At 50.7% G+C, this 143,786-nt stretch overlaps 1 protein-coding gene across 3 annotated transcripts in view; it reads left to right on the top strand.

The window, feature by feature from the left end:
* The window catches only part of AQP4 (aquaporin 4), a 20,517-nt gene extending 12,288 nt beyond the window's left edge, over nt 1–8,229 (top strand). For all 3 annotated transcript variants that reach the window (XM_036323503.1, XM_036323501.1, XM_036323502.1), the window contains exon 5: nt 3,601–8,229. In XM_036323503.1, coding sequence (XP_036179396.1) covers nt 3,601–3,879 — 279 coding nt within the window. In that variant the 3' untranslated portion in view covers nt 3,880–8,229. The remainder of the gene's footprint in view (nt 1–3,600) is intronic.
* Nucleotides 8,230–143,786: the final 135,557 nt, after the last annotated feature.

Genomic DNA, 143,786 nt, shown 5'->3' with positions numbered 1-143,786 from the left:
TAAGTGACTTTCAGGAAAGGCCAGCTTTCAGCCCCGGCCTAGCCTACCTGCTGATGCACTGGCGGTGCTTCTGAGAGCGGGGTGCCCGTTTTCAAATATCACAACCAATTTTATTTTTATTGTGTCTTACAAAAAGGAATGCTAATTCCTTAAATGAATAATGTGGCAGCTTTGCGGCCACTCACACACTAACTTACAATAAGCAAAATAAATAGGCATGAGAGCCAGCCTCACACGGGGTAACTCTTATTGTCACTTACATGTTGTGAGTGCTGTTTTACAACTTTCCGTTTGTGAACATAAAAGAACGTCACTTGTGTTTTAGTCTCGGGCACGGGGTGGTTACTGGCCCAGTCACACCACTCAGCCACAGTCTACACTGCAAATGCGGAGAAATGGCACCCGGCGATGAGCATTCGGTTCTAAAGAAGCACACCACGTTTTTACAGGAAATCCACACCATTGACCTGTGAGTCGGTGTTCAACAGCGAGAGTCAGGACTGAGACAGGCAAAGATTTTTCAACAATACTACCCATCAGATTGGTTATTTTGCCACTGATACTTCTAAATCTGTGCCTCAACATATCTGCCACACCAATGGGAATGGAAATTTTTTATGGACAGTATATAGATCTTATGAAAAGCATACAACTTTTAGTTCAACCTAACCTATTAAATTCAAACTATTTTTTATAATTAAAATTTAGAAAAATGACAACTTTCAGTTTAATTTATGAGGACTTTAAAATGCAGGTGAAAATATGTTTTTATTAATTACTTGTTAGGTGTGGTAAACTAGTGATGATTTAAAGAGTAGGAAAATTCTTAGCTTGTTGATTGAAACAAAGTTTCTCCCTGTTATTTTATAACAAACTTACTCCTACTGAAAGTGGAGTCCAATGGTGTGTGAAATTTAGAACTAAGTTAAAGTATATCTGCAGATAGATAGATAGATAAATGATAGATAGATAGATGATAGACTAGAAGTAACACCAAGATAGTAATGACATTATTTTAGTTTTCTTTTTTATACTTTTCTGTATTTTTTAAGAATAAAATTATTTTCCTTTATAGCTTTTAAAACATTAAGACTTTGTTTTGAAATAGCAGTTTGAAATTCAGATCTGTCCATTGTTAGCACATGCAGCTAGATGCCTTGGTCATAGGTGTTCTGGGGGAAGTGTTGGGATTAGTCTCTAGTCTCCCTGTGGGACTTGTAGCTTGTGGAGTAAATATATCCAAGGAGATCTTACCAAAGGAACAAAGAGTAAAGACAGTCAGAGGGGGGGGCTCCTTTGAAAGCCTGGAGAAGGTGCGCTCTCACACGGGTTCTTTCATGTTGGAGAAGAGAAACGTGGTTCTTGTAACCGCTCTACCCTGCTCCCCTGTTAAGTACGTGTGTTCGGCTTTAGCTTAAAGATTGGATTCTCTTTAGATTTTGCAGTGAGGGTGCTGATATCAATTTTCAGAGAGTGTTTTAAGCCAGAATCATTCGTCATTTTTTTCCAATGAGAAGACTGTACAGTGGAAACAATATCATAGCTCAAAGGAGTGGTGAGGTCCCAGCTCCGCTGGTTGCTAGGCACGAACTCTGAGGCAAGCCCCTTGCCCTCTCAGAGAGGCGGTTTTCTTCCTGGCCAAATGGGAATTGTAATTACATCTATAGCTCGAAGGGTATCGTTGGGGTTCAATGAGTGGATATGAGAAAAGTACGAAGTACAGCTGGCTCAGAGACAGTGCCCAGGAAACAGGGTTTCTGTTGCCCACGTAAATCTCTCTTTTTTAAAAAAAAAACAAAAAACTTTTTAAATTTTTTTTTTTTATTGAAACAGAGAAGAAGAGAGGGAGAGAGAAATAGAAACATTAATGATGAGAAAGGATCATTGACCGGCTGCCTCCTGCACGCCCCCTACTGGGGATCAAGCCCGCAACCTGGGCATGTGCCCTTGACCAGAATCAAACCTGCGACCTTCAGTCCTCAGGCCAATGCTCTATCCACTGAGCCAAACCACCTATGCCCGTGGTCGGCAAACCGCAGCTCGCGAGCCACATGCGGCTCTTTGGCCCCTTGAGTGTGGCTCTTCCACAAAATACCACGTGCGGCGCACGTACAGTGCAATTGAAACTTCGTGGCCCATGCGCAGAAGTCGGTTCTCGGCCTGGGCGAGTCTATTTTGAAGAAGTGGCGTTAGAAGAAGTGGGGGGTGTCGGTCAGTCGGGCGACGGGAGACGCGCGCAGGTGGCTGCAGGATACGTACGCAGTGTCGGGGAGGTGCACACGATTCATGCAGGAGTGAGGATGGGAGAGTGGGAAGGGGTCAACCTCAGCGAACATACCTCAATCAGATTGAGGACGTTTTTAGCAAAGGCCAGCTTAGGAGTACCCTAATTAAGTTAATAACAATGTACCTACCTATATAGTTTAAGTTTAAAAAATTTGGCTCTCAGAAGAAATTTCAATCGTTGTACTGTTGATATTTGGCTCTGTTGACTAATGAGTTTGCCGACCACTGGACTAGGGCAGCCCACGTGAATCTCTCGAACGGATGTCTAATATTCCACAGCCTACATGTGCTCTAAAGCCGATGTTGATGTTTATCCCAAACTCAAAACTTAATTTATTCTAGACACAGAAGTGATATGATAAGAGCTTTCATTTATTGAGTTAAAATCCCTCTGGACTTGCTTGCTCATCCTCAGCTAACCAGCATCCGTGAACTCGGTCCAGGGTTCTTCTCCACGTCACCTGGGAAGGAAGGGCAAGCAAGCACTCTGCGGGAAGAGTAACGGAGGAACCGGGAGGGTGTTCATTAATCCCATCACCACACGCTAGAGAGGAAAAGCACGTGACATGGATGGAGGTGACTTACTCGCATAGCCAGCCTAGACACATGCGCCTTCAAATCATTTAGGAAACAGGGAAAGGGGCAGGTTACTGTGCAACCGGAACTGTTCAGTATTTACAAGCACGTCATTAAGTTTCAATCCATTTCCATTCAATCCTGCACCCATGAGGAAGGTGTTCTATAACCCCACTCTGTCGGGGAGGAAATGAAGGTTTAGGAAGTGAAGTCGCTGATGCCAACACGCACAGAAGCTGGGCGGGGAGCTGAGAGCCCATTCGTCATGCTGCGCCGGACAACTGCAGCTCCCGGTGAGGAGATCTGTGCCGTGACTGTGAGCAGCAGGAAGCCGGTGTGAGGTGGCATTAAGAAAACCAGAAAAGCACTCGCCGGAACCTTTTTCTGTGTTAGTGGAAGAATTCTTATATCCGCTTATATGCAGTCTCACCAGAGAGGAGCTACCTGTACTTCAGTGATCATCAGAAAATGCAAAGAAAGTCATTCATGACAGGAAAAGAGAAAACCGCCTTTTCTTGTTTTCTGTTCAAGTGGCATTGAGAGATGGCTCTCTGGCACGGATTTGATGTATTTTCCTTTATTCTGTCCAGTTCTTCTCTTTTCCATACCGCGCCCCGTTACCCATGACCCGCACATGACCCTCTCTTAGCTTAAGCCCGCTAGGTTCTATCTGCGGGAGTTGTTCAAAGGAGTGACTTTTCTCGGCGTGAGTTCTCTAACCCTCCCTCTTCTCCCCAGATTTATTGGGTTGGACCCATAATAGGAGCCGTCCTTGCCGGTGGCCTGTACGAGTATGTCTTCTGTCCAGATGTTGAACTCAAACGTCGGTTCAAAGAAGCCTTCAGCAAAGCCGCCCAGCAAACCAAAGGGAGCTACATGGAGGTGGAGGACAACCGGAGCCAGGTAGAGACCGAGGACTTGATCCTCAAGCCCGGAGTGGTGCACGTGATTGACATGGACCGGGGCGAGGACAAGAAGGGGAAGGACCCGTCGGGAGAAGTGCTGTCCTCCGTATGACTAGAAGATGGCACTGAAAGCAGACGCGAGCCCTTAGAGCTGCCCTCAGAGGTCCTCCCGCCCATTAAGGAAACAGACTTGTTATAAAGTAGACATGTCTCATGTCACGCTACTCAGCCTAGCTAACAAGTATTTCATTATTTACTAAGGAGGAATGGAAGAAACCTATTGTGAATTCCAAATCTAAAAAAAAAGAAATCTTTTACCAGTATCCCCAAAGCAAATATGCGTCTAGTGTATCTACTTGCCACTCATTAGTAATCAATTTAAAGTGCGTATCAGGATCTGGTTAAGTCTTGCTGGACAGAAAATATAGGCAAACCTATCTGCTTATTCCTCCTCGACCAGGAAACTGGTATCGTCAATTCTCATTTGAGTATTTGTTCCATTAAATCAAGTTTGTCAGTGGCAAAGTACAGTGCGTCACAGTCATGCGCACTCAGAGAGGAAATACAGCAGGCTCTTATTATGAGCAGTCCCTTCCTTACAAACTACCTCGGCAAAAGGATACATTAACAAGGGCCATTGCTAATGGACTATTTCCATTTATATTTCAAATACCAAACTTTAACCCCAAACTCCAATTCATAATAGTCCTTCCTCCTCCTCATGCCTATGAGAATGTGAACTAAAACCCAAAATGGGAAGAACGTTCAGAAACCCTATATATGTGTTAGCTCTAAAACATCCAAATCGTAAGAGACATCTATTGAGATTCAGAACAAACCGATTTGTGAGACCTTATGAGGGTGGGAGGAAAGAACCATCACACAGAAACCATAGGAAAGAGGAAACCTGAATTCTGGTATCAGGTAGTCGTTCTGTTTTCAGTGCACATCCTCAGATCCAACGTGTGGGGGTGACAGGCTACGCTTTTAACCTAACAACTTTGCTTACTTTTTTTTTTAATTTATTGGCAAAACTAGGGGTTTTGTTTGTAACTTTGGTTATCTATAGATAAACATTAGCCAAGACCTATTTTTGATAACAAGAACGTAATAGGCGAGTTTGGGCTTTTTGTTGACTAGTAAGCTCTGTCCGTTCAAGAAGGTGTGACCTGGCCCCGCCTAGTCCCGGCCTCTGCTGCTGTCTCACTTCTCGGGGGATGCGCTGATCATGGTCGCTGTGGGTGCAACGATATCTTAATGAGTGAACACGCGTGAGAGACAAGGACCAGCGTGGCTGTCAAATAAAAGGGTGAGGACAGCAGAGCGTCCTGTGTTCAAGGCCGAGTAGATGACAATCCTTCGCTAGTAGGGATACTGCACATAACCCAACGCGCTTTTTCAGTGTTTTCCTTACTGACTTGTTTATTTGTCAAAGTAGTTTGTTTTTTCCTGTGCTGCTTGGCCTCACTGTCAGTAGAATGGTCTCTGCCAGCCCCAGTTTCTATCATCTTAGCCGGGCAGGCCAGCCTTTATCTTAGACAGAACGCTGCAAACGGCACTTCCACTGAACAAAAGCCCGTCGTGCAGCAAAATGCGATCACTGCGAAGAATGGCTTGTAAATAGCTGATCATCAAGGGCTTTCTTCTCGCGCACGCAGTTCCAACTGTGCGCCGCATCTCAGCGCTAATGCAGCTGTGTCTGTAGCCGTGAGATAATGGACCACTATTAAACCTGATTCTCTTCGGTGCTAGGAACGCGACACGTGCTAGGACTGCGAGGTTCCCAGGCAGTCATCACCCCAGTGCTGTGCCCGGGAGGGCCACTGGCATTTTTTAAAATATATTTTTATTGATCTCAGAGAGGCAGGGAGAGGGAGAGATAGAAACATCAATGATGAAAGAGAATCATTGATCGGCTGCCTCCTGCACGCCCCCCTTCTGGGGATGGAGCCCACAACATGGCATGTGCCCTGACCGGAAACGAACCCTGACCTCCTGGTTCATAGGTCGACGCTCAACCACGGAGCCACGCCGGCCCGGCCACTGGCATTTTTTGCAGCAGGTGCCAAATCCCAGGCCCCTTTCTCAGGGTGTGGCCAACCACACCCTCTGCAGGTGATGCAGGTTGCTTCCTGTTTGGGGAGCATCTATAGGAACTAGATGCGATGCTAAGGATGCTTCACGCCAGCCTTCTTAAATGTGTGTGCGATACCACTGACGACTTAGAATCGCTGGTGGTTCCGCTCAAAAGGTCATTTGCAAACATCTCAGTTCAAAAATGGGCTAAGAAGGACAGCGAAGCAGATCTCCCCAGCCTCTTACAGCTCATTGGCTCACCATCACTTTACTCAGCCATGTTTTACCTCTTTTCCACGCACTTCCGTTAGGCATCCAGTACGTTAGTGCTGAGGAAAAGCATAAATGCTGTCTTTGTACTTCGTTTTCCAGCAGCTAACAGAGTGGCTGGCACATAGTAGGTATTCAAAGCACGTGTTAGTTAGTAAAAATATATACATTTCCCAGGGGATGTGAGAACATGAATAATTTCCTCTTAATCTTTATGTTGTTCCATATTGAATAAAAGCATGATTTCACGGACTACTAGGGGAAGGTCATAGAAGTGCAAAAACCATCAAGTATGTTTGCGCAGTCCACCTTTTTGGAGACCTGAAAGCTGTAGCCCTTTCTCCCTGCGTATGAGCCAGCACGGTTTGCGTTTCACTCAAGGCTCTGCCCGTGAAAAGGAAGGAGGTTGTACCTTCCTAATGACACCGCTGCAGCAGGGGTCCAGGCCTCGTGGATGGCTCCAAAGTACCCACGTACCAGGCTATTTTCCTTTAATCCCTTCTTGTGCTGCTCCCAGGAGAGCGCCCCTGACAGATACACAGAAAGGAGATGAGAGCGAAAACGCTGGAAGGACATAAATGAATTACACCCCGGCAGGAAACGATGCGGCCGCCGCTTCCCTTCGGAGAAGTACGGCAAGCGCCCCAAAGGGCAAGGTGGTCCCAACTCTGAACGTGTGCACAGTGTATCAGAGAGCGCCCACGGGAAGAGTCCGCTGTTTAAGCTTTCAGCGGTTTCTTAAGAAGCTGAGGCTCAGAATTCGGATGAAGGTTTTCATTGCTGAAGGACAGCATTTCCTTCCAGGAGTCCTAACTGTCCGCCCTGGAAGGAAGTATTCTCTGGCACCGAAGGCGTTGCCCAACTTTAAGATTCCCACGCTTTTTGTTCCTGCCGTTTGAGGTTTTGCATTCATTCTTACACTTTCTAAGATCTGACCATTTTCCTAATGCAGTCGGTGGATGCTGGCTAGAGCTGCCGCTCAGTCTTGAAGATTTTGCAGGAAGGACAGAAACATGTGAATAAAATAGATGATGGTGTTAAGCTGCCTGATTAATTACTAGATTAATTACTAAATAGCAAAAAAAAATTATTCTTCTTGGGCCCTGAAACCAGGCAACTCACTTACGGGTTTAAACTCCAACATGACCAGGAAAATTCCAAAATAGAGGAGCAGATGCAAACGCTAAAACTGATTCTGGCGAGGCCCTTGGCTGCAACCTGTCCCATTATCCCCACTTGCTGTCAACACTGGACAAAGAAATCACCTTTGTGACCACTGAAGAGGGCATTGGGGGCTCGAGAGGGCCCATGTCGAACGGCATAAAGCCAGTATAATTCTCATCAGGAGCTCTATAGAACATGCACCTGCAGAATATCTTATACCTGATAGTAATAGTTATTCTGTCTCCCATGATATGTTTGTAGCATCAAAAGTATTAGGAAGATGTGGTAACTCTCTGGAAAGTATAACAAGACACATTCTTCGCAGCACATTTTCTCTCTTTGCGTTGGGATTGTGGTACTTCACAGGTCACCTCAAACAGCAGTAACTTTTGAAGCCCATAATTTTCCTAAAATACCTGGAAGACATTGAATTCAGGCCCAAAACATGTGGCTGCACACATTCACAAAATAACTATTGCTTATAAAATACATTATCAAATAAATGCTATAGAACATGTGGAATAATTACTTCAGTAAATTTAAGAGCCATTATAGTGATCCCAGGCGTGTTACAATTCAAGAGCTAAAAAAGTGTACTTAATTTATAGAACCCATTGGGAGATATTTCTAGATTCTCTTCAGGATTAATTAAATACACAGGCAATTTATGAAAATATATAAACAATAGTTGATCATGTTTACGACCCAAATCACAATGAAATTGTAATTCATGATAAACTGGTGAGAATAAACTGAACATATGGTTATAGGCACAATCATTTATTAACGGAAATGTTATTCCAACGTTCGAGCTAATGTTAAGGAGATTTAAACTGTAATGTCTAATATTCGGGGTACTCTATTAAAGTATTAGCATTGTGGTTGATTTCCGTGAACTATGTTGTATCTCATAATACTAAGCTTGTGAAAATAAACATTTTAATGTTTTAAAAGGTAAGCATGGTGCTTGGTGATGTTTGAAAATTCATTCATTCATAGACTATCAGCTAACATGACAACGAGTCTAAAAGTGAAGACAAACAACTGTGACTCAAATGAAGGTGCTATTGCCAAGTAGCTGATCCATCCTCAGGTCCTGCCTATGCAGATGGATAATAGGTGCCGTGAGTACTGGCTTACCCCCTTGAGTCCTTGGTTTGAGGGGCTCCTCAATTTTAAGAGGCTATAGACCCTCAGGGAAGGACTGGGGACAATCATTCTTGTCATGTACAACCCATCGACGAGTAGTAAATGGTGCCTCGGGAGCCAGGTGGGCATGAACCTCTCTTATCGCATTTGTCACATTGGAGGACAATCGTTTGTGTAGGTCTGTCTTCCCTTCTAAGTTCTAAACTCCTTGAGGGCCAAGACTTTGTATTATTTATTGATCTCCCTGAATTATGTTGCATCTCATAATACTAAGTATGGATCCCTAGGCTTGACATTTCCCTTAACAAATGCTCATTTCATGAGTGAATAAAGAACTTCAGGGAACATCTAACAATGAATGGAAAATGCCACATAGTGCTAAACTCCAATCCAGTTGGTTTTGCTGTTATATAGGCACTGGCTATATATTTGAATTCTTATAATTCCATTTAGGAGCCTGAAATTAGCTCAAACACTAAAGAAAAATAAAAGGAACGTGCACAAAAAGAATGAAATGCTAATTGGATTTCTAAAATGTATACCTAATGTGTAGGCAACAAGACATGTTTTCATTGCTATATTTATACAGTGGCCAGATGTTAGATGAAATTTAGCTCAATGAGCATTTCAGTAAGAAAAGCATTTTAACAAGCATGGGAGGCTAGAGATATAAATGTCAGCCTGGTTTTAGATAATTATCCTGCTTGGAAAATGTCCAAAACAATATGCCGTCCAAATTAATTCTTACTGTTTTTTAGTTTTTCTATCTCTTCACTCCTCAGGCTTAAGAAGACATTGAGGGCCCTAAAAGGCTGAGCTGAATTATGCTGCTTCCACATGTACAGAAGCTGCTGAGAAATCATGACATTGATGTTTGTAATCTTTGTGCATAGCACTGTGATGGTACATAGCTAGTGCTCAATAAATGTGAGATGGATGGATGGATGGATGGATGGATGGATGGATGGATGGATGGATGGGTGGATGGATGGATGGATGGATGGATGGATGGATGGATAAATGGGTGGGTGGATGGATGGATGGATGGATGGATGGATGGATGGATAAATGGGTGGGTGGGTGGATGGGTGGATGGATGGATGGATGGATGGATGGATGGATGGATGGATAACTGTGTAGATGATAGATAGAAGAAGCGGTCCAATCTGGAGGTATTGAGTTAATCTGTGAACAGATGAAAATCATACCCTATATTCCTTCTTCCCTTATAAGAGCATTGGCCAAGAATCAGAATGGTAGACAAGGAATGCATTGATTAGAATAATTATCAATTACAAGTATACATGTGGGTCTTTAGGCTGTATACTAAATATTATTCTCAATCATTTTATCTTGAAGGCTCAATGTGAGATAAACATTACTATCATTCTCACTTCCAAACATGAGGAAACCAAGGGTCAAGGAGATTAAGTGAATTACCCAAAACCATACATAGTGGTAAAGCAAAAACTGGAACCCACATCCCAATGAATCCCAATCACTGATATGATTCCCCTACACCACACAAAGTTCTCCCTCATCTATCAACCTAATTCCCCATTAGACATGTTTCCTTAAGTAGCAAGAACTATATCCAGCTGTACTAGGGGGATCCCTGTTAAAGCACAAGGAGCGATAAATTAAGTCCTACAGGCCTGGGACAAGTGTGACTGGGCCAAGAGGACAGGGCTGCCATGGCTTTACTTTAGGGAACTTTGGGTAATTTAGGGAAATTTTTATTGATTTGTTTAGGAAAATATTATATAAAGTCCATTATTTAAGATATGATTCATTTAGTCCAGAAAAAGAGGGTTGCAAAGTTTCTGGTAAGATCTTCTGCATCCTATCTAATAAAGAGGGAATATGCTAATTGACCCTCATGCCATTGCAAAGATGGTGGCGTCCACACCCAATAAGGAAGGAATATGCTAATTGACTGCCCCGCCCTCAAAGATGGCAGCGCCCACAGCCACAAGATGGCAGCGCCCAGTCCCCTCAGCGCCCCAGCTGCCCAGGGCTGTCCAAAGCTCAGGTAACCAGGGCCGGCTGAGGTTTGCGCTGCTGGCAGTGGCAGCAGCAGAGGTGTGATGGGGCATCGCCTTCCCCTGATCACTGGGTTGCCTCCCGCCCCTGAGGGCTCCCAGACTGTGAGAGGGGGCAGGCCGGGCTGAGGGACCGCCCCCACCCCCGCTCCAGTGCATGAATTTTCATGCACCAGGCCTCTAGTTTCAATAATAATAACAACAACTTTCAATTATTGAACACTTATTCTGCATCAGACATGTACTTTACACAGTGCACTCATTTGTCGTAGAAGCTGCATGAGGCAGCTACTATTATCCCCATTTCATAGGTGAAGAAACTGAGGTCCAAGAAGGGTAAGTCACTTGTTGAAAGTACAAGAGCTGTGCGTGGGAAGGTGGGATTTGACCCCAGACAGACTGTCCATAGCCACTCCACTGCTAGCCACTGCCTTGTGTTGTTTCTCACCTGTGGTGCCCTAGGTGTCGCGTGCTCCAGCTTTCATATCTGTTCTTTCCACACCTTGACTTTTGATATCCCGTGGAGATTGCAGTTGTTTGAACCTCTCTGTTTTCCCGACTCAACCTCTGATTATCACTGTGGCCACCTCAGAAGGAAGATTTAAATATTCAAGTGCAAATGCCATAAAGATAAACCAGCTAAGCTTACAAAGTGTTTTTGAAAGGGACTTTGAACAGCCGAGAAAGCTCTTTCTTTAGTGAGCTGGGGTCTTTCAAAAACCTCTTATACAATAGACCTTCTACTTTTTACCTCAGATTTCCTGGCTGGTCTTTCATTTATCAAATTTGGCAATTTCTCTTTGTCAAATTTGTAATATGTATTTTAATTCTTCTTTACCCATTAATCACCTAATCAATATATATGTTTGAATACATATTTTGTTCAGGCTCTATAAAAATTCTTAATAAGTTATATTTACTTATTAAATATTTATTTTATTAAATAAAATATATTAATAAGGGAATCAATAAAATGGTGTTTGGCAACAACCAAGCTAGTCTATAATGACTTACCCTACATGAGGCAATAAAGTGTACAGACTGTATTTTTTTTTAAAATCCAATAAATGTACTTTTGAGTGGGCCAAATTATAATATGGTTAAAATGGCAACAGCTTTTGGAAATAATAAGATAGAATGACCATGGCCAGTACTTTCCCTTTCATTCAGTGATGAGAAGAGAGACATTTTCATTTACAAAATAGAACTGAACACATCCAGTACCTCCCTGTTTCCAAACTATAGAACTGTAGATTAAGTCCCCAACTATTTTGACTCAGACTCTCAGAAAATAAAAATCTTTAGAAATATAGAGATGTACAACCAATGTCTGTGAAAATCATTTGCTTAAATTTTGCCCACACCCCTCCCCCCCCACCTCAGAGGAGAAATAAAGGAAAAGAGGGAGAGAGGGAGGAAGGGAAGGAGGGAGGGAGGGAGGAAGAGAAGGAGGAAGGGAGGGGAGGCAGGGCAGGTGGGTCAGAGGGAGGGAGGGAAGGCAGGTGGGTCAGAGGGAGGGAGGGAGGGAGGGCAGGTGGGCTAGAGGGTGAGAAGGAGGGCAGGTGGGCTAGAGGGAGGGAGGGGAGGCAGGTGGGTCAGAGGGAGGGAGGGAGAGCAGGCAGGTCAGAGGGAGGGAGGGAGGGCAGGTGGGTCAGAGGGAGGGAGGGAGAGCAGGCAGGTCAGAGGGAGGGAGGGAAGGCAGGTGGGTCAGAGGGAGGCAGGCAGGGCAGGTGGGTCAGAGGGAGGGAGGCAGGGCAGGTGGGTCAGAGGGAGGGAGGGAGGGAGGGAGGGAGGGAGGGAGGGAGGGAGGGAGGGAGGGCAGGTGGGTGGGACCCCTCATTAACAGCAAAGTGAGTGGAGAGGGGCTCCCAGGCTCCTGTCCCACCCTGGGCAGTTGCCCAGATGCAGAGAAAGTCCCTGTGCTAAGTCCCCGTGTCCTCATCATCCTACATTGAAATCAGTGCCCCAAATAGAACTGTCCAATGCACAGTCTTCAACAAATGTTTGTCCTCATCTCAGTTTTAATTGTCAAAATGTCAAGCTAACGGGAAATTGGGCTCCTTCCATGGAATAAAAGGACACTAAATATTTATTTTCATCAACAAATACAACATGAAAACAAGAGGGCTAGCCTCTAAAATTTATTTACTCAAAAAAGAGAAACCATGAGCCTAAATTTTCCGCTCACGGCTCCTGGAAATGATTCTCCATACTAAGCTACTGCAGAGTTTCAATGTCAAACCTATCACAAAAGATGTGGGTTTTATCTTGTTGTTTCAAAGGCCCGTCTTGTGGAGAAGTCTCAGAACCGAAAAACAGGAGCGGCTGAGATCTCTCTGGTGGCCGGCAGTGAGGCAGGGTTGAAAGAACTCGGCCTTTCTCGGCTGAAAACAATTCAGCCCCGTGGTGTTGGTACACTGCGGCTAAATCATTCATAGTCTTTGAACTCTAATAAAAAATTCTCATCAAACAATGATGACATTTTCATTTCATCAAAGTTTAATCACAAGAGTATTGTAATTCTGATTTTCTTCACCTCGGTTCAAATTGAAAGTAATTGTCAGACGTCATTTTAATCTAACCATTACATCCCTTCTTACAAGTTCCCTCTCCATTATTACACCCATTTTGTTCTCTAAAAGGCTTGTCTCTCTTTTTTTCTATTATTCAATCAGTTTTAACAGAACTTCGTCGCCCACTTACAAATGGTACACTTAGGGCTCCTTTCAAACGCGTTTGAGCTCACTAATGAGCACGAATGGAAGATGTTTCCTGGAAACACTGAGAGACACCAGCGGTAATAAATTCTGACTGTGGGGTTGCTGGATGTTGGAAAAACACTTACTTGTCCAAATTCTTGGTTGTTTAAAAAAAAATTTTCTTTGCAAGTCCTAGCCAGATGGACTTGAAACACACAAAAGCAGAGAGTAGGTAAACGCCTGTGTGGGTTCCTTCCGCTGACATTTTGGGGAAATAGCTCTGCCTTCCATGAAGCGTCCTGGGACCCGGCTGAGAGGTGGAGGCCAGGTCACCCCAACTGAGGCCGGGAGAGGTGGGCCCCCGGGATTGGAAGTGAGTCCTGACCCCCGCTTCCAGGGAAGGATGCAAAGCCAGCAGCCAAACCCGAGAGGACGTGGGCGGGAGAGAGGACGCGCTGTGCCCTCTGTTTTCCGCATCAGGCCTGTGTTACTGTCAGAACCAGAACGGGGAAGGAATGGTGTATTTCTAGAGACCTAAGAAGTCTCACCGCGACAGGGCCGAGGGGGACATGCTTCTCAGATTCTCTATTTTCCTCTTTGTCATAGTCTAAAAATAGAAACTTTTGTTGCCAGGCAGCTAGTAAGCGTTGTCCACCAGGAACGCAGATCCTGCGACTCGAGTCGTTCCTGCACCCTCTCTCTTTCCATTCCATCGGCCTCCCTCCTGGGCTCCTGCTACTCAGAGATGGCACCTCCTGTGCCGTAGCAGACGCTCCCCTCGCAGGCCTGGTCGGCCTCGCCTGCTCCTCACATGTAGGCGTGGGGAACAAACTCTCCACACGTGAGTGTGGGGCTTCTCACAACCTGAGCTTCTCACCAACGGGAGCTTCTCACCAATGGGAGCTTCTCACCAACGGGAGCTTCTCACCAACAGGAGCTTCTCACCAACGGGAGCTTCTCACCAACCGGAGCTTCTCACCAACCTGAGCTTCTCACCAACCTGAGCTTCTCACCAATGGGAGCTTCTCACCAACGGGAGCTTCTCACCAACTGGAGCTTCTCACCAACAGGAGCTTCTCACCAACCTGAGCTTCTCACAACCTGAGCTTCTCACCAACCTGAGCTTCTCACCAACGGGAGCTTCTCACCAACTGGAGCTTCTCACCAACCTGAGCTTCTCACAACCTGAGCTTCTCACAACCTGAGCTTCTCACCAACCTGAGCTTCTCACCAACGGGAGCTTCTCACCAACCTGAGCTTCTCACCAACCTGAGCTTCTCACCAACCTGAGCTTCTCACCAATGGGAGCTTCTCACCAACGGGAGCTTCTCACCAACTGGAGCTTCTCACCAACCTGAGCTTCTCACCAACCGGAGCTTCTCACCAACCTGAGCTTCTCACAACCTGAGCTTCTCACAACCTGATCTTCTCACCAACCTGAGCTTCTCACCAACGGGAGCTTCTCACCAACCTGAGCTTCTCACCAACGGGAGCTTCTCACCAACCTGAGCTTCTCACCAACGGGAGCTTCTCACCAACCTGAGCTTCTCACCAACCTGAGCTTCTCAGTCAATGTGAGCTTCGCTGCAGGGCGACCCGCCTGGCAGTTTCGGGGAGGAAGCCTGATTTCCCACCTCCCTCTTGGGGATTCCCATCCCTAGGGACTCCTGGCCTTCAAGACTCAAGAAGAGCTGCAGGGGTTCTGTTCCATGTCCCAGGCCTGCAGTCAGCCCTCTGCCCCTGGCTCACAGCAGGAATGAAGATGGGTTCCCCCGCCTTCCTCCCATGGGAGACACTCCTGCATCTGTGCTGACAAACTCAGAACATGGAGCCGCTCACCACCCTCTCTGTCAACCTCTAGACTTCCCAAGTAAGAGTTAGACCCTGGACCACGGTAACCCACATTCCCAAAACGCACAGCAACTCCAAGTGATCATATGAAAGGCTGCGGTGGAGTGTGGTATTCCCTTCCCATCTTACCCCTCAGGTAAACATTGGGGGCTCATAACCCCATTTCCTACAAGGAAATCCTCTGCAAACCCCTCTTTCCGCTCTACAGACCCAGGCAGCCTCATCAGGAGAAGGGTTCCAGCCAGGGAGCCGGGCTGGGGCATCCATCACTCACAGGCTGTGTCAGGTGGAGCCTGCGCCACCTCGCCTTGGGTTGCTCATTTCTACTAGATCTCACGTCTCAGCAGACACAGAGGCAGAAAGAGTTCACTTCAAAATTCTTGTTCACTTGATTGTCTCCACCCACTAACTAGTTCCTCAAACTTGTTGAGGTTCAGGGGTCATTGGAGCACCTCCAGCGCCTGGCACGCACATGGTCCCCAGACACCAGTCTGTACATGTGTGTTGGGTGATGACTGAATGACAGAATGAGTTAATTGCGTTACTGGCTTTTCTACAATGGGCTGTTGCACAACCAATGGCCTTCAATTCTTTCTCCTCCCTCTACCAGGAGAAGGGGTACACGTTTTAGCTTCAACTTCAGGTGTAAATGAAGCAGAACAGAAATGCAAAGCCTTGAAACAAGTTACCAGTGAAGATCTTTAACATTTCTTTCTGAATGCCTTTAATGCGGGGCACTTTTCTCCTACTTCAAGTGGCTCAGGCGTGTCCTTGATAAGGAGTCAAATGAAATGCCCAACTGGAGAGATGCTAGGACACCATAATTCTTTGAAAATACAATAGTGTTGTCTCATTTTTATGAAGAATTTGAAACTCGATTAACAGAAAAGTTAAGTTGGGCAGGCCTCTTTTTATTGTCCAAGCCAAGGAAAACATGAAAAGCAAACAAATTACATCCTACTCTAACGCTCTATGTTTCTACAATATGAATAATGGCAAATAATTTGTGCTTTTCAACTACTTCCAGAAATCATTTTGCAATTTATAGTTCTAAGCATTTGGAACATATTATATTAGAGTTTTTGAACTGAATCACTCCCACATCAATGCTGAAATTTTTTCAGTTATTCATAAAATGGAGTGGGGAGGTTTATACAAGGTACTGCAACTATATCTGAGGACAAAATAAAACCCAATGAGACAAGGAGAGGAAAAACTTAAATGTGCGGGGAAGAGACACAACAGGCAGAGAAGAAGAAGGGGGTGGAGCTAGCAGCTGGTGGGTAGAAGGTTGTTCCCCTGGAATAGTGACTCCTAGTGACCCATTAAATCCTCAAAATACCCCCAAGAAAGCCTCCCCTCCCCTCAGCCTCGAGGAGGGGGGTTGGCTGCAGATATGCTAAAATGAGTAGGTAATTTCCGACTAAAACTTGTTCTCCAGGCTAACAGCAGTCGGGAGGGGTGGGGCTGGAGGGGGTGGGGAGTAGAGGGATTGAGCAAAAAAGAGAAAAAAAGAAGAAAGAACTCATGCGCAGGAACAATAGTGTGGTGATTGCCACAGGGGGTGAGGGAGGTGAAGGAGGGTATGAGGGGATAAATGGTGATGGACGGAGACTTGACTTGGGGTGGTAAACACACAGTACAGCGTACAGATGATGTGCCCTAACCTGTGCCCCTCAAACCTGTGTGACTTTGTTAACCAGTGTCACCCCATAAAGGTAAGAAAAAGAACAAAAACTTGCTCTCTAAACAACTAGCTTCCAACATTTACTGAGAATTTCCTTTAATAAAATTAAAAAGCTTTAGGTGTTCCTCCCTTCTTCACCTGCACATGCACACACACATGCACGCACATGCACACACACACACACACACACACACACACACTCCTTGTCCCAAAACAAGAGCAGTAGCAACAACTGCATAGATCTTCGTATGTGACAAACGCATTCACATCCCCTCTGGAAGGAGTGCGATGACTTGGTGGGGAAATAGCGAGGGAAGGAGAGAATGAACCGGGTGCGGGGTGATTGCACGGTAAGCTCTTGGGATTTGCATTCTACATTTTTGCACTTCTCCACTCTTTTGAGACGACATCCCCGGAGGCCAGGTGCTCAGGATCAGATGTGACTGCCGACAGTCACATGCTGCTGATGACAATACGCCAGCAGAGAGATCTGGAGAAGTAGCGGTGATGAGAGCAATAATCCTGGAGGTGCCAGCAGAGCCAAGTGTTGCCATGGAAACGACGGAACTGGAGGGTGGGGGGGTGTAGAAAATCTCTTACAATGGAATGCCCCGTTCCGGCAACTTCTGGGGCTGCGTTTGCGTCTTGTTACCTAAAGGAGAGTCCGATGAACGGCCATCGCGTGTGATTACCCACAACAGAGCCCAGGACGGAGCGGCTCGCCACGACCAGGGCGGCTGTGCGGCTGCCGGGGTGAGGTTCCCCTCGGGCCCTGCCTCCGGGACACAGCTGCCCGTCTCCTCGGAGAGAATGCAGACCCGCTGCACAGTGCGACGGCGGAGACACAGCAAAGCGAAGAAAGGGCTCCAACCACCGTTTCTCTCCACCTTCACCGCTGCCCAGACAGTTCAAGTTCAGGAGTGGTGCGCGTTGCTCCTCCAGGAACAAGAGAGACTTTCTGAGTCCCAGGATTGAAATGTGAACGGATGAAAATCTCCCCAGCTATTTCCAAAGACAGAAAGGAAATATTGGTGCAGAAAGAGGTCAGAAAGCCCATCTGGATCGCTCTTGAGTTCAGCACTTCTATCTTTGGGGTATTTTTTGTTTAAAAAAACATTCATCACGGCGCAGCTGGTGTGGCTCAGTGGCTGAGCATTGACCCATGAATCAAGAGGTCACCTGTTCGATTCCTGGCAGGGCACATGCCCAGGTTGCAAGCTAGACCCCCAATAGGGGGCGTGCAGGAGGCAGCCAATCAATGATGTTTCTCTCTCATCAATGTTTCCATCTTTGGATCCCTTCCCCTTCCTCTCTCTCTAAAAATCAATAAAAACATATTTTAAAAATAGATAAATAATAACAAATAACAAATAAAGACATTCATCACGATGTTATACAATTGTATATGAAATCATTCTTCCTGGTAGGCTACACCCTGCAAACACGGGCAAAGGAAACTGCCTTCATGTTTTGGGATAGCCAGCCTGTGCCAGGTGGGCTGTGAGAGTACGGAACGCAGGCCCTGGGAAGGCAGCCCCACTGCCCCCCGGCCGCCAGCCCCTGCCAGCACCGAGCCCACTTGCCAGAGGACCAGAGAACCTCTGGGCACAGTGGCCGGGTGAGCAGGGCTCGCCCTACGCACCACGGACCGCTGCAAGGACCGTGAGCAGGCAGTGCCTCACTGCTCGTGCATTCACAGTTTGTATCACTGTAGAATGTTCTCCATTCTCTGTTCTCCTTCCTGCCTGTGAGCACTCGCTACGAATTTCTCTCCCTTCTTCTTATCTTGAGTAAACACATGTGACAGTGGAGGCCCGGTATCTACCCAGCAGCATGGACCCACTGACCTGGGAAGAATGCCGTAATTTAAAATAGTCCTGTTTATTGTGCTCTTTTCCGGAAGCTGAAGAGTTAGGTGAATATTCCATGCTCACGTTCTCCTAAACTCCTCCCAATGATCCTCGCAGAGAGCCAGCCCAGCGTTCTGAAGCGAGAGAGAACTGCATGTCAGGCCCAGCTTCGCCACGTACCAGCGTGGGACCCTTGTCTTTCTAAAACTCATCTTTGCGCCCTGGCCAGTTTGGCTCAGTGGCTAGAGCATCCGCCTGCGGACTGAAAGGTCCCGGGTTTGATTCCAGTCAAGGGCACATAACCGCTGTTGCAGACTTGATCCCCAGTGCAGGAGGCAGCTGACCCATGATTCTCTCTCATCATTGATGTTTCTGTCTCTCTCTCCCTCTCCCTTCCTCTCTGAAATAAATAAAAATATATATTTTTTCTAAAAAAAAAAAAAAAAAAAAAAAAACCTCATCTTTGTCCTTCACGGAAGAAGAGAGATGACATCACTGGAGATATTGGGATGATGCACGGACACATAAGCGCCCCGACTTGTCCCTCTCAGTCAGTGGTTCTCAACCTTCTGGCCCTTTAAATACAGTTCCTCATGTTGTGACCCAACCATAAAATTATTTTCGTTGCTACTTCATCACTGTCATGTTGCTACTGTGATGAATCGTCATGTAAATATCTGATATGCAGGATGGTCTTAGGCGACCCCTGTGAAAGGGTCGTTTGACCGCCACAGGGGTCGCGACCCACAGGTTGAGAACCGCTGCTCTAAGTGCTCAGTGTCCTCTCAGTGCTCGGTGACCAGTGGGCATGGGCGGCGCTGCTCCTCTAAGTCCCTGGATGACGCTCGCTCGCGCGCTGGGAAGAGGGGAAGTCAGCATCGCTTCGCAGTTTGCGCTGCGGATCCCTCTTCCAATGAAGAGGAGGCCCACCCGTGACAGCGGGCCAGGTCCAGGCTGCAGAGGGAGACAGCGTGGAGGGGGGTCTTCCACCCTCCCACAGTGACCCCCCAAGTCTCCCAGTCACCGGCCCTGCCAAGATGCCGCAAGAGGGAGGAAGGAAGAACACGTCCAAGGACAAGAAGCCACTCTCACGGCTCCCGCCCTGAGCATCCGACAGCACAGAACACCCACCCCCCAATTTGAGAATATTCTCAAGTCCCAGACCCGGCTCCAGTGGCCTCTGCAAGCTCACGGAGCCACCCTCCTCCGCGTGCCCCCCGGCGCCTGGTGAGAATTCTGCAGACAGGCCCGCAGCAAGCAGGCCCGGCCTCCTGGGCCCCAAGGATCCCTGCTCACATCCAGCCCACCGGGTTGCAAGAGGAGCCCCTGACACATGTCAAACACACGCGGCTGCCAACGTGCTCACTCCTCCCGTCGCTCTGATTTCATTAAAAGCCGTCGCTCAAAGGCCACCTCGTCAGCTGGCACCCCAGACGCACAGGCCAGCGCGGAGCAGGAGCGATTTGGATTCTGAGTTTCCCTTGAAACGAGCTTCTTAGTCATGTTGTGATGCCACACAAAGGCCGAGGGGAGGGGCACTGCAGGTGGAGCTCAGAGCGACTCAGAACTCCAGTCTCAGCCTCCGATGCCAGGAGGGGAGCCAGATGCCCGCCCAGTGCACCTGCCCCCCCTCCCCTCATTAAGATCTCTGTGTCTCCTTCTCTGAAGGCTGATGTCAAGGGGTGAGCAGGCGCCGGGGGCCCTGGGAAGGTTCCGAGGCTCCCAGGCAAGGTCAGCCCTGTCATTAGGCCGAGCAGGCAGGCAGGAGCCTGGAGCTGTGAGATCCAGGAGGACGAGGATGCCCACTGACTGGGTAGAGCCGGCACCAAGGTCTCCGGTCCCCCCGGGGCAATAAACGTCCCCTCTCCACCACTCGATTCAGACAGAGACACAGTACTGGCTTCCGACGTTAAATTACACAGAGGGCTTCTTTACTGTTACTGCTGAATACAGACATTTCCCACTGTTTATAAGGCCAATGTCTTTTAGGAAAGAAGAAAGAAAAACCTGGTATAAACTTGACATACCTTGTTGGAGACACCTGGCACTCAGAAGCATTTTAACTCACGGATTGTATTAATTTATAAATTCCTGTTGCTGGAATAAAGACTCGTGACTCCCCAGTCCAGGACAGATTTTAAAGGGCTCCAGGTTGCAATTGTTTAAGACAAGACAGGAGGCGTTATCTAAGGACCACCTTCCTGTGAATGCAGTAAAATATGGAAGAGCTGCTCATTGACCTACAAGGACCTGCAGACGTGATGACGATGATTCAAAAGCCCTTTCTCAACCAGCCTCCCTCCAATGAGGAAACGTTAACTGGGGCTCTCGTTGGCTTTTGCAAATGTACTAGTTGGTGCCCAGGGAATGCCCATTCCTACAGCTGGTGAGCACTCGTCCGCGCCCATGCAGTTCTGCCCTGGCCCTGAGGTGGGTGCTGAGCAAGAGGTGGAGGCTCCGGTCCCCCTCCAGGGATGCTTAGCTGGACTTGTAACTGTAACTGTGTAATTTAAGTAAGGCTTACGCAAAGGAATTCATATGAACACAAAGAGCACACTACCTGTTTCTACAAAAACCCATGACGTGCGCTGAAAAGAGACAATGAAAGCAAGCTTTCCTATTCCGTGTGAGCGAGATGACTGTAAAGGGCTGAGGGGGAGCCCAGCCGGCGCGGCGCAGGGGCTGAGCATCAACCTGTGAACCGGGAGGTCACAGTGCAATTCCTCGTCAGGGCACAGGCCTGTGTTGCAGGCTCGACCCCCAGTGTGCGGAGTACAGGAGGCAGCCGATCAATGGTTCTCTCATCATTAATGTTTCTATCTCTCTCTCCCTCCCTCTTCCTCTCTGAAATCAATAACAAAAAATATTTTTAATAAGTCATCTGAAAAGTAGGTGAGTTTGAGAGCATATTCTTAATATAAACTTGTTGTGCCTGTTGTTCCCATGTTCTGCTAGTGAGGTAACTTCTCTCACGGCCACGGCGATCCAGTATGATTCCGTGTCCTATTTACCAATAGTCAAGCCTGTGGACTCACAGAAACACCTACTTCTTTTCATAAATCCAGTCTCAGGGGACTCCGCCATCACCAATACTACTGCATCGGTCCATCTCTTCTGCAGACAGCACTGCATCTATTCACCCAGCAATGTGGTTGAGGACCTGCCTACTTTACCCAGGAACTGTGACGCCTGAAAATCCTCTGCGAGGGAAAACGCCATGCAATGCTCAGAGGCTGCCCAGCCCAGGCAGCCAGCCCTTCCCGGTCTGCCCCTCCTGGCAGCGGTGACTGGCTCCTTGGGAGCCGGGGCTGGGGGCTGGGGGGAAAGGGGGACGGGTCTGATAAGTTTCACAGAGATGCTAGAGAAATCTCAGCCACTTCACCTTTTTAAGGTTCGCACTAATATTGCGCCCACAGCAAAGGCGAGAGGACTGGCCGCATGGCCTGGCAGCGAGGACCGTGGTGAGGCAGCACCACCTAATGGCCGCCGGACAGCACCTGCACCTCCACCTGGGAGCCTGGCTGCTCTCCCGCCGGGTGTAGATACAGGCAGCATAGGCAGCGACCCTGCTACTTGGCCAAGGTCAAAAGAGGTCCAGTACCTGAACCGTGTCCTTGAATGCTGACAGACCCGTGGCAGCCCTGTCCGGCTTGTTCAGAGTCAGTGGTAACCCCTCAGCCCGCCCTGAGCCACACCCGCTAGTCTGACTCACACACACACACACACACACACACACACACACACACATACACACATACACACACATACACACATATATACACATACACACACATACACACACACATACACACATACACACACATATACACATACACACACATGCACACATACACACACACATACACATACACACACACACACATACACACACACACAGTCGCCCCGCCTCCGGGGGTGAGTCCCGCTCTGGAGCAGGCACTGTTCTCTCCAGCCTCCGTGCATGTGTCCAAGCTGTCCTCTCCCCCCGACATGCCCTGTCCTAGCCGGTGTCTTGTATCTCCTCCAAAGCCTGGCTCACAGCTCTTTTTCCTCCAGATGTCTCCCAAGTCGGAAACACCATCTCTCCCCTTTGCTTCTCTCTCTCTCTTTTTTTTTTTTTTTTTTTTTTATTGCTTAAAGTATTACAAAGGGTATTACATATGTGTCCATTTTATCCCCCCGCCCTAGACAGTCCCCTAGCCTCCCCTACCCCCCAATGTCTTATGTCCACTGGTTATGCTTCTATGCATGCATACAAGTCCTTTAGTTGATCTCTTACCCCCCTACCTCCTGCCCCGCAACCCTCCCCGGCCTTCCTGCTGCAGTTTGACAATCTGTTTGAGGCAGCTCTGCCTCTGTATCTATTATTGTTCAAAAGTTTATAATGGTCTCTATTATCCATGAATGAGTGAGATCATGTGGTATTTTTCCTTCATTGACTGGCTTATTTCACTTAGCATAATGCTCTCCAGTTCCATCCATGACGTTGCAAATGGTAAGAGTTCCTTCCTTTTTAGAGCAGCATAGTATTCCATCGTGTAGATGTACCACAGTTTTCTAATCCATTCATCTACTGATGGGCACTTAGGCTGTTTCCAGATCTTAGCTATGGTGAATTGTGCTGCTATGAACATAGGGGTGCATATATCCTTTCTGATTGGTGTTTCTGGTTTCTTGGGATATATTCCTAGAAGTGGGATCACAGGGTCAAATGGGAGTTCCATTTTCAGTTTTTTAAGGAAACTCCATACTGTCTTCCATAGTGGCTGCACCAGTCTGCATTCCCACCAGCAGTGCACAAGTGTTCCTTTTTCTCCACATCCTCTCCAGCACTTGTCGTTTGTTGATTTGTTGATGATAGCCAGTCTGACAGGTGTGAGATGGTACCTCATTGTTGTTTTGATTTGCATCTCTCGGATGATTAGTGACTTTGAGCATGTTTTCATATGTCTCTTGGCTTTCTGGATGTCCTCTTTTGAAAGGTGTCTATTTAGGTCCTTTGCCCATTTTTTGATTGGATTGTTTATCTTCCTTTTGTTAAGTTGTATGAGTTCCCTATAAATTTTGGAGATTAGGCCCTTATCAGATATGACATTGGCAAATATGTTTTCCCACACAGTGGGTTTTCTTGTTGTTTTGTTGATGGTTTCTTTTGCTGTGCAGAAGCTTTTTATTTTGATGTAGTCCCATTTGTTCATTTTCTCTTTCGTTTCAAGTGCCCTAGGAGCTGTATCAGTGAAGAGATTGCTTCGGCATATGTCTGAGATTTTGTTGCCTTTGGATTCTTCTAGAATTTTTATGGTTTCCTGTCGTACATTTAAGTCCTTTATCCATTTTGAGTTTATTTTTGTGTATGGTGTAAGTTGGTGGTCTAGTTTCATTTTATTGCATATATCTGTCCAATTTTCCCAACACCATTTATTGAAGAGACTATCTTGGCTCCATTGTATGTTCTTGCCTCCTTTGTCAAATATTAATTGAGCATATTGGTTCGGGCCGATTTCTGGGCTCTCTATTCTATTCCATTGATCTATATGCCTATTCTTGTGCCAGTACCAGGCAGTTTTGAGAACAGTGGCTTTGTAATACATCTTGATATCTGGTATTGAGATCCCACCTACTTTGGTCTTTTTCAGGATTGCTGCAGCTATTCGGGGTCTTTTTTTATTCCAGATGAATTTTTGGAGAGTTCGTTCTAGATCTCTGAAGTATGCCGTTGGTATTTTAATGGGAAGTGCGTTGAATTTATAGATTGCTTTGGGTAGTATGGACATTTTAATGATGTTGATTCTACCAATCCATGAACACGGTATGTTCTTCCATCTGTTTATGTCTTCCTCTATATCTTTTTTCAACGTCCTGTAGTTTTCTGAGTAGAGGTCTTTTACCTCGTTAGTTAAGTTTATTCCTAGGTAGCTTAATTTTTTTGGTGCGATGGTAAACGGGATTGTTTTTATAATCTCTCTTTCTGAAAGTTCACTATTGGTGTATAGAAATGCCTCGGATTTCTTGGGGTTAATTTTGTATCCTGCTACATTGCCAAATTCATGTATTAAGTCCAGTAGCTTTTTGATGGAGTCTCTAGGGTTTTGTATGTATAATATCATGTCGTCTGCAAATAAGGACAGTTTTACTTCCTCTTTTCCAATTTGGATGCCTTTTATTTCTTCTTCTTGCCGAATTGCAATGGCTAACACTTCCAGTACTATGTTGAACAGGAGTGGTGAGAGGGGGCATCCCTGTCTTGTTCCTGTTCTTAGGGGAAATGGTGTTAGTTTTTGTCCATTGAGTATGATGTTGGCTGTGGGCCTGTCATATATGGCTTTTATTATGTTGAGGTATGATCCTTCTACTCCCACCTTGCTGAGAACTTTTATCAAAAATGGGTGTTGAATTTTGTCAAATGCTTTTTCTGCATCAATTGATATGACCATGTGGTTTTTTTCTTTCAATTTGTTTATGTGATGTATCACGTTTATTGATTTGCGGATATTGTACCATCCTTGCATCCCTGGGATAAATCCTACTTGGTCATGGTGTATGATCTTTCTGATGTACTGCTGGATCCGATTTGCTAAGATTTTGTTGAGGATTTTGGCATCTATGTTCATGAGGGATATTGGCCTGTAATTCTCTTTCATTGTGTTGTCTTTACCTGGTTTTAGTATTAGGGTGATGCTGGCTTCATAGAATGAGCTTGGAAGTGTTCCTTCCTCTTGAATTTTTTGTAGTAGTCTGAGGAGGATAGGTTTTAGTTCTTCCTTGAATGTTTGGTAAAACTCCCCTGTGAAGCCGTCTGGTCCTGGGCTTTTGTTTGCTGGAAGCTTTTTGATGACTGCTTCAATTTCTTCCATAGTTATTGGCCTGTTGAGATTTTTAGATTCTTCCTGATTGAGTTTTGGAATGTTGTATTTTTCTAGGAATTTGTCCATTTCCTCCAGGTTGTCTAGTTTGTTGGAGTAGAGCTGTCCGTAGTATTTTTTAACAATCATTTGTATTTCTGTGGGGTCTGTTGTTATTTCGCCTCTATCGTTTCTGATTTTGTTTATTTGGGTCCTCTCTCTTTGCTTCTTGGTGAGTCTGGCTAGAGGTTTGTCAATCTTGTTTATCCTTTCAAAGAACCAGCTCTTGGTTTCATTGATTTTCTGTATTGTTTTTTTGGTCTCTATGTCATTTATTTCTGCTCTAATCTTTATTATCTCCTTCCTTCTGCTCACTCTGGGGTTTTCTTGTTGCTCTCTTTCTAATTCTTTGAGTTGTAGAGTTAGATGATTTACTACCATTTTTTCTTGTTTGTTGAGATAGGCCTGTAGAGCTATAAACTTCCCTCTCAGGACTGCTTTCATTGTGTCCCATAGGTTTTGGATTGTTGTGTTTTCATTGTCATTAGTTTCCAGGATGTTTCGAATTTCTTATTTGATTTCATTGGTAACCCAATCAATATTTAATAGCATGCTATTCAGCTTCCAGGTGTTTGAGTATTTTGGGTTGTTTTTATTGTAGTTTATTTCTAATATTATGCCATCGTGGTCTGCGAAGACGCTTTTTATGATTTCAATTTTCTTGAATTTGGGGATACTTTGCTTGTGACCCAATATATGGTCTATTTTTGAATATGTCTTATGAGCATTTGAGTAGAATGTATATTCCCTGGCTTTCGGGTGAAGTGTTCTGAAGATGTCTATTAAGTCCATCTGATCTAGTGAGTCATTTAGGATTGCTGTATCTTTGCTGATTATTTGTCTAGAAGACTTATCCAGTGCTGTCAGTGGTGTATTAAAGTCCCCTACAATGATTGTATTGTTGTCGATCTCTCCTTTGATATCTTCCAGGAGTTTTTTTATGAATTTGGGTGCTCCTGCATTGGGTGCATATATGTTTACCAGGGTTATATCTTCTTGTTGTATTGATCCCTTTAGTATTATGAAGTGGCCTTCCTTATCTCTTGTTATGGCCTTCACTTTGAGGTCTATTTTGTCCGATATAAGTATTGCTACCCCAGCTTTCTTTTCCTTTCCATTTGCCTGAAAGATATTTTTCCATCCTTTCACTTTCAGTCTGTGTGAGTCCCTTCTAATGAGGTGGGTTTCTTGTAGACAGCAGATGTATGGGTCATGTTTTTTTATCCATTCAGCCACTCGATGTCTTTTGTTTGGAGCATTTAGTCCATTTACGTTTAAAGTTATTATTGAAAGGTACTTGTTTGTAGGCATTTCTGTTTTTGTGTGGCTGTTTTCTTTCTGAGCTTTTTATTTCTTATTTTTATACCAGTCCCTTTAGCATTCCTTGCATTGCTGGCTTGGTGGTGATAAACTCCCTTAGCCTTTTTTTGTCTGTGAAGCTTCTTATTTCCCCTTCAAGTTTGAATGATAGCCTTGCTGGATAGAGTATTCTTGGATTTAGTCCTTTGCTTTGCATCACTTTGTAAATTTCCGTCCATTCTTTTCTGGCCTGATGTGTTTCTGTTGAGAAATCATTTGACAATCTAATGGGAGATCCCTTGTATGTAACTTTCCGTCTCTCTCTTGCAGCCTGTAAGATTCTCTCTTTGTCCTGAACATTTGCCATGGTAATTATGATGTGTCTTGGTGTGGGTCTTTTTGGGTTCACCTTGTTTGGGACTCTCTGGGCTTGTGTGACTTTTTTCTTCCCCACCTCAGGAAAGTTTTCTGATATTAATTCTTCTAATAGGTTTTCTAATCCTTGTTCATCCTTCTGTTGTTCTGGTACCCCTATTATTCGTATGTTGTTTCGTTTCATGTTGTCCCAAAGCTCCCTTAGGCTCTCCTCCTGTCTTTTCATTTTTTTCTCCAATTGCAGTACGTTTTGGGTGTGTTTTGCTTCCTTGTCTTCTAAATCACTAATTCGGTCCTCCGCTTCTCCTAGTCTACTGTTGATACTTTCAATGGAGTTTTTCATTGCAGCTATATCACTCTTCATTTCTTCTTGGGTCTTACTTAAGTTGTTGATTTTTTCATCTGTTTCTTCTAGCTTCTTCCATATGTTATCGATTTTTTCATCTGTTTCTTCTTGCTTCTTGGAGAGGTTGTCGATTTTTTCCTCCATCCAGTTTATGCACTCTAGGACCCTTATTCTGAATTCTTTTTCTGTCATGTTGCATGCCTCTGTATTACTTAGCTGCTTTTCTGGAGAGTCCTCCTTCTCTTTCCCTTGGGGGTTTCTTTGTCTACCCATGTTTGATCTCGCTGACATATCTAGACGTTGAGTCGTTCAGTGGCTGCTCCCTTGGTGGCAGTGACTCCTTGGTCTGTGGTTGCTCTTCGGGCGGTTGCGGTAGCAGCTGCTCTTCAGTTGGCAGCAGCTCCTCTGGTGGGTGCTGTTCACAGCTGTGGTGGCTCTTCTGGCTGGTGGGGCAAGGTTTCACGTACAGCTGCTGTTCCTCAGCAGAGGGTGTGGTGCTCAGGAGGTTGCTGTTGCTTGGATCTGCTGCGTTGATTTAAAGGCACAAAATACAACACAACAAGGCACCACGTACCAGGCACTATACACAAATATATTCACGATATGAATAACCCCAAATAAAGGTGACCACCTGAATTAAGAGAATTAGGGGATAAGGAAGAAGGAAGAGAAAAAGAGAAAAGAGAAAAAAGAAAAGAAAATTAGGGACCAAAAAAAAGGAGTGCAAAAATGAAATTGGGAAAAAGGAGGGGGGGAAATAAAAGCGAGAAAAGAAAAGAAAAGAAAAAAAAAAGAGCGAAAAGAGAGAATGAAGTGGAAGAGGGGAAGAGACTTTTTTATATGAGGAGAATACTCCTATAGAACAGCCATTAATCCCAACAAATTCCAGCAACAGCTCCCTGGAGATGAATGCAAACTAGAAACAACCAATAATATAACGATGAAAATAGAATGGAGAACACTAATCCCAAAATAAAATAAAGAGAAAATAAAATGGCACTTTAAAAAAAAATGGTAAAATGGTAGCAGTAATAATACTGGTTAAAAATAAGAAGGTAGTAATTAAAAGGGTAAAATCAGGTGATGGAAAAAAGAAGAAAAAAAAAGAAAAAAAAGAAGAAGAAAAGAAAGAAAAATAAAAAAAATTGGTTTCTTAGTTAAAAGGTGAAAAAAGAAAAAAAAAATATTGCAGTAGTGAAGGTCCTTCGGTTCTTCTATTCTTCAGTGTGGCTCGCCTTAGACCTGCCAGGTATTCAGGAGAGTGTTGAGTTTCCCTGCGATACACTGTTCCTCTGTGTTGTAAACCACAGTCCTTATTTTAAAGCAAGCCGCATTTGTTTCCCAGACTGCCTTATTTTGTGTTTAGCAAGAGTCAGTTTGTGGGTCAGCCTCTGGGTGGCAGTGTTCTGGGGTTGGCCTCTGAGGCTATAGGGCCTCTCTGTCCAGTGGAAGTTCACTGCCCAGAGCTGGCTGCGTAAGAGTTACCAGTGCTGTGTTGTTGCTGGGATTGAAAATCCCTCTATAGGCCAGACCCTGTTAACTCCCAGGGACTGATCAGGTTATTTTAATCCTTGATCTCCTACAGGGTGGAATCTGGGTGTGGCTGTGCTCCTTGCCTGGGGGCTGGGGGGAGGAGTCTCACTCTCCGGAAAGAATGGCTGCCTCAGCCCTGGGCTCAGGGGTGTCTCAGCACTCAATTCGCTGCCACCTCTCCCTGCCCCCCTTCTCTCCTCAGTTTCTCCCCAGATTCCACTCCTCCGCACACTCTCCCTCTCTTCAGCACAGGTGAGTGTCTGTATCCGAAATGTCCCATGAACAGGATTCAGTGAAAACAAACAAACAAACGCCGGCCGCGGAAACGGGGAAGGCTTGGTTTCTGTAAGCTTCTTCTCTTACCGGGACTGCATGGTCTGGTCAGCTCTTCAGGCTGCCCCCTTTAGGCTCAGTCCTCCGTGATCACAGAACCCAGCTCTCAATTCCCCCGGCGGCGCCAGGAATCCCGCGGTTCTCCTTTCCCACGTCAGGGGCTGTGCCTGTCCCAAGGACGCGGCTGTCTGCCACGCGGTCTCCCTCCGACTCTCTGGGCTCAGAGGTCTGGGAACCTTTCCTGCCCAAATCCCTGGGTTTTTTACCTTTCCAGGGGAGTTCTGCTCTTCCCGGCTGCAAACCGTCTCGCCAGCTGAGGAATTTCGCCAATTCGGGGTGGATGTTACTAGTTTCAGCTGCTCACTCCATTTGCTCAGGGACACGACCTGGGACGCGTCTGCCTATACCGCCGCCATCTTCTTCTTCCTCAACCTATAGTGTCTCCCCTTTGCTTCTCTTAATGAAATCCATGAAATAGCACATTGGATAGTCTTTCTCATGTTAGAATCACTCTTACCTGTCTTCCTTGCGGGATTTTGAGATCGTAGACTCTATCTAATTCATCTTTACTATCCCCATAGGACTCAGACCAGTGATGGCTGAATGCTTAGGAGTAAATTATTTTGTCTATAAGTAAAATGAACATGGCATGATGCTAATGAGGAACGACCGAAGTCGAATCATATTTTAAAAAGAAGAAAAGTACAGTTTTGCATGAAGATAGTCCCCTGATTATGGACTGTGTCTCAATCACACCAGTTCCTCAGCAAAGGCATAGTCTTCCAGGAAACCCTGCCATTTCTCCACAGATGCAAGGCCCTGTTCCCAGGGAAGACTGGTGAGAGGCATTTACTACTTGAGCTTAATTCATCATCACGGCTATAAATACAGCTCCACGTACATGCCCTGCAGACAGCAGGTCAATAACATCAGCACTCACATGAAGGATGACCCTAGCAAAGGACAGGCTACGCTGGCAAAACTACAAACACAAACTTTTAACTTGTCCAATGCCAGTTTCTGAGCCATCTAAGAATATGGCCTCTTGATGACATGACTACAAGGCACTGGGACAGGGGGCAGGAAAGGGGAAACTGCAGCTTCAAGAGGCTTGGGACAAAGGGGAGGACCCCCTACCACCAGCGGGTCCCCAGGCAGTGACTTCTCATGTTCTGCTACCTGATGTTTGCAACACAGATGCTGATGAGATGCCTTCATCCCTTTCTGACTTGACCTGTAATGTCTTCATCCCATCCCTGGCCACTGATGGTCAGTCGGCTCCTTTCTTGGCTAGCTCCTGTGCTAGTTTGCTAGGCCTGCCATAACAAAGGGCCCCAGACTGCGTGACCTACACAACAGACATTTATTTTCTCTTAGCCTGGGGACTAGAAGTCCGAGATCAAGGTGTCAGCAGGCTTGTTTCTTCCGGGGCCTCTCTCCTAGGCTTGTAGATGGCAGCTTTCTTTCTCTGTCTTCATGTCATCTTTCCTCTGTACTTGTCTGTGCCTTAATCTCCTCTTTGTAGAAAGACACCAGTCATAATGGATTAGGGTCTACCCTAATGACCTCATCTATACTAATAAAAGGGTAACATGCTAATTAGACTGGACATCTTCCAGACATCTTTCCAGACAAAGTCACAGTGGCAGTGGCGGGGGTCAAGACAGAGGCCGTTAGGGACGATCAGGCCAGCAGGGGAGAGCAGTTAGGGGGTGATCAGACTGGCAGGCAGAAGTGGTTAGGAATGATCAGGCAGGCAGGGAGGTGAGTAGTTAGGAGCCAGCGGTCCCGGATTGGAGAGCATGCAGGCTGGGCTGAGGGACCCCTCCCCGTGCATGCATTTTGTGCACCAGACCTCTAGTTTTCACATAATTAACTCTTTAAAGACCCTGTCTACAAATACAGTCACATTTGGAAGCCTTGGAGGTTAGAACTTTAACAAATGAACTTGGAGTGAGGGGGACACGATTCAGTGCATAACAGTTCATGAGATGGCATGTCCCCCTCTGATCTCTAACTCTGGCTATTACTCATGTCTCTGACAGGAACAGAGGAACTAATGGCCCTGATCCCAAATTCCTGACTCCTCTAGAAGTATCAGTCTAGTAGTGAAAAGAAACTAGAAAAGAGGAAGCTAGTATTTCCTGATGTGTTCCCTCTATGTCAACGTCTCTACACTCCCAGCTGGGGTTGGCTGTAGCCACGGGATATGGGAAAATCTGGAAATAATGGGCCATCACTCTTCAAAAGAAACATAACAAGAATGAACCACAACTCCGACTTGCTGGATGCCCGGGCATTGACCTCCAGCTCACCCCTTGAGCTCACAAACACCAGTCAGCATGGATCATTCCTGAGGCTTCACACAGTCACGCATAGTCCCCAGTAGAACCTCATTGTGCAAACTCCTAGTGCCAATGTCAGGTCCCCTTTATCCCATATTTTCCCTAATGGCCATCTCCAACTTTGCCCCAAATTAATCATTTTATTGCACAATTACCGATGCCAGTGTTAACATGGTTTATAAAAAACTTAACAAAATTTTTCTTAATAATTCAGTTGATCAAAATTTTGATTAAATTTTTGCACAAATTAGTTTTAAAAGAAAAAATCAAAGGACAATGAAAACTAGTAGATATTGGTGTTGTTTTTTTAAAATAAACTTCTGGAGAATGTCCCAAGATCAATCCATATTTAGCCCAATTTCCTTCAACTCCTCCATGTAAAATATTGTACAGTGAGAATTTATACTCTGACAACCCTGAGGCACTGTAAAATCCTTAATAATCAAAAATGCAATTATGCTCACTATACTGTAATTACTAAGGAAGGAATGTGCACTCGTACATTTTACAAAGATTTTCTAAAGAGAGGAAATGGTGGGTTATGTGTGTGTTGAGGGAGAGTTTCTAATCAACATTCAATTAATCAGAAATTCAAGTCACCAGAAAAATCCCATTTCTTAAACATTCCGTGAGCACTTACTATATGCCAAGCATTGAATGACTTCCCTTAGAAAAGTACAAGAAAGGCCATTTCCTAATTGGTGGATGGAACGCCTTTCTGGAAATACAGTTTAACAAATGACTTCACTCTGGATTGGCATAACAAGGGACAGAAGGTCATATGTAACTACACAAAGCTTTGAAAATGTTGAGCTATTTTAGGCATCTAAATAGGGATGAGATCGAAATCATAGTTCTCAGATTTGATTTTATGAAACCATGACGTGTTTTTTCCCCTCCATCAGTAGGCACAGCACCCAGCAACATCAGCAGTAGCCTCAGGAATACGGGGTGTGCAGGTCCCTAACGGCGGGAGAAGCATAGTGGAGGCAAACAGCGCCTCGGTGGAAAGCAAGGATTGGAGTCTCCCATGAATAAGGTACCAGGCCAGCAGGGCAGGGGCAGTAGCGGGAGGAGTGGGGGGGGGGGGGGGAGCGGGCGTGTGATGAGCCCTGCCTGCCGCTGCATGCAGCCCCGTTCAGGGTGTCACCCACTCGCAGAGGCAGTGAGGCCCCGCACCCGCGCTGTAACCCCGGCGCCCGCTCACTCGGCACCACCTCCGTGTGTTTCTCCAAGTCCCAGCTGCCCTCCCTGTCCTCCCAGCTCTGAAAAGGAAGCGGTCAGAACCTAACGAGTTGTTCTGTGAGCTCAGTCAGTTGTACTTCAAAAATCCTAATAAGTGTTTAACACTGAAATAAATTGTTCTTATTAAACATCATGATAAACATCATGGTTCTTATTAAACAACTAGTGGCCCGGTGCATGAAATTTGTGCACGCGGGGTGGGGGGGTTCCTTTCAGCCCAGCCTGCACCCTCTCCAATCCGGGACCCCTTGGGGGATGTCCGACTGCTGGTTTAGGCCTGATCCCGGCCTAAACCCGCAGTCGGACATCCCTCCCACAATCCTGGACCACTGGCTCCTAATCGCTCACCTGCCTACCTGCCTGGTCACCCCTAACTGCCCCCCCCCCCCCCCGCTGGCCTGATCACCCCTCACTGACTCTGCTTGCTGGCCTGATCGCCCCTAACTGACCCCTGCTGCCGGCCAGGTAGTCCCCAACTGCCCACCTCTGCTGGCCTGGTCGCCCCATGTAGCCTGCTGTTCAGTCATTTGGTCATCCCTCACTAACCCTCCTGCTGGCCTGGTCATAGGCAGCCATCTTGTGAGGGTGTGAGGGTGTGAGGGTTAATTTGCATATTACCTCTTTATTATATAGGACAAGTGCTGGCAAAGATGCAGAGAAAAAGGAACCCTCGTGCACTGTGGTGGGAGTGCAGACTGGTGCAGCCACTGTGGGAAGCAGTACGGAGTTTCCTCAAAAAACTACAAATGGAACTGCCTTATGACCCAGTGATTCCTCTTCTGGCAATTTATCCAAAGAAATCTGAAACACTAATTCGAAAGGATATCTACACCCCTATGTTCACTGCAGTGTTATTTACAATAGCCAAGATTTGGAAGCAGCCCAAGTGTCCATCAGTCGGTGGGTGGATAAAAACTCTGTGGTACATCTACACAATGGAATACTATGCAGCAGTGAAAAAGGAGGACCTCTCACCCTTTGCAACAGCATGGACGGACCTGGAGAACATTATACTAAGTGAAATAAGCCAGTCAGAGAAAGACAAGTACCATACGGCTTCACTCATGTGTGGAATCTAATGAACAAAGTGAACTAACAAAATAGAGACGGACTCATTGATGGCGAGCAGGCAGACAGTTCTCGGGGAGGGTGGGCTAGATCCATGGGGAGGAGCAGGTGGAGGGATTGAGCAAAAAAGAAAAAAAGGGAGAAAGAACTCATGGACATGGGCAACAGTGTGGTGATTGTGGAGGGAGCGGTGTTGGAGGTGGGAGAGGGAATAGGGGGAATAAATGGTGATGGAAAATAAAATAAGCTTTAAAAAATAAAAGTAGATGATGCCTTTATAAAATTACCATTTCTTTGTGACTACTTACGCTCTTAGAGCCACCTCTAAGTGGGAGTGCACTCTTTCCAACTGAGGTCCTCTGGTTGCTATGACAATGTGTATCTTATCTCCGCTACCCTGTGATTTCAACACGTCGGCATTGGGCAGCATCTTACTTGCACTGTGTGTGCAGTGATGCAGACACGCTTTGAACATTCTTGCTTTTATATAACATTCCTTGGTAAGGAACTAGGCCTTCCACGTGCCATTTGAAGGAAGTTCAGAGGAGGGAAGATACATAATTCATAGGAATCAACAGGAGAACCGCCTTGGTACAGGGAGATCTGAGCATCCGCACATAGTCCACAGCTGGGTGGTAAATAGGGTTCGAGGAACATGATCAGTGTGCTTTCTAGTTAAGAAGCAAGCCTCGGCCCTGACCGGCTTGGCTCAGTGGATAGAGCGTCGGCCTGCGGACTGAAGGGTCCCAGGTTCGATTCCAGCCAAGGGCATGTACCTCGGTTGCGGGCACATCCCCAGTAGGGGCTGTGCAGGAGGCAGCTGATCGATGTTTCTCTCTCATCGATGTTTCTAACTCTCTATCCCTCTCCCTTCCTCTCTGTAAAAAATCAATAAAATATATTTTTTTTAAAAAAGAAGAAGAAGAAGCAAGCCTAGGTTTATACTTTGAAATATGCAGGGCACTATTGCTACCACCCCATCGTTTGTGTTTTCATTCATTCATTCATTCATTCACTCGTGAAATATTCACAGGCCCCTCTGTTGCACGGATCCCGTGCCCTTTGTACAATGCGGGGTACAGAGCAGAACAGCAGCCCCTGCCTGAAGAAGGGAACATTTGGGGGCAGGGTAGGGGGTTCAGAGGATTGTCACTGGGAAGTGGCTGCCCAGCCAAAGACGACACTTCTCTTCTCAGACATGCCTGGAATCCATGTGCTACTCGCCACTGAACGAGAGGGGCTGGGAGAGTGTCCCTCTCAGAGAAGTGTGTTGAAGACGTTAGTGTGCCTCCTACATGCGTCCGTCTCCCACGTGCTGGACGCTAAGGAGCCGAGGCCCTGATGATGGCCGCACTAGCATCAGTTCTAACGCACTGAGCTGCGTGGCCTTTGGGAGCGACCACACCTACACCTTGGGCCGGTGTCACCAAGGGGAAGCCAAGCGTGGCTCCGCCAGTGCTGCTCGTCGCCCAGCCCGAAGCACCCGCCGTTCTTCTGAGGCGACCGGTGGACCCAGCGAGTGGGAACTTGGTAGACAGAACACATCGCACTGTCCCGGGAACGTCCAGCTTACGTCTGACCCCGCGCACAGAGGTCATCTGTTCTCCTCAACTAGGCCAGCTGTCGAGTCCTGGGGGGAAATGGGGAGCAGCAGGCAAGACAGGAACATTCATACCCGAGCTCAAGGAGCCCTCACCCTTCCTCCAACAAAGCCTCCCTCTTCCACATTCTCTCATCTGCCTCTGGCTTCCCCTTCCAGATCTTTCTCTCTACTGCGCTGTCCTTGCTCGCTCTTCCTGACCATTTCCTGGGCAGAAACTCATCCTCGACCTTTGGTCGTCCTGGAAGCTGGACTAATGTCACCCAGCGAAGCTTCCTTCCCCGTTTCTGTCGTAGAGAATTGCTCGCCACGCCTCTCCCCTCCCTCTCTCGGGGGCAGAAGCCACCCAGGCCCCACTCCGGCCCTTGTGCAGGGAGAGGTGGGGCGGGCGGGCTGGCATCCTGTAGCCTGCTTTGTTGAACACACTCTAGGCCCCACAGAGTGTGTCACTAACATGCTTCTGTGGGGTCTGCCATGCAGCGCTGCCCCTGAGGGGCGTTCCCAGCAGGACACCCTCCCCCAGGTGAGGCTGAGGCTGGCACAACAGGGAATAGTGTGGGCGGGCAGCCTGCTGGCGAGGTAAGGACGCGCTCCCTTTGTGTCTCGCTGCCCTCTCCCCCTCGCCCCTCCCACCCACTTTATTAATGGTTTCTGCAATTGCTGGTAACATCGCCTCGCCAGGGAAGAAAGATCAGGCCTGTCAGACAGGCTGTGTGTGGGGCGCGGGGAGGAGGAAGGGGGTTGGTGAGGATAACTGAGGGGATCGCACTGCAAACTGGAGTTGGCGGAGCCAGGGGGACGCTGGGAGACGGGGGCACACATCGCGCTGCGTGCAGGCTCTCTGACTCCTTACAAATGGAGAGGGGGCGCTCCGAATAGGGGCGGTCACCGGGAGCACAGCCGACATCATGGAAGACGAAGCTTCTCCACAGAGGCCGCGTGGAGACCCTGCGAGACCGCAGCCCACTCTGATGCGTCCATTCTAGGTTCAGGGGAGATTTCCCTGGTGCTGAGTCTAGGCCTCTCTTGTTAGTTCCCTGGTAGGGGGCGGGCAGGAGGCAGCAGATCCATGATCTCATCATTGATGTTTCTAGCTCTCTCTCCCTCTCCCTTCTTCTCGCTGAAATCAATATATATATTGATTTATCAATATATGTGTGTGTGTGTATATATATGCATTGTCTAACTTAAATTTGGTCTCATCCCAAGTCCCACTACATTTAAACCTGTGCAGGAGAGGAAGCAGCAGGAATCGCCTGGAAAATCTGTGCGCAGGAGAAAATCATTTGCAGCTCGTTTGCATTTTTCTGCGTTACTGCGGACAAAAATAACAATGTGAACCGTCCCGTGAGTGGACGCGACTGAAAACAGTCACCCAGATTCCTGAAACGCTGAAAAGCACAGGATAAAAACAAAAAAGGAAGGCAAGCATTTTGGATATTCGGGATATTGACCTGTGGGGGCAGAGCCCTTGGACAGGGTTCTGGAATCCAAAGACAAGTGGAAATTACCCCCAGAGGCCCCTCCTGTTTTGTGGGAAAGACCCACCCACCAGCGCCCCCACTGGAAATGTAAGCTCGGGGAAACCTGCAGAAGCCGACTCCGTTCTCATCAGCCCGGCAGGAGTTCACACGCACGTGGCTGCTTGGAAAATACTGAGCGTGGGCGTCTCCAACGTGGCCGTGAACTCAGGGAACTGTGGCTGGCATGCGAGTGACCCTCGGCAAGTGGTGACGGTGGCGTTTGCTGGGAGCTGGGGCCTCAGCCTGTCCCCCCAACCCCCCGCCCCCCACAAGGGATGCCTTTGCCTTCACACCCCCGGGACGGAAGGCGCTGCACAAACACATTTGTCAAGGGCGCCTAATGGCTCATTCGATTGAGGGAAAGTGCTCACAGGGGCCGCCCCTCTGCGAAGATTAATGAGCAAACCACGTTAGCAACGTGGTGCTGCCGTCCAGGACTCTCTTAAAGGGACAGAGGGCCCCAAAGGGACCTGACCTTATACCAAAGAACTTGCATTTGAACATAGTTGTGATTTTCTTCCGTTTTTTAATTTATTTCATAAAGCAAATGACAATGATGGCTCCGGTAGTAGCACACAAGGTCAAGTTAATAGAGACTTTGAGGGGAACGATGAACTCTGAAAGAGATAAGACCTCGGACCAGGGGCAAGCCAGGGGCTACAGAAAGGAAGGACTCAACGCATGGGAAAACGTCCCAAGGTTCTAAAGTCACTTAAGAAACAGCACGAGTGGAGCTGGAGAGCATTGTGCTAAGTGAAATAAGCCAGTCAGAGAAGAACAAATCCCACATGATCTCACTCATTTGTGGAATATAGAGACCAACATAGACAGATGAACAAGGACAGATCCAGAGACGGAGAGGCATCGATCGGACCTTCGGGCCTCGGAGGGAAGGTAGGGGCGGGTGGGAGAAAGGGGGAGAGATCAACCAAAGGACTTATATGCAAGCATATAGGCCTAACCAATGGACACGGACACCAGGGGGGTGAGGGCATGAGTGGGTGGGGGGGGGGGGTAATGGGGGGATAAGGACACATATGCAATAACTTAATCAATAAAAAAATATAAATAAATAAATAAAATAAAGTCACTTAAGAACAGAATGGGCTGCCTTAGCAGGTGGTGAGCTCCCCAGCACCAGAAGCATGCAAGACAAGGCAGCCCGGTCAGGGGTGCTGGGAGGTAACGCAGACACTGCGGGGAGTGGTTCCGGGTGCCCTCTAGGGGCTGGAAAAGGGGTGGCTCCACCACACGGCCCTCCTGTCCCTGGGGACGGTGCTGTGTGCTTGCACCCGCACAGCCACGTCGGCCCAGAGGTGTGCGGCCACAATTCCAGAGAGCACGTTCATTCTGCACAGCACAGGGACCCCGGAGGCATGAGTAATAATAAAGCTTTTCTCCTGTGGTTGGCGGCGTCTGTCCTGCTCACGAACCCTCTCTCTGGGCTGCCGAGGGGACGGCGGAGGCATGGCACCTCGAGGGATTGTCACCGCCGAGCAGAGGCACGGGACAGCCCGCAGCGTGCTGCCTGTGCCCCCAAAGGAACCACCCAGTCCTTCCCCTTCCTCCCACCTGCACCCCCACTGATCCCCTCTGCTGAGGGGCGTGTCCAATATGATACACACGTCTGTACACGTCCCCGCCTGCTCTCCAGGCTCACTTACTTCTGAATGACTTAGGTGTAAACATGAGGGAGGTAACTCATCGTGGCCTTGCTTTGCAGCTGCTCGTCTTATTTCTTCTAGGTCACACTATGGAATGTCTTTTTTCCCACTTGTCTTACTCAAAATTGTAGAATTGGAGGCTTTTTTTCTCCCCAGAAAGCAAATTAGTCAATGCATTTTTCACTGCAACCAGTTTGTGTTCTGATCATGGGAAATGACTGTGAGAACAAGAACTCTCAGTAACGTCCTCAGGGGCCCTTCATCGATGGCCATCCACCACTCAGTCAGCACCTAACCCTCCATCAGCACCCAGCCCTCCATCAGCACCCAGCCCTCAGTCAGGACCCAGCCCTCAGTCAGCACCCAACCCTCCGTCAGCACCCAGCCCTCCATCAGCACCCAGCCCTCAGCACCCAGCCCTCAGTCAGGACCCAGCCCTCAGTCAGCACCCAGCCCTCAGCCAGCCAGCACCCAGCCCTCAGCACCCAGCTCTCCATCAGCACCCAGCCCTCAGTCAGTACCAAGCCCTCAGTCAGCACCCAGCAGCCCTCCATCAGCACCAGCCCTCAGCACCCAGCCCTCAGCACCCAGGAGCCCTCCATCAGCACCAGCCCTCAGCACCCAGCAGCCCTCCATCAGCACCCAGCCCTCGGCCAGCACCCAGCCCTCAGCACCCAGCTTGGCACACCCTAAGGGTCCCATCTGGGCCCCGGCACTGGCTCCTCTCTGCAGCATTTCGCGTGCTGACCCTCCTCTGTGAACGTCTGTTTGCTGGCTTTGGAGCCACTGAATTCTGACCCTCCCATCTCCCTGGAGCTAAGTCTAGGCCTCTCGTTAGTCTCCTGTTCTCTTTCCTCTAAATGTCCCTCTCCCTTCTCTCTCCTGCTCCTCCCGGGCCCTCCAGTCCTAATTACCTCACTGGTAATTATTCTCAGAGCTGGAGCGCCATCCCGACCTCTGCCCTCCGCTGCTGGGCATCGCCACTGGGCCCACGGGCCTCGATCACAGCAGCCCACCACGCGGTCGTGTCACCTCGCAGGTCAGTGCCGTGGGGCCTCCTCCACGGCCACACAGAGGAGCTGCGCGGAGTCATCTCAGGCTCCTCCTGACTGCAACATGGCCGTTCCGCCAGAGGTGGAACTCAGCCCCTTCTCCCCAAATAAGCTCTGCTCCTGTCTCCCGTCTGGTTCCTCCCGAAGGAGACTCAACCCCCAAGATCAGCACCCAGAACAGAAAGGCCAAGCTTACACCAGGCTCCCCCCGCGCAGCGTCCTTCACCCCCGCCCCCACCTCAGCACCTCCCCACCTGCCTCTGGGGCGGCCTGCTCCAGCCCGCGTGGAGCTGGTCCGCTCGCGTCTTCCCAAACCCACCAGTTTCTCCTCCGTGGCTTTCCGCCTCCCCCCGAGCATCTATCCCCCCAGTTTCTCTGCAGCATCACACCCACTTCTGTTCTCAGACGCGGCCCCACCGCGAGCCTTTCTCATCCCAAGGGAACCCGGGTCCCTGGGACATGGACCCTGGACGCTGCTTGCCGGTGCTTCTTAACCTTGACTGCACGGGACTCACCCGGCAAGCTCTTCTGAAACCCCAGCCCCTGTCCCGCACCCAGACCAATTCAATCAGAGCCTCCGGGAGGCGCCGGCTGGCGTTCTTGTAGCTCCCAGGTGCCTCCCCGTGCAGCCAGGTCGATAACCACTGCGTCGCCCATTCATCACCTTCTTCCCTGCCCGGTAATTGCGCCGTATTTGTCTGATCCCACCGCTGAGTGTGAGACTCCTGGAGGGCACGGACCGTCTGCCCACATCTGCTCGCCCCCTGCAGTTCCTGGGGAACCAGAGGCCATAAATATTGTTGAACGTGGAAACTGAAATTAGCCACAAACTTCCACTTTAGATCTTGCGTCTAATTTTAGGGGAGGAAGCGGATTAGTGGAGGGCTCATCTCATTTTAAAAAGGAGAAAACCAAGGTGCTGTTGGCCATTGTCAGCCACATCCTGATGTGCCTGGGACACAGACCCGCTCTCGGCAAGGGCAGCGACCTGCCTTCCTGGGCCCGGCCCTTCCTCTCCCAGCTCCTCGCAGGTAAATGGGCTGTTCTGTGACTCTGAGAACTAATGGCAAAATGTGCTTCGTTTCTCATTAAAATCTACTCGATGGCGTGCACAGAGACCTGCCTGCCCAGCCCTGAGACGGGAGGTTCCACAGCGAGACCCACCGTGAGCTTCACACGGAGCGTCTGGCCTCCTTCCGGGGCCTGCAGGAGGAAAAGGAAGATGAGGCCAGGATGCCAGCCTGTCTGTGGCTACAGTTGCCAGGGAAACGGCTTCCTTAGCGTCTGCCTGTCCAGGGCCGCCCTGTTCCACACAGTCTTCTGGGCGTTGACAGTGAGGGTGACAGAGGGGCAGGATGACAGAGTGAGAGGCAGGACTGTACTGGCGCGGACAGAGCTGGTGCCCGTCTCCTGCTGCCCTTTCTCGGCCTGAGAATGGCCGTCCCTGCAGGGCCCTCGGGACTGAAAGCAGTTAGTCCATCAGGTAGAAAAGCAAGGGGCGTCCTATCTGACTATGTGACATGCAGCCGTGGCCGGAAACGGGCTTCCTCACCCACCGGCTCCTTCCTGCTGGGGAAGGAGGAGGCAGCTCAACACAGCGAAGGAAGCGCCTCATCTGCCCCCTCATCTGCGCTTCATCTGCCCCTGGCTGCCCCCCATCCGGGGAGAACCTGCCCCCAGCCCCTCGGCCCCAAATGCCTCCTGGAGCTCCCAGGCAGCCCCCCACCAGCAGGGGGGAGGGGCAGGCAGGGAAGGACAGGCTCCCGGTCAAGGGAGGGCAGGCAGGAGGCCCCAGTAAAGAGACGCCCAGCTCGCCCAGCCCGAGGCCTCGGGGGATTAAACGGTGCAAACTGTACTACGAATATTTTTAAGACATCTTAGAGGAAATACATACTGATTTTTCTCAAACTTATAGGAGTTTTGCTTGTATTTACAAAATTGCCTCAGCCAATAAACACTCGGGCCACCTGGACATAGAAAGGCAGACATCGAAGGAGCAAATGACGCCACTTCCCGTGGGGAGGGCTCCTGTGCCTGGGCGCCAACCACTGAGCCTGCTTGCGAATGCGCCCCAGAGGGAGGCTTGGCCAGCCCTTCCCCCGGCTGCAGCTGCCACTCCCGCCAGGACACAGGCTCTGTTCCCGGGCAGCTGGCGAGGCCGGTGCTCACACGCCAGCCCTCCCCGCCCCAAGGCCGGAGCTCTGCGGGCACTCGGGGCCCAGCGTCTCCTTGAAGCTTCCTTGTCTCCAGCCGCACGTGTCTCCTCTGCACACGCACGCGTGTTGGCAGGGTGGGGACCTCCTCCAGGGCAGCCTCCGAGGACGCGTGTTCAGCGCGGTGACCGGTGCACGGAGGCATGAAATTGGAGGGAGCACCTGGGTCTGGGGCCGGCCGGGAAGGCGGCGGAGGGTGGCGCGTCCTCACCGTCTCCTGCGGCCAGCCCTGCAGCCTGGCTCTGTCCGCTCCGGCGGCCTCCCAGCTCCGCGGGGGCCGGCTGCTCTGAGTGCGCTTCGCCTGGGATGGAGCCCAGCCTTGATGGATGACAAACCCTCCAGGATGTCCTACTTTTTCTGGATCTGCTCCTGTGCCAGAGCCCCCGCGGCTGCCTCCCGTCCTTCAGGAGAACAGCCCGCCACTCTGTCCCAAAGTATTTGCTTAGCTGGTTTATGGGGAATTTGCTAGAGACACAGTTAACTCCCCGCATAGACTAGCTGTGTTTGTGTAGTTGTCAAGCTCTTTTTTCTGTGGAATGTTTGTTTTGAGCAACTAAATCAGAGATAACATTGTGCTGGTCAACAAGACGTGGCCTCAGAAACGTTTCTGTCCCCAAGTCTAACTAAAGCATGTCACCCAAGGCAAGATACCAGCTGCCCGCAATCGAATTGGCCCTGGCGAGGATCTCGGGAGTCAAACGTCAACAGGAGAGCAGTTCCCATGGTAATGAGGAATTTGGTGGAGCCAGCTTATCTGGTTCTGGTAGAGTCTGGAATGGGGGTGGGAGTGATGGAGACAACACTGCAGAGGACCCGCATTCCAGCAGGAGGCTGAGACGTGCACCCTCACCCCACCCCACCCCCACCCCCGCCCCCAGGTGTGCAGGCTGCCTGGTCAGGCAGTGCCCTGAGCCCATCTGCCCCATGACTTTCTGTTGGTGCAGATACAACAATGACAAGACAGGATGTAGTCGCGCCTATGCGTCGGCCGCATCCGTGCCGAGAGGGAGCATGCTCTGGAGACAGGAACCTGGTCCCAGAAACAGAAGCAAAGACTGGAAGACAAGAGCTGGCAATCCTCTTTTCTTTCATTTATTTGTCTGGGATTAGGATTTTACAACTCGGTGGATACCCCTGGATACATGAGATAAAAGGGAGCGAGCTTATGCAGCATCTGGGTACGAGAATGAATGTCGTGTGACATGAAAGAAACTTTGGATTCTGAAAAGTAGGAATTGCATGTTATCATTTTTAGGGATGAACTGAGAATTAAAGCACCGAGACTCTCCCAAGTCCCTAAGTGAAGGACCCTCAATTCATCCAACCCCCCTTCTCTCCCACACACCCTTGGCCACCCATGAAAATGTATGCACGCATGCTCGCACACACATACATTCACACACATGCTCACACAGACTGCTTTCAGTGGCGCTCCTCAAACCAGCCCCCAACCAGCCCCCAGATCAGCGATTGCCGATCCTACGAGGCTAACAATCTCAGTTGGCTAGTCTCTCCATTCTCCTGCCATAACCCCATAGGCGCATGGCAGCCCCCTGTCTGTGGCATGTCTACTAAAGCAGGGGCTTCCCTGTTGTAATAGCACACAGTAGGCATTCATTAAAACAAGGGAGAGAGGAAGGGAAGGGAGAGGGGAGGGAGAAGAGGGAGAAAAAGGTTTTTTATAGTTTTCATTCTTTATCCTGCTTCTTTTTCTCATTTTTTGCTGTAATTCCAAGGTCCCAAGGTGAGTGATTCAAAATTAAGATCAAATACTTTATTGTTCCAAATAAATGCATTTCTAAAAGAAAGCCTACAAATATAAAAATAGATGCTATATTACTCACCATGCATACAGAAGTCAGAATTCTGTTAAAACTCTACCATAAGGAAATGGTTAATGGTCAAGTAGATATGGTACATCTATACAGTAGAAAACTATGCCACCCCAAAAAACTGTATTTTAGAAGGATACTCAATTGCATGCAGAAATTCTCACAATATGTCTTTAAGTGAAAAAAGGCAGACTGTACAATAAATGTATAGTAGACCCCAACTTTGAATATGTGCATACACATATATATATTTACTGGAGGCCCAGTGCACAAAATTTGTGCACTCGAGGGGTCCCTCAGCCTGGCCTGTGCCCTCTCGCAGTCTGGGAGCCCTTGGGGGATGTCCAACTGCCAGCTTAGGCCCACTTCCCATGGGCCTAAGCCATCAGTCGGACATCCTTAGCTCTGCTACAGAGGCAGGAGAGGCTCCCGCCACTGCTGCTGTGCTCCCCAGCCATGAGCCCAGCTTCTGGCTGAATGGTACTCCCCTTGTGGGAGCGCACTGACCACCAGGGGGCAGCTCCTGCGTTCAGCGTCTGCCCCCTGGTGGCCAGTGTGCGTCATAGTGACCGGTAGTTCTGCTGTTTGGTCAATCTGCATATTAGCCTTTTATTATATAGGATGAGAGAATAGAAGAGTATACCCCAGGACGTTGACAATAGTTACTTCTAGATAGTGAATTATTCATGGTGGTTTTTATTTTATCTTTATATCTATACATGTCTTCCCCAAGTTCTTGCAAATTTTACATGTATTAAATTTATAATCAAAAAGAAAAGTATTACAGGAAAACAAAAGCCATATGAATACTAAATGGGAAAGAAATGGTTTAAGAAAATATCTACTGCAAGTCAAGGTTCCCAGAACATGATGGTTACTTCCAGATGTCGTAAAGGCAGGAATGTTGTTATAATTACTGTTCTCCAGATCAAGATTCCCAGAAACTCCCCCTGCTGTGTGTGTGTGTGTGATTTCTGATGACTAAACAGCAAAACAAATCCCTAGTTCCACTGCTTATTTCTAAGCCAGGCTGACCATGACCTCCAGGGAGATGCACCTGACTCCATACTTGAGGTCTTCTCAAAATGGCCATGTCTCCAGCGCCAGTCACATGTTTGCTGCTCCTGTCTGCTTGTTTGTGCGGGTTTACGAACACAGACCCACACAGACAGGGAGCCATAAACCAGCAACCTCACTGTGGGAAACCTCACGGTGTGCAACCTCGGGAGGCCATGATAGCGCCTCCTTCTAATGGAGCTGATTTATCAAAGTGGCCATGCGCAGAGATGGGACAGCAAGTGCATAAATCCAGCACAGGCGCTTTCGGCTCTGAGCCTGGACACGCCAAGTCTGGTCCTGTTCCTGACACTAACTACCAGCTGGCTGAGCCCACGTGGATCGATTCATCTCTCAATAATGCAGTCTTTCCATCTGTAAAGGGAAATCAATAGTATGTATCGATTGTTAATGTGTATGTCTGGTCACAGAGACGCTCCTACCTCACTCATTTATTCTTCCGATCACTACATGTTGAGGGTTTCCACGGTGCCAGGCATTCATCCAACAGGGCCCCACATCCAACACGACCCTGTCCCCATATCCAATATGACCCTGTCCCCACAGACAGGTTGTCTGAGGACTCAGGCCCCCACGGGTCCTGTGCTCACACTGCCTGTCCCTGAGGTGACCAGGGTGGGAATGGGGGTGGAAGGGACAGCAGCTGCATAGCATCACCATGTCAGCTGAGAACTGCATTACCATCCAGCTGGTCGTACCTACATGATGAAAGCCTTTCTTTTGTTTTGGTTGGCATCCACTTGTTTGTTTTTCTTCCTTGTCTTTGCTTTGGCTGTGGCACTAGGGCCCACTAATGTCGGCAGCAAATATACATAATCAAAAAAGATGACCTCCCCCCCTCCCAGCTGGGCTGGTGTGGCTCAGTGGTTGAGCATTGACCTATGAACCAGGAGGTCATGGTTTGATTCCAGGCAAGAGCACATGTCCGGGTTGCCAGCTCGGTCCCCAGTGTGGCCTGGCAGGGTTGGGGTGTGAGGTGGGGAGGGCAGTTGTCTGGAATGAGTAGCTTGTACCTTATTTGAAGTCTGTCTCATTTTTCACATTTTTCTTTTTTGGGTGAATCTAACCGAAGCAGGCAATTCCCAAGCTTTCATTTTTGAGCTGTAAGGACTCTTTTCAAATATTTCCCTGAATACAGGGGACTTACACAGAGGTATGTATCATGCACACAGGTCCCCATGGGCATAAAATTTAAATTGAATTTCCCTTAAAGAGGAAATACTTCATATAGTGATGCAGGTAGAACAACAGGAAACCAAGATCTATCACCCATGAATGGCAGCAGCCTTCATCCTCCCATAAAAAGAACTAAGCTGAGCCCGGCCTGCGTGCCTCAGGGATTGAGCATTGATCTATGAGCCAGGAGGTCAGGTTCAATTCCCAGTCAGGGCACAGGTCCGGGTTGCTGGCTCCATCCCCATACTGGGGCGTGCAGGAGGCAGCTGATCCATGATTCTCTCTCATCATTTATGTTTCTATCTCTCTCCCTCTCCCTTCCTGTCTGAAATCAATAGCTCTTTTAAAAAACATATCTTTACAGTAGCAAGTGCATAATCATAGTCTACACTAGTGTGAGAGCGAAGCATACACCCATGTTTATAACAGCATCCCTCACAATAGCCAAGATGCGGACACCACCTACAGGGCCATCACCAGGTGACTGGACACATAAAATGTGGTGCATACAGACCAGGGCCACCACTCTGTCCCAAAGAGGAAGGAGTTCGGACAACACCAGAGCAGGGGTGAGCCTTGCGTGCGAGGAAAATGTCAGTCGCCAAAAGACAAATGCTGCATCATCCCCATTATATGAGGCCTCTAGAGCAGTGATGGCGAACCTATGACACACGTGTCAGAGGTGACACGCGATCTCATTTTTTTCATTGATTTTTCTTTGTTAAATGGCATTTAAATACATAAAATAAATATCAAAAATATAAATCTTTGTTTTACTATGGTTGCAAATATCAAAAAATTTCTATATGTGACACGGCACCAGAGTTAAGTTAGGGTTCTTCAAAATGCTGACATGCCGAGCTCAAGAGGTTCGCCATCACTGCTCTAGAGTGTCAGCTTACAGAGGGAGAAAGTCGACTGGTGGCTGCCAGGAGATGGGAGGCGGAGTGGGGAGTTGGCATTTAATGGAGACAGAGTTTCATTGAAATCAGGTTCCGATGAAAACGTTCTGAGGTGACGGTGGGGGTGGCTGCACACAGTAGGTGGCCTTGGTGCTTAGTGCCCCAGACCCGCACACGTACCGATGGCTGCACACAGTAGGCATGCTTAATGCCCCAGACCCGCACACGCACCGATGGCTGCACACAGTAGGTGTGCTTAATGCCCCAGACCCGCACACTCACCGATGGCTGCACACAGTAGGCGTGCTTAGTGCCCCAGACCCGCACACGCACCGATGGCTGCGCTGCGAGCACGGTGCATGTACTTACTAGTGAGGACGTTCAGTGCTCACAGAGCATCTCAGCAGGAGTTAGAGTGAGAAGGCCTCTGCCCAGGGGGGTTCTGTACACAGAGCATGGGGGGAGGGGGTTGCCGTGGTGATGATGTATTTACACCCGCTGACCTGTCTGCCTTCATGCAGCGAGGGCCGAGGGCGCCTGACTGTCGGATGGAGAGGTGAGTCCCTAGACAGAGAGAAAGACTTCTCCTCCCGCCACTCCAGGGCTGCCGTGCCTGCCCCATCACAGCTGAATCGCGGATCTGCCTTCGCTTCCTGGCACCACGGCTGTCATTGGATCCGTTATCATCAGGCAGCACTGAGTGAGCACCAACAGTATATAGACCACCAAGCACGTCCCAGCGGCCGTTAATGATAATTGAGGGGTGTGAAACAGGACCCCTGCCCTCCAAGACACAACGGGGTGCGTGAGAGGAGACGCGTGCAAAGTAAGTACCAGCAAAGAACAGCATTTAGTCACCACCCACCCAGCTTAGCAACCCTGGAAACACAAAACTAAGAAACGTGACAGGGGGTGAGGAAGCTGAACAGCTTCTCCAGGTCACGTGGCAGGATTGCAGGCACTGCCTCCATGCTGGCATTGTCACCGCTACTGAGCCTGCCCTGCGCCGGGGACGAGCCAGACCTTTGACGTAGCTGATCTCATTTATTCCCATCAGAACCTGCCCAGGTGGGTGCCCTCATGTCCGGTATCAGAGGAGGGGACGCCTGTGCTGAGTGTGACACAGCTCTCCCCGGTTCTCATCCAAGGCCTGCCCACCGCCCAGCCGGGCCTGAGCCCCCACTTTCCATGGGACCCGAAGGGTGGTGCTCTGAATCTGAATTCCTTCTCTGCGCCTTTAAATGGGACTTTGAATCGTGGCTACACAGAAAACTGTTTATACTATCTGGCAGTTTTCATTGACAGGCATATAAACTATGTTGATCATGTGATTATCATAGAGCAAGTGATATTTGGATTTGGATATCCAGAGTCACATACCGACAGAAAAAAAAAAAAGGAAGGAAAGGAAAGGAAAGGAAAGGAAAGGAAAGGAAAGGAAAGGAAAGGAAAGGAAAGGAAAGGAAAGGAAAGGAAAGGAAAGATAAGACAGGTTGTGTCTCTGTACCATAGAAGGACACAGCATCCGGGAACCGCTCCTGCACTAGTTCATCACGGGGCCACCGATTGTGTTAGGACACGTGGGTAAGACCCTGAGCCTCTGCCCGGGTGCGAAGGAGAGACGCTCCTGCTGGCTCCGTGCCTCTCCCAGAGGCCCTAAAGCATGAGGTCTGTGTCTGCACGGAGTAGCCAGTCTGGGCTGCCCCTTCACATCCGGCAGTTGTTATCAAACGTAGGGATCAGCACCTGGAACCAGGAAGTGAAAGCCATTTCCTGAGGCTTATTTGGTGTCATTGAATGGGACCTAAATCGCTATCGGTAACGTTCCTATGTGTCATGTGTAATTCTTTTCTCCTCCCCAATTTTATCCCTTTCTGTTCTCCCAATTTCTCTCCTTCTTTCTCTCCTGACAACCTTTAAGAAAAGATCCCTCTCGCCAGAGTGAGGTGCACGTGGAGACTGCATCCAGGGTGTGTAGGAAGTCAGTGTGTTCTCTGAGCTCACGGGTGGAGGCCCAGGCATCCGTGTTTGTAAGTTTCCTGAGTAATGATTCTACTGCGAGGCCAGGTTTGAGAGCTCCCCCCATAACTAGCCTGAGTCTCTAACTGTATTTGGCCTCCATATTTGAAGCAGTAGAAAGTTATGAATGAGAAAGACACCACAGCAGGGGAGACACCAAGTACACCGGTTCCTCCCTCCTATGTGGGCTCAGTTAGAGCTATGATCTCAAACATAGATACATGAACCTCACCTCAGGCCCTGTTCTAAGTCCTGAGGTCCTGCCACACCCCCAAACCGATTCGGACAGAAAACGGGACCTGGGAAAGGGGACCAGGGTGTTCCCCCAAAAGGTCCCCAGGCAGACTGGCTCCTCTTCCATCAGCTTCCCCTCAGTGCTGTTTAAAGACCTCCACGTGATTGCAAAGTAAGCAAGGCTGAGAATGACTGAGTTGGAATCACTTCACTTTACCATCCAACCACGCATGGCATTTGGAATCAAGTTTATCTACTTGAACATAAATGCTAACAACCGCCTCGCCTCCAGTTCCGTGCCCTTCGACTGACTTCTACAGTGTCAGTAGCAGTGCGTTAAGAGACGGGGCTACCAAAATGAACACGACAGACCCAGCCGTCTGGAATCTTGTCGTCTGGGAAAGGAGACAGGCATAATAGACAAGTGCTGCTTATACAGGTGGCAAGTGCTTTGTAGACAATAGACTGGGGCCTGAGCGATGTAAGGGGGGTAACAGCTCAGGGGGTGGAGGTAGGGGAGAGGCCCGAGAGAATGGCAACAAGAGAACAGCTTCCTAAGGGCAACGAGATGGAGTTTTCAAGTTGGCCATGCACGGGTATCCTAGGTAGAGGGGCAGCTGGAAGGAGCCAAAAGGTATGACTCCTTCATAATGTGGAGTCTCCAGTGTGTGGGGTGAGGCTAGAGAGAATGGAAATGAGGCCGGCGTGGAAGGCAGAGCCCTACTTAGGAAGCAAATGACAGACCACACCTCAAGGGCTGGCCTTTACCCACTGGGAAGGGGTGCACAGAACTTACAGGGGAGCACTGGGGTCAAGCCTTCATTGAAAGGGGTGACTCCAACAGCGTCCTGTCTAAATGTGAGGGTCATAAGAACTAGCTAGGATTACAAGGGCTGAACTAAGCCAACGGCCGTGGAAAGAGAGGAGGATTTAGTAGCTGACCCCATGTGTCCAGACTTTGTGGATTGAGCAACAAGGTGAATGCATGATGAGACGTTAACTAGAGAAATGCATATCTGAGGGGCGCTGTGTCCCAGAAGATGAAGTCCAGCTGTGAGTCTTTTTAGAAGAACTTTGTCATTTTACCAATTGTCCCAGGTGATTTTCAGAGCCACCTGAGACCTGGGACTCAGCGCTATCGTGGTGAGCTTGGCTGAGTGCCTTCTCATTCCTTTGGCTGCCGGAATTCTTGCTTATGTGTTAGGGTGATCACCTTTTCTCAACCAGAGTTCAGAGGAGCCCAAAGAAAATTCATCCTTTTATGCCTCCTGGAAAATTCCTTGCCATCCCAGCTGACCCCAGAGTTTCAGGACTCGAGGATCCTGTGTTCCTCATCCAGAGAGAAGTCTTGGACTCCTCTGATCCCCGGCCCAGGAGACAAGCAGGGGGCCTACTAGCGTCACAGCTGGGCCCTCATCATTTCCGCAGCAGGACCAGGTGGCTCTGATAGAGAAGGGGGATGGGGGTTTAGGGGACCCTACCCCTAAATCTGTATTTATTCTGCGAAGACTCTTTCTCTAGGAAAACAATGAGAACTTCAGTGCTGGAAAGCGAATAACTGCTCCCAAATCGCATGCTACTTCAACATTCTGTGGTCATGTTGTGTTTTCAATTCTGACAAACGCTTAAAATTGTGTCAAGCAGAGAGGACTGCGATCATGCCTTGTTGCGCTGACACTCCTCACACTCGCTAATGATTAACTCCCTCTGACCCTGTAGTGCTGTAGACAAACAGCTCGGGGGGCCCAGAAATGAGTTCCCCGGACCCGGCCAACTGGCTTGGAAGCGCTCCAGCCTGCTGCCCTCGTCCAGACTTGTCCTGAGGGGCAGTTCCATGTGGGGACTTGAAGTTCTGGAATTCCTTCCTCTTCCTGGTCCAACAAAACTTTAATGCACTGACCTGCAGGGCACAGTGTCCGGCAGCTGCTCGGTTTGGCATTTCCTTGAGCTTGTGGAATGCTGGCGAGTGAAACTCCGCGTCTTTTTTAACTGTGGGTTTTTCACTTGCAGAGGAGGGGCCTCTTTGCACACCCAGGACGCCAAACCGTGCGGCTGCCTCGTGTCAGGGCTGCTCCTCGGTCCTCGCTTCGGTGTGAAGAGCTGTGGGCAAGTAACCAGGAATCCCTTTCTCCTGAGCAAGCAAAGAGAAGAAAGTTGACTGAACAGCAAAATTTTGTGCTTTGCATGGAGAAAATCAGTCCTGCCAGCATGTGAGAGTTCCCGCAGCCGAGCCAAGCAGCCGTGCTCTGAGCACCCCAATAGCTCGTGTTCCCTTGGATGAAAAAGATAATGAAACATAAACAAACGTTGGAACCAAGAAAAGGGAACGGAAGTGCTTACAAAGCTCCCACGTTGCACGTTCTCCAGCCAGCAACTGGCAGCCAGGCAGCCCGGGCAGGTCTCGGAGACGGAGGAAGGAGGCTGAAGGGGCACACGCCCCCCTCCAAACGAGGGGTCCCCTGGGTCACCCTCAGCATCGCTGTTCCCGGGTTTCCTGTTTCCTGCTCTGGCATCACGGAGATGTCCGTGGGATTCCCGCGGGAAGAGGCCTGGGGTCGATTCTATCGCCCCTCCGTCAGCTGAAGAGGAAGGAGGACGCTTGCACAGGGCTGGTGGGCTCCCACTCCTTTCATCTGGGCAGAAACCAGCTCCCCTACCTTTGAAAAATAACCAATCGTTCATCCTCAAATGAGAGACTTCTCTGGAGTGTCTCCAGATGAAAAGGGGAAGTAGTTCCGATCTGTTTCTGGAACATGTAGACCTGCCCAGGAGTTATGGTCAATGGGGATCTAGGTTTCCTGAGGGACGGAGCTGCACAGCTCACCGTAGTGTCGACTGTTGCAATGTCTGTACTGCAGACAGCGCGCTCAGCCCCTTCACAGCCTGGGCAAGGGGGAGTCCCAGGTAGGAGATCAGCTGTTTGATCCAGGAGAGAAAGGGAAGCATTTTCATTGAAGTGTGAGAGGAGCCGAGAAGCTGGAAAAGATGGTAAAAGGGAGATTTACAGGTACAGGTGGCCCTTGAGCTACACGGGGTTAGGGCTGCTGACTTTCTGTGCAGCCAAAAATCTGTGTGTAACTTTTTACTCCTGCAAAACGAAATAGCCTCGTGTTGACTGGAAGCCTTACCAATAACATGAACAGTCAATTAACACATATTTTGTATGTTATCTGTATTACATACTGTGTTCTTATAATAAAGTAATTTCTAGAGGAGAAAATGCTATTAAGAAAATCATAAGAAAGAGAGAAAGGGAGGGAGACGGGGAAGGAGGAAGGGAAAGAAGGATTTTAAAGAAAATAGTAAAGATCTTGATTATTTATAGATTTCGTCTGGTCAAATAGTCATTTTAAAATTTTAAGGACAGCCACTAAAAAATTCAAATCAAATGTTCAACGGCGGATAAAGGGAGAAAAGAAAAGGAGGAAAGGTGGCAAAAAGAAGCAAAGAAAAAGCAGAAAGCGCAGAAGGAGACGGTAGAAATTGGTTTTGGACACGAGCAATCCCAATCAGTGGAAACAGAACACACTCGCCGGTTAAAAGACAGAAGCTCTCAGATGGAGTGATTTCTGTTCTAAGGAAACACAGGGGGTTGCAGAACAAGGTAAATGATACCGCCAAGGAAACACAGACTTAAAAACGCGAAGTCTGGGGCGTTCTGCAGGAAACTCACCTGTCCTTGCACCAAGTCAACAGCAGAAAAGAAAGGGGTGGTCCTGTCTTAAAGAAACGCCAGACACAACCACCACCTTCGTTACCCCGACCTCGCTCAGGTCCAGATGCAAATGGCCAAGCGCAAGAAAGCGCGGGAAATTGGAGGCGTTGGGTTACATCCCGGGTGTCATATGAATGTGTTGGATGTGATGATGGTATTTTGCTCTGTAAAAAAGAAAATGTTCACAGTATTTAGAAATGCGTGCAAAGCACAGCGGTAAACGGACATGATACCTGGAAAGGGCTTTCCAGTTCTTCTGCAAAGAAAACAAAGAGAGAAGAAACGCTTTTGAAGAGTTTGGGGAGGCAAATGCAATAAAATGTTAATAAATGATAGAGCCGGTTATGGGCGTATGAAGGCCGATTGCACTATATCCCCTACTTCTGAATGAGCTTTTTAAAGGTTTTAGTCCAACGATAAGAGTTGTTTTCAAAAAACATTTCTAGAAGACAGCACAACACAAAACGTTTAGATAAAATGATAGGATATTATATACCCGCCCAAGAGAGAGAGAAAAACTATATTCATATCAGGCAACTAGATCTTAAAAAAAATGGGGGAAGCATCAGGAGGCAATTACATAATGATGACAGAAATCATCAGTGGGGGAATCCTGAACCGCCAGCACCTACTAACATCGCCCAAAACACTACGTGAAATAAAAAGCGGCCTGCGAGGAGCTGCAGGTGGACAGGCGCGGCGGAAGCGTTAGCGCACTGCCCTCGGTTGAATGGGGACCCCCAACGGTCCGCCCTCATCCTGCCCAGGACGTAAGTGTGGCCTTATTTGGAAGAAGGATCTTTGCAGACGTTTGTCATTAAAGACCTCGAGAGGAGAGCACCCGGGGTCCTGGTGGGCCCTGTGTCCAAGGACAGCGTTCTCACAGGAGACGAAAGAGGAGCCAGAGGCAGAGAAGCCGCGTGAGACCAAGGCCGCGATCAGCGCGAGGCGCCCCGCAGGCCAAGCCCAGTCTGCAGCCCGGGAAGCGACAAGGTGAGGAAGGTCCCCCAGAGCCTCTGGGGACGTGTGGCCCCGCCCTCACCTTCATTTCCAACTCTGGCCTCCAGACGGCGAGAGAATAACTTTCTGTTATTCGCTTTAAGGCGCCACATTTGCGCGGACTTGTTGCGGCTGCTCTATAGAACCAATCCATGGGCCCCTCTCGCTAGCTAACAAAGCAAGCGGACAAAACATAATAAAAATGCCTTCAAGATTGAACACTGTGGTTAGTAATCTTTGTCTAAGTGGCATACGTGTCATTCTGCACACAAGTGTTTTTTAAATACACATTCTTTGCTCACTGCACGTGAGCTGCCCGGGTACATCGGACAGAGAGTAACTGAGTGGACACTGCAGAGCTGGACTCCCTTCTGCCTCCTCAAGGCAAGCGCGTGGCCAAGGGTGAGAGAAGTTGGCTTAGGACTTTCTGAGCCGGAAGGAGCGGGAGAGAGCGCGTCTTCTTTGTGCTTGGGAGGGAACCGCTCCCTCATTAGCCACGACTGAGCCCCGTGGCCCAGCTCCTAGTCCCAGCGCCTTTGGGTGGTCCTCACAGGACTTACCGTTCTCAAGGGCACGCAGACTCCGCCGTCCTTTCGCAGTAAGCACGACCACTCGAGTCCTGGTGGTCATTACCAGCAAGATAGTGACTCGTAAAGGAACAGCCCCCGAAGCAAGAAGGATGCCCTCCCCGGTGTTGCGGATCAGCCCTGCGGCTCATGAGTAATGCATGCTTTACTCATGCTTTACAGAGTTAGCATGCTTTCTACATTCTGCAGGGACCAGGTCATGCATTTGATATGCCTCTCACAAAAGCAAGGAGGTCAACAAGTGTGACTCACTGGACATCCAGGAGGGAAAAAAGTCAAGATCATTTTCAGCAAATACCATACCTATCCTTTTTAACTAGAATCCCACCATGAACACGAAGCAAGATAGAGCCAGAGCTGGGAGACTCCTGGCAATGTGACCTGCCTTCTCTCCTCCTCCGGGCAAGGACTAGCCCAGTGATGGTGAACCTTTTGAGCTCGGCGTGTCAGCATTTTGAAAAACCCTAACTTAACTCTGGTGCCGTGTCACATATAGAAATTTTTTGATATTTGCAATCATAGTAAAACAAAGACTTCTATTTTTGATATTCATTTTATATATTTAAACGCCATTTAACACAGAAAAACCAACCAAAAGAATGAGTTCGCGTGTCACCTCTGACACGCGTGTCACCTCTGACACACGTGTCATGGGTTTGCCATCACTGGACTAGGCAATGACTTTTGGCAGAATTCTATTTAACCACGCAATGCCTGTACATTTAGCCACGCAATGCCTGTACATTTAGCCACGCAATGCCTGTACATTTAACCACGCAATGCCTGTACATTTAGCCACACAATGTCTGTACATTTAGCCACACAATGCCTGTACATTTAACCACGCAATGCCTGTACATTTAGCCACGCAATGTCTGTACATTTAGCCACACAATGCCTGTACATTTAACCACGCAATGCCTGTACATTTAGCCACACAATGCCTGTACATTTAGCCACACAATACCTGTACATTAAGCCATGTAATGCCTGTACATTTAGCCACACAATGCCTGTACATTTAGCCACGCAATGCCTGTACATTTAACCACGCAATGCCTGTACATTTAGCCACACAATGCCTGTACATTTAGCCATGTAATGCCTGTACATTTAGCCACACAATGCCTGTACATTTAGCCAAGCAATGCCTGTACATTTAGCCACGCAATGCCTGTACATTTAGCCACGCAATGTCTGTACATTTAGCCACACAATGCCTGTACATTTAGCCACGCAATGCCTGTACATTTAGCCACGCAATGCCTGTACATTTAGCCACGCAATGCCTGTACATTTAGCCACGCAATGCCTGTACATTTAGCCATGTAATGCCTGTACATTTAGCCACACAATGCCTGTACATTTAGCCATGCAATGTCTGTAGAGATACTAGATAATAGTTTTATTAAAAGAAAAAACTCTTACTGCTCCTGCCACCTAGTGTGCCTCCTGGCCCCAGTGAGGGACGAAACCTGAAGGAGGGCCGCTTGCCCGGAAGCACACGGTGTGTCCTGGGGTGTCTGGGAGGAAGGCCGCTGGGCCAGGGTTTCCGTTTCATCAGCGGTGACCTGACCCCCATTTCCCGGAGGGACTATGGGATGCACTGGCACGAAGACCTCGCTGGGTGCCCCTCTCAGTGACACGTGAGCTTTGGGGGGGACAGTTAAGGCTTAAGAAGACGATTCCTTCGGGCAGCTTTGCAGTTGGAGCCACTGAGTCTCAGACGCATGAAATACTGGAGTTCAGCAGCTTTGCCCGGAGCAGGGCCGAGCCCAGCCGACAGCACGGCCGCAGCTGCCGGCAGACGCCCGTGAAGGCCCCGTGTTCCTGTTTCACTCTCTCCCTGCCGTGCGCTTTCCTTTCCATCTAGAAGGATCGCTGTGCAATCCCTAAGCTGGAGCCGGGACCTCCTGTGCACAGCCGCCTTCCTGGGGGAGGGCTCCTCCTGAGAAGCCATCGCAGATGGTCGCAGACGGTAGGGAAAAGCAGAGTCCTTGGGCCAAATGTTAAGAGCAACACTGTGGTGCCCTAATTGCCCTCCTAAAAGCAATGTGTGTGTGTGGTGTGTGTGTGTGTGTGTGTGTGTGTGTGTGTGTGTGTGTGTGTGTGTGTGTGTGTGTGTGGTGTGTGTGGTGTGTGGTGTGTGGTGTGTGTGTGTGTGTGTGTGTGTGTGTGGTGTGTATGTATGTGGTGTGTGTGGTGTGTGCGGTGTGTGTGTGGTGTGTGGTGTGTGTGTGTGTGTGTTAAAGAAACGGTCTCAGGCAATAGCTAAACAACTGATTACAGATGATGTGTAAATGCTACTCCTTGATTTTCAGAAGCAGAGCAGTTAGAACCGAAATCCTGAATGAATTACGGCGTGAAGGACTCACAGACACACTGAGTGTACTCCCTGTGGAAGGCAGACGTGAGGCGCGGGGGGGGGGGGGGGGGGGGGGGGGGAGCGGGGGGGGGGGTGGTCCATGGGTGAAGGGAGATGCTTCGAGCTTGTTCTGGGAGGAGCGAGGGCTTTCAGTAAGGTGCCCCCCGCCCCCCGGAGGTTCTACAGACCCCCAGAGGCGGAGGCCATCCTCTGCACCTTATCCGGACCCTGCATCCTCCTCCAACAGGCTCTCAATGTCCCTGGAGAGGCCGTCTCCCCGATTGTTTTCATCTCCCCACACCTTTCTGAGGACCCCAGTGCATTTCTCCTTGTCCCGGGCATCCACACTTGGTCTCTCTTTCACGAAATTGGGCCTCACATTCTACACGTCAAAGCCCTCGAGGCTCCCAGCGGGTTTCCTTCCTTCGGCTCTTCCCTTTCTTTGCTTATTCTCTGCTACCCTCCCACCCACTGTCCCCAAAAAGGAGGAAAAGGAAAGGTATGCCACACCATCCCCGTCACGTGCCCGCCGCCCTGAACTCGCACGCCAACCTTCAGGCGAGACCAGCCCTCTCCAAGGTCCCGAGTCCTTCCCGGTCTCCACCGCCTCTGCCAAGTCCAGCAGAGCTGCTGCAGCCCAGCCCCAGCTTCCTGTCCCCTGCGACTCCCCCCTCACCCCACCCGCGGGGCTCCCCACCCCTGGGCTCTGTGCTGGGTGCCCGGCAGGATGCCCGGCAGTGTGCACACACAGATCAACACAGCACATCTGCCAGGGGTGACGCCTACCTCCCATTGAGAGGGCTGGAATGTGGGGGAGAAAGCAAGGAGCTTACCCCAGGAATTTGAAATATTATTTTTGCTTGAATCCATTAAATACATTTAATACCCGAAAGCATTGTTGTCATGCAAACAACCACGGATGTGTTGTGGAGCTGACTGCAAAAGGCACATTCATTTTTTAAATGAAACTGAGACTTCAAAGGCCTTCCTCACCTGGGGCGGGCGGCTCTGGCAGCGCCACCCCTCTCTCCGCGCATACCTTCTCTCTCCTCCGCCTGCTGAGGAGCAGAGACGGGGCGACGCCCGCCGCTCTCCCCGGCTGCTCTGAACTCAGCATGGATTTCTCCTTCACCAAACTGAGGACCTACTATGTGCCAGGCCCTGTGACTATAAATATGATTTCAGCCCAGTCCCTGCCTTCCAGCAGCTCACAGTGTGCAAAGACTAACACACATAACTACCTATAATACAAGGTAATAACTCTTACAATAAAAATAAAGGTGTGGACACATGTTGCGGTATCACATGTAAGGAAAATAACAACCATTTCAGACAGAACCAAAGAAGAGTCCCAAGTGTAGAAGCCTGACTATATTCCTTAAATTGTTATACTTTCCCACCATGTCTTCTGCTACCAACAAAGCCTGCAGTAGGCACTGTACGTCTGTGCCTAGTGAATCTATTTTGCATAGCACCGAACGTCTATAGAGCCTACGGTGTTCTTTTGCAGCTGGGTGATGATGATGCTAAACTCTTGGTCACGGTTGAATTGTGTTCCCGGGAAAGGCATTTTGAAGTCCTAACCCCCAGGACCTCAGAATGTTACTTAGTTGGAAAGAGGGTATTTTCAGAGATAAGTTCACATGAAGTCATGGAGCAGCCCAACCCAACAGGACTGTGTCCCTTCAAGAAGGGGAAGTTTGGCCCGGCCGCATGACTCGGTGGTTGAGCGTCGACCTATGAACCAGGAGATCAGGGTTCGATTCCCGGTCAGGGCACATGCCGGGCTGTGGGCTCCATCCCCCGTGGGGGGCCTGCAGGAGGCAGCCCATCAGTATTCTCTCTCGTCATTGATGTTTCTCTCTCGCTCTCCCTTTCCTTTATCTCTGAAATCAATAATAATATATTTTTTAAAAATAAAAGAAGGGGAAGTTTGGCTACAGACACACGCTGAGAGGAGAATGTGAAGAAACTGGGGCAGAAGATGGCCATGTGATGGAGTGCTGCGTCTACAAGCCAAGCAATGTCAGGATGGCCGCAGACCAGAGGCTACAAGAGGCAGGGCGGGCGGGGTCCTCCCCTGGAGCCGCCAGAGAGCTCGGCCCTGCTGGGCCCTCTGTCCCGGACCTCCAGGCTCCAGAACCGCGAGTCAATGCAGTTTTGTTGTTTGAAGCCACCAGCTTTTGGGACCTGTCACCACAGCTCTGGGAAACTAATACATACGTGTAAGCATTTCAGTGTCAGTTTCAAAACTCTTTTCTCAAAGCAACGCTAAGCTTAGTCTCCACCAGCAATATTCTCTGCTTGCAGCTGGCCTGCCGTGGTTCCCCAAGTGCCATTGCTGCCCAGCTGCATGGCTCAGTGGTTGAGCGTCGACCTATGAACCAGGAGGTCACAGTTGGATTCCTGGTCAGGGCACATGCCAGGTTGTGGGCTTGATCCCCAGTAGGGGGCGTGCAGGAGGCAGCTGATCAATGATTCTCTCTCGTCATTGATGTTTCTCTCTCCCTCTCCCTTCCTCTCTGAAATCAATAAAAAATATATTTTAAAAAAAGAAAGTGCCATTACTGGACCAGCAGACCAGCATCCGTGGGAGCTGGTTAGAAGTGCAAACCTTCCAGTCCCCCCAGATCTACTAACTCAGAAACCCCTTGAGCAAGTCTCCCAGGGGATTCGGGTTTGAGAGCCACTGCTCTACTGCAAAGTCAACCAATCTCACTTTGCCCCTGAATCCTATTCTATTCCAATTTCAGGATCGCTAGACATGCATTCTCATCTTCTGAAATACCATCACAATAAAAACATGCGGTAGTTTCATATTAGAGTCTCCCAGCTAGATCTGCGAAGACCCAAGAGAATTTCTCTGGGAAGGCCTTCAATTCTGTGTTGGTCAGAACTGGCAAATAAATGAAGTGGAGAGTTTTTTTAAATGTTCTCCTACTCTTGGCACTGGCCCCCTGACTCCCAGGCGCCTGGCGCCCAGCATCTTCACGGACAGCAGTTCTACCCAAATTCACCAAACCCCTCACCCAGGCCCACCTATCTTTCCCTGCGATACTCCGGAATCTGAAATCCCCTCCTCTCTCTCCCACCAATAACATGTCCATTCACTCAGAAGATTGATCTCAACTAAGCCATTGGAAGAAACGATCGATTGATCTATATTAAAATATTAATGACTAACCACCCTCCCTTTTTAATTAGCCCAGGTTGTATGGTTTTATATTTAAGGTGATTTTTCGCCCAAAAGTACCCTATTTGGGCTGCTCTGACGCATTGTGCGGAAATAAAGATCTGTTTGCTTTCCTTTTGAGGGTGGGTTTGAGGAATGGATGGCCAGTGCCCTTTAAATGACAAGTTCGCGGAACACTCAGCTCACGAGGCCAGTTCTGCTTGGCAGCTCCCTCCCCTTCCTGGCCTGGCCTGCCAGCTCACTGACCTTGAAGAGATGGCAGCGGGCCTGGCCTTCTGCTTTTGCTGCATTCCGTATTGGGTGGGTTTGGGGGTATTTCGTTTTTATAACAGGAAATGTAACTGTTGGTTTGAATCTAATTGAAGTATTTTGTATGCACACCCCAAGACCCCCAGGCTAGGGTGTATTTTTAATAAATCAAACAAATAAATCCCAAGCTTTGTACCAACTAAAATGTCCTTGCGCCTTTAATGGTGGCCTCCTAAATGCACATACTAAGAAATGCAGGAATAAGGCGTCCTTAGTGGCAAATAAGCCTAATGGAGGTGGGGCGGGAGTCCAAGTTTAAAAAGAGAATGAACTTCATGGCATAAATTGTCCTGGAAATTGGCACCCAGTTCTCAGCTTACAGAGATTACTCCTCACCTAAGGCTATGGATGGGGGGAGGGGGGAGCGAAATTAATGTTTAATGAACATTGTGCCAGGTGTTTTATTTCTATTATGAAACCATTGGGTGCAGAAACTACAACCAATCAGATATCACCCCCTGAAGAGCAGCCCCAGTTCTTGGTCAAGCTTTAGGACTAATTCACTAGTGCGTTTGCCTACGGAAGGGATCAGCCACGGTTACACCAGGATTAGGTTCATTCCCAAACTAACCCCTAACCCTCGATCTGAAAGGAAACCAACGCAGGCACCAGAGAAGTGGCACCTGAGCCGCTCTATGAGTTCGGATGTTGTTTTAAATAATCGAGGAAGCTGGTTATCACCGGGATGCCCGGGGAGAGATAGGGTTCAGGGTCTATTTGATTGAGCAACTCAAAAACGTCATGAAGCAAGAACCCAAGCTCTCTCCATCCCTCCACCCTGCCTTCTACAGAACAGGCCACTTCAACCCAAGTCTTTTATCTGGTGGCAAACTGGCACCAATAGTTCCAGGCTGCCCACTGTTGGGCCACAGTAGCCGGAAGAGAGACAAGGTCTTTTCTGACGCCTCTCTCAGTAAAAGGAGAAAACTTTTCCCCCGGAATTCCCTAACAAAACACTCCTTTATTTCATTGATTCATTCACTTGATATGAATGGAAGACCTCCTATGTTGTCGGCACGTGGGATTCATCAGAAACCAATACTTTCTGCCCTCATGGAACTTGGGTCCTAGCAGAAGCTTACTTGTTAGTGTCTCTTGAGTCTCAGTTGACTGTCCTATGAGCTCTTCGGTCCTGGTGACCTCACTTCTTCCCTTTGCCCCCAGCCTTGGGCGTGGTGGCTGCTTTCAGCCGCTCCTGAGCTCTGGTTACCTGAGTGTCCCCTTTTGCTCTGTCAAGCTTCGAACAGCTGTGCAACCAATCTCCCAAATTAAACCCCTCTCTGCTTGAAACACAAATATGTACCTCCTTTAAAAAAAATATGTTTTTACTGATTTTGGAGAGAGGAAGGGAGAGGGAGAGAGAGAGATAAAAACGTCAATGATGAGAGAGAATCATGGATCGGCTGCCTCCTGCACACCCCCCACTGGGGATCAAGCCCCTAACCCGGGCATGTGCCCTGACCAGGAATTGAACCGTGACCTCCTGGCTTATGGGTCAATGCTCAACCCCTGGGCCACGCCGGCTGGGCAGGTACCTCCTCTCTTGACAGGAACCTAACTGGTACAGGACAAAAACCTAGACAAAGATCTAGCTGCTCCTGGGAGAAGCTGTGGAGGCGAGAGCGAGTCCTGCGCAGGCACCCAGGCACTGTCTATAACCGCTGGTTATTTTTCACCAACTGGGAGACTTCTGAGCAAAAAAGCCAGAAGGTCACAACACTAGTAGGAATTTTTTATTTCAGTGCAGGTGGTGCCTGTCTGGGCATAAATGGTGAATTGATTTCCAGGCACCTACCTGCATAGGTTGATTTGAGTTGAATGAAAGGAGACCTTCTACTGGGAGATGTTTTCTGAATGGGCATCTAGAAGCAGAGCAGGTACCAGAAGAGGAGAGGAAAAGGGAAGGAATTATAGGAAGGTGGCACGGGGATGCTACCTTGGTTCAGTCACATGGTCTAGGTCTGTGCTCCATGGAGAGACAGGGTGCTAGCGCCCACAGGGACACTCAGTGCTGCTTAAAACCCAGGTGACAACTGGCTGGAGAACTCTCTGACTCTGCATGGGACTCAGCAAGCTCTGGCTCAGCAAATTCTTTCTCGGGGCTTGCTCTAATTGGACTTGCATTCCGTCGGCCCACCAGAACTGCTCTGTGAAGGTCACAAATGACCTCCATGTTGCCAAATCCATTGCTCAAATGTCTGTTCTCATCTTACTCCAATTTCAACATTGCTAATATTTTGCATTATTTTCCAAGAGCTTGCATTTAAGAGACACTCAGCTGCTCTGAATGAATGCCAAATGGCTAAAGGAAAAAGGAATCCATCTAATTATTTGACTAATGAGAATAATGAGAGCAATAATAGCTAGCATTGTTGAGCATTTACCATGTGCCAGACACTATTCTAAGCACCTTATGTGGGTTAATCCTCACTGCAGTCCTGTGAGACTAATACTATCAGCATCTGTTATTTCTCAGGTGAGGTCTCTCAGGTGTAGAGAGGTTGAGTCATTTCCTAACATGCAGAGCCAGGTGGTCTCCATCGTTCTACTATTCAACCTCAAGCACATCAAATTCTCTACCAGAATTTTTAAAATTGCCATCCAGGTGTGTTTTGGTAAATGTATATCCGAAGGCTAGAGGATTGAGCTCAAGGAGGTGTGGCTTGGGAAAGGTCTCCACACTACGCTTCCTTCTCCACGTTACTGGCCTCGCACAGGCCATGGCCGGCCACGGTGCGGCACTGCAGCAGGAAGGGTCAGGGCCCCGCCAGCAAGGGCATGCGGTCCAACAGGCAGGAGGCCTGTGGATGCCGCCAATGTTCAGGAAGCCTAGAGTTCCCAGAGCAGCAGAGGGACACCTCGGGAGAGGATGATGCTCTCATCAGAGGCCAATGGAGACATCTCTGGAGGGCCCTAGGGACCCAGATATTAGTTGGGGTGCAGGGGTAGAACCCTTATGCCTGAAAAAGAACCCGGGGAAACAAAGCAAGACCGGAGCACCAAAGGAAAAGACTTTTCGGCAGATCGTAAATACTGAGAGTCAGGAGCAGCAGACAACACACAAAACCATCGCCTCCAGAGGGGCAGGAAAGCTCTCTGTCCCGCGCCATCATACCCTACACAACCCTGACACAGTCCATCCTGGTCACTGAGTCCAGTTATCCAGTCTCAAGCCAAAGACCTGGCACTTACAGAATGTTCAAGGTCATATCTAGAGAACATTGGGCACCCACATGGCAAGAGGAGCTGTGCCAGCGTCCCTCACGCTGAGCCTATCGGTGCTGGGCTACACGTCACTGACCTTCACCAGCCTGAGGACAGATGAGTAGGAATGAGCACCAGCTCATCCAGTATGAATATGAGTACCAACAGGAGGGCTGAAGACGAAGGTGAGGCTGGGTCGGCAGTTTGGGTTTTCAGCAGCCAAGAGTGAAGGAATATGAGCCATTTTCTTTTCTCTTTCCCACCATGAGTGCTGCTCATATTTCTAAATTTCCATGTCATTGTTCATTCAAGTCAGACTGCTATTCAAAGGCTAAATGAAGTCTGATAAAACTGATGGGATAGTCTGATAGTTTTCAAATAACCTTAGCAATGGAATCAATTAAGATCAGAAGCAGATTATTTCCAAAATTCATTTTTTTCCTTTGTAAATACCCTTTATTTATTGATTTCAACCTGGCTAAAATGTTATTTGCACTTTTTTTTTTTACCCCCTATTGGAATTCTTCATGCAAATGACTAAATATTAAAACTAAATGGAATCAATGCTCAAAACCAAATCTACCAGTTGAAAAGGGATTCATTCACATGAGTACAGAGGCACTTTTATTTTTATTAATTCATTTATTTTCTCCTATCCAAAAATGCAGAATTGTGCCAAGTTATGAATTCATTACAACACCACTTTCCGGGGCTCTTAAAATATATTTTGTCTCTTTGCTACGATGGAGTACTTCCCTTTCTTGGAGTTTTATCTCTGCCTCAATTATCAAAACTGTAATTTCATGAGGCCCCTGCATCAGCACCACGTTCATGTTACCCAAACGATGGCATTTAGAGTAAACTGTCCTTGCTCATATTCCACTGTAACACTTCTCTCTCACCAAAAAAAATTCTATCATAAAGAACGACAAGAGGGAAACAGATCAAAGAGGTTCGGTAAAAACCCTGCGGTCTTAAATCTGAATTGGAGGCAACAGCATAAACAGTATAAACAAAAAGACTGAAAAAACTATGAGATACTTAGAAATATGAGTGCTGACTGGATATTTGATAATATTAAGAAATCAATGCTAAATGTCGCAGGTTTAATGATGACGTTATGGCTATATTTTCTAAATACTCTTTACCTCTTAGAAAACCATACAAAACTATTTTTAAATAAGATGCCATGATATCTGGGATTCCCAGACATCTGCATAAGCGAAGGACATAGTTGTTGAATTTGGATGATGGGCACATGGGATGGGGGTGGTACGAATAGGTCTAGCTGTGTACGTGTGTGAAGTCGTGCAGGACAAATCACCAGATTGCCAGGCTAACTCGCCTGGTAGCTGAACTGTGTTTTGCTCAAAAAAAAAACTCTCTTCTTTTTTTTTTTACACAATTCTATTGCTTTTAAATGGACTGTTGTGGGATTTTCTTCCACAGATTTATACCCTCCTCTTCCATTCATGGGGAGAAGAATCAAATTGAATATGAATAAAGAGGGCCAAATGAGATAGCAATTCAAGGAAGTCACTTCGGCGTGTCATTTCAGGAGCAGAACTAGTAGCAAAACACTGGATTGTTTTTTTATTTTCTAAGGAACATACTTTTATTACTGCTCCTCAATCCTGGGAAACCCTTGGCCACCATCTCACCCAGGACAGCCCCAAGTCTTCTGTGCCCCTGGGCAGTGTGGGTGCTGCCATCTCCAGGGTGCACAGTCTGGAACCATCACTGTGCCCTTCAGTGCACTTCCAGGGCTCCCCCCAATACCTTTGAGGTGCCAACAAGTTGGCATTCACTAAGAGGTAAATTGAAGAGTTAATTTCTGAGGACTGATTCTGGGTGGAAATAATAATCATAGAAATTATTTCCAGTTTCCATTATCTCCATCTATATAAAGAAACTAATGTTGAGAAAGGTTACATCATTTTTTCCAAAATATCTAATAGCTTGTAAGAAACAGAGCAGGATTGGAACCCAGGTCATACCCAGGCTATTGTAGGCCTGCTTCCAACTGTCGATGTCGCCAGGAAGAACACACATTCCTGTTTCCTCTTTGAAGTCATGGCCACAAATGCTTCATGGGACTCAGCTCTTCCAGGAACTCCTGCTACACTCCACTAGTCAGCGCACTTTCCATAAAGACCAGTTCACTGTTCCTTCTGCTCAAATGTACAGCATCCCTTCCCACCCCCTCTCTCAGAATTGTTGACTTTGCCTCCCACTTCTTTAAGGAAATAAAAACCATCAGAAAGGAATTCCATTGTCTCCCTCAACCCATGCTGGCAGCCTGCCCACACCTCTATCCGTGCTCCCAGCCTCCACCCGTGACTAAGGGAACAGGTATAACCTCCTGCACAAACTCCCCTTCCTCCTCTCCTTCTGGAAGTGCTGTGATCATAACCACTTCTTCCCTGCATCTCAGAGACTCTCCTCTAAAGCAGCCCATCACAGCAAAACGTGCTTGGTTAGTCATCCTCTATTTCTCTATATAAAAGCCTACGTGACCGGCCGGTAGCTATGACGCACAATGACCACCAGGGGGCAGGCACTCAACGCACAGGCATGAGAACATGGAACAGACTGATGAATCTCAGAGGGAAAGGGGGAGGGGAGAGCAGGAAGAGATTAACAAAGGCCTTATAAGCATACTAGAGGCCGGGTGCATGGATTCATGCTCCGGTGGGGTCCCTCGGCCTGGCTGGTGGGGATCGGGCTGAAACCGGCTCTCTGACATCCCCTGAGGGGTCCCGGGTTGAGAGAGGGCACAGGCCGAGCCTCTAGTAATAAATAATGGAACAACATTGCCCCTTATTACACATTCTCCTCCAGCTCCTGCTTCCTTGCTCTGCTCGCCATAGCAAACGTCTCGAAAGAGCTGCCTCCAATGATGTCCTGTGTCTCACCTCCTTTTCTCTCCTCCACCCACTAAAATGGAGCGTCCGCTCCCATCAGAGAAATCGCTATTGTCAGTCTCTAATGATCCCCTCTCCATCTTTGCAAAGTTAACGCATGATTCTTAACCAACGTACCGCCTTCCTCCTCGAAGCACTCTTCTCTTAACCTCCTAGGTTCCAAACTCTCCCGCACCGAGGCAGGGATGAGGCGGGTGTATTCAAGGAGCAGCAAGAAAATGGGTGTGGCCAGAGCGCACTGAGTGGCCCGGGAGTCAGGTGACATGGGTTGGAATGTGAAGGGGACTCAGCATCATGGAGAACCTTCAGGTGAGGGGAGGACGTTTGGGAGATTTTTAGGGGATTTTAAGCAGGTGACCGGCATACTCTTCACTTAGGCTTTTACAGGTCACCCCGGCTGTTTGTGGAGAGGGGACTGTGCAGGCCTGAGAGCAGGCTCGTGGACAACAATTAGGACCTTCTTAATAAATTCCAAGTAAGTGTCTGTTGGTTTGAATTAAATTGCGAAGAAGAAAGGAAGGCACCAGTAAGCCGGGATGTCTGGAGGACAGAAATAGAACCAAAGAGTAAAGCTCCAGGGAGCAGACAAAAGCCGAGGAATCAGTGAGGGGACAATTTCACCCATGGGATTTGGCCCAGTTCTCCACAAACCCAAGAAATTGTCAAATACAGCTCCCCTGCCCGGCTGGTGTGGCTCAGTGGTTGGGTGTCAACCTATGAACCAGGAGGTCAGGGTTTGAGTCCCAGTCAAGGGCACATTCCCGGGTTGTGGGCTCGATCCCCAGTAGGGGTCATGCAGGAGGCGGCCAATAGATGACTCTCTCTCATCACTGATGTTTCTATCCCTCTCTCCCTCTCTCTTCCTCTCTGAAGTAAATAGAAATACATTTTTTAATTAAAAGAAAAAATACCGCTCCCTGTGCGATGAGCCCATGGAGCACAGTTGCTTCCACGGATGGTGAACACGCAGCCTTCTTCACGCCTGCGATTCCTACCAGGCGATCGGCAGTAGAGAGAATTTGACTCGTTATCTTCCTCCGTGTCTGCCATGTCACGTTACTCCTCAGGTCCTGACAGAACACTCCAGACACACGATGCGTTAGGACCTGACACGGGTTACCCAGCGCTGCGCCTCATTAGAGGGGGCAGGACAGGCACGCACAAGGCCCCCCGCCCCCCCCCCCCGCCCCCCACTTTGTACTACCCCACCTCTCTCTACGACTTCACGCCTTCATTGGTCTCTTGATCTCTTTGCGGTTGTCATTAGGGGCTCCAAGTTTTATGTCCTGGTCCAGTTCCGGATGACAGCTCTCAGTGTGGAAGTGATCAAGGAGGGCTGCCTCCCTCCCCGCAGTGAAGGCGCAGCCAATCCCGGGAATTGATCATGTCGGCTCAGCTTACCTGATCCTAAAGATGATAGTGCCTCCCTGCTCCCGGGCAGGGCAGAAACAACTGAGAAATAATTGCCAGTCCCCCCCGGAGGGAAATTCTTTCCCTTCCCCAAGTTCGATGATCAATCTAAGCCAGGGCACGGGGCTAACACCACTGCTATAAAGAACACAATTCCACTCGCACACCCAACTCCGCGGCCGTGCGGCTTGCATTGGGGGTCGCCCTGTCTGGGTAGTTCTGTCTCCCTGTGGAAGGCTGTTCACAAGAGCAGCAGGGACTCAACAACACAAACACAAGGAGCCCAGCAGGACACGCCGTGCGACGCGCTCATAGAAGCCTGTCTGACTCCTCGTGGCCGTGGTTTGATTACCCGTCTCCACGCTTACACATGGAGAAAACGCACGTGGCCCACTGCGCGGTTCTCGGCCCGGCTCAGAGGCCGCGCTTTGGCTTCCTCTTGGTCCCCGGGTAGAAAGTCTCCAGAGAGGGGGTCCGTCTCTGGAAGTGAGGGTGCAGCTGGCGGTGTGGTTCACAGGGGCTGCCTGTGACGAGGGGCAAGCGTTCGCCTTCCTCATGCTCTCATCCCCCTGTGTCCGTGTCCGTTGGTTTGGCTTATATGCCTGCATACAAGTCCTTTGGTTGATCTCTTCATGAGGACACATTGTAATACCTTAACCAACAAAGAAATTTAAAAAATAAAAAAGAGTTTACCTTCCTGTGCATTTAATTTCCATGCGCAGCCAGGGCCTTCATCCCCGCGCCCTGTGGATTTTAGGGAAGGCACTTTGGGGCAGTTGCCCTGGGAGTTAGTAAAGCCGCCGGCAGGGCCCGGTGCTGCCCTTTGAAGATCCTGGACTAATGAGGGCGTGTCTGCTCGGCGGTACATGCTGACCTTCCACAGCGATGCCCTGGCGGTCTTTTGTGTGTCGTTTGGCATGTGTTTGATTTGCCGTCTTCCCTCTAGAGCAGTGGTTCTCCACCTTCCTCATGCCGCAACCCTTTAATATGGTTCCTCATGTTGTGGTGACCCCCAATGTCATTGTTACAAATTGAACATAATTAAAGCATAGTGATTAATCACAAAAACAATATGTAATTATATATGTGTTGTCCGATGGTCTTAGGCAACCTCCAAAGGGGTCGCGACCCACAGGTTGAGAACCGCTGCTCTAAAGGCTCTGCTCTCTCCCCACGCCCTTCAAAGGGTGGAGGTCCTCAGTCCCCACGGGTTCTCCTGCAGAGCCGCCCTCCACGCCAGGTGCCTTGAGGCATCCCACCTGGGTATCTCCAACAAGCAAAATGGCCTGACTGCGGTGCAAGAGAGCAAGCCCTTTGGAAAGGAGGGGCAGGCTCAGAGTCCTGCAAACTAACGGATCAGATCCCGGAGCTGTGTTTCCTGGACTCTACGTTGTCTTCGTAGTTGGAAGGAGATTCCCTAACCGATAAACATACCAGGGACTCGGAGAGGGTTCAATGAGAAGATTGACAGAGGACAAGGGATACAAATGCACAATCTCATCCAAGGCTAGCATCTGGCTATAAGCCATTGTGTCAACAGTACTTCCCACCCACAAAATATAGTCTATCTATTTACCTATACATCTATCGGTTCATTATTTACAAGATGGCTCTCTGTTTTTCTTCACATCTTTTTCTGGATGTGTAACAAAGGCCATAAAACTTAGAAAATAGAAACTACGCTTGGAAATTGTGTGGTGTGCATGGTTTCTTGACTTGCACTAAAAGGCTTGCTGGTCAAGTCTTTCTGGTAAATCTGAGGTTAAATCTCCTTGGTACAGGATGAGCTAAGATCTAGGGACGAATGAAGCCGTGCCGGCGAGTCAGCAGTGTGGGCTCAGGTAGAATCCCAGCTCAGCGATGGATTCGTCCCTGTGTTTCTCTGGGCAGACGTCCTAATCCGGTGTCTCGGTTCCATTAACGTTCAATGGGCCAATAAGAACACTCCTTGGGTTTTGTGAGGATTTAATGAAACTTATGTAACTCAACCAGCACAATTCCTGGTGCTGCCTTTCCGGTGATCAATGACACTCATTCTTTTCCCTTTTACCTCCGGTTAGGCTTCTAGAGATGTACACCAATCCAGGTTTATAAAGTTCCTAGGAATCTACGCTTACATTTTGCTATGATCTCTCATAAACTTGAGCATAACTAGGACATGGTTTATCTTTATTACAAACCCCAGTTTAGATCACCCCTTTGCCTATTTGAGGACTGAAGTCAAAATCTCCATTCCAACCTGGACAGCAGCCACCTGTGGCCACTAAGTACTTAAAAAGTGGCTCATATAATTTGAGGTGCACTGGACGTATAAAATACATGCCAGATTTCAAACCATGAAACATGTAAAATGTCCCATTACATTGATTACATTCTAAAGGGTATTTCTATATGTTGCATTAAATAAAATTTATCATTAAAATCAACGAGTCCTGTTTCTTTTTCCCTTTTCAATGTGGCCACGGGAAATTTTTAAGTTATATATGTGGTTCACATTCTATTCCTATTGAACTGTGTTCGTCTAAAGCAGGGGTGGGCAAACTTTTTGATTCAAGGGCCACATGGGTTCTTAAACTGGACCGGAGGGCCAGAACAAAAGCATGGATGGAGTATTTGTGTGAACTAATATAAATTCAAAGTAAACATCATTACATAAAAGGGTACGGTCTTTTTTTTCAATAGTTTTATTCATTTCAAACGGGCCGGATCCAGCCCGCCGGCCGTAGTTTGCCCACGGCTGGTCTAAAGGGTAAAGACCCAGAGATAACCCAAAGGATCACAGGAGGTGAGCTGTCTGCCAAGTTCACCAACAACCTGAAGGCCAACCTCAAAGAATTCAGGGTCCACAAACTTACTTAGCTCTGCAAACACGCATTTCAAAAAGTGCTTTGCACCTGGCACAGCGGACCTCTCCCCTCCCACTCCTGCTTCTTCCAGTGATGACAAGTGAGCAACCACTAAAAGATCTAAAGGAAAAAGTCTAAAGCAGCACTGTCTTATCATCCACATGAGCCAAACTGCAAGTGCTCAATCGCCCAGAGTGGTTAATGATACAGTAGGTCCTCAGGTGACCCGGGAGATCCGTTCCTGCGGCGACGTTAACGCAATTTTTGCCGTAAGTCGGAACCCACCTACATAAGCACCTACGTCACTCACATGGAGCACATACACAGCAGTAATGAAGTGAAACAGTAAAAAAAAAAAAAAATTTTAAAAAGATAACAATTCCTGACCTTTACTTGTGGTAAATAGATAATAAAAAACATAAAGCACATATGTACATACGTCGAAACGACGAAACTTTTTTTTATAAATAAATGGGAGATGGCGATATAACCATGAAACGACGTACGTCGAGTCCGACATAACCCAAGGACTGTCTGTATTGTATTGGGCACCTCAGCTGCAAAGTATACACTCCCTATATTTTCTTGAGTATAAAAATTGGGGTGAGCCCGGCCGGTATGACTCAGTGGTTCCTGGTTCCTGGTTCAATTCCTGGTCAGGGCACAGGCCCGGGTGTAGGGGGTGTGCAGAAGGCAGCCGATCGATGTTTCTCTTTTATCAATGTTTCTATCTATCCCTCTCCCTCTAAAAAATCAATAAAAACATTTTCTTTTTAAATTGGGGTGAATTGTCAAAATAGCGGAAAGATAGCCTCCAAGGAAAAAACTAAGCTCGCGCACTTCCCCTAATCCTAATCAAGTTCTCGATGTTTACAGGTCACAATAACAACCATTCTTCAAATAACGGCCTCGAATAAAAAGTGTGAGGTTGGCCTGTCCATCGCGAGTGCTTGTCCCTTAGTAGGCTCACAGCATAGCACAGACGCGCCGTGGAAGGGGGCGCGACCTAAAATCCCACTTGCTGCCGCCCCGTCGCCAGGTGGTCCACTTCGGCCTGGAGAGCTGAGCGGCACACGCCGTGACTAACTGCCAAGTGGGACCAGGCCGCATGGAAAGGATTAGCCCGGTACAGAGTCCCGACCAAGGGGCCTTTTTTTAGGATGCAGCTGCTATGCCTGCCTTTCAGTAAACGACAAAGGATTTTTAAAAATAGCACCGTGCAGCCTGCCCCTCGAGTTCCTGGGGCTTCGCTGGGGGAGTTCCGTGCAAGCAGCCACACACTTTGGTGTGCACTGACGGTTGTAGGTGTAATTTTCAGTGCCGCCTTGAACACGCTGGGGAAATAACACCTGGCTTCCTCCATACAGAATTCGGTAACGAATGCGTGCGAAGGCACTAACGGTGCATCACCCTGGGATAAACGCGCTTGGAGGGTTTTCCCCAGAGAGAGACCGTTCAAGCAGAAGTAGTGGCCTGGAGAACAAGGGACTATTGTGCTGTGCTCTGAGGACTAACGTTATGGCTCCCCATTTTTTGATTTGACCAAATACCTGCCGTTGATTTCTCTGCGTCACCAGATGCACTCGCTCTGGAAAGGCAAGTGCGTGGTTTTGGAGAGCAGAGGCACTGAGTTGCGCCACACCACACAGGAAGCACAACGCCAGGAGCACTGGGATTGGAGAGGCCGTGCTGTCCTCAGTCTCCTCTCTCCTTCAATAACATAAACGAATCACTCAGCCCCCCCAGCCTGTCTCCCATGAGCAGATGGAAAGCAAGAACTCCAGCTCTTCTCTGCGTCACAAAGACCTTCACAAGCGTTGGGAACATGGACTTGCCCACTCACCTCATCTCCTGTCTCCCTCCGCCTCCAGCCAAGGAGGGAGCAGAGAGGTAGGACAGAATCTGTACAGCAAGACTCAACAAGGAGAAGCAACGGCCCAGCTGGCAGGGCTCAGGGGTGGAGCATCGAACTATGAAGCAGGAGGTCACGGTTCGATTCTGGGTGAGGGAACAGGCCCAGGTGGCGGGATCCATCCCCGGGGTGGGCCGTGCAGGAGGCAACTGATCCCTGATTCTCTCTCAGCATTGTTGTGTCTCTCCCTTCCTCTCTGAAATCAATAAAAACATATTTTAAAAAGAGAAAAGCAATGAACTGAAATCTAGGAACCCTGAACGGTTTCGAGAAAACTCAGAGCTCCCAGCTACCCGGATCTAACTTCATACGTCACTGAATGTCGGTGCCCTTTTGCCCTCCAGCACCATCCCAGCCCCTGGAGACAACGCGAGGCCCTCCGGACGGGACACCACACACTCTTTATTTGCGCGCGGGGGGAGGACACTCATTCGGGAAGCCGCGGAGCGGGCATGGGCAGCTTAGGGAGGCGGGGTAGCACGTGGTCTGCTCCTGCCCCTCTGCGATGCCAAGCGTGGGAGGCGAAGGAGAGCCGGGACGGTGCCCAATCGCAGGCGGCTGACGGACGTGGGAAAGTGTGGTGCCCTTAGCAGTGGCCCACTGGTGAAATCCACTGTGTGCGGTGGACAAGCAGGGCATGGTGGTACATCCAGACACTGATATGAGGAACACGCGATTTCAAAATAGGAAGCATGCAGGTGAAACGCATGGATTTTTAACACACGCGTCAGACCCGAACAGCGTGCTGGTCGCTTGCTGCTTTGCCTTGTCCTGCTCACGGGACATGCTCACTTGCCTTTGTCCTCGGGCTCTTCAGTCTATGTTTTTCAGAACTTACTTTCCTGAATTGGTCTGATCCCACCCGTAGCACTTGTCACTCGAGTGTTTCAACAGACAGGCCCTCAGAGAGGACCCTCAGGAGACAGGGAGGCCTTGCTCACTTCATTCTTTGAAGAAACAAAGGCACAAACGTCAAGAGGAAGAATGGGACCCCCGCGGTGAGGGCTTCGGGCTGGGCTGGGGGCGCGTAAGCGACAGATACACACCCACGAAGAACTCGTGCGCAAGAACACACCAACCCATCGCTCCTGTTCCCCACTGGTCAGCAGTCCTGAGGTCAGTCGTTTCTCCCGTCCGGGGAGGGGGGCCAGCACCCCAGCAGGAGGCACAGCTGGTCAGCAACGCCCCGCTGTCCCGGGGGGCGAGGTGAGCCCCTCAGCCGAAGGGCGGGGGCAGCTGCAGCCAAGCTATGTGCTCCCGGGCTGCCAGGGTGACCGAGACGCATGTGCCACCGAGTAACAGAGGCATTCCTGATGTCGCGCCGGCTTTAAAACGCAGCGAGATGGAGATATAGATGTCAGCTCCTGGGACAGGCGGCGCCACTGCCCGTGGCCATCGCGCGGCAGCACCTGTCCGCTCAGCAGGTCCGAGCTCCGAGGGAGGGACACGCACGAGTCCTGCCCGCCTCCCCTCCCCTCCCCGGGCAGCAGCGGTGTCGGGGGCGCCGCCCCTCAGCCTGGGCCAGCACATGGGGAGCAGTCGGGGGAGACGGCCGATAATTGTTTGGCACAGATGGTCACTCCGTTCCATCTACACCCAGCAGCCGGCGGGGTGTGAGCCCGCCTCGCCATCCCTCCTGTGCCGCTCGGGCTGCCGGCAACTGGTTGAAGCAAAGGAGGGCCTGCTCGTTCCACGGGGAGGCCCGTTTGGCGAGAGTGACAAGGTCCTGGGCTCCGGCCACTTGGGAGCAGATGCAGAAGCTCACCTGCTCGCGCGCGTCCTCAGAGCGTGTGGGCTTGTCCGCACCTGGCAGGCTCCTCAGCCCTGTCCATGGGTTCAGGCCCTGGAGTCCGCAGCAGGTTCTGAACCGGAGAAATGGGCCCTCACCCTGCACTGAGCTCACGCTCATCACGGCCCCTCACCCCCCCGCACAGAGAGAAGCAACCAGGTGGCCGGGCGCCTGGAGACCCCGGTGTCCACAGTTAACGTGGACACGGAACTGAAGGCACACACGGGCCCAGTGGTTTGTCAGTCGTGTGTGAGAGCGCATCCCATTTGCAAATGGCATCTTTGAGGGCGTGCCAGTGGACAGACCAGCAACAGCACATGGCTTTGAGGGAGGGTTTGGGGCCCAGAACCCGCCCCTGCCCCCTCCCCACCACCTGCCTCGGAAGCCAGAGATAGGGTGGGGGGCCCTCCTAGAGGAGCCTGGGTCTCCCGGGAGCACAAGCTGGGAAACACTGAGGAGACAGAGGCTATGGAGAAGGAACAGGGCGGGGGGCGGGGGCAGCTCCCGGCCTGTCATCAGCCTCCCTCTCCCCTGGCCAGGCGGCGCCCCTACTGACCCCGCGGACGTGCAAACGTGCAGTGACCTCAGGACAGAGAGCTGTAGCCTGAGTTCAGCTGTAGCCTGCGTTCTCTCGTGTGCAGCGGGATCCAGGGAGGGACTCAACCTAGAGACCATCAGCACAGCCCCTCCAAAAGGCCCTGAGCCCCCAGCTCTGCCTCCCGCCCCGGGCCCCGTGCCTGTGCTTTGTGGTGGGTGTGTCAGCAGGTTTGCGTGAGAGGCATGGCACAGAACAGGAAAGGAAGGGGGGAGGCGGGCCTCCGGGCCTGAGGGACAAGGACAGGCCGTCTGTAAGGGTCCACTCCGCTCCTTCCCACGCCCTCCCCACCCTCCTTCCGGGGCCTGTGCCGCCGGGCGTGTCTCAGTCGCTGACTGTGCCTGGCTGTGTGGGAAGTCCACGCGGGGAAGTTCACTCCTGCCCGAGAGCAGAAATTCCTCCGGATCCAGCTCCATCTCCGTGCACTTCAGAGACTTTGACGAGCACCTGCCCCTTCCTGAGAGGGCCGCGGCCAGGAGCGTGGCCGGGCTCCCTGTGCAGGGCGGCTTCAGCCTCAGCTGCCCTGACCGACGGCGGCCACGCTTGTGTCGTGGTTCATGTGGCTCCCCGCACAGGCCCCGCCCCGCGCACCTTCTCCCCGGTCAAGTCAGCACGGTGTCGGTTTAAAAACACAGGAAAGCTCTGTGATGGGGACTGGAGGCTGCAGTCATTCAGTCTGTTGTGCTACCTCGTCTTATCTCCTCGTGTGCCAGGCTGTCCCTGGCACGTCCAGAGCCGCGTGCCTGGAAGCCAGTGCGGGAGGGCAGCCCACGGGGCATTGGAGCAGCAGACAGGGCTGCCCTGGCTCTCCCGCCACCGGGCGCCCGGGGGCAGGCAGGACACTGTCCCGTGTCCTCACTCCAGAAATGTCCCAGGCGGGCCGGCCGGCGCTCGGCACCGTGAGCCATGCTCTGCGGCTGGAGGGGCTGCCGGATCATTTCGATTCGGCCCCTTGTCTCAGTAATGAGAAAGCGGAGCCCTGGGCGCTCACGTTCCTGGCCCCCAAGCCACCAGCTAATAGAGGCGCAACCCCAATCTCTCCTGCCGCCTGCCCGGGGCTCCTTTTAACCCGGCGCCCCGCTCTCCCCGAGCTCTTCCTTGCTTTCAGACTCCTCTGCCCACGATGGCCAAACACATTTGTCCTGGCACCTGCGACAAGCCTGGCCTCCCCGCACCCGCTGGGCCTGGGAATGAAATTCCATCACACAGGGCTGGCTGTTTGCAGGCTCACACCGAGCTGGACCGGAACCATGTGGAAGGCCAGGGAAAGCCCGCAGAATCATTTAGGGGGAGCAAACGCTGCCCCGAGAGTCTCATCTGCACTGTGCGAGTCTTAACCCCGGAAGCTGGGCCTCCCCTCGGAGCTCCTGTCTTGTGAGTGAAGGTGATGGCTTTTTTGTGTGCTTGGTTTCTTAATATGGTGACTACCAGAACTCTTGAATGAAAGTGAGGGAAAACTCAACTCAAACTAGCTTATAAAAAAGGAGACTGAGCCCGGCTGGGGTGGCTCAGTGGTTGAGTGTCGATCTATGAACCAAGAGGTTACAGTTCAATTCCCAGTCAGGGGACATGCCCTGCTTGTGGGCTCAATCCCCAGTAGGGGGCATGCAGGAGGTAGCCCATCAATGTTTTGCTCTCTCATTAATGTTTCTCTCCCTCTCTCCCTCTCCCTTCCTCTCTGAAATCAATTTTCTATATATACAAAAGCCAAGCGACCGAACGGCAGAACAACCAGAAAGACCGGTAACTATGACATGCACTGTGGCAGCCAACAGGCCCGATCGGGGGCAGGGCCGGCCAGCCAACCACCCACGGCCCCTCCCCACTGCCGGCCCCACCCCAATCGGCCCCCCTCACCCCAATCACTGAAGTGTGACCTTCAGTGATTCTAAGTAAGTAAATGCTCTCCAGCCTTCATAGATCAGGAACCTGAATGATGAGTGACCAGGGGGAAAACTGCTCACGGTCTAGACCAGTGGTCGGCAAACTGCGGCTCGCGAGCCACATGCGGCTCTTTGGCCCCTTGAGTGTGGCTCTTCCACAAAATACCAACTTCTGCGCATGGGCCACAAAGTTTCAATCGCATGGTATGTGCGCGCCCTCACGTGGTATTTTGTGGAAGAGCCACACTCAAGGGGCCAAAGAACCGCATGTGGCTCACAAGCCGCAGTTTGCCAACCGCGGGTCTAGACCATCAGTCAGGTGTCCGGGAGAGGTGCCCAGCACAGGTGCCCAGCACAACCCCCATCTTCCCTGCCCCCTGATCTCCCCCCTCTCACCCCGATGCAGTCAGGTGTCCGGGAGAGGTGCCCAGCACAACCACCATCTTTCTGCGCTCTCTCTCCACCGCTTCCTACCACAGGAGGCAGCCGCATCACACCAGGGCCTCTCTTTCGAGGGTTTCTCAGCAGGGAACTAACCTGCATGACCTGTCTAGGGAGAGGCTTAGAAACGGAAGCGGTAAATGCCCCTGACACTAAAGCGCCTTTGAAGCTTCAACTCATCCAAAAGCCAACAGTAAACATGTATACACCCTGCTGAGATCTTTGACACTAATAACTCCCCGTGGCTGGCCCCACCCCCAATTGGACCCCCCCACACCCCAATCGGGGGTGGGCAGCCGGACCCAACCTGTGCACAAATTTGTGCACCGGGCCTCTAGTAAAATATATTTTTGTTTAAAAAGAAGATGTATTAGTGCAGAGAAGTAGCTTTAGAGAAGGCTTGATCACAGCTTCAAAAATGTCACCAAAGAGTCGGTGTCGTTCTCTCTGTCTCTTGACTGTTCTCTCCTCCCTGGAGGCTCTGTACTCACGGAGACCCACCCCTTCCAGAACTTACACGTTCCTACCCTCCAGCCCGGGGAGACGAGTGCGATCGGCATCCCTGAGAGGCCCCACAGGAGTCTGAGGATTGAGTGTTGCTGCCTGGGGTTGGCCTAACGGAGGGGTTTTCCTCCTTCCAGAGAAATGGGGTTGTTTTTCCTTCCCTGTGACATGCAGACCAATTACCACAGGGCCACGAGGCACGGAAGAGAATGCTGCCACCATTTGGCTTCTATGTGTTAGTAAAGGGCACCTCCACGCCAGACCCCGCCTTCGGGCCAGTGCCCGCCTCACTCAGCGTGGACCCCAAAGCCCCTGAGAGAGAGAAAGATGACAGGAGCCCTCCGCCAGCTCCGCCCACTGCTTCCTGTGGACAAGCGATTACTCTCGGGAGGTTTGCGTTGCTAATTATAACGCGCAGTGTGAGACCTTGGAGTCGATGTAGCATGAAAGCAGGCTGAAGCCTCCTGCTATGGGGAATGATTCATCAAAGCCAGGAAGTGTGCCTGGCCCCCTCCCCCACCCCCACAGGAGGAAATTGCTGGGAAACATGCTCTTTTTTAGAGCCATTTGGTTGCGCCAAGGCGTGGGTGCTAGCCAGGGTCAGCCCCAGGCCAAATGCAAAGCAGGAAAAGTTGGGTCTTCCCTATTAGCAACACCCCTCACCCCAATTTTTGAGCAAAACTTTTCTCACCTTGCAGTAGCCTTGACCTCTCCCACACCCCACTAGTGCCCTCGCGTGGCCCCCAGGATGCCTGGAATTCCCCTCTTTGGAGCCTGGGTCTCCCCTCTCCTGAAAACACTCCGTCATCAAACAAACCAATAATGGGAAAGCATGTATGGGGCGAGCTGGACATCTGGTACTGTTCTGGCCACCTTATGTCACCGTCCTTGGGCACCTGCCTCTTCCCTACTCCATGCAATTCCCCTGCAACTGTCCATCAAGGGGAACCTCTTCCCCCCTGGTCCTTCGGCACCCCCACCACTTGCCTGCTCCTCCTTTAGCTTCACTCGTTGTTTCCTCTAAAAAATGTTGTCCCAGGACATGTGAAAGGTCCCTGGCTTTCCCAGCAGGTAGCGGGTTGTCAGCTTCCACTCCCCCCCCCCCTTCTGCCTCCCTCCAAACCGGTGCTGGTTCCCTGAAACCCCAATCTCCTTGAGATTTTCCCCACCCTGCGTCACCACCAACTCCGCCCACCCTCTCACTTCCTAGGATCCCTGGTCCCAGCCCTGGCAGCACAGCTCCCTGAGGTGTAGAGAAGCTCATGTACAGGACTTCTCTATACAACCCTCGTCATCAGCATCGCCATCCACATCGCCACAGCTGCCATTTATTCTTGAGCATTGGTTATGTACCCCTGTGCTCAACAACGTACATGCATGTCCCAACGTGCTCCAAGCAGCATGCCTATAGTCTTCCCAACACTGAAAAGAATGCCAAGCTGAAGGCCCATATCTACTGAAACAAAGCTAATTCCTAAATCTAGGACCCGGCTGTACTCCTCACTCCCCAACCTGTCTGTCCTTATCATTCCATGCCCTCTGTTTATTTTATTGACATTCCAGGCTAAATTTCAAGGGACCAAGAAGATGTTATCCAGACTTTGGGTCTGAATTCATTACATGGTCTCTCCGCTGTGGATTTCCCCACATATCTTACTGTTAATGAGAATAGGGTTAGTACCCCATGGAGCCAGTTATAAAGACCCCAAGCATGAACTTAAACTAGGGGTGAAGGACCAACAAAGGAAAGTCAGAGAGGAATTTCTGACAACCTTTTATGAATAGCAATAGCTACTATTTACTAAGTGCTTACTGTGCACAAGGCCCTCACTCTTCCTTATTCTGTCCAGGTATTATCTCATTTAATCTTCACACTACCAGTGAGGGGGTGCTATTTTTCCCAAGTTTACAGAGGAACCCAAGGCACAGAGATGTGAAGTAATCTGCCCAGAGTCACATCACTAGTCCGGCGGCAGCATGTTTGTTATTAACAATGATGAGAGAGAATCATGGATCGGCAGCCTCCTACACGCCCCACACTGGGGATCGAGCCCACAACCCAGGCCTGTGCCCTGACCGGGAATTGAAACATGACCTCCGGTTCATGGGTGACGCTCAACCACCGAACCACCCTGGCTGGGCCACCTGCATTCTTTTTCTGATAATAAATTACCAGGAAAATTAGAGCTTGAGACACCATGCATTTATGATCTCACGGTTTCCACGGGTGAGGAGTTCGGACACATCACAGCTGGCTCCCTTGCTGCAGCCAAGGTGCTGTCCAGGACTGAAGTCTCTTCTGAAGCTTCGGGTCCTTTTCCAAGCTCACGCAGCTGTTGAAAGAATGAATGTATTTCCTTACGTCTGTAGACTCATGGCGGCTTAGAGAATCTCTCGGACCTCAGGGAGGGCCCCGTCTTTTTTTTTTAAAAGAGTTCGTCAAGGTCAAGCTCACCCAAGATAACCTCCCTTGGACTAACTCAAAGTCAACTAAGTAGGAACCTTCTCCTTTGCCATATAATGTAACGTAATCCCAGGAGTGATCCGCAACCCCTCCGTCCTTGTCTACTGGTCAGAAATGTGTGACAGGTCCTGCCTCCCACTCGAGAAGAGGGAATTGTACAAAGGCCCAGATCCCTGGAGATGAGCTGAGAATTCTGCTACCCACACCCTCCATACCAGGCACCGTGTCGGCTGAGTAGCAAGATTTGCTGCCCACAAATTGGACCGTTCTCCAACGACCTGATCTGTCAGAGCCTCATCCTAGAGGCCAAAACCTGATACCTAATGCCCTGCCTGCAACAGGTACATGTTTTTATGACTGAGGAACCAGAGCCATAGTGACTCCCAGAGCAGCACGGACACCATCATCCATTGCAGCAGACAGACGCACGGCCGCCCTACCTGGCAGAGTGACCTGCAGTGACTCGGTGCCTGATGAGTAACACCTTGTGTGGCCTTTGGATGGAGAGACCAAGGACTGTCTAGACAATAAAGCCAAAACCAAAGCCAGGAAGACACCAGTTGGAAGGGAAGTGGCAGAGGTCACAATCCAGGTAAACACATCCTGACAGAACCCAGGACGCTGCATGGACAGGCAACATCACTGCTTCTGGCTCCCACCCAAGTTCTCCTCTCTCTTCCTCGGTCCCTAACCTGCTTCCTGAGCTCCCCTGGAGCTGACCCCAGAGCTGGCAAATAAGATGCACACAAAGGAAAGGAAACTACAGCAGAGACAAGATCTGATAAATGAATAACGGGAGTGAGGAATGTTAAGGACTCAGGTGGGGAGAGCTCACTTCTTTCAGGTCAGTCAGGAGATGCGATGGGGAAAAGACAGTTGAGGTAGAGCTGAATGCCAATGTCAACAAAGGTGCATTTAAAGCAAACGCTGTGCACTCACAAACGCACACAATCAAGACAGGAGGGGGCCCATTGAAAACACGATTTCCAGCCCCTTTTCCAATCAAACTAGACCTCCAGCCTCCCATTCCTTGGGGCTCTAATCCCTTCCCTCCTCCCCTCTGATACACACACCCTTGCGAAGGTACAGATGAGTAGCATATTCGCATTTTAATCGGAACCTTCTTGACAAAGAGCTTTAAACCAAAGTAATGGCTACAAATCCTGGCCATTTAGGTACTATGACAAATGGGGGGGGGGGGCCAGAGGGGGCTATAGGACGGGTAAGTTTTCATTTTCCATCAGATCACTTTTTTGTATGTAGAGCTGGTACGCATCTCATGGCTTAGAGTTACGAACACTCAGTCTGTCTGGTAAGTCACACTTCTCGTGGGGATGCTACTAGTCCCATCCCAGACACCCAGGGCACAGCTCCGTAAGTGACGTGAACTCACAAAGCTCTGGCATTTTTCTAAAACTCCCCCAGGCCCAATGAGAACCTCATGACTCCGGAAGTAAAGGTGCCACGGGCTTGTCATCCCTGATGGACAGTTCGGGAAAGTTCCTTAAATACTTTAAAACAATTGCATGTTAACTGTGGGTGAAAATTTTAAAAAGACTTGAAAACACTACAAATCTAACATGCTGCTTTGGGATTTCTTTGCTCTCAAAGATTCGGAAAGCCTATGGAGCAATGATCAGTTCTTAAACATAAATCCACAAAGGAAATCTCAATTATAAAAAGGTTATTAATAGCAACAAGCCTGTTTGCTCTATGGCGTTCTTCTTTTTACGGAGTGGGAGTCGCAGCCCTGCTCTGGGAAGGGTCTGTCCAGAAGCACACAATAGGAAGTAGCTGTGACTGTTTACAATCCTCTCTCCCTCATGTTCATTTCTTCCAAACACAGGCGTTTGTCATCAAACCAAAGTTAAACACTGTGATATCACTGACACCCAACTAAATACATCCATCAGCTACAAAAAAACACAGGACTATCAGAGTCCATGGAAGAAGAGCCTATGAGTTACTTTTTGATGTTTTTATTGATTTCAGAGAGAGAATCACTGATCGGCTGCCTCCTGCACGCCCCCAACTGGGTATCGAGCCTGCTATCCGGGCATGTGCCCTGACCGGGAATCTAACCATGACCTCCTCCCTGGTTCATAGGTCGATGCTCAAGCACTGAACCACACCAGCGGGCCCTGAATTGATTTTTGAGACAAGAGGAAAAGGTTGGTTTGGATGGTACCTCCACCTCTTCTGTGGCATAAGTGAGTGCTTTAACATTTGTGGGCTTGACTGTTCTCAGCAAAATGTAGGCGAAGCTGCTCAACCGCAGAGCAGTGTCATGAGGGCTTGCCAAAAGTCCTGTTTGAAGACCCAACACACACGAAGTTTAAGGTATCAATTATGCTGCATTATTTCACTCATTACAATTCAGCTTGAAAACAGAAGGGAACGTATCAAGGTTACTTGGGTAGGCATCCCATAAAGACGTCAGGATCACAGGACATAATTAAGAATATAATTAACTTTTACCACATCCATAGGATAGGAAAATTGGCCTCCTCCAGTTGCCTTTACGGGATGCTGATTAAAGGCAAGCCCCAAGGGCTGTGCTTGGCTGCGGAGCTGTGCCCCGGTTCTCCGCCGGCCGAACCTTTAAAGGTTTTCCTTTCATTTCCCGGAAGAGCTGTGGCGGCCTCCTACGTCCTCTGGAGCTTAGCACATGCACAATTTCAGACCAAGCCCGTTCCTTTTTCAAACTCACAAACCAACATTGTGCGTGGCATCCTAACGCCGTCCGCGCCCAGCGTGCCATGTGTCTGGGGTTCTCTGCGGCTTTGTTGTTGTCGGTGCCTGACTTTGAATAAGGACATTAACCAAGGACGCCTGCGGACACACGCACATGTGCGGGGCCTGTGACACAGGAGGGCCTGCGATTGAGGACGGCAGTGTCTGCGAATAGAACTTCCCCTCCCGCGAGGGGGTTCCTTTCTTTTGTTTGCACAATGGAAACAGGCAAAGCTACCCCTTTAAATGGCAGGAGCCTTTTGTCCCGGTGAGAGTTGGGTTATCAGCCACAGTCTGTCGGTTGGAAACCGTTTCCTCCCCAATTAGCTTGCGGTGGGGTGGTGCCTCGTGCTGTGTTGCGATTTCCCTGCCTTCCTTTGACCTTCAGCGTCCTCCGCCGCTGGGCTCAGCACCAAAACCCCCAACCACGCGGGAGGCACTTGGTGTGTTTGCTCAGGAATCCTGTGCTGGCAGCCACCGCGGGAGAGAAGCTGAGGACGGTGGCTTGTCTGGGGTGGAAGGTCCCCTCTGTGGCCGGGACACTGTCTTCCTGGGGCTGCACCAATAAACCCTAGAAAAAGCTCCACACTTTAGGGCGTTGGCAGCAGCTCAAAAACAACAGCAACATCACCCTCTCGGCAGATGCCATCCCTCCTGCCTATCTGGTTTAACTAGGTCCGGGGTGTCTATTTCCCCGGAAGCCAATCCTCTCCAGCTACTCCTCTCCCTTCCTTCCCGCTCCAATGACAGCCTGCGGGCATGCCTTCTCCACTCCTCTCTCCCCCACCCTCCCCCCTGCAAGCTACACCTGGGCAGCAGAGAACAGCGGTGTGAACGGGGGAGAAAATGAAGAGCCTGTGCAAGCAAACAGACCCCAGAGCAAATGCAAAATAAACACCAGCTCCCCCACCCATTTGAGGTGGAAGCCCTCCCCGCGAGTGAGAGTGAGCGGCAGCATCTGATGATAACAGGCCGGGGCATCATTAAGAAAACCTTTACATTAAAATATAAAAGAGACACCTGTTCCATGAGCAGATCGGGGAGTCACGAAGGTGCCGGAGGGGATGTGAGAAATGTTATAGGATCACTTAAAAGTCTTTTAAATTAGAATCCCTATCTTAAAGCTGTAAAATTCTTCTTGACTTTTAAACAAAACAACAATTTATTTAGAAGATTTTTTTTTTTTGAAATTTCAGGAAAACAAAACACACATAAAACCTTAACATCATGTGATTCAGACTTGTTCTAAAAGTGAGGAAACTGAGGCCCCCCAAAAGTCCAGGCACCCCATCCAGATGAGTGAAATGCCCCCTCCACACGCTAAGTGGGAAGACCAGCTCTCTGACTCCCAGCTCACACCCCCCACACCCCCACTGTTCTGTGGGAACCAGAGAGGCTTGAGACGGAACAGCGACAGAAAGAAAGGTCTACGTCTTCAACAACTGTTTCTCCTGTGTTTTATTGGGAGGCTGCTCCTTTCGACATTTAACTCATCAACCTTTGAGGGGGCTGGGGGGGGGGGGATCTGAAAAGGAAAGGAAATTGCAATCTGGACTGAGCAGTGTGTCTGACAAAGAAGGAAAGCCAGGAAATGTCACAAGGGTTAAAGCTAAACATCCAGGCTGCACAAAGGAACTCTGAGAGAGCTCATTGTACGGGGAGCATCCGCCTGAACATCAGCACTGCCCGCAGCACTTCCATCTGTCAATCAGAAAACATTAGGGCGGGGCCTGAGGAAGCCGAAGGCGTGCGTTTCCAGGGGAAGTCTGAGGAATATGGGCTGTAATTTGTGGGAGAGGGATATCATTCACTCCACGATCATTATCAGCATCACCATCAACATCCATTTCTTCCCCAGACACCCTGCTGAATGGCTAAATGTCAGAAGGCAGGCAACACCCAGCACCAGCAAGGGTATGGAGCCATCAGACCACCAGACGTTATTGGTGGGCTGAAGGTTTCTTTAAAACTAAAGATACATCTGTGGCCAAGCAACAGAAGCCTAGGGCAATGATGGCGAACCTTTTGAGCTCAGCGTGTCAGCATTTTGAAAAACCCTAACTTAACTCTGGTGCCGTGTCACATATAGAAATTTTTTGATCTTTCTAACCATAGTAAAACAAAGACTTGTATTTTTTATATTTATTTTACATATTTAAATGCCATTTAACAAAGAAAAATCAACCAAAAAATGAGTTCGCATGTCACCTCTGACACGCGTGTCATAGGTTCGCCGTCACTGGGCTAGGGTGTACTTACCAAAAGACTTGTACGAGAATAGTCATCACAGCTTTCTCCATGAAACCCCAAAACCGAGAAAAGTCTATCCGTGGGAAAAGGGATAAACAAGCTACAGCACATTCCTACAATGGGACGCCCGCCACTCAGCAGTGAAAAGGAACAAACTACGACACACACCACATGGGTGGCTCTCAAAAATGTTATACTGAGTGGGAGAAGCCTTGGATAAGATGACGTCAGAACACGGGTTGTCTGTCGGTGGGGCAGGGAGGCAGGGGTGACGGGACGAGGGAATGTCCTGGCGTGATGGTGATAGTTTATATCTTGAGATGTGATTTTACCAAAACTCAGCAAACGCGCACTGAAATCAACATTGAAATAAAAGGACTGTGCACACATACTGAACTTCATTTAAGTAAGTGCATCATGAAGTATTAGGGGGAAGACTACTGATGTCTGCAATTTACTTCGAAATGCATCAAAAAAGATAGACTTGCCGGTCCAGCGTGGCTCAGGGGTTGAGCATCGACCTATGAACCAGGAAGTCATGGGTTCGATTCCCAGTCAGGGCACATGCCTGGGTTGCAGGCTTGATCCCCAGTAGGGGACATGCAGGAAGCAGCCGATCAATGATTCTCATTGTTGATGTTTCTATCTCCCTCTCCCTCTCCCTTCCTCTCTGAAAAATCAATAGAAACATTTTTTTAAAAAGATAGACTCACAGATGATAGAGACATAGAAAGATAAATAGATAGATAGATAGATAGATAGATAGATAGATAGATAGATAGATAGATAACAGTTGGTAAAATATTAATGGTAGAATCTAGGTGGTACACAAATGTTCACTATAAAATTATTTCAACTCTGCTATATGTATGAAAAGTGTTAGAGTAAAATGTAGGGGACAAATTCTTTGAGATTTAAGACTGTGCTCAATGTGTATTAGCAAATCTTTCTCTGAATGTCTGTCTGTCTGTCTCTGTCTGTCACACACACACACACACACACACACACACACACACATACACCCTGGTCTCTAGAAGTTTCAAATCTCCCATGTAAAGCTCATTGATCTGACTGTGAACATATCAGTAAGAATTTTTTCGAAGGGTCCTTTCAGCATGCACAGGAGGCTACAGGGTGGGCTCATGGCAAGTTGGCACAGTGTGAAAGCTTGGACTTGGATCCTGGATCTACTACTTAGAAGTGAGCCTCACTCTTCCCATCCGCAAAATGGCTTTTCAACATCTACCTCTGCAAGTTGGTATGAGGATGAAAGATGTTTGTGGTGACTGCATCCCAGCCACTCCCCGCCCCTAACAAGTGCTCATCAGGCCGGGCACTCAGCCAGCAGGGCTCCATGTAGGTGGGGAGCAAGTGAACCTTGGCAGGCTAGACAGTGCCTCACTGAGGGAAACCTGTGCTGGGGCAGTGCCCTTGTTAGAAACGCTGTTCTCACATCCTCACTCCTTCCTGCAGAAATTTCCAACTAGAACGATCTGGATGGAGGTGGGACTCGGACGAGAAGGAATGTCCGTGTGCCCTATACATCCAACAGCACTAGGCAGACCAAAGCAGACGAGACAATCGCATGGGGCTGGGGCGGCTGGGCTGGAGCTCCTCGCTGGTTTTGTCATCCTTCTCCCGTGACGCGCACACGCAGGCACATGCACACTTGCCTTTCACTGTTGCAGGGCGCCTGGAAGGGCATCCATTTGCTCTCGGATTTTCTCCTGCGGCCTCACCCCTCACCCTCCGCAGAGCAACTACTGCATCAGCATTTCCGTGGCCAGCACAGGGCCTGACTTGCTGAACAATAAGCGCTCTGTTCTCGCAGCCCTGCTCTTTGCCAAAAAAAGCTCTTTGTGCCACACCACGATGACAACCTCCCCTTGTTTCATGCACATGCTTGTGCTTCGACCTCTGAATTCTTAGAGGAAACCATCACCAAGACAGTCCCAAACAGTCCTCATATATATCATACTTTGGGGGAAGTATATTGAAAAAATATTGTCCTTGGAGACTCTGCCCCCACCTTCTTCTCTGCAAAGCCAGAGCACCCCAAAACCAGAAGGCCTGGGATATGGGCAACTGCAGGGAAAGCCACCGCAGGCTCTGATTGGCCCTCCTTGCCTGTTGAGAACATTCCTTGGCAGCTTCATAAAGAGTGCACATTGGCGCTAGCCAGTTTGGCTCAGTGGATAGAGTGTCAGCCTGTGGACTGAAAGGTCCTAGGTTCGATTCCAGGTCAGCTCACATGCCCAGGTTGCAGGCTTGGTCTCTAGTAGAGAGCATGCAGGAGGCAGCCGATCAATGATCCTCTCTCATCATTGATGTCTCTCTCTCTCTCTCTCCCTCTCCCTTCCTTCCTGAAATCAATTTAAAAAATATATATATATTTTTTTTTGCACATTACTTTGGAACCACTGCCTCTGACTGAGGATTTTGTTTATGGGTTCAAAGGACAGCCCATCCTAAGGACGTCTGAGAACTGAAAACCAAGGTAGCGTGGCAGCAGCCATGCAGGTGTTCTGTGAAGGTCCGGCTGGCCCTCTCTCCGGGAGACCCTATGCATTCTTTCCCTCTACCAGGGCCAGCCTGGTCGATCCTCTCTGCTGGGGAACTGACCCAATGAACGTGTCCATTCACGTTGGCATCACCATACCCAGAACACCTTCAGGCGCATCAAAGGCCCCAATAGACATGGTTAGACTAAACGTCCAGGCCCTGAGGCCTCCCGGGTTCAAACCCTGGCTCTGCTACTTCCAGCTACTTATGCAAACTTGAAGAAGGCACTTAACCTCTGCGTTCCTGATTTCTTTGTTGTTTTTCACTTGTAAAAGGGAATAAAAATAGAACACCAGTCTCTGGGGGAATATGAGGATCGAATAAGTTAACACGTGTAAAAACACATACGAAGTGCTTAGCGTATGGTAAGAGCTATATAGGTGTTATCTCCTATTGTCATTTTATCAAAGCAAGTCAACAGGAGTGCCATTTGCATGAGAACTCCCTTCTTGGGGAAATGAGAAGGAAACTATCAGACTAATAAATAGCTGGGCACCTGGCTACTACCCTGGAAAACATCAGGCGCATTGGAGGGTAGACCAGAAAGACGAGCCTTGGAAACCCCTGTTGTTCTACGTGATGAGTCCTAGCATATCCATTTACTAGTACTTTCAAAACTGTCTCCGTTTGGATCACAGATCACGTGATCCCCTTACACAGGATTCGCCTTCAGACCCTGGTTCAGATGCGTGTAGAATGCAGCCGGTGTGTCCCCATATGTGTGCCCTTGAAGCACTCGTCCCCTCTGAATCTGTGGGACACATTCCAAGTGTCTCCATGGAGGCCACGATAAAATGCAGGATCCTTTGATCACCAAAGAGTTGTAGTCAGTTGGTTGAGGAGGATACCCTGTACTCTGGGAGCCCTGGGACTCGGAGAGTGGTGCTTAGAAGAGGACAAGCCAAGAGGAGGGGCAGCCATAAGAAATGGAAGTGCAGCGAGGGCAGAGCCGAGAGCACACGCTGGCAGCCATGCTGGAGGAAGCGTAGGGTTGGCCACAGCTGGGATGACAGACAATGGCAGCACCCACGCTACCGTGGGTGTCGGGGTCGACCAGATGCCCCTCAATCTACCCTCCAGAAAGGGAGAGGCCTTGGGAATTTGGAGACTTGGAGACTCAAGAACCATACAGGGATGGGTGCCTGCATGGAGCAGGGAGCAGTAGGTCACACATTCTCTTTCTGAAACCCCACCCTGATGGCTCTTTCCTGGGCACTGAAAGCAAAGCGTATTCATCTGCCAACAAAACACCTGCCGGTTTCCGGAGGCCACATGCCAGTTTGCGGCCAGGAGCAGGGCAGCGGCCCAGTGCATTCAGTTTTTTGCAATAGGTTGTGTTAACTAATGTATTAAGGAAATTCAGCCTCATACACATAGATCGCTGGAAAAGGGAGAGTCCCGCAGGCTCCCAAGAGGCTCCTGGGGGCCTTTGGCCCACACTTGGGGACCACAACACCAGCGAACATTTTTTAACTAAACTTTTCAACCACAGTTTACATTCAACATGACCTTGATTAGCTTCAGGTGGACAGCACAGTGGCTAGACCATCATATACTTCACAAAGTGGTCCCCGCGATATTTCCAGAACCTACCTGGCACCATGCGTAGTTATGACAATATTGTTGACTTTATTCCCTAGGCTGCATTTGACACTAGCGGACTTGAACTCATACAGGAGAGAGACTGAGGCGGGTTCTCTCTCCCACCAGCTCTTCTCTTTGCTGCAATCTTTGATTTCCATTCCTTTCTACTCTGCCCTCTTCCTTCTCGATTTGGGGATGAGGAAAATCACAGATGGCAGTGTCTTCCCCTCTGGAGACCTCCCCCACTCACCACTGCCAGACTGCCCGGCAGAGCTTCGGTGAAATCAAACCAGCAATTTGCCTGGAATAGCCCCTGCTGTGAACACCAACCATCCAACCCCTCGTTATGCCTTTGCCATTAAAAATGCCCTTTCTTTTCCTCACCTGTTTTTCCCATGTCAGTATCACCACTAGTTCCCCCAGGTATGCCCACGGGACACCGATGGTTTACAACACTTAAGAACGGTGGTGAGGAGAAACCAAGATGGCGGCATAGATTAACGCCGGAGATTGCTGCCTCGAACAACCACTTCAGAGATATAACTAAAGGACAGAACAGACATCATCCAGAACAACAGGAAGGCTGGCTGAGTGGAAATTCTACAACCAGGAGGAAAGAGAATATCATACCCAGACTCAGAGGAGGTGCAGTGCTGAAGTGAAATACTAAGGTGCGGAGTGCACGCGGAGAGGGCTGGAGGTGGAGGGCGCGGTTGTTGTTTTCAATCGGGAGGGAGTTTCAGACTCTGAGCTCCAGATCCGGGCGAGTCTCTAGGGACCCAGACTCAAACGGGAGAAGCGGGACTGTCTGGCTTCGGTCAGAACTCGAAGGCAGCTTTCTCTCCGAGGTTTGCAGCAGTTGCTGGGACTCTGAGAGGCAGAGCCCCTAGGGACGGAACTGAGAGCCGCCATAACTGTTCGCTCCGGCCTGCCCTGTAGATCCCCGGGGACCCGCCCCGCCCAAGCCCGGAGCAGCACCATTTGCTGGATAGCCTCAGGCAAAGGCTAGATTAGCACCGCCCTAGAGATCCAGCACAGAAGCTCTCCCACTGCAGACACAGCTGACTCTCATAGCCAGTTAGCCTGCAGGTCAAATCACCCCTGGTATTACCGACAACAATCAAGGCTTAACTACAAGACTGCGCACAAAGACCACTAGGGGGTGCACCAAGAAAAGATAAAAAAAAATGCGGAGACAAAGAAACAGGACACAAATGTCAGAAATGGAAGATTTAGAGCTCAAAACCACACTTTTAAGGTCTCTCAAGAACTGTCTAGAAGCTGCCGATAAACTTAGTAAGGCCCTCGAAAAGACTGGTGAGACCGCCGATAAATGTAGTGAGATCCTCAAGAAATCTAATGAGACCCTCGATGTTATGATAAAGAACCAACTAGAAATTAAGCATACACTGACTGAAATAAAGAATATTATACAGACACCCAACAGCAGACCAGAGGAGCGCAAGAATCAAGTCAATGATTTGAAATGCAAGGAAGCAAAAAACACCCAACCGGAGGGGTGGAATGAAAAAAGAATCCAAAAATGCGAGGATAGTGTAAGGAGCCTCTGGGACAGCTTCAAGCGTACCAACATCAGAATTATAGGGGTGCCAGAAGATGAGAGAGAGCAAGATATTGAAAACCTATTTGAAGAAATAATGACAGAAAACTTCCCCTACCTGGTGAAAGAAATAGACTTACAGGTCCAGGAAGCACAGAGAACCCCAAACAAAAGGAATCCAAAGAGGACCACACCAAGACACATCATCATTAAAATGCCAAGAGCAAAAGACAAAGAGAGAATCTTAAAAGCAGCAAGAGAAAGAAACCCAGTTACCTACAAGGGAATACCCATACGACTGTCAGCTGATTTCTCAACAGAAACTTTGCAGGCCAGAAGGGAGTGGCAAGAAATATTCAAAGTGATGAATACCAAGAACCTACAACCAAGATTACTTTATCCAGCAAAGCTATCATTCAGAACGGAAGGTCAAATAAAGAGCTTCACAGATAAGGAAAAGCTAAAGGAGTTCATCACCACCAAACCAGGATTATATGAAATGCTGAAAGGTATCCTTTAAGAACAGGAAGAAGAAGAAAAAGGTAAAGATACAAATTATGAACAACAAATATGCATCTATCAACAAGTGAATCTAAGAATCAAGTGAATAAATAATCTGGTGATCATAATAGAATCAGGGACATAGAAAGGGAATGGACTGACTATTCTTGGGGGGGAAAAGGGTGTGGGAGATGCAGAAAGAGACCGGACAAAAATCATGCACCTATGGAAGAGGACAGTGGGTGGGGAGTGAGGGTGGAGGGTGGGGTGGGAACTGGGAGGAGGGGAGTTATGGGGGGAAAAAAGAGGAACAAATGTAATAATCTGAACAATAAAGATTTAATTAAAAAAGAAAAAAAACAAACAAAACAAAAAACAAAAACAAAAACAAAAAAAAGAACGGTGGTGAGACTCCTCTGAAGAGATCAAGAAAAGTCCCCAGAAAGACCCAGAAACCATCCTGAGAGAAGTTAAGCAGAATCAAAAGTCAAGAGGAGAAATTAAAGAAGAAGAATGTGTGTGTCCATTTTTCATGTGCCGCATTCTAATTTCAAAGGAATTGTTTTAAAAATAATAATTTTATAAAAGGGAATGTTTTAAGCCCAGAGTGGGAATAAAATTTTCACTTAAGAATGATAGACTCTTGGTAAGGAACCATCCCATCTTATGAGTAAATGATCTGCATTGGCTTCCCAGGTAACTCTTGCCAAAAGTTGGCCAACCAAGTCGTGAGAATTTTCACCAGCATCTCCTAACCGGGGGTTGGTGTCTGTGTCTGTTGGAGGCACCTCAGGGTTCCATAGGCCCGAGTCCTTGGCTTTCCCACCTCTTTGGATATTTAGCTGAATGACTAAATGGCACTTGTTCCAATATCTCAAACAAGGCGATTGCCCCGCCTCCAGCTCTCAATGCTCCCCATGTGCAGTGTGATTGCTGAGCAACCAGACGTGCATGTGCATGTGCATGTGCATGTGCAATGGCTTCAGTGTCCCTCAGCCCCTCCCTGTCATCGAAGGTCCAAGAGGGTGTGCTCCCCTCACCGTCCTCTCTCTCTCCAGGGAAGAGGAAGGGCAGCTCTCCTCCTCCTGCCTCCACTCATCCCGGTCCTGCTGGGGTTAGAGCCCTGCAGCCTTATCTTAGAAAGAACTGCCGTGGACACCTTCCCCTTCTCTGCCCTGGAAAGAAGCTGTGAACTCGCAGTGGATTGTGAGGAGGCTGAGCACCGGGGGCGTGGTTCATGCTCAGTCACCTCTCACCTTTCCCGCCGCCAAGCTCAGACAAGCACTTTTCATCAGCTCTCCCCACTCCAACCGCAGAAAACATTACCAGCCCCAAGGAGAGGCGTGGGTGCGGGTGCTGGCAGAGACATACAGGCATTGCAAGTTCATTGTCTATTTACACCCCACTCCCAGGCTGGGTGCCCCAGAGTCCCTGCACCCCTGGGCAGTCCTTGGCAGCCCACCCCACACCCTCCAGGCCAGGAGGACAGCCACACTTGCCCTGCCGCCTGCTCTACCCTCACGTGACACCTCATTAAAAGGACATTCACAGAAGAGCTTTAGCTGACAGGGCTCTTTGAAGACTTTTTTCCATTCCCGTCAGAGTATCTTCCCACAGGGAGATTCAGATCACTGCCCTGGTTTGTTTGTGCTTTAACTTTAGTTTGCAGCTACCTCTTTGCAGGAAATCAATCAACAAATATTTAATCAGCACTCACTCTGTATCTATCACTTGGAGAGGCTCAGAGTGAGAAACCAGGGAAACTAAAGCAAACTCTTTGCCCTCAAGGAGAACGTGACCTATTTAGGAAGAAAACGCTAACACACAACAATTAAATGCTACACTGTGTGCATCTGAATACGGGCTCGTAGGAAACTATATCCTAGAAGAGGGGGAATGTGTCTTAGGCCTTGGGAGATGTGTAGGACTTAAACAAGGAGAGGAGAGGGGTCCCTGGGAGCAGGAAGAGGCTGTATAATTAGGGGCAGTAAGAAGCCGGCCCCATCAGAAAGCAGATAACAGCCGGGAGTCCTGGGAAGCAGGGTGATTAGAGACCAGAGTGAGGATTGAAGGACTTCAGTAGATTTGAACCCAATCTTGGTGTTTTCTGTACGTCACAATTTTAGATGCTCTCTTTGATTCTTTCTCTGAAAAATAGGACATCGCATTGCCAGGGTCTGGTGGCTGACTTGTCTGCTAGTATGTGATGTATGCTTTGCCTGAAATTCCTTTTGTTAGCTGTGAACATTGCCATTTTTAAGCATTATAACACAGTCAAACAGCACACAGTAGAGGCCTTCATTTTTATGATCCTTCAGGGCAATTACTTCCACCCTCGCTCCTCCTAGCCCTGCAATTCCACAGGGAGGCCTGGGGCAGCCTCAGGCGATGAGACAGATAAACCAGTGAGGGCCTGAGGTCCAGTGACTGCTCTTGTACACCTGTGACTGGGTTTCCATTTAGAATTTCCAAACAGACACATAAGTAAATCCCTGATGCAATGACATCCTTGGTGACCAGTCATTTGTGTCATCAAAAGCACTTACCAACCTATTGGGGCTGAATCCTTTAAAGGGACACGCTGCCCAGCCGGCGTGGCTCAGTGGTGGAGCATCGACCTATATGACCCAGGAGGTCACGGCTCAAATCCCGGTCAGGGCACATGGCCGGGCTGTGGGCTCCATCCCAGTGTGGGGGGCATGCAGGAGGCAGCCGATCAGTGATTCTCATCATTAATGTTTCTGTCTCTCTCTCCCTCTCCCCTCCTCTCTGAAATCAATAAAAATATATTTTTAAATAAGGCAAAAAAGTAAAGACATACAAACACACACACACACACACACACACACACACACACACACACCACTGTAAGTATAATATTACTGGTGGGCTCATTCTTTTATTCCTCAAGAACTTGTTGAAGGCCTCCTAGGCACCTAGCACTGCTAGTCAGCATCCTATTAGGGATGAAGCCAGTTTGGTGGACTACAGCCTTGAACGCCAGGACAATGAAATGGATATGAAGAGTCCAATTAATGGTGACGACGATGATGGCAACACCTACACTGAGCACCTGCTGTGTGACAAGCCCTTGCACCGAATGCAGGACGTGGTTTTATTTTTACCACAATCTTATGAGATATTATTAAACTTGAGGCTGACTGAGGTTTTAGATGTTCTGCCCACAGCCACGCAAGAGGTAAAAACTAACTTCGAAGGTCGCGCACTTGGCCACAAGGATGAATTGACATGATTTTATAGCAAAGACACACGACCAGACACATTCATTTGCTCTTCAAATATTGGTTGGCCCATGAGGACATTTTCTGAATATTCTCCCTCCTAACTCTCAGATTTACAAACTTAAAAACCATCCTCCGGCCCCTAAGCAGGGAAGGACCCTCCCACCATATTCCTCCTTGCCTTGCCGGCCAGGCTCCCCCTCCTGCCTGGAGTCCAGGGGCAGTCAAGCCTCTAACAACAAATCAGAATAAAAAATGGGGACAAACTCTAAGACCACCTGGAGAGAAAAGAGGAACGACCACACTCAACCACAGTATATGTTTCAAAACATGTGCCGACATCTCATCGCTGGTGACAGGGACGCACACCGGGTGACGCTGTCAGCACAGAACCCAAGCTGGGAAATCACATTATTCACTAACAGGATTGGGTCCTTGCTGTTGTCACACTGCAGTAAAGAAGGAGGAGGAGGAGGAGGAGGAGGAGAGGAAGAACAGGAGGAAGGGGAGGGGGAGAGGGAAGAAACAGCAGCACCTCTAAGTGCTCCCAGCTGCTCCCTAAGTCCCCATTCCTCTTACCGTCTCTGGGAACAAAACAGGGCCTGCTTTGCAGAAGTCAGCCAGGTAGCCCCGCCCCAAGCAGCTCTCACTTGCTGGAGGAGGAAAGTGAGACGATAGGATGCCCGAGATGTCCCCTGGCTGGAGCTATTTCAGCTCACTCTCCGATCCACTGAGCGCTTCGCAAACACTGCCTTTCCGGTAAGAGCTCCATTGCATACCCTGACACAACAGCACTCACGTATGTGTGCAAAAAATATCATAACTTCCACGAAACTAAAATAAAACATGTGTCTTTCTCCTATGGATCAGGTTGTATTGCATGGAAACAAAACGAAAGTACATTATTAGCATAAAACAAGATTAGCATTCATAGAAAGGGAATCAGGATGTTTGGGGGGGTTGGGGGGAGAAAATAGCTCACGTAAGTGGCCTCCCCATTTCAGTGGACTTCCCTGTAGCTGAAAAACTGTGAAATCTCCATAATAACATACAGCACAGAAAACAAACAGCAATTTTATTTGATAGGAAAATTGCATCCTGTTACTGGACATAAAATTCTACAGCATGTTCAATGGTATTTTCAAAGCGTTGACTGTGAAGACAGATGTTTTCATTTTTAAATGCAGCTGTAATGTAAATAATAAATCCACCACAATTTGGCCGGTCCAGAGACTGCTGGCATCATTAGCTCGGAAACCCAGAGGTCCGAACGCCCTGCTTCCTTGCTGGGCCCTCCGCCGGAGCCCCTGGAACTCTGTGGGTGTCAGTCCATCCCTCTGCTCCGTCTACATCCCGTCTTGCTTAAGGGTCTGTTGGGGTTCCCCGTTGCTACATGGATCGCATTTTAACCACTCACTCCCCCTCCGGTCCATCTGTGTCTGTCCTGTGAAAGGTGCCTGTGCTCTCTGTCGTTTGCTTGGGCCAACAGCCTGCAGCGGAAGTCACAGACGACGAGGCCATGACTAGTCCTCAGGCGTCCTCATGGTTTTCTGCTTTCCCCTCAAACCCTGCCGCTGCTCTGGGAAGGAGCTCAGGACAGCCTTCTAGAGGAGGGGTGTCAACAGCCGCCAGCGCCCCAAAGACCCAGCCAGCCAAGCCAGCGGCGGCGACAGACACAAGAGGAAGATGCGCCAAGACAGAGCCCAGCCTGATCTGCCCACCCCCAGCGTCACATGCTACACAGATGGAGGAGGTCTGAAGCCACTGAGTTTGAACGTGGCTTGTTACACAGCAACAGCAGACGGATACATGGATGCCGCCTTGCTTTTCTCTCGTTTCTCTGCATTCTTCACACTGAAAAGAGCACTTGTTCCTTCTACACCTTAGAAAATGACACTCATCACACCATAGTTACCACTAACCCCCATATATGAACGTGTGGGGAGATGGATGGTCATCAACTTAAAGGTTCACAAATGCTATTCCCAGTTTCTACCACCAACAACCCTCATGGTCTTTTTTAGTTTTCCTTTTCTTCCTCAATATCTTTTAACATAGGAATGAACATTTTATTCACCTACTATGGAGAAACTATTTTTTGAAAAAAAGATTATAAAAATCTTAGATTACATGACATTCATTAAGCTTCCCATTTTTAAAGCTGAAAAAAAATCTTGCTCTTTCAAATTCTCCCAGCAACATAAAGCAGCTCTGTGAGGCAAATAAAATCGATCCCATCGATTCCCAGGTAATTTATTAATTTCAGCCCTGACAAATACCTGCGGACGCTGAATGATCGCTATTGCAAGACGGGCTCTTGGGCAGTGTTCATACCATTAACCAACACTTACCCGAACTAGAATTTGCATGGCCACTTGCTTTTCATTTCTCTCCTAAAATATCCAAAAATTTCATCTTCGACTGTGACTTCATTGCTTTGTGACTCTACATTAAATGTGTGTTTTGCGTTCACAACGTCTTCATTGACAGAGCCCGTTGACCCAGCAGAGCACTGGGCAGGCAGGAAGCATGGCATCATTTTGTCTTGCGTCGAATTTAACTTGGGCATTGCTCTAATTATTTATGTAATAGATATTGAAAGAATATATCAAAATCGTATGGACTTTGCATACATTAACTGTACCCATGTCCAGTTTCAGGACAGTCAAAGAGAGATTGAGAAAATAACTTTTTTTCTTATAAAACATATTCTTGGAATTGCCGTCTTTAGGAACTAATAGCTAGGATTAGGCTCAACGCTAACAACAACTCAAAAATAACGATTTAAACACCACAAGTAAAAATTCAAGCCAGGACCGCAGAATGGTTGCTCCCGGAAGCCCGAGGGATCCAGGCTTCTTTCAGCCCCTAGCTCTGCGGCTCCCGTAGAGCCCGGGCTGTGGTACTCGGTGGTGGTTAGAATGCCACCTGTCACATCCACACTGCAGGCAGCGATGAAGGGAAGGATGAGGAGAAAGGCAAAGAGCCTGTGGCAGGCAGTTCCCTGGAAAGGCTGTTTCAATCCCACTGTTCAGAGTGTAGTCACGTGACACACTGAGTCCCAAAAGCATCTGACACAGTCTTTTTAAAATGGGTCACCGGCCCAGAACAGTCAGGAGTTGGAGAGAAAAGAACAAACATCGAGCGGTCCCGTTCCCACTGGTCAGCTGCAGTCTCTGACCCGCCAGCCTTCCCGCATCCCACTCGGCGCATCCCTTCTATGAAACCCGCTGATACCAGAGGGCCAGCGGCCCCTGCCTTCAGTGGCCCTCAGTTCCCGTGTCAGGTGCAAAGTCGTCATCTCAGGAATTTCTGGGTAAAGGTGCTGTCTTCCCACACAGAGTCTTGTCTCGGTGAACATCCCGGCTGCAGCAGCTGCCTGGAATGGTTTCCCTCCGTAATTCCCACGCACACCCCTCTCTGTCTCCTCCTGCCAGGAGCTCTGGGAGAGGTTCCAGGCCCCAGGGCTGGGCAGGAAGGGAGCAGTTTTCAGGCTCGGACCAACCTAACTGCTCCCCCAGGAACTTCCGAATGTTCCCGCAGCTGCAGTCCCTGGCTGAGGTGTAACCTTCAGGTCCGGTCTGTGGCTTCCACAGCCTCTTGTAAATGGTGAGTAACCGTGATCGTCCAGCGAGCAGCCCCCAGTCCCGACCGCTCCTCACGCAGCGTGTCTTCCTCTCGCCCCCGGTGTGTTCACGGTGTATTATGCCCAGATCGCAGCACAGGAAACTGAGGGCCTTCACGCTTTTGCTCAGCCTCCCATGAGGGTGAACAGGAAACCGATTTGAAACCGGTGTTGTCTGGTTCCGAAGCCTCTGCCTTCTCCACTCGGATGTGCTGCGATGAGAGAGCTGTTTCTGAAACACACCGGCGGGGTCACGAGCGATTCACTCGTACATTCGATAAAGGATCGCGGTCGACGTGTTGGTCAGTGTTTCCTGGGGCGGCGCCTCAGAACTAATCAGACTTCTCCCCAGAGTCAACAGAGCATGTGCCCAAGACCCCCCTTGGCCACGAAGGGGAGATGCCGGCCGGCCTCTGCTGGGGCTCCGGGACACTGTGAATGGAGATGAAGTCAACAGTCAACGAAGGAGAGAGTAGATACAGCGACAGCATCTGCTTCCATGTTAGACCCTGCACAACTCACCCCGAAATACCAGTCCCCGACCCTCCCAGTCCCTGGGCACTGGGTACAGTCAGAGGCCTGGCTCCCCGCGGGGTGAGTCTGCGAGCTTTGCATTCAGTTGTCCCATTTGGCGGCCGCCTCCATCTACAGACCTGATGACGGACCAGGTGCCCGGTGCCCGCTGCGCAGACAGCACCAGGCCCGGGAGCTATTTCCTGGGCCCCAGCGCCCCTTTCTTCTCTAAGCGAGAAGGCCGCCTCCCATCTCCCCTCTAGCAGGGCCCCTGCCCACAGCCCGGGGTGCATGATGCCGGGCACCTCTGCGCCTGTTTTCTCTAAAATAAATAAACAAACAATAACAATAAAAATAAATCAATAAGTCAGGAATGTCCCATTTTATTGCCTATTTGGGGAAGAGACGATTTGGGGGAGAGTGGGTGAGGTGACCGAACAAAACCAGTTGAACAGTTAATGCTTTAACCTTGCGTATAATTTATACAATAAACCAAGTCACATGCCCCCCTAGTAATTTAGATGTAAGCAAATGTTGATTTATTCAGGAAGGCGCCCGCCCGAGGCACCGCCGGCAGCGCTGAAATTTGAATTAAACCGGGACAGAAGCAGGCGAGTCTATAATAACATTTGTATAATTTTACTTTTGCCCTCGGCTCAGTTCATTTCCGAGTACAGTGGATGCATGAAATTGGCTCTTCAGCCACCTTGAGCTGATGCCCGCGATCCCCGGGCGGCGGCAGGCGCGCGTCCCGAGCCCGGGCTCCGGGTCGTCTCTGGCCGCGACCATCTCTGAGCGTGTGTCTGACAAACACCTCGGAACGGCTTCATTTACCCGCCAGAGCGCCTGCCCCTCTCTGGTGAGGGGCGCTTGGAACCCAGGCCGAGGCCGGAGGCTGCTAAGTAGATGCAAATGTTGTGCTGTTTTCATCCCCCACTCGCCCGCCCGGGGGCATGAAATCTGAGTTCCCTGGCTCGGCTCTCAGCAGGGAAAGAAGGGCCGGAGGAAATTCTTCCAATGACGGCGAAAATAAACATTAACTCGAACCAGGGAGGGACCGAACCCCCCTTCACTATTAACCTTTGGCTGAAATAGAAATTAGAAACTGCATCGCACCACCGGCCCCTTTTGTGAGGGACCCCGGCTCCTTGGGGGGGGGCGGGGGGGGGCCTGGTTTAAGCCAGTAGACAATTTGCAGGAGCTTCTGAAAAGGCGGCCAAGTGTTCCATCCACACGGGGCGAAACTGGGGTTTTCGCCGAGTTTCCCCACACCCGACCCCCAGCAGCACGCACAGCGCACAAGCAGCGCATTGTCAGGAGCCACGGCCACGGTCAGGGCCTTCACATCTTTATTCCATCTCCGCCGCGTTCATTTCAGGCCCAGTGGCCGCGCTGAGGGGGTCAGAGTTCTGGCAGAAAGAATCTCTTCCCTCGGGGCAGGAAATCAAATATGCTAAAACTCTCCCTCCGCCTTTCCTTCAGAGGGAGGAGGGAGGAGAGGCAATCCTGAAATGAGAAGGGGCCGGACTGGTGCTCGCACTGTGTGTGAAGTATGCACGCATCACCCTCCTCCCAGCATCGCCCTCCTCCCAGCATCGCCCTCCTCCCAGCTGCGGGGCCCGGCAGCCCCGATGTTTGGGAGGCAGATGTTGTTCTGTCCTCGTCCGGGTAATAACCCCGCTCTCGGCTCAGCTTCTCCCGCCCCGGCTGCGGGTGCCCGGGGCGCTGCAGCCGCCACAGAGAGCCTTTCAGCGAATCCAGGCCATGCTTTGCCTTCATTACCAATTCCAACTAGAAGCAGCCTTCGCCCGGCTGAGGCTTGGTTATGAAAGTTCCCCAGCCCTCGGAAATACAGAATAATAAGTGGCCGGCAGAGAAACAGGAGGCAGCAGCACTGCCATCAAAGCTTCTAGTCACAGCAGAACCCGCACCGCAGGGCCGGGGCGCTGATGTCACCGGGACCAGGAGATGAAACGCGTGGCCTGGGCCCGAGGTCAGGCGCCGGCCGGAGCTGAGGCCTGTCCTTTGTTCCGGGGCCGGCGGGGAGAAGGCGCTGGGTCCCCGAGAAGAGAAAGGATCTCTCTCTCTCTCTCTCTCTCTCTCTCTCTCTCTCTCTCTCTCTTCTCCCCCCCCCCACCCCCCGTGGCCCCCTGGCCTTCCCTGGGGACCCGGCTCCCGGAGGCTCAATTGTGACACCGGATCACCCGAGGGTGGCTGGGGAGCTTCAGATGTTTGCGGGCATTTCCAGCAGAAAAGCAAAAATTGATGAGTTTCAGGGGGATCCGCTACGAGGCGCAAAGGAAAAAGCCCCGTGGCTGTGGGAGCGAGGAGGAAACTTTTTATTGTCTTGCTGTGGATTTCTTCTTTCATTTTTCTTTTCTTTCCCTTTTGCGAGTCTCTTAATTAAGTCAAGATGTGGCACGAACGCACCAGCTAAATATCCCGCGCCAACTTCTTAAGGGGACCTTTCCTCCCGGCTTACAGATGAGATTCCAGCTGAGCCAGATTTCTGTTCCCCATCCTCCTCCCGGCTCCCGGCTCCCTCCTTCCGGGTTCTCCCTCCATTCGGCCTTTTTGGGGGCGGGGAGCCTATGCAATGCTTTAATGACAAATTCCAGAAGGCCGGGCCTAAGAGAACTCTAGCTATTGATCCTCGCAGCTCCGACAGCCTGCGCTTCTCACCCCACGCACTTTTACTTTAGAAAGCTCACCTCAAATACTTAAAAGAGCTGCAACGATGGGCATTTACATTCACTTTCTCCCCCCCCCCCCCCCCGAAAAGCCTATCAACATCTCTGTCCCTCCCCGAGGCGGATTTCAATGACTCCTTCTTTTTTAAAAGCCAATCGCTTCTAGCCTGACAATTCCTAGCCCATCACACTGACACCAGATTGGTGCTGGGCCGTGGCTTGCGACACCAATGCCATCGGTTATGGCTTTTTCCTCTGCGGTTTCAAAGCAATGGCGCCCGTCATACACTATGCTCTGGCCTCTTGGGACGAGCGAAGTGATGAGAGAGGCGTGCTGTGGTGAGTGATTAAAGGCTGGAAAATGAATGAATGAATGAATGAATGAATGAATGAATGAGGGCCAGGGGAGAGACAAAGAAAAATAAAAGACTAGACACGAAATTTCAAACCCCATTTTTGAAAAGTTCTGGGATGCGACCAAACGCGTATGACAAGCTGTGGCTGGCAGGACCCAACTGCATCTCCGCCTCCGTTTCCCACACGAGGTTCAACTGGCACACCTCATCCTCGGGGCAGCTTCCCCGGGACCCACAGTCCACAGCAGCACGAGCTAGAAGCTAGAAGGAAGTGTTCATTCCTCCCCCATTTATACGTCACCTGGCAGGGAAGATCTGCCCTCAATGTAAATAGGGGTTTCGGAAATATTTCTAATGAGGAGAAGCTGTTTTCTTGGGCATCTCCTGTGTGCAGGGAGCAGTGTGCAGGCCGAGGTGCCCGGGTGTGTGTGTGCAGATCAGGCAACGGAGGAAAGGCAGGCAGGAGCCAGGGGAGAAGAAGTTCATTTACTGTCTCCAGGAAACAAGGACTCCCGGCTTCTGCCATGAAAACGCACCACTGGCGTCAGATACCAATCACAGGCAACTGCGCTTAAAGGGCTTCCTGGGTGAGGCACACGCCCCATAACATCCTCAGGCTGATAGACGCACCTCGAGACTCATGGGGCCCTCGGCTGCGTGTGAGTGGGGTGCCCTTGGAGTGAATAAAAGCTGCTTTGCATGTTCCTCTACTCTCCTGTGTTTTTTTTTTTTTAAAGGTGCCACTTCAGAAGAGATGGATAAAAATGCATCAGATTAAATCACTCCTCGAGGGCAATCTGAATGAAACGTTAAGCTGGGCAGCATCAAACTCGGCCCCTTCCTGTAAGACACAGCACATTCAAAGGCGTCATTTCTTTAAGTTGCTAATCTTCCCAATGAATCTCAGACTCCATCAGCCAATCTACTTTTTTTTTGGCAAGAACGGATTTTATCTATGTAAGCGACGACAAGGACTGGTTTAACAGAAAGCACCCAAAATATTAGCTACAGAACAAAGTATTTTTCTAGTCTTGGTCCAAATAAAAAGTCTTTGTTCAAGGAATTGGTGGTGGTTGTTGTTAATATATTTTTATTGATTTCAGAGAGGGAGAGAGACAGAGATACATCAATGATGAGAGAGAATCATCGATCAGCTGCCTCCTGCACGCCCCTCATGACCTCCTGGTTCATAGGTCAACACTCAACCACTGAGCCACACCAGCCGAGCTATTTCAGGAATTCTGAGCTCACCCCCTTCCCACGCTGGAGGGGATGGTCCCTGTCAACCCAGGTGACTTGTTACGGGGCCCCCACCCTGGGACACCCAGTCAGTGGGCGCTCTGAGAGGTCCTGCCCTCAGCACCTCCCCTGCATCTCAATGAAATGAATTGCGACAACAGGTGGTCTCCCCAAGACCTCGCCATGACTGAGCCTTCAACACTGCACAACAGCAGCTGCTGCGCCAGATGTCGTGGGGGTGTTTTCAAGCAGAAAGATAATTCCTGGCCTCATTAGGCTCCATTTTAGACTCCATAGATGTCCACACCCACTCCCAAGCCTAGGAGCTATGCTCTAAAGCTCTATGGAACATTTGAGGGCTCTACTCTCGTCAGCATTCTACATTCATTCATTCAACCACTACTTACGGAAGACCTCCCACGTGCCAGGCACTGCTTCTAGGAGCTGGGGAGTCCGTGGCAAGGGAGGCAGACAGCATCCCGCTCTCAAAGAGTTTATTTTCGAACGAGCAAAGGCATCCACACACCAGGGAGCAAATGAGGGCAGCAGCTTCAGACGATGGCCAGTGACATGGCAATAAAGGAACAGGAGATGCAGAGTGAGCTTATGGGGGGGGGGAGGAAGGCCTCACGGGAGGGGGAGATGCTAAGCTGGGACCTGGATACCCAGGGAGAGCCCGTCGCTGTGACTCTAGGAAGATGAACTCGGCCTGTTTCCTTAGTCCGACCTCTGTTCCTATTGCTGTAGAGAGTGCACACCCTCACAACAGCGTCTCCAGAAGCTCATGTGAGTCCAAGCAGAAACCGAAATCCCAGGAGGAGCAAGAACACTGACCTGTCACTTGCCAGCAGGACAACCCCGGGCGTTGTTCCCCAGCTGAGGGCACATGGAATTACCAAATGTTCTGCAAACGCCTTCCAACTGCGGAGATAAAGCATCTACAGGATGGCTCCAAGAGCATGCTCTTCTTCCTTCATCACAGACACGCATCCTCCCTGGGGAGCTTGTCTCTTCGAGGCTTCACCATTTGTTTTTATTTTCATACACACACACACACACACACACGCACACACACGCACACGCACACACACACATATTTCAGAGCAGAAGGGGAAGGGATAGAGAGATAGAAACATCAATGATGAGAGAGAATCAGGGATTGGCTGCCTCCTGCACGCCCCTCACTGGGGATCGAGCCCACAACCCAGGCATGTGCCCTGATTGGGACTCACACTGTGACCTCCTGGTTCATAGGTTGATGCTCAACCCCTGAGCCACGCCAGCCGGGCCATCATTTGCTTTAATTTACAATGATTTCCCTCAGCTCCTCTGAACCACCAGGTGCCCACAGGGTGGGCTGCTGTATGTCCTCAGGAAGCCAGCCTCATTGCCACATGAGCAATGTTGCGCCGGAGGAGAAGCCGGCGGCCCTGCTGTCTCTCTCCCTCTTCAGGCCGCGTACTTGCCGCACCGGCCAGATTTAGAAACGACCCCTTTAGCTTGTGGCTCAGAAGAAAAGACTCATCTCACATTTTAATTTTTTAAATGTTTTCTTAAGCCCCTTTCGCCTCCAGGCTAACCCGAAAGCAGGTGAAATGAATTACCAGCTTAGGGTTCCGTCGCAAGTTTGCGTTGCTTTCTCCCGAGTCACATCTGACACTGCCTTCCGGTGGCTTAGGTGTGGGTGGTTTGTAGAGAGCCGGCCTCACTGAGAGGAAAAGGGGACCCACTGAAAAGCATTCCAGCCGCGAGGGCGCGTCCCGGCATGGCTCCCAGCGGCAGGGAAGCCCAGGCCACCGCTCAGACACAGAAAGTGACGCCCTCATAGAGACAGGGCCGCCAGGTCTCTGTCAGTTCCCAATACCTCGCTCTAAGGCAGTGGTTCTCAACCTTCTGGCCCTTTAAATACAGTTCTTCATGTGGTGACCCAACCATAAAATTATCTTCGCGGCTACTTCATAACTCATGTTGCTACTGTGATGAATCGTCATGTAAATACCTGATATGCAGGATGGTCTCAGGCGACCCCTGTGAAAGGGCCGTTTGACCGCCAAAGGGGTCGCGACCCACAGGTTGAGAACCGCTGCAAGGGATTCCGACTTTCAAATGTGTCTGTGGCTGCACAGGGGGCTGCACAGGAGGAGGTGGCAGTGAGGAAGGGAAGATCAGGGCGGGTCTCCATGTCACTGCAGGGTTTCCAGGTAGAACCTTGATGGGAGGCGGGAGGTGGGTTAGCTGAGCCCCTCTGACATGGAGCCATCTTCTGGCTCTAGAACTGGGACACGTGCTGATCAGTGCTGATCACCGAGCACCCAGCCATATTAAAAGCCTGGTTACCAGGGGAAACATGCAGCCTAATTGGAAAGCGCGAAGCTTCGGGCATCGGACGGCTTTGGCTGGCGGCTCTTCCTGGGCCTTCCGGGGAGCCTTTCCAATCAATAGCCCACCATCGCGAGCTTAGGGAGTCCCCTGAGCTTCGTATTTGACTTGTTAAACTGGAAAAACAGTTAGAGAAACAAACAGAAGAGAAATAAGTTGGTCCCTAGTTGCCAAAACATAAAACCATCAAGTGAGCGAACGCCAGTGCGCGAAGGAAAGGGGGATGGGCAGCGCGTGCAGTGTGTTTTCACGCACAAAACGGGAGCGTCTCAGGGGCCCTTCCTCGTGGGGCCTGTGCTTCTGGCTCATCTGTCCCGGGGGTTGGATTCTGTGTTAAGACTGCGTTACTTCGATGTAGATTCCACCCGAAAACCCATAGATGTGTGGTCTCTGTCAGCCCCAGCAGCTCCCAGTGGGGGTGCTGGCCCACAGTTGCACGTCACAGGCCGGCACAGTTCCTCAGAGCGACTGGCACGCAGGGCAGACTCTGCTCCCCGACCCCCTGCCCCAGCGCCGGGCACCAACGCCAACAGCAGACACCCATTCTGAGGCGCTGGTATTCAGGGGGCTGTGAGCTCCACAGGACGTTCGCTGAGACCCCGGGAGTGTTCACATCGGAGCAAGGCCTGGAAGGTCTTCGCTGGGATTGAATTTCCCTTTCCCCCCAAAGGCTCGCCACGCTGGCTTCATCGGAAGTTTGAAAAGGAGCAGAAGAGGCAGTAGCTGTTGAGTGAGAAATAAGGAGCTGAAGAGGTGAAGTCAGATCAAATCTTAGATGTATGGAACTTTCTACCGAATTATAATCCCATAGTTTTAGGTCAATGTACACCTCAAACAAAGAAAACAATCTGTTTCTAACACGCAGGGAGGAAAAAGGTGTAACATGTAACACCAAGAGGAAGTAATGACCCACAATAGAGACCCACGGAAGAATGAACTGAATGAGGAAGCAGTTGGCCATCAGTCTTTTCAGCCTCAATTCATGATTGTCCCTTTTCTGAGGGTCCTGATGCCCCTACCCTGAGGGTGAGAGCTGGTGCAGGCAACATCCCAAGACTATAATGTAGGGCTTATTTCATACACCTCCCAGCCGCTCACAGCATTTCTCCAGGTATTTGTGGACTGGCTGGCAGCATGAATCAATGGAGGAACGAATGAATGAGATGAAGTCCAGGACAAAAACGGGTTAAGAAGAGGCTGTTCAAGACCAGGCGTGAGGAGATCATTCCTGGTCGCAGGAGCAGGGACATCTGGTTGACCTTAGGGTACAGGAGCAAGGTCATGCTCACAACTACAATTGATTGTATACTGGACAGGGGTGGTTCAAGATCTCCAGAATGTTCTTAGGCCCTAAGAACTCCTGAATATTTTGTATGTATTTGAAATAGACTGAAAGATGGAAAGATAAGGAGAAAGAAATCCTAAGGGTGATTAAAACTCTTTTACTTCCAGTTGGAAGAAAATTAGGAGCAACTATCACACGTCTAAGAAGGGAAATGGAAGGAGGGAAGAAGGGAGGGAGGGGGGCTGGGAGGATAGGAGGGAGAGCCCCCCACAGAACGAAGACTGTTCAAGAAGAATAGGATGGGGGGGTTGGGGGTGAGGGAGTCAAGGGGTGGACGGGGGGCCATCTGTAATACTTTCAACAATAAAGGTAATTTTTTAAAAAGGAGCAGCAGGGTTACTTTTGCTGCCCAAGAACCAGCACCTGAAGCCCCTTCACCCCTCCCCAAACCTCAACAGCCCAAATGGTATGTGTCTCGTAGGAGGAAGTAACTTACACAAATTTTTTTTAACCTAAACACTGGGTTTCAGAGCCCAATCATCCAAAAGACTCTTATTTTCAATATAAAAATACACATGCACCTAGTCACTGAGCAGTCACTGGAGTTGTTAAAACAACAATAGTAAGTAGAGCAACGGAGATTCTCGGGGGTTTCCCTATGAAGCATTCCAGGTGTTCTCAGGGGAGGTGATGCACGGATGCCATGTAACCGACTCCTCCTCAAACCGACTGGTGTGGGTGTCAGCCTGTGCGGGTGTGAGCCTGTGTGTGAGCCTGTGTGGGTGTGAGCCTGTGCGGGTGTCAGCCTGTGTGGGTGTGAGCCTGTGTGGGTGTGAGCCTGTGTGGGTGTGAGCCTGTGTGGGTGTCAGCCTGTGTGAGTGTGAGCCTGTGTGGGTGTGAGCCTGTGTGGGTGTGAGCCTGTGTGGGTGACAGCCTGTGTGAGTGTGAGCCTGTGCGGGTGTCAGCCTGTGTGGGTGTGAGCCTGTGTGGGTGTCAGCCTGTGTGAGTGTGAGCCTGTGCGGGTGTCAGCCTGTGCGGGTGTCAGCCTGTGTGGGTGTGAGCCTGTGCGGGTGTCAGCCTGTGTGGGTGTGAGCCTGTGTGGGTGTCAGCTTGTGCGGGTGTGAACCTGTGCGGGTGTGAGCCTGTGTGAGTGTGAGCCTGTGTGAGTGTGAGCCTGTGTGAGGGTCAGCCTGTGCGGTGTCAGCCTGTGTGAGTGTCAGCCTGTGCAGGTGTCAGCCTGTGTGAGTGTCAGCCTGTGTGAGTGTCAGCCTGTGCGGTGTCAGCCTGTGCGGGTGTCAGCCTGTGTGAGTGTCAGCCTGTGTGAGTGTCAGCCTGTGTGAGTGTCAGCCTGTGTGAGTGTGAGCCTGTGCGGGTGTCAGCCTGTGTGAGTGTCGGCCTGTGTGAGTGTCAGCTTGTGCGGGTGTGAACCTGTGCGGGTGTGAGCCTGTGTGAGTGTCAGCCTGTGTGAGGGTCAGCCTGTGCGGTGTCAGCCTGTGTGAGTGTCAGCCTGTGTGAGTGTCAGCCTGTGTGAGTGTGAGCCTGTGCGGGTGTCAGCCTGTGTGAGTGTCGGCCTGTGTGAGTGTCAGCCTGTGCGGGTGTGAGCCTGTGTGAGTGTCAGCCTGTGTGAGTGTCAGCCTGTGCGGGTGTGAGCCTGTGTGAGTGTCAGCCTGTGTGAGTGTCAGCCTGTGCGGGTGTCAGCCTGTGCAGGTGTCAGCCTGTGCGGGTGTCAGCCTGTGTGAGTGTCAGCCTGTGCGGGTGTCAGCCTGTGTGGGTGTCAGTCAGCCTGTGCGGGTGTCAGCCTGTGCGGGTGTCAGCCTGTGTGGGTGTCAGCCTGTGTGGGTGTCAGTCAGCCTGTGTGGGTGTCAGCCTGTGTGGGTGTCAGTCAGCCTGTGCGGGTGTCAGCCTGTGCGGGTGTCAGCCTATGTGAGTGTCAGCCTGTGCAGGTGTCAGCCTGTGTGAGTGTCAGCCTGTGTGAGTGTGAGCCTCTGCGGGTGTCAGCCTGTCAGCCTGTGTGGGTGTCAGCCTGTGTGAGTGTGAGCCTGTGCAGGTGTCAGCCTGTGTGAGTGTCAGCCTGTGCGGGTGTCAGCCTGTGTGTCAGCCTGTGTGAGTGTGAGCCTGTGCGGGTGTCAGCCTGTGTGAGTGTCAGCCTGTGCGGGTGTCAGCCTGTGTGAGTGTCAGCCTGTGTGGGTGTCAGCCTGTGTGAGTGTGAGCCTGTGCGGGTGTCAGCCTGTGCGGGTGTCAGCCTGTGCGGGTGTCAGCCTGTGTGGGTGTCAGCCTGTGTGGGTGTCAGTCAGCCTGTGCGGGTGTCAGCCTGTGTGTGTGTGAGTCAGCCTGTGCGGGTGTCAGCCTGTGTATCAGCCTGTGTGAGAGTCAGCCTGTGTGAGTGTGAGCCTGTGCGGGTGTCAGCCTATGTGAGTGTGAGCCTGTGCAGGTGTCAGCCTGTGTGAGTGTCAGCCTGTGTGAGTGTCAGCCTGTGTGAGTGTCAGCCTGTGCAGGTGTCAGCCTGTGTGAGTGTCAGCCTGTGTGAGTGTGAGCCTCTGCGGGTGTCAGCCTGTCAGCCTGTGTGAGTGTCAGCCTGTGTGAGTGTGAGCCTGTGCGGGTGTCAGCCTGTGTGAGTGTCAGCCTGTGCGGGTGTCAGCCTGTGTGAGTGTCAGCCTGTGTGAGTGTGAGCCTCTGCGGGTGTCAGCCTGTCAGCCTGTGTGGGTGTCAGCCTGTGTGAGTGTGAGCCTCTGCGGGTGTCAGCCTGTCAGCCTGTGTGGGTGTCAGCCTGTGCGGGTGTCAGCCTGTGCGGGTGTCAGCCTGTGTGGGTGTCAGCCTGTGTGGGTGTCAGTCAGCCTGTGCGGGTGTCAGCCTGTGTGGGTGTCAGTCAGCCTGTGCGGGTGTCAGCCTGTGTATCAGCCTGTGTGAGAGTCAGCCTGTGTGAGTGTGAGCCTGTGCGGGTGTCAGCCTATGTGAGTGTGAGCCTGTGTGGGTGTCAGCCTGTGTGAGTGTGAGCCTGTGCGGGTGTCAGCCTGTGTGAGTGTGAGCCTGTGCGGGTGTGAGCCTGTGTGGGTGTCAGCCTGTGTGAGTGTGAGCCTCTGTGGGTGTCAGCCTGTCAGCCTGTGTGAGTGTCAGCCTGTGTGAGTGTGAGCCTCTGCGGGTGTCAGCCTGTGTGAGTGTGAGCCTGTGTGTGTGTGAGCCTGTGTGGGTGTCAGCCTGTGTGAGTGTGAGCCTCTGTGGGTGTCAGCCTGTCAGCCTGTGTGAGTGTCAGCCTGTGTGAGTGTGAGCCTCTGCGGGTGTCAGCCTGTGTGAGTGTCAGCCTGTGCGGGTGTCAGCCTGTGTGGGTGTCAGCCTGTGTGAGTGTGAGCCTGTGCGGGTGTCAGCCTGTGTGAGTGTCAGCCTGTGTGAGTGTGAGCCTCTGCGGGTGTCAGCCTGTCAGCCTGTGTGAGTGTCAGCCTGTGTGAGTGTGAGCCTCTGCGGGTGTCAGTCTGTGTGAGTGTCAGCCTGTGCGGGTGTGAGCCTGTGTGGGTGTCAGCCTGTGTGAGTGTGAGCCTGTGTGGGTGTCAGCCTGTGCGGGTGTCAGCCTGTGCGGGTGTCAGCCTGTGTGGGTGCTGCAGTGGCAGCTGAACCGCCACAGGAACTAGGTTTGATATTTTAATTGAGGGTGACTCCCAAGGAAAAAAGCCTGTAACAGTGAACTTGAGGGAAAAGGGCAAAATCCAGGAAGAAGGAGAAAATGGTTAATAAGGAGCCGAAGGGCAGAGAGAAGCTGCACCTCGGAATAGGCTGGAGGCAAGGCACACAGAGAGGTGAGGGTCCGAGGTCTCCGCCTCTGAGCGCAGCAGGCGGGAGGGAGGGAGGGAGGCTGGAGACCCGGACAGAAGAACTAGCGGCTTATGGAGCCGCCTCGAAGGGCCGCGCACTTTATCAGAAACTAATGAAACAGGGGCCCCCTTCCTTGCCCATCGCTCATCAAAAGAACCAGCAAATAAAGAGAAGATCTTGAAAACAGGAAGGGAGAGAGACAGGCAGGGAGGGCTTGGTGCGGGGCGGGGGGCGGGGGGGGGGCCTCCCCATCTGAAGACAGAATCCTACGGGTGAGACTGGGGCAAGAGTTTCCAATTACAGGGGAAGGTGAGAATGGCAGGGAGGATATGAAATATCATATTTGTGTTTGTTCTGCACCGAAAATGAGGCTCTTCCTACCTCAAGGACAATTTTCGCAGAAATGAAATGAACTGTGAGGGGGATGGGGCTCCCTCCACGCTGCCCAGCTTAGACGGGGCTGGTCCGCCCGCCTCTGTGGGGCCCGTCAGCCGCCCGCCGCCTGCTGCAGCCAGGAGGGCCCAGCCATCACCCCACTGCGCCCTCCACTCCAGCCCAGAGCAGGCACCATGGGGACTGAAGACCCATCCACAGCAGGATCGCAAACACCCACAAAAGGGTCTCCTTCTCATTTTTCTTCCCTGCTCCCCCAGTCCACAGCCTTCTGATCCACCTGAAGAAAGCAGGTCTTCGCTGCCCGTTCTGCCGCCCCCGCGGGCCTCACGCTGCCTCTAAGGTGACCTCTGAACTACAGCCTTGAAGTTAGGTGGCCCCCTGAGCGCTCCACCCCTCCCACAGTTCTCCTGTGCGATGTTCTCTCAGACCCACGCTCACGCGCTTGGATCACACGGTCCATTTCTCACCTGCCCCGCCCTCCTGCTCCCCTGGGCCTGTCCAAACAGCTCAGGCCTTTTAAAATTCGCCTTTGCTTTTACAGCGTTTATTGAAATGTATGTCACCTACTGTATAGTTCACTCACTTCACGTGTGCCGGCCAGTGGCCATGAGTACATCCATCACACCCTCTGATTCCAGAGTGCTGTCATCACCCCTAAAAGGAGCCTCCCAGTCCGTTAGCAGTCACTCTTCTCCCCCCCCACCCTGTCCTGGGGACCGGCTCTGCGTCAGTCTCCACGGAGGCCTTGCCTGTGCTAGACATCGCACACGGGTGAAGTCAGGGGATACAGGATCGTACGTGACCGGCTCCCTCACTCAGTGCTCAGGCCCACCGTGGGCTCCTCCTGTTCCGTCGCCATGGACTCTCCCGCCGTGTGAACACGCCGCCTGGTGTCGACCCATCCAGCGGCTGATGGGCACCTGGGTTGCTGCCGCCGTTTGGCTGTTCCGAATGACGCTGCTCTACGTGTTTGCGCACAGGTCCTGTGTGTGTGTTCTCATTCCTCTTGAGGTGGAACAGCTGGGTCACACGGGAACTCCGTGTTTAATACTTTCAGGGACTGTCCCACTATTTCCCAAAGCGGCTGCGCCATCGTACGGGCCCAGGAGCGACGCGTGAGGCTCCGACTCCTCCAGCGCCTGTGACTGTCCAGGACTCACTTTTATTTTTATTTATTTTTTTATTATATTTTATTGATTTTTTTACAGAGAGGAAGGGAGAGGGATAGAGAGTCAGAAACATCGATGAGAGAGAAACACCGATCAGCTGCCTCCTGCACACTCCCCACTGGGGATGTGCCCGCAACCAAGGTACATGCCCTTGGCCGGAATCGAACCTGGGACCCTTCAGTCCGCAGGCTGACGCTCTATCCACTGAGCCAAACCGGTCAGGGCCAGGACTCACTTTTAATAAGAAACATCACATGTGGCCACTTGGTTGATCTCTTACTACACTCAGCGGCTGCGCCTGTTTCATCTTTACGGCACCCTGGAAGTAATGCCATTTTCTTCTCATCGCAAGCAGTCATCAGGATTAGAATGTGACGATGGACAAACACACCAGTGGTAGAGTGGGGACCGTCCCCGTCTCTCTGCCTCCTAAGCCCACTTCCAAACACCACCCGAGGGAGCCTCCCCAGGTGCCGCTCCAGGCATCGCTTCTTCTTCGGAAATGAGAGCCAGCTGGTAGCGGTGTGTGCACCCCCGGTGTCGTTCTCTGGCTGTTTCCTGTAAAACATGTCGTTTTCCCAAACAGACAGGGATCACTGCTGGCTGGACTTGCTCCTCCTCCATTTTGCACTGGACAAATAACATGCTTACTAGAGACTGAATGAGCTGGCGACCTTTTCTGTGAGTTTGACACGTCTGCACCTCCTTCTCTGGGTTGTGGAGGGCCAGCTTGTTTCCATGACGTTGGTGCTGAGTGAAGCAGGCAGGCCCAGACCATGGCAATGCTACTACTCAAACCCACGTAACCCTACAGACTCCAGAATTTGTGTTTCAGAGAGTGTTACTTGGTGTTTTTAAAAGCAAGGCTTTATAAGAGAACGTCTATTGGACTTTGGAACCCAAGACACACACACACACACACGTGCACAGACATGAGCACTTTTTGCATGTTTTATATACCAGGCACTTTATATATGTTATCTCTTATCCACCTAACACAACTTCAAAGTTGGTATTAATTACCCTCATTTTATATATAAACAGACTCATAATGCTCATTTGACCAAGGTTACACAGCTGGTGACAACTACCTGTGGCCCTTCAGCTGATGTTCTTTTCACTACGCTGCACAACTTCTCTCCAATGTGCGAGAAGGCGCCTCTAGCCTGGCCATGGGGCTCCATCGCCTTTCCTCTTCTCTTCTTTCAGCACCCATCACGTGGCTACCACAACCGGCCCCACAGAGTCCAGCTCAATGTAATCTAGTGCCCAACTCACTAGATTAGTGAGTTATTGTTCACTCTTAAGAATATGCTCGGCCTCAATGGGTTCCAAAGTGTTACCAATAAACCCTGCGTGTGGGGAGTGGGGTGGGAATAAGAGGCTCCACAGTTACAATGAGGTCAGCTTGATCGTGTCCTCACCAGTTACACCTCCCGGACAAACGTGAATGAGCATCATCAAAAGAACATTCAGCTGAATCTAGACAATCCAGTGTGACGTCAGTCACTGAATTTCCTTGGGCTTCTGTTTCTTCTACTATTAAGAAAAAAACTAAACTATTTGGCTGAGCTCCATGATCCCTAAATCTCCTTAAATGTGAAGTGATAGGGCTCTTTAGTAATGAGGGAGGGCCTCTCTGCGAGGAAGAGGTTGGAAACAGGGCAGTGTATCTGGGCCTGCAGGTGTGCTTCAGAGGGGCACCGACCTCCTGGAGGGAACGGAGAAAACCTTGTGAGTTCATGTAGGAACAGAGGATTCACCGCTTCCTTGGCTTCTCAATAAACTCAGTCACCTCCCAACGTCGCCAACTACTCGCTCTAGATTGGAACTGAAACGTGGTTGTGAAGAATCATTTCCCACAGAGGACTGACCAGATGCAGATTGAGGGCACGTCAAGGCCTTCTCCTTACCTGCTACAAACACTACAACACAAAATATTTAGATTAAAAAAATGCAGATTTCGCTGAGCTCTCTACACGTTCCTCCCCTAAGGTAGTGAGTCGGGTAGACCAGTTTTCTCAGTGTGCGACGGGGCTCACCAGCATTAACATGGCCTTAAGTGCCAGTTTCAGACAAAGATGTTCACCATTACACGCCAAGCTTGCTGGGTGCTTTTCCAGGGCTGGGGTCCTGGAAATCTACGGGGGGGGGGTTCACCCACATTGAGATGGTCACTCCTCACTGGAGGACCAACGTTAGAGTCACACGCCACCTGCACTCCTTTCCTGTAAATGCTATCATTGTCTCTTGGATGTGTCGATCTCTATAGATAAGTGATAGGATAAATCTGAGAGCTAATTAAACATTCAAATTCAGAGGAAGTGTGAGGGGAGAGGCCAGCCCTCTACGTAACACCCACGCTGTGGGGACAGTGGCTGACTGGCTTGTTTTCAACATGAGGAGCTGGCGGCTTGGAGCCTATTCTTGTGAGATGTCTCTTGTTATTGTCCAGACAACCAACTCCTCTAGCTGTGGACGTGGAGTTTAGAATTCCAATCAGCCAGACCTTTTGTTGACGACCAAGGACATGTGGAATTAAGCAAGCCAAGGGTAATCAATGCCAATGCTCCCGGCTAGGAGACCACCCGGGAGGCTCAGGAGAGAGATTTCCTCCTCATATAAGACGGTGCAATTGGCTTTGTGCGTGAGGGCTCGCCTCTCCCTCACCCTGACGGGTTTATTGCTTTGTGGCCTCTGCCAGCGGCAAGGTGCCTGACTACACAGCTCAGGGTCCAGTTCAGTTTGGGAAATCTTAGATTCATTAAAAAGTAACGGGATTTGTTTCCATTGGCAGGAACCATGCCTCTTCCTCCTTCAAAAGGAAAGGCGCCTCTCTCTACCTGTGAGGTTTATGAAATTGCACAGACACGGCGCAGGCAGAGGAAAGACATCTGGGAGGCTGACAACATTCCAGTTACACTTGGCCTTGCTGGATTTTTCTGTGATTGGATGCCCGATGTACAACTGCGCCGGGGGTGCAAGACCTTCGCTTGTAAAAAGGTCCATTTTAACTGACGCTGGAGGTGGGTGTAGTAATTACAAAGAAAGAGCCGGGCTCTCCCTTAGATGGTGGCTGCTCTGTGCACAGGGCCTGCCTCGGAGGCAGTGCCCGCGCTCCCATTAGCTTGTCCTCGTCTAATTAGGAAACATACACAGTCAAGTTTCTCCTCAATGAACAGCCAGCTAATTGGGCTGTGCGGACGCTCCTCCAGAACTCACTCTGGCTGGGAAACACCTTTCCCTTTATTTGTCACCAACAGAGGATGAGGGGGTGCTGAGAAGAAGAAAGATGTGATGCCAGTTACAAATAACTGGGGATAGAGTAGGAATGGGGTGTCCAAGGAAGGGAGACCTTATGCTCTGCCCTCTCAAATGCTGTCTGTACCCCTCAGCCCCCAGGCGTCCCCGCCTTGGACCCTGGGAGCTAAGCCACGCTACAGGAACTGGGCCCTATCGCAGCGCCGCAGGGGGATCTGTCAGCATTGCACCATGGGAAAGGCATTTTCTGCTACTTGCCTACCTGCCCGCCTCCTTTATTGTTTAAAACAATGAGGGTGGGCATGGGTTATGGAAAGGCTCAACCACACCGTTACTAGATTATCTTCCCTCAGGGCAAAGTCGCCCCTTTCCTGCTCACCCCCAGACAGAAAGGTCTTACTGAGGATTCCAAAGACAGCTGCGCCTTGTTTAATGACCCACATTGTGGGACTGACCAACCCACCAACGCATCAGAGCAGAGCAACTCTCCCCGGAACCAGGTCTGCAGAGAGATCATCATAGTATTTGCAGGGGAAGCTATCAGAACAACTCCAACAGCCAAGGCCTTCCCAGGAAGAGTGAAAAGGAGGATGAGGGAAGGAAGGAGGGAGGTCACTTTCCTGTTTCACCGCTCAGACCAGGAGCTTGACATCCTGTGGACAAAGAAACTGGTTACCGTATTCCTCTGGTCTCACTTACTGAACATTGTGACACAGAATGAATTACTTGAAGAGTTCATTCACTATGTCACTTTACATATGCTTCCTACAAGACTCCTTTTTTATCTAAGAAGCCAACGATGAGTACAGAACAGACAACTGGTTACGACTGATACAAATGTGAGTTTCCCTCTGGTGAAAAGAGCGCTGGTCGGAGTGGGAAGGGCACCCTTCCTCTTGCTACACCACCTGGGGGACCACTCTTTCTCTTCCCTCACCTCCAACACAGCTGGGACAACAATGCTGGTTGTGAAGACCAGACGAAGGAATGGAGGGGGCATTGTTTGGTAAAGTGTAGAAGGTAGCTTCTCATTGTCTCAGTCTGAAGAAGGAAAGTTGGAAAAGAAGAAAATCATAGCAGGACGAGGGGGAATTGTAGCAGGGCTACTTAAGGCTAAATCTGTCACAGATTAAAATACAGACTCAAATGTGTCAGGATGCTTTGAAAGTACACATGTTGCCTGAAAATGGAGATTAACATTATCATCCTAGCTTACTCTTTCTAGTTCTTTAGAGAATGGCCATGAGAACCTGTGACTTCTAAGAGTTCAAAGAAGAAAAGGGAGAGAAAGTTTATTCATTGTCCGCTACCCAACCCCAATCCTGCTCCTCATAAACCTGCAGGGAAGTGGGCTGTGTGAGTTGGGTCTGTCCCTTAATCTATTCATTATCCATTTAAAATTTTTTCTTAAGTTTCTACAACAGGCTTAATTTTTCTAGATCAAACACAGAAAGAACTTATTCTGTTCTAGAGTCTCCCTTTTGCTAAGATGAGCTTCTAGGAAACCCAGGATACAGCTCTGAGAGGACAAGAGAATGATACCAATATCTAGAAAAAGCACAGCTCTAGGGTGATCATGGTAGGCCGTTCTGCCATGAGCACCAACACTCCTAACAGAGAAACCACAAGATATAAAAAAGATAAACCATAAATGAAGGCTAGTTTTTAGGTTAAACAGATTTAAAAACCAGAGAGTGACACTTCTATAGGAAATGAAGGAAATCTGAGGGGGGTGGGGGGATAGGCAGGAGGAGTCCTTACTCTTTAAAATCTAAAGATTTCTCTTGATATTGTTTCCCAAATTGTAAAAATAAAAAAAAATCAATTTCTGGGAAATAAAAGGACATCAACAAATCTATAACAAGTTACTATAAAGCCGGAAGAAGTGGGTATTTAAGCTAAATGGACAGATCTAAGCATTTCTAGATGGCCACAAGAAGTGAAGCAAAAAAATTAAAGTTGTGGTTATAGTTTGTTGATCCTATTCAACTCAAACCCCAGGAGGGATTTAAAAGTAAAAACATAAACTTCTAGTTTCATGAATTCTAAAAGCAAAACAAAACAAGCATCCAATTCTGATTCCCTTCTTAACGTGGCAATTGATTCAGGCTAGTTAATGATTTTACTACTACAGGCCTGATGCATGGATTCATGCATCGGTGGGGTTGCTTGGCCTGGCCTGCAGGGATCGGGCCGAAACCAGTCTCCCTGGGACTCTCCCAGGGAGTCCCAGATTGCGAGAGGGCACAGGCTAGGCTGAGGGACTCCATCAGTGCATGCACCAGGCCTCTAGTCCTATCTAAAAAAAAAGAGAAACATGGTAATTGGCATACGACCACTACCCTTCCCATTGGCTAATCAGAGAGATATACAAATTAACTGCAAGCCAAGATGGTGGCCGGCAGCCAGGCAGCTTGAAACTAACATGAGGCTTGCTTGCTTCAGTGACGGAGGACTGCAACGTTCCCCGCCTGCCTTGCCAGCCTCTGAGTCTGCAGTTTCAAACATTGTAACAAATATAGATGCTAAACAAAACCCCAGAAACCAGCTTTCAGCCGGCTGGGATCTCAGAGCTGGAGTTGATACAGAGTTTCTATTATAGAACCGAAACAAACCTGCTTTCAGCAGCGGAGGCTTTAGAGCTGGAGCCTCAGAGCTAAAGCTGGCCCAGAATTAAAAAAAAAAAAAGAAAAAAAGAAGCAGTTGGAAGCTTCAGTCCCAGCCTGAAAACAGCCCTCAGCCCCTCACCTAGACTGGCCAGGCACCCCAGTGGGGACCCCCACCCTGAAGGGTGTGTGACCAGCTGCAAACAGCCATCATCCCCTCACCCAGGCTGGCCAGGCACCCCAGTGGGGACCCCCACCCTGATCCAGGACACCCTTCAGGGCAAACCAGCCGGCCCCCACACGTGCACCAGGCCTCTATCCTATATAGTAAAAGGGTAATATGCCTCCCAGCACCGGGATCAGCATGAGAGGGGGCAGCGCCCAAACCCCCTGATCACCCTGCGGCTCTGTGTGTGACAGGGGCGGGGCCACAACCTCCCTATCCGCCCTGCTCTGTGTGTGACAGGGTGCGGCGCCCCAACCCCCTCGCCCCCCACGGGCCCTGCTCTGTGTGTGACGGGGTAGAGCTATAACCTCCCCATCGGCCCTGCCCTGAGTGTGAGAGTGGCAGCGCCCCAACCACCTGATCAGCCCTGCTCTGTGGGTGATAGAGGGCAGTGCCCCAAACCCCCCCCCCCCCCACGGGCCCTGCTCTGTGTGTGATGGGGTAGAGCCATAACCTCCCCATCGGCCCTGCCCTGAGTGTGACAGTAGTGGCGCCCCAAGCCCCTGATTGGCCCTGCTCTGTGGGTGATAGAGGGCGGCGCCCCAACACCCTGATCCGCCCTGCCCTGAGTGTGACAGGGGGTGGTGTCCCAACTCCCCTATCGGCCCTGCTTTGTGCATGACAGGGGGGAGCTCTCCAACCCCCTGATTGACCCTGCTCTGTGTGTGACAGAGTATGGAGCCCCAACCCCACTGATGGGCCCTGCTCTGTGCATGACAGGGGGCAGCGCCCCAACCCCCTGATTGGCCCTGCTCTGTGCATGACAGGGGGTGGCGCCGCAACCTCCCCATCGACCCTGCCTTGAGTGTGACAGGGGGCAGTGCCCCAACCCCCCAATCGGCCCTACCCTGAGCATGACTGAGGGTGGCATCACAACCTCCCGATCTGCCCTGCTCTGTGCATGACAGGGGAAGGCGCCCCAACTCCCCAATAGGCCCTGCTCTGAGCCCAACCAGGAGCTGCACCTAGGGATTGGGCCTGCCCTCTGCCACCCGGGAGCAGGCCTAAGCCAGCAGGTCGTTATCTCCCAAGGTGTCCCAGACTGCAAGAGGGCACAGGCCGGGCTGAGGGACCCCCCCTTCCCCTGAGTGCACAAATTTTTGTGCACCGGGCCTCTAGTATATGTATATAAGATCTTTGGTTAATCTCTTCCCACCCACTCCCTGCCCCCCTTCCCTCTGAGATTCATCAGTCTGTTCTATGTTTCCATGCCTGTAGTTTCTGCTCCCACATTGAGCATCTGCCCCCTGGTGGTCAATGCGCATCATAGCTACTAGTAGGACAGTGGAACGGTCAGCCGGTCACTTAAGCTTTTATATATATAGAATCTGCAAGCTTCTATATATAGGGTACATCTAAAATATTGTGAAACAGACAACCGGCTGTTTTGCCTGCATAATTCCAGGTATCTAGGTACTGATGCCTTCTCTTTGATATCTCTTTACTACATAAATTTTTAAATTATATATTTGGTGCAGTCCAAAGGGTTAGCCTCTTGCACCCCCCAGAAAATTTCTTTTTGTAGGCTTTACCATAGGATGAAAAGCTGGGAAATTTCAGCAGTTTCCAGGGACTTGACCTGACTCCGAATAGTCAAGTTTTTATAACACAATGAAGGAATTTTCAATGAATGGGGCATGCTAGTTGATCTGGATACAAAATGGTGAAATGGTCTGTCTGAGCTCACACTCAAGTTGGGTCTTCAATGCAATACCATGGCCCACAGAGAGCTGGGTTTTCTGCCTACTTTTTGATAATTTGCCACAATCAGGTGCAACTCATGAACCACGTGTCATGGATGTAACACTAGTTACAAAAACGATCAGAGAATCGAATGCCTTGTTTTGTTCTGATTTTTACCATCTTATGCCCACCCACCATGTTTTTTAGAAATATCTGTGTAGTTTTTTTACTTTTTTGTTGTGGTGGTGGCAGTAAAATAGAGATGAGATAAAATTTACCATTTTAGTCACTTTTTGCTATACAGCTCAGTGGTGTTAAGTACATTCAGGTTGTTGGTAACTATCACCACTATTGCTCTTCAGAGCATGTTCATCTCCCCAAATTGAAACTCTGCACACCTTGAACAATAACTCCCCATTCCTTCCTTGCCCCCAGCCCCAGGAACCACAGATCTGCTGTCTCTCTGTAAACCCGACGACTACAGGTACCTCATATACCTGGAACCAGACCATTTTCCTCCTTTTGACCCCATTATGCTTTGACATGGCAAGAGAATCTAAAAAATAGAAACAGCTAACCCTTGAGCAAAATAAATAGAACTAAAACGACAAGTCTGCTGATACTGTCCATTGGCCGGGTTCTGAGTGAAATGATCTCTCTTTGATATTGCTCATTACTACATAAAGAGGAGTTTTAAATAATATATTTGTTGCTGATCAAAGGTTTAGGCTCTCCAACTCCCCAAAAAAATCCTTTCAGAGGGTTTCATTGTAAGGAGAAACCTGGGGACAGTCTTGCTCCCTACTAGGGTAAATGAGGAGCAATCCTGAATAATAAAAGGGTAATATGCAAATTGACCCTAACAGCAGAATGACCAGAATGACTGCTGGACCAGTCACTATGAGGTGCACTGACCACCTCTTGGTCTCTTTCCCCAGCCGGCAGGCTCCAATTGACTGATGGCCACCCTCAGCGGAAGCAGCCGACCTCTCGGTCCCTCCCCCTGCCGTCAGGCACCAATCACCCAGTGGCCAACGGAAAACAGGGGTGGGTGGCAGTAGGGTCGGGGCTGGCTGTGGGCAGCTGGGGAAAATGGCCCTGATCGCAAGCCAGGCCTAGGGACCGTACCTGCGCACGAATTTCATGTGCCAGGCCTCTAGTGGTATTATAATACTATTTAACCTATCAAAAATCTTCAGAAGCAAAACATTAAAATCAAAGGCTGACAAGTTCCTCTCTTAACTTACCAGCCCCTTCCCAGAGCCTTGGTTTTGTTTGGGGATAGCAACTGTCAGAGGAGAAATACGTAGATGCAGGCTTCCTGCTCGCAGCAGGAGCAGCCTCATGCTTGGTACAATGGATAGGCGCTTTTTCTTTTTGAACATTAAGATTTCCATTATCTGCAGAGCAACCTCACAGGGACAGATCGCGGATTGAATCTCAGAATCCCGTGTCCGCCTCTCGCGGCCAGATGGTCCTCACACAGTGGAAGTTCCCAGCAATCCTTCATGATCGCTTCTTATCACAACCATCACTAACATTGTCATTAGGAACAAGTGGAAGTCATTTCCACACCCACGTCCGCGGTCCTGAAGACTCGCTCCCCTCCTCCAGGGCCCATTGAGCTGATCGGGCTTGTGAAGCCTCTAGCCTAGAACCTGGCAGTGCCCTCTGCGCCCAGCCTGCCTCCTGCACCCAGTGTTTGGACGGAGCAGACCAGGGACCCTCCCTCCAGCCCCGAACCCAACTCCAGCGCCTCATCTCGTCTCCCCCTTTAGCACCTCATCCGAGACCAGCTGACCAGGGTTCCCCTTCCCTCCTTGTCGCCAACGCCCTGAGCTCCCAAACCCGGCAGAGCAATCCCGAGGTGGAGGCTGCATCCCCGCCACCTGCCCGCGGCCCCACACCCACCTCGCTCTGGGCGTCTGTTTCCACCGAGGACGGCCTGGGGGGCGGGGGCCCCTCTTCACCGAGTTGATGGAGAAGAAGCCGAGGCGCTGAGAGTCTTAAAGGTGCAACCCAGCGCGGCCCCTTCTCTCCGGGACGAGCAGGCTCCCAGGGGAGCGGGTGACACTCAGGACCGTGGAGGCCAGGGCCCTGGAGAGGATGGGACCCAGGCCCAGGCGGACCTGCAGGCCCTGGTGCTGCCCCCCACTCTCCTCCCCGTGACCCAGCAGAACCACTTCCGGGTGAGGAGGCGAGGCTCCTGGGGAAGATGGGCCACACCTGCCCCTCCGCAGGCCGCCCCCAGGCGGGCAGGGCCCGTGTCTCTCCCAGAGGCTCCCCCTCCCGCGCCACCAGGAGCCTGGGGAGCCCAGAGGCCTGAGGGCCCTGCACCCCCTGGGTTCTGGCTTCTGCTGAGCCTCTCCCCAAACCACGAGGCGTCCTTCAGGCACCTGCAGGCTCTCCATGCATCGGGCCAAATGGCACAATAAAGCTTTTTGCAGGAAAAGAAAAAAAGACTCTCTAGAAGCTGCTTTCTCGCTGGGTAACTCTCAGGAAAGGACACAGACCCCGTGTCCCTCGCAGCGTGTTTATAGCGGCTCTGAACGCAATTGGAAGAGCAACATGCTTGTTTCTTCATTATTATTTTTGACCAGATACTTCTCCCGCGTGGGTGTGTTTGTTTGTAACTAGAGCGTGTTCTTGATGATTCTTTTTCTTTCAAGTCGATCTTAGGCTTTGATCAGAGTGGTTCCATCGGATAAGCTTTATGGGGTTTTCTTCAGGGGTGGGGCAGGCAAGGTTTTCTAAACATTGAAACATGACATCAGGTCATTAGAGCTTTAAAGTTAGGGATATGCTTAAGGCAGGCCTTACGGTTAGCACAGCGGAGAGGGCCCAGCACCCAAAGGATGTGCAAGGAGAAAAGGACATCGATGCAGATGGAGCTCCGAGGGGCTTGACTGCATCCCGGTTCTCATGCGCGGCCTGAGCAGCCCTGGTCAGACGGGACAGAGAAGCACAGCGAAGGGCCCTCTGCCGGGTGGGCTGGGCCCGACACACGCTACACGGCAGACAGGGTGCCTCCGGGGCCAGCCGGGTGCTGCGAGGCGCTGACATGTGAAACAGCCCAAAATATCTCATGCAGTGTTTATCTTATTAAAACTGTCCCCTTAACATAGCCATTGCCCGGCTTTCAGGTGAACAGCATGCCAGGCAAACACTCTGTAGATAACAAGGTCTAAAGCGTGGGAAAGGCGAAGGAAGTCCCATTAACTGGGGAAGGTAGAAAACTGGGCAATACAGTGATCGATCAATCAATTGATTGATTGGATTGTTCCTTTGAGATTTGAATCGACCCTGATTTTCAAAACTATGCGCATCTTTTGTTTGGTTTGTTTGGTTTTTTAAAGCACTTGTTGGTATTGATTCTGTAATTCCCGAAAGGCAAAAAACAAACAGATGTGGAGGGAGAGGTTCACGGCGGAATTCTACCTGAGTCCCATTTCTGGGACAAGCAATCTGTACAACGTACTTAACTAATTATTTTGTATGTGTGAGGCGGTCTCGTCACAAGCAAGGAGCCTCAACGGAACAGAACGTTCCCTGGCCCGCAACGTCATGGGTCTGTGACTTGTCGCGGCGAGAACTCACCTGGGAGAAAATCTCACTTTCCCTCGTTATCTTACAGGAAAAGGTGAGGTGTCCATGTGATTCCCAGATAAAAGAGTAAGTTGAGGTTTAGTTATTATCCTTAAGAATGACCAGCCGCAAAAATTCCGATAAAGTAGGTATCGCCATTGCATGAATATTTTTCTTCTGTGCTGTTGACTTAAACAGCCACACTTTGCATGTTATTTATTCAACAGCTGCTACAGCCCATAATGACAACTGCTGTCATTTATTGAGGGCTCACTGCATGCTGGGCACGGTTCTAAATATTATCCACACCGCCCATTTAACCTCAAAATAAGGCTTCCTGGGAATTTTCATCCATAGTTTACTCCTAAAGAAACAAGGGTCAGGTCTCACTGAAAGTTAAGGTGAAGAGCTACAATGGTAACTCAGTCATCACACCTACTCACAATTGCTTGTTCGAAATATGGAACATGAATGTCCACACGGAACAGTAAGCGCCAGTGAGGAATAGAGGTGCTTGCACCTCTTCCTTCAAGTATCGGCTTCCTTGCCAGTGAATGTGTTTCTCTAAGCCCATCTCAGTGGGGGCCGGGGTGTCTGACCCCATCTGGTTTATTTCTGCATTCACCTTCCCCGTCGCTCTGACACGGGAGAGCATAACCAGCATTCACATGGCACAGCCAGAGGACACTTGGGCCAGGCCCCACCGAAGTGAGGGCCTCCATCGAAGGACTCGGCGTCTGTTTGTTCAGACGGGGGTGAGCCGAGTGGATTCCTGTCCGCAGCACGGCCCCTGGGAAGACCTGCCTTCTCAGAAAGTGCGACGTTACAGACTCGACACTGACAGCGACACAGAAAAGGAATCTGCTTCCCAGAGGCTCATACAGAAAGGTGGTGGTCAGGGCCAGACCTCCAGGAATCCCGACCCCGTTCTGTGCGCCCCATATGCCTCCATTCAACGCCAGGAAAAGGGCACATTCCCGTGTGACAGGGAGTCTCGGGTTGGCTGATGTGAATCAGCTGACTGCCTCCCAAAGACAGCCTCAGAGGGAAAGAAAACAACAGAATCTGCCTTCCCGTGTGGCAGGGCCTCCGGGGTGACTAGAGGGGGTCCCGCGGGAGCCCCGATGGGAATGCTGTCGTTTAGTGGCGCAGGGGAAGGGCGTGGCGGCTGGCGGTGGCCCGTGACATCCACGCACACCCAGGCGGGACCCAACACCAGGCTTCTCTCTTCTTGCACAGGGATTTTTTTTTTAAGATTGTTTTTATTTGTTTAACAGTCACAATCCTTTTTTTAAAATATATTTTTTTATTGATTTCAAAGAAGAAGGGAGAGGGAGAGAGAGAGAGAAACATCAACGATGAGAGAGAATCATTGATCGGCTGCCTCCTGCAACCCTCCCCCCCCCCCCCCCCCCAGCACTGGGGATCGAGCTCGAAACCCGGGCCTGTGCTCTGGACTGGAATCGAACCGGAGACCCTTCAGTCTGCAGGCCAGTACTCTATCCACTGAGCCACACCAGCTAGGCCTGTGGGGGATTTTTAACTGCGATCTGGGTGTCTGGCTTCTTCAATTTCACATTCCATCTAAGCAACTAAAGGCCACATCCTGTCAAATTGCCACCAAGGAGTACCAGGGGCTGCCCCCGCCCCCACCAACGAAGCCGGATGGTCCAGAGACCTTGTGATCTGAGGGTTCAGTGGCCACAATGCTACCAACGGGGCTGTCCACACGCTGACATTAGCGGGGCTCCCGCCCCCCTTAGGGCACCTCCATTTCCCCCTCCAGCAGCCGGATGCTGAACTTTTCCCGCTCAGCGCCCAGCTCCCAGCGCCCGGCTCCAGTTGAAAGTATCCCCGCGTTGATTTCACCCTGGAAGGTGGCAACAGAGGGCTGGGTTTTCTTTCTGATTGTTTTCTCCCCGACGGTGTTACTGCCGTTACCTTCCGTGTTGCTAGTGGTGTGGAGGCTGCTGGTCTCATTTCAGCTATTGAATGAAAAAGGTGGTTAGAAGGGTTTTAATATGCTCTTTCCCCCAAGCTCCTCATGATTGGCACAAAACCCAAAACAAAACAAAAACAAAAAAGCATCGTCGACATCACAAAATGCAGTTCACTGGCAGGTATCAATGAGATAGAAAGGACTTTGGGGTAGTTTTACAATTGACGTCAAGTCGGTACGTTCGTATCTTGCATTTGGCAAGATGTGGACCCTGCTTTGCACATGCCATTTCACTAAAAATCTATTTTAAATGGTAAAAGAAGTCGTCATCATCTTTGATATGAAGGTCGTGAAGTTTAATCATCGTTGTATTGCCCGGTGCCAAGTGAGTCTTCACTCTGCATCCCATAGTCTCAACGTGGAGCCCCCTGCAGACTGCGAGGAAATTAAGTCCCTCACCACAATAAAACGAGGCCTTGCTCTGAGGTCTGCTTGCCAATGGGATCCCCACAGCTTCACTGACCACCCAAATAGGTTGGGTCTCTCTAAAATGGCCAAGACCTGAAGCTTGAAGAGTAGCATTTATAAGTGGTGTCATTCTAAAGCATTAGAACATCTAAAAAACGAACATTTCAGAACTTAATTTGTTCAAATGAATATTATTTACTTCGGAACAGTTATATTGGGAGGCAAAGCCCCAGTAATTCCATTGCTTACATTACTGTGAGAACTGTCTTTAGTCCATTTGAGAACTAATAAGAAAACTAGCTTCAATATGTTTAGTATATATATATATATATATATATATATATATATATATATATAATTTACTCTAAATAGCATAATGCAGCTTCATCACTCACTTATTCCCAGACCTGGCATTAATTTTTTTTTTTTTTGGGGGGGGGGGGATGTTCCAAAGAGTAAACATCAAAGGACAACGATTTTTGCCGTCAGAGACATGGAAAGGAATGTGCTAACAGGTTTTTAGGGATTTCCGGAAGGTGGTTTTCAAGCCGCGTCAGCACAATTTAGAACTGTGCACAATCCCTCGAGGTGAGTGACCTCGAGGACACCACTCACCTTTCTCCGCGTCTCTGCGGCCTGGGCATGCCCTGTCGATGGCTGGCTGGGGACCTCGGGCAGGCTGCTAATTTCGTTTCCTCATCTGAAAAACGATGCAAAGGACCAGGGGCCCACAGGGCATCTTCCCAGCTCTCTCATGCCAGGACAAGGACACAGCACTCCCTAGACTTTGACTAAAAGGTTTGGCTCAGGGGATAGAGCATCTGCCGGCAGACTGAAGGGTCCCAGGTTGGATTCCGGTCAGGGCTGCATGCCTGGGGTTGTGGGCTTGATCCCCAGTAGGGGGTGTTCAGGGGGCAGCCTATCAATGATTCTCTCTCATCATTGATGTTTCTATCTCTCTCTCCCTCTCCCTTCCTCTCTGAAATCAATAAAAATATTTTTTTGAAAAAGAAAAAGAAAAAAGTCACTATAGGCCATACTGTCAATGTATTGTCATGTCAATCATTGAGGATGTTCCTTCCATAGTCTCTTCTCACACTTACATGGTTACATTTAGTCCCATTTGAGGGCAAGAACAAAGTTTTTATTCATTTGAATGTGGGGCACTGCAGACCTTTACAATGTTTTATTGCAGATCAGAGGATGTATCTACTTGTGGGGGGTGGGGCGGAAGGAGAATGTGCAAAAAAGAAATGATTTGGTTTTATGTTATTTTGTAAGCCTTTCTCTTTTTTTCTCCTACAGAAGACTGATACTTTCAAGTCAGATACCCTTGTCATATGAGCTTGTCATGTTTTTAAAATTCTGCCAACACACCTGGTTCTTAGTATGACATCAGTCTTCATCTGATTTCAGCACTGGCCTGACCAACTATACCAGTGATGGCGAACCTTTTGAGCTCGGCGTGTCAGCATTTTGAAAAACCCTAACTTAACTCCGGTGCCGTGTCACATATAGAAATTTTTTGATCTTTGCAACCATAGTAAAACAAAGACTTACATTTTTCATATTTATTTTACATATTTAAATGCCATTTAACAAAGAAAAGTCAACCCAAAAAATGAGTTCGCGTGTCATAGGTTCGCCATCACTGGGCTATACTCTTTGAAGCGCGGCCCTTCCCTCTGCAGAAGCTGCTCGCCTTAGAGGTGAGATGCTGGTTAAAGCATCCTTCCTGCAAGGCTGCCAGCGGCAGGTACTCACAGGGCAGGCCTGGCTCTATTTAGGTGGGTTTCTTTCTTCCTTCCTTTCTTTTTTTAGTATCCTGGGCTTTGAGGCCGGTCTTTTTCATCAGAAATGTCAGCAAAGTCTTTGAATTAATGAACTGTGAAGTGCTCAAAAACCACACCATTTCAGAAAGTATCCTGCGAGGAGATACCACTAATGGGAGGTGGCCCCTGAGTTGGAGCCACACATCCCACTCTAAGTAAAGAGAATTAAGATAACCACTGGCTCCGGCACCACCTCTTTGAACAAAGACCGAGGCGGAAAGCAGAAGGGGTGAGGGTGGGGGAGGTCGGCGCTGGAGCAGCGATCGGGGAAACGTGTTTGTTACAGTCTCCTTAGCTCTGTGGAGCACTTCCGCCAAATAATGGAATTACACAAACCCCCCTATAAAACATGCCAGGTGGAGAGAAGCACAGAGAATGGGGCAGGGGAGGTACGATCAGAAGGCTGATTAAATAAACCTAAATTGTAAGTCCTTGGCTGCACCTAATGTAGGTTTTGTTTTCTTTAATTTAGCTATTTAAAAACAAAAACAAAAACCAAAAAAAACAAGGGCAGTGTAACTCCTTCAATCTTTTTGCAATTCTGCATGGTTGAGCATTTGAAATGAGTTTGTGTATCACCCCCAGGCGCTGATTCAGACTTGATTGGGGCAAAGCAGATTGCCTGGGCTTATTTTTATCCACGTCATTGGGGACGTTATGTCGCCAAAGGAACCAAAAATGCGCTGCTCGGTGGCCAAATTATCACCTCTCCTTTGACCAGACAGGGCAGCGAGCCCCCTCAACAAGTTGCCGACCTCCGTGTTACAGCAATGTCAGGTCAACTTGAGAAAGTGGAGAGCGAGCCCTCAACACAAATAAAAAGAAACAACCAACAATCCTTATAATTATCATCATCTGCTGCTTTTCCCTCTTTTGGCAAAGAAACACTCCATCCATTTGCAGAAATCGCCCGCGGAAACGTTACATCAAAACTAATCACAACGATTAAAATCAGCTTTTCAGTGCAAGAGGAGGGGAAAACGCAAGTTGGAGGCTGGAATACGACTGTTTTTTCCACCAAAAAAATAATAATAATCGCGGGGGGGAATTTCCTACATGTATATTTATCTATACGTTTGTGTAGACCTTTATTTTTTGAAGGAGATCAATTGTCTGCCCTGTGACCAGTTAATCTGATTTAAGTTTTATTTTGGAGATTGATGTAGACTGGAGGTAGAGGCATGAGCTAATTGTATCCTGATCCTTGCCTTGAGGGGTTTAAAAGCCCGGAGCAACTCTTCTCTGTATTTTGTTCTGTCTACCTTCGCCAAGCTCCTGCATTTCTCTCTGGTGTGGCGAGCCGAGCACATCGCTGGGAGAGAAATCGGAAAAGGGGGGAGAGGAACAGGAACAGGGGACTTGGAGAGAGACTTTGTGCTTCAATGTTTCAGGTAAGATCTGACGGTTCGGGCTTGTTATTATTTGCTAAGGAGGGTACGGCTGGGACTTGGGGCGCAACTCGCTTTTACGCATGTGCCAGGCATGGGCGAGAGCGCGGCTCGCTCCACACGCCCGGCGCGGCGGCTCGGGACCCGCTCGGACGGCGCCGGCGGCTCGGGCTGCCCTCGGCCTCGGCTCTCCTCCCGGTTCTGCTCCGCGGGGGGAGCGGGCGCGGCGGCCCGGCTGGAGCGGGGCCCGGGCCGGGGCCGGGGGCGGGCGCGCGGGGGCCGGGCTTGCGGAGCTCGGGGCCGGGGAACTCGGAGCGGAGCCGCGCGGCTGCCGGAGCCCGTGCCAGCGCCGCCCGCCCCCCGTGCGCCAGCCCCGGCGGCCGCCGAGCCGCGTCCCCCGCGCCCCCTCCTCGCCCGGCCGCGCGCGCCCCTTTCTTCCCCGCGCGGAGCTCGGCGCCCGCGATCGGCCCGCCGGGAGCCTCCAGCGCCGCGGCCCGCAGCCCCGTCCTGGGCCCGGCTCCGCGGCCCCGGGAGGGGACGCCGCCCCCCGCGCGCGGGCAGCCTCGGCGGCGCCCGGACCCCGGGGAGGACGCCATGGTGGCCGCCGAGCGCCCTGGGCCGCGGGGGGTTCCCTGGCGCCCGGGCCGGACGCGCGCTCCCCTTTGTGCGCGGCGGCCGCTGGCCATCGCTGTCCGCGTCCGTCTCGGGCCGGGCGGATCCGGATTCCCCGCCTCCGCCCAGCCGGCGCCTTTAAAGCCCCCACCCCCCTTCCCCAGCCCCCGCTTTCCCCAGCTCCCCCCCCTTCAGAGGCAAACGTTCCATTTATTTTTGAAAAGCTCTCCTGCCTCTCCTCCCGCCTCCTCCCCAGATAAAGGGCCCGGCACGTGCTCCGAATCCGCGTCTCCCCGGGAGGCGGGGGCGCGGGGAGCCGGGGGGGGGGGGGGGGGGGAGCTGGCGGCGCCACCGGGGATGCTGGGGCTCGGCCGCGATCGCCCCGCGCGCGGTGCCCGCAGCGCCCAGGCCGAAGCCCGCATCCTCCCCTCCCCTCCGCTCCCGGAGGCCGAGGTCCCGTAAAGCGGCAGTTGCCGAGGCCCGCCGTCTGAGCCGGCGATGGGGGCGCTGGGGGCGCCGAGGCGGGTGGGAGGGGGGCCGTGTGGCTCCTTCCGGACCCTCCGCCGCCCCGCGCCGCCCTCTTTCTAGAAACGTGGCGTGCGCTTCCTCTCGCGTCCCCAAGAGGGACCCGACTGCAAGAGGCCGAGTCCGCGGGGCGGGGGGCGTTCTGGCGAACCCGCCTTCCGAGCGCGGCCGGCCCCCCAAAGCCCCGGGGAAGAGGAGGCCGGACGCGCGGTACGGTGCGGGGCCCCTCACCTGGCGCGCGCTCCCCGCGGCCGCCCGGCCCGCACCTCCCCGCGCGCGCGGGCTTTGTCCGCCTTTGTGCTCCCCTCGCTCTGTCCTGGACACGGTTTCGGGTCTCCCCGCGTTCTCGCCGCGACTGCGCTTCGGGAGGCGGCTGGGCGGCAGCCAACTAACTTAGCGAAGTTGGAGACGGGCTGTCGGCTTCGTGCGTGGAGGACAGCCACGCGGGACTGTCCCGGACGCCCGTGGCCCCGGCCCGGAGGGCGCTGCAGTGGGCAGGAGCGATTTGGTACAAATGCTACATTATCTCTTGGATCCCAGAACTGGCTGCTTGCAGGCAAATCCGTGATTGTGTGTGTGTGCGCGTCTGTGTGCTCGCGCGTGTGCGTGTGCGTGTGCGTGTGTGTGTGTGCGTGTGTGTGTGGAACTGGGAGAGACACAGCAGTGGAACATACTCATTCTTTAAGGAACGTTTGCCTTCTGTTTTCAATCAGCTAAGCTGGCAGCTAGAGATACAAGTTTATTTGCGAATCCCCTCCGGGCACCGAGCATGCTTGGGTTGTTTCGGCAAATTAAAAACGAGCAACATGCTTTTACCTTCTCAGCGGTAGACTCCGTAAGAGGCCGCCTGTTTGGTGGGGGTGCGTGCGTGTTTTAGAGGAACATTTTCTGTGTGTCTCAACTCTGGCTTTAATGTGGAAAAGGAGAAAATAAAGGATTTTTCAAGGCTGAGGCTGATGCCACTGAATGACTCATTCAGTCTGAGTTCCCACCAAGGACTTCAGCAGCACAGAAGGGGATCTGTGGGAACCAGTGGCTGACCTCGTTGGTGCATTTGAAATGGTAGCGGATTCATGCGTCTCCTGGCCCGTGGGCAGTGTGCCGCTCTGTGCCTGGGGTGTGTGTGTGTGTGTGTGTGTGTGTGTGTGTGTGTGTGTGGCATTTGGCTGACAGGAGGCCTGGTGCTGGGAGGCATGGAAGGCGAGGTTAGCAGCTGCGAGGGTGATAGTGGGCTTAAGGTCCACCAGTGAGGCTGCAGAAGTGACCACTGGATTGCAAAACTTTGCATCATGGAGAAAACTTCACTGGTTTAGGCCTCCCCTTTATAAAAAGAGAGCAACTAATGCAGCACAAACACCCGACATTTGCTGAGAAGAAATTTGCAGTGAATTGAGCGTGAATAGCGAAAGCGGCGTCTCCCAGCACGGTAGTCAAAATGACTGCAGTGGCTGCGCTGTGTTAATTATGCCCGAAGCACAGCACAGAGCTCTCCACCGCACGCTAGAGGTCTCTCTTCCAGCTGTAAGATTTTCCTGTGTGCTTGGCCAGGGCTTCTGTGTGTGTGTTTTTGGGGGGGAGGGGGTAACGGGGGGGAGGGGGGTGCGCAGTGATAACTTGGTTCACACTTATTGAAATAATAGAGATTTACTGGCCGTTCCGGTTACTCTGGTGTGAGATACTTGTTTTAGACACTAGGCAGTAATTACAGCACAGATTATGCCAAGTACAGTACTGGTAGGGTGACTGCCGTACGCTTTCTACTAAATGATGCTGAAAATATATTGTTCCATTTGTTAAGTAGCGTTAGGCCCTGTTGGCATACAGGCATTTATCCAAAGCAATGTGTTTGAAATGTAAAAGTAGTCCGTATGTCAGAGAACTTTCTGAATGTTAAACTGGGAGCTGGCGCCAGGCTTTGGAAGCTGCTCGCAGAAATACTTTCTTGCCTTGACGTTTCCGACCGCAGAGCGACTGCTTTCTGGGCCTGAGATGCGGCGCTTCCTGCTGACACCTTTGTTGAATGCTTGTGGCTTTCGAGTCATCGAAGGATGTTTGTTGGTGAAGCATCAGTTCACCAAGGCTTTTCCTTAGTTGGATCTTAAACTGCATTTCGGAACCTCCTGGGGGACTGACACATGTGCTTTCCCAAGCAAATGGAGCTTTTATTTTCTCTGTCTTTCGAATGAACCATCTTGGGAAGAAAAATGAAATTTTCAGATGCGAGCCTGTGTGCTGATTTCTAGCAGCTTACTCACGCAGAGGCGAGACGCCATGCACTTCTCCTCGGCCCTGCAAGAGTGTTCTGGCTTTTCATTCACAAAAAACGGCCCCAGATGGAAATCACCTGTGGTTGCTGATGAGTTTGGTGTGAGAAGATCGTGCAGAAAACAAAACAGAGATTATCCTTCAAGAATAACAAACCAATATTCATTACGTTCACTCATTCAGTCAGCAAATACTTGTTCGTGCCTGCTGTGTGCAGGACGCTGGGTACCAGAGACACCGTGGTGAGGAAAACGTTCAGGCCCCAGTCTCTCGGGGGTTACGGCTCAGCTAGGGAGGCAGATCTTCATAAAGGCAGTTGAACAACGCACAGAGATGGGTAACATTAACCAAAAAGGGACGAGACGGTCAAGACTGGGGTCGGGGTTCCGGAGGACGTGTTACAAAATGAGATTTAAGGTGATCGGCAGGAGAAGAACGGAGGAAACTGGGAGCCGGCCCAGGAGAGGGAAGAGGAAACAGCATTGGCCAAGCTGGGCGGGCGAGGTGGGCGGCAGGGAAGAGAGCCGCCCGCAGGGACTGGCCCTTGGCGGTGCGAGGGGGCGGGCCGGGGGTGGAGAGGTGGGCAGCGGGACGTGACCAGATGTGCGTTTTGAAACGATGATTCAGGTGTCACTGTGGGCAGTAAGTGGAGGGACGGAGAACGAATGGAAGCGTCCTGCTGAGACCTCTGTTGGAAAGCTAGGCTAGTCGTCCAGGCAAGAGAAGATGTAGCCAGGGTTAGGGTCGGGGCAGCGGGAGCGGCAGAATGGAAGAATGCGAGATCTATTTAGAAGGTAAGTTGACAGGGCAGAGCACAGGGTTGGTCAGGAACAAACAAGGAGAGAGAGACGGCAAGTGGCTGCCCACCTAGATTTCCGACACCCCAGCCTCATGGACACCAGGATTCTGAAGATGGGGCGGGGGTGGGGGGAGATTCTGTCCCTTTCCCTTCATCTCCCGTCGCCAGAATGAATACCAATGAGGAGCCTTATTCGCATCCTGTGTAACTGAATTCACAAGAGAAACCAAGGCCATTCTTCTTCTTTTTTTTTTTAATCCTCACCCAAGGACATGTTTTTATCGATGGCAAGAGGGGGAGGGAGGGAGGGAAACACTGATGTGAGAGCAACATCAGTCAGTTGCCTCCAGTACTCACCCCAACCAAGGGTAGAACCGCAGCCTTTTGGTGAACTAGGCGACGCTCCGACCACCCGGGCCCCCTGGCCAGGGCTCCCCAGTCGTGGGAGGAGCGCCCACAGGGTCAGACACGCTCCCTGCTCCTCTGTGAGCTGCCCGGTGAGGTCTCCCTTCCCCAGCTCAGCTCCGTTTAGCTCACCTTTGGACGAGGCCTGTGTTTAACCTTCTGAAACAAAGCCAAGTCTGTGCCTTAGGGTGCACGTTAGTCGTGCTTAGAAGTATGGTGAGCATGTGCTCAGTAACGATGAGGAGGAACGGTTCACCATGCTCTTCAAAAGGCCCCGTACATGCAAACAACTGGCGCAGTTACTGCCAGCCACTCACGGAAAGCCTTTAAGGACCCGAACACGGACACGTTTGCTTGGTCCGATCTGAGTGGCCTGAGCTCCGCGTCCTCACCGTCGACTCCAGGGCGAATCCCTTGTGTGTCTCTCACCTTCCGGACTGGTCCTTGGCGAGTGTGGTCTCGGTGCAGCAGCCGCCTGCTTTCCTTCCGCGGACATGGCTTTTGGTGTTTCTAATATCTTGTCTCTTCTTTCCATCGCTGTTACGTCTCTAAAACCCGTCCCCTTGCGTCTGGGGCCACAGACACACACAACTACCAGGAAAGAGTGTTTTGCCCAGTAAATGCTATTCGTCACCCAGATTCCATTGGCCAACAAACCGTGGATAAGCTTTAAAATAACCTAAGTCAGGCAGGCCGTGTCTCTCAGCACCAGATCCCTCCCGGGGGGGTGGGGGGGGAGTGTCCGCGCAGGGCGGCCGCCATGGGATCGTGGGCAGCTCCCGCGTCCTGGGTGCTCCCCTTCCAGAAGAGTCGGGGCTGGACAGGAGCCGGTGTCAGCGTCACTGCAGAGGCGGCTGGGCCACAGCCTCAGCTCCACGGGGTGGTTCCTCGGTGGCGGCCCTGAGCGCAGGCTCTGGGTGGAAAAGCCGAGTCACTGTGGCCACGTCCCCTGGGGACCCACCTTGCTGTAAACACGGGGGCAACATCTCTGCCGCCTGCCCCGTGGGCTGTGGGGGGAACCCCAGGCGTGTGTGCGGAAACCCGGTGCAAGCAGGAGCCCAGGCAGGACGCGGTGACGGCCTCGCGCCTGCTGCCAGCAGCGTGGGCCCGTCTGCAGGACCTCACCGAGCCCCAAGCAGCAGAGGCACCCCGTCTGCCAGGGGAAGAGCGGGTCAGAAAGGTGTGTGAGCTGCCGGGAAGCCGAGGCCAGGCTGGTGCGGAGCGGAGGTGCGGCCAGAGGCCCTGCCAGCCCCGGACTCACTGCCCGCACTCCCGGTCCCGGGGCAGCGGTGCTGTGTGAGCACCTGCCACAGGCACCTGGCACCGCGCTTTTCTCCTCCGCCCCAGCTTCCGGTCACCCCTCCCTCCTTCCCCTCCTTCCCCTCCATCCCCTCCATCCGCCCGGCACCCCACTCCCATCCCGGGAGAGAAAGAAAGAAAAAGCCGGTTGAGCCCGGCCGGCGTGGCCCAGTGGTTGAGCATCGACCTGTGAACCAGGGGGTCTCCGTTCGATTCCCGGTCAGGACACAGGCCCGGGTTGCAGGCTCCATCCTCAGTGTGGGGCGTGCAGGAGGCAGTCAATCGATGATTCTCATTGATGTCTCTAGTCCTCTCCCTCACTTCCTCTCTGAAGTCAATTTAAAAGTCTGTGTTTTAAAAAGCAGGCTGGGGTTGCTGCAGCCCGACCTCTGCTTGTTCTCAAGCTCTTGCCGGTGCATGGCTCACTCACAGGGACGCGTCGCTCACGGAAACTCGGATTTGTCTCCCGTCCGATGAGAACTGACAACTCGGGTCCTGCTGCCAGCGCCGCGGCTGCTTTCGGGAGTTATGAGCTGAGGAGGCCGCTGAGCAGATAGATTTCAGTGCGCGAGAGGAAGGGACTTGCTTCCTGATAAGTCTTCCCAGGGACCCGCTGCTGTCAGCACTGACTGTGCCGAGCGCTTTCTCTGCTGGAAACCCGCAGCCAACGTGTGTGCACAGAAGCCGTGTGTGAAACAGACCAGACTCTCTACATGGGGGGCGGGGGGGGGGCGGGGAAAAAGTATAACACTTCTCTCCTCCGCCTGCCCCACCCCAATGCCTGCCCCACATGCAGATCCCACTGCAGCGCCTTCTAACTGTCCTGTTTTAGGTAAATTGCTGATCTCTCTAGGCTTCCGTTTTCTGAACTGTAAATTACAGGCGCCATAAATGAGATAATAACACGAGATCGTTATAAGTGAGGTGACTGTTCTGAGGAGTCGATGAGGTGTGAGCGGGTGAGGATGCCGGGCGCATCGTAGGCAGGGACTGCGTGGATTCACCTCTGCTTCCTCAGCTCCTAGCGCAGTCCTGGCTCCCGGGGTAAGTGCTCACTCAACGCATCGCCGTTGGAGTCCTGGACACAGAACTTCAGAGAACTCCAGGGTAAAGCCAGGGGTGATGTCCCTTCCCCGTGAGGACTTCTCGCCATTGACGGAGGGTCCGAGTTCGTCCAGATGCCCTTGCCTGGTGGTTAAGGCTTTTTCCTAACCAATTAGATCAGACGTTTGGGAACCGACCAAATTTAATCGAGGGAACCACCATCGATGCTACGTGGGACGTTGCTTCAGAGGTGTCATCAGTTTACCTTTTTAAAAAATGTTTTTTATATTGATTTTAGAGAGAGAGGAAGGGAGAGGGAGAGAGAGAGAAACATCAATGATGAGAGACTCATTGATCAGCTGCCTCCTGCATGCCCCCTGCTGGGGATCAAGCCTGCAACCCAGGCCTGTGCCCTGACCCAGAACAAACCAGTGACCTCCTGGTGTACAGGGCAATGCTCGACCACTGAGCCGCACCAGCCAGGTCCGTGTACCTTGGGCTCACTCACGAAGGCGCTGCTGTACACGGCCGTCCTGAGATTTCCAAAACCTGGACAGTGAGAGCCTGGACGTGACGAAACCTGGGCTCTGAGCCCACTGGGAGGCAGTGTGCTTGGTTCGAACGCAGCAGGAAAACACGGGACAGGACCGTCCCCTTTCCCCCAGCAGATGGCAGCGGCCCACACCCACCCACAGATCCTCCCGTCGCCTCCGGTCTTTCTCTTTTAGCTCCTCACCCACGCCCCACCCCCGTGCAAACGGAAGTCTGAGCCAACGTGAAACCCACCCCACCCGCCTCCTCTGCAGGAACCACTCAGGGTCACGGGCAGCTGGTGGGGGCAGCTGGCCAACCTGCACCTGGGAGTCGCCCCCCCCCCCCCTCCGCCCTGTGGGGCTGGGCAGGGCAGGGTGGGGAGAGAAGGCAGCCGCTGTGGTCTGTTAGAGCCACTTCCTGCCGGAGCCCAGACACACCCCCAAGTGGAGGCCTGGCTTCCTGCGCTGGAGCAGATCCGCAGGGGGAAGCTGGCAGCCAGCCTCGGGGTGCCACCACGCGCTCTGGAGGAGCGCGCTCCCTGCCCATTGGAAAGCAGATGCTGGCAGAGCCGGGAACCAGCTAGCGGGCCTGGGGGCCAGGGCCGGAGCAGTGCCCTGGGCAGCTAACGGCCCACCTGGGCCCTCTCGGGGAGTGAATGAACTTGGTCTTCAGTTGCTTGGAACTGTGGGCCCACAGTCAGAAGTGTGACCCCAAACCTTGGTTCATGGTCTGCACGCACAGAGGTCATGGCAGCCGCCGGGCGGGGTGTGGTGAGAGTTGAGACTAACACAGCACAGCGCTCAGGACAGCGCCAGGCTGGCTTTACAGACTTTACAGTCTAGTATCTTCTATTGCGAGGCCCGCTTTCCAGATGAAGAAATCGAGGCCCAGGGAGATGCGCTAACGTGCCAGGGCCACGTGTTGATGAGGGACACAGCCGGGATTCGGGCGGCATGTTCTGGCTTCAGTCTGTGCTCTTAGCCGCCAGCACTGCTGCCTCTTACGAATAATACTGTCACCAACAGCCGGTCATCGTGACGCACTTTCCTTGTGCCAGGAGCTCCACATGGTTAACTCACCCACACGGTGGGAGCGGTGACTTGCCCCGTCTCATCGAAGGAAGAGAGATTGTTTATGCTGCCCCACTCTGTAAGGAACACAGGCAAACAGGTGACTGTCAAGACTCTGCTCTATTCACGTGCTAAATGGAGCGCCCCCCCCAAAAAAACTGCCACAGAGACTTAGCGATAAGAGAGATCCCCAAGGAGAATAGAGGCCATGGGGCTCGGGGGGCTGTTTCGATTGTATAAGGCAAATAAATTTTACATCAAGGCTCTTAGGTACAGGGTGGGGCCAGCGCAGGTGTACAGTTGTGAGTGTGCGAAACAGAGTTTACTCTTGTGTTATTACTTATGATTGTATTACTGTCCATACACACAACGGTAAGCCTGCTTTGGTCCCACCTGGTGTTAGAGCCTCAGAACCATTTTCAGAAACGGAGAACGGACCACAGGACTGGGGGTTGCTTCCCGTCCCCCCCATTCGGCACAGCGTTCCTCTTCGGAGCGTCATCACGCGTCACTCAGGGAGGAGGTGGGAGTCAGGCGCTTCGCTCGCTGCCCCTGGCCTTCCGCTCACGCACAAGGCCGCGCCTAGCCCGCAGGGACTCCCAGCGGCGTAGGGAATGCGCCCCCAGTGCGGACTGAGGACCTGGGGCAGAGGGCAGCTTTAGGGCCTGGAGCCTCACAGCCTGGGAGCCTGCTTCCCACATGACGCCCCAGCGAGGCTGGGAGGACAGACAGCCCTACACGGGGCACATTTGCAGGACGGAGCCCTCCTCAGCGGCTGGCGGGATGGGATGTCACAGCCCCAGGGCCTCTGAGAGGTGGCCGCTGTGGGGACTGCAGGGCGCGCGCTGTTGGAAAGCAGGTCCTGCCTCCAGGGTAGCTGGTCCCCATGTAGTAGGAACAGTCACAGGAGTTCGTGGCCAGTGTGGTCACAGCGGCCTGGCCGCCACGTCCGGGGCTGGGCACCGAACCGGGGCTGAGGGACTCAAAGACAGGATGAAGGCCCACAGACTTCCCCTGAAGACATCGGGGACATTTCTTTTCTTTTTCCTTCCAGTTAAACTTGTGCGCTCATGTAACTCTTGGCACAATGTTATTCTTCTATTTCTTGTATGTCTAGGTGTCTAAATGCATTGAAAACTAAGACTATTTCCAGCGAACGCACGTTCAGACGCTCGGTCATTTAGCTATACACAGCTGTTCGAGGGTCTTCTTTGTTTCTTTTTCCTGTTAAAGGAAATTCTGAGTCGAAATGCATCCTAAGCCCTGGCCAGGGTGGCTCAGTGGGTTGAAGGTTGGGTCCCATGCACCGAAAGATTGCGGTTCGGTTCCCCGTCAGGGCACATACCTAGATTGGGGTGCGCAGGGGAGGCAGCCGATCGATGTAGCTCTCTCACATCAATGTTTCTTTCTCTCCCTTCCTCTCTCTAAAATCAATAAAAACATGTTTTTTTAAAATGTACTTTAGGATTAGACTGAGCTTCAGATCTCACCCCAGAAAGCGTGCACCCGCGTTCCTTCCTGAGTCTCTCTACTTTTCCTTGTTCAGCGAAGTACTCACAGATCTGACTTCCTCGCGACAGGCCCCCTGCAAACTGTACCTGCGCGATAGGCTCGCGCCCGAATTACTCTGCTACGTACGGAGCAGGGCAGATACGTTTTTTAACCCTTGAAAACTAGCCCTTTGACAACTTTGTGTCAATGCCATGGCCATGGATTGTGGAAGTAGGTCGAGCGTTTCTGAGTTGACCGATCTATCAAGTTCTTAGCAAAGAATTGCTTTCAAAGTCAGATCCTATTTGGCCACACGATGAGCACAGAGACTTCACACAGTGTGGGTTCCTCAGGAGCTGATGACGAGCTTCCATACCATCTACCGTCTCCTCTTCCCACTGCTGTCCACCTCCTGGCCTCATCGCTACTTCTCATAACGCTGCCAAAGGATGGAGAAGGGGAAAGAACAGGAAATGAATGTCAAGCCCATTTCTCTCTCTCTCCCTCTCCCCCCACCCCAACAGCTTGACAAAGGATGTTGGGAAAGCATCCGCTCTTGACTCTGGCCAGTGGAGGGACCTAACGGTGTGAATAGCCCAAAGGACCAGACCAGCCCACGCCGCCCCGCCGGCACTGTGATGTGATTGTAACGAGGCTAGTGGTAAACTTCGCCGTCTTCCTTTGCCTGGTACTGTCAGACACTTTTTTCCTCTCCGTCTCAGCTCCTGCAGCCACACTGTGTGCCCTCAGCATTAACGCGAATGCCTTACCCACTCTTCACAGGTGGCCTTTCCCAAGCCTGAGCCTGACCCGCCTTCTCCAGCGTGTCTCTAGCTCCGTGGTTAGGGACGTCCGCGTGAGAATCAGGAGGGCTTAGCACAGAGTCCTGGCTCCACCCTGAGTTTCTGATGAGACAGGTCTGGGCGGGGCCCCAGGATTGGCATTGCTCATGGGTTCCCAGCGGCTGCTGATGCTGGGCTCCAGGGACCCCTCTTTGGGAAGCTCTGTTCACGGGCTTAGAGGTGCTCCTGGAAGGACATGTGGACAAGGCAGTGGTCGAATAAATGTGGGGAGCACGGTGCCCTCTCTGAAGGCCTGTAAGCATCTTAAAGGTTTGTAGAAGCCTTGCAGCTCATGAATTCGTCTCTAACGCCTGTTTTCTAAACGGGTTTGACCACAGAGCCCTTTGCTCTGTTAGTACCGATCAACTCTCAGAAGGGCTCTTCCTGGGACACGGGAGAGGCTGCCCCGCCTCACGGCGCCTTGATGGAGCTGAACTTCAGCGCCTCCACCTCCCACTCCTGTGGCAGCCTCCTGCCGTGGACGCAGCGTGGCTGTCTCTCTCACTGAGCACCTCCCGCGCCAGCGTTCTCCTTCCGACTGAGCATCTCATTCTCAAACTCATTCCCACCAAACCGGCCTTTGACCTCTCCCGGCTCCCTTTCCCCAGCTTGCAGGTCCTCCCTCTCTGCCTCCCTCCCTCCCTCCTCATCTCTGTCCTGGGGGCTCAAGGACCATCGCTTCCTTCCCCAGTGTGCTCACCGGCACCCTCAGCTCCTCCTCAGTGGCCCTCTCTCATTCCCGCCGACAGCCAGCGCTCAGTCCTGGATCAACTCAGGCCTGGATAACCGCTTTTCCTTCACCTTTGAACCTGGGAGCCTGAGTGACACTAGTAGGACACCCCATGATTCTCGCTGGGGCCATTGCGGCCGCTCACCCATCTGCCCAGTGGAGAGCTCTTTGGCTTTCACGGTGCCAGCCCCTGCCCTAAGCCTGAGGAATACAGCAATGAGCAAGGCGAGAAGATCCAGGTCACATGGAGCGGACGTCCTAGTGGAGGAAGAAGATCTGAATCAAGACACAATTAAGTGCAATGAAGAAAATTAAAACGGGCAGGTGAGGCCTCTGTAGAAGCTAATATGAGCGCCGAAGTCTGGATGGCAGGCGTGGGAGCTTTCCTTGGCCGGCCCCTCGATGTTGCGTGGCAGTCCCCAGTTAATTTCTTACCTCGTTCCCTGGGTGTGTTCTGGATCTCCTTACTCTTCCTAACTTTCAAGCCCTTTCCCAGGTGTCAGATAAACTGGCCCCAGGATTTACAGAGGAGTTGCCCACTGTCTCCGCTCCCTGACACCAGAAATCCTACCCAGGGCTCCCCCAGTTCTCTCGTGTTCCTGTCCCTCCTCAGGCGTCATCTTTCCTCTCTCCACTGGCCTTGTCCCTCTAGCCCTCAACCATTTGTAAAATGCATATGTTTAAGCCCTAATCCCCAACGTGCCTGTATTAGGAGACAGGGCCTTTGTGAGCACAACTAAGGGTCCATGGAACAATAAGGGTTAGGCCCTGATCTGATGAGACTACATTTCTTAAAAGAAAAGGCACCAGAGAGCTTGGTCTCTCCTTTTCAAAGAAGTGATGTGAGACAGCGAGAAGGCAGCCGCCTACAAGCCAGGAAGAGAGCCCTCCCCAGAAACCAAATCACCAAAGACCTTGATCTTGGACTCCCCAGCCTCCAGAACTGTAAGAACTAGATCGCTGCTGTTTAAGCCACCCTGCCTGCCTCTGGCATTCTGTTATGGCAGCCTGAGCTGACGAAGATGCTACCCTTCAACACAAAACAGAGAACCTCTCTGCCTTCTGCTCCCCTCGCCCCCTCACCACCAGCACACAGCCAGTGCCGCATGCCTCCTGCCCACCGCAATCTGGCTCCTCACACCTCCCTCTCTCCTCCCCGCCTTGCAGGTTGTCCTTTTCAAACCGCCTTTTCTTTTAGAGTGTGTTCTTGTGCCTTTTTAGCAAGCACTGGCGTTGCGAAACCGAGGGTGTTGGAAGAGGCGTTATTTTTAACTTCTCTCGGGGTGGGACCTCCGCAGCCTTCGAATGCTTCATGCCACTTCACTGACCTCAAACACCAAACTGAATTTCTCCGTGTCCCTCGATCCAATCGTCGTTCTCGGTGAAGTTCCCTGGTTTATTTCCTCAACTGAGTGTTTCCCCAAGCGAATGAGAATAACAGGGAGTCGCTATTGTTCTGTGTCAGGTGCTTCTACATCAACACCATGGGTTTCCTGCCACTTCCCACCCAAAACGGGAGTAGCCCTCCGCAGGGTGGGATTGTGAAAATCCAGGCTGGGAAGTGGTTTCCTCTTCTTAAGGACACTTTCCCTCTTGAACTCCGTCTTCTCTTTTTAATTTAATTAGAATCCCACGGAGCTTTGCTTACTTAGTGGACTATTGTCACAGACATGTGCCCCGCGGGCACTGGGTCTGGGGGAAGGTCAGTGGCATTGCCTCCCCAGCTTGACCTGTGGCATCCAGACCCTGTCACTGTCCCTGAGGGAAAGGTGGTAAGAGGTCGGGGTGAGGCGGGTGGGGCCGTCTCACTTCACCCCTGCCATGGATTTCCTCCAGAGCTTCCGTGCGGATCATGGACAGTTCTTGGGTCTACCCCCCAAGACACCCCCGAAAGGAAAGCCCAAAATTCCTACCCAGCTTTTCAGTGACTTACTAGCAACCCCCCCCCCCCCCCCCAAACTGTACAGGGCATGCGAAGGCCGCCGGCAGGGAGGGGAGAGTAAACAAAGCCACGTCTGTGAAGCGCTCTGCCCGGTGCCTGGATGAAGGTAGTCCTCAGAGAGCGGTAGGAAGTGGCGTTGTCATAGTCACTGTTGCTGTCACATACACATGTCCACACGTGGACACAGGTAGGTGAGTGAGCACTCTCTCTGGCTCTACATGGAACCTCCAAGGATGGAAGGAACTCGGGATGGAGCTGTGAGCTCTAGGTCAGGGATGGGGAACTCCGGCCCGTGGGCCCTAGAAGGCCTGAGCAATCGTGCAGTCTGGCCCTGCCAAGGCATTAGGGGGAGTTAGTGAACTGTCTGACCACATAGAGCAGGCTCCCTTTGAAGTGGATCATTGTGTATAGCCCGCGAATGACGTTATACATCTCAAGTGGCCCTTGGCAGGAAGAAGGCTCCGCCCCTGCAGGTGGGGATGGGCCATGTGCCATCTTGTTGCCTACGGCCTGGGGGCCAGGCTGGGCTCTGTGCTGACAGAAGGGTCGTGGGACAGGCTGTACCGTTTGGACCCATCAGGGTAGTGAATGTCTGCAGAGCTGCACCAATAGGCAAGCTTGGCACTGGGAGGATGGCCAGAGGCTCTAGGATGAGGGCGTGGCCCTAAGTTGGGAGTGGGAGAGCCTTGGGGGGGGGGGGGGCGGGGGTACAACCAATAGAGCCGGGGCGGGTGTGGGTGAGAAAGGGAACGTGAACGCATGAGCCTCAGCTCTGGGCTGCCTGGGCCACATTCAAGGAGCAAATGGCAGGCGGTGCCGCTGGGGGAATGCCCAGCTGGGCCGAGGCTGCGCTGGGGGGCGGAGGGCCTCTGGTGCACAGACAGGATGTGTTTTAAAGCACAAACTGTCTGAGCAAAA

Source organism: Myotis myotis, unplaced genomic scaffold, assembly GCF_014108235.1.
Source record: "Myotis myotis isolate mMyoMyo1 unplaced genomic scaffold, mMyoMyo1.p scaffold_m19_p_9, whole genome shotgun sequence".
Classification (NCBI taxonomy): Eukaryota; Metazoa; Chordata; class Mammalia; order Chiroptera; family Vespertilionidae; genus Myotis; species Myotis myotis.
The sequence above is the reverse complement of the archived record's forward strand: the minus strand, read 5'-3'. Positions and strand labels throughout refer to the sequence as shown.